Source organism: Mobula hypostoma, chromosome 3, assembly GCF_963921235.1.
Source record: "Mobula hypostoma chromosome 3, sMobHyp1.1, whole genome shotgun sequence".
Lineage (NCBI taxonomy): Eukaryota > Metazoa > Chordata > Chondrichthyes > Myliobatiformes > Myliobatidae > Mobula > Mobula hypostoma.
Genome location: NC_086099.1, coordinates 125,699,337 through 125,837,831, shown reverse-complemented (window position 1 = coordinate 125,837,831; position 138,495 = coordinate 125,699,337). Strand labels below are relative to the sequence as shown.

Sequence of the window (138,495 nt, the reverse complement as noted above, 5' to 3'; positions counted from 1 at the left end):
TGAAACCAGAGTTGAGTGTTACAGTAACAAGAAGAGGCTGTAACCATTCATCCTTAGAACTGAGTGGGTGTATTGAAAATGATATTTTAAGTCTCAGATGCTTTAGCAAGGCTAGAATTACAATCAAATATAAAAGGCAGTGTTCCATTCGACTCATGGGCTCCCAGGTTTGGAAAGAACCTATGGTTTTGTCAATAAGGGAGCTTGACACAGGAAGGAACTGGTCTCTGTTCGAACTAATCTACCCACAGCCTAGCCAGCCATCACAGCACAAACCCACATACTGAAGCTAGGTGCAGAATGACAACACTGAGAACTCACTATTACAGATGATTTGTATCAATCAAATGGCCGATGAGCCAGGCAGGTGAATAATGAGCCAGCTAACAGGAACTGACCAACTTTCATTCATTTCAATAATACTATTAACACAGCAGTTTATCTTACCCAGAAGATTTATTTGAAGTGTTTATCGTAAATTAGCCATACCTTGCTCTCAATCAGTTGTATTTAATTGTTTCTTAAATGTAGAAGAATTGATCAAGTCTGTCTGTAGATCTAATGTGGCACTTTCACTAGCAAAACGAATGCTGGGATTATTTACCCTCCACAGTAAAACACATGGAAAATAGTGTTGAAAAGAGAAACTGGGGAAAGAGAACTAATTATTCTATTTATTCAGAGAAACAGCACAGAACAGGCCATTCCAGCCCTTCGAGCTGTGTCACCCAACAATCCACCTTTTTAACACTAGCCTAATCCTAGGGCAATTTATGATGACTAATTAACCTTTTAACCAGTACATCTTTGAACTGTGGGAGGAAACCAGAGCTCCCAAAGGAAACCTGCACACTCACGGGGAGAATGTACAAATTCCTTACTGATGGTGCTGAAATTGAATTCAAAACTCTGATACCCTGAGCTTTAATAGTATTGTGCTAGCCTGTGGCGTCCACTTTGTTTCACAGTACCACTGGAAACTGAGTTTTCATTGTATTTTGACACTGTTAAGCCAGCTCTCCACAAATACTTATCCACACACAGTCACTTGAACAATAATAGAACATCGATGACTCACACTGGTAACACGTTTAAACTCAATAACAGACATGCCATCACCTGACAGGCCATCACCTTACCAGTGGCAATTCCACCACATTACTACCAACTGGCAATTACAAGTACTAGCCCAATTTTTCAAAAATGATCTTTTTGAGTCTTGTTCTGACAAAAAGATCTGGATTGAAACTGCTTTGCAGGCCTGGGGGATAGCAGCAGTACTGTACCATGCACATGCACCCACTACATCACATTCCTTTGCACAACTCTAGCCTACTGGCAAAACCTATCATCATCATTGTCGTCATGTGCCATGTTGTATGACATGGGCAATCGTGGGTTTTCGATGACCATGATTGTTCTTGGCAAATTTTCCTACAGAAGTGGTTTGCCATTGCCTTCTTCTGGGCAGTGTCTTTACAAGACGGGTGATTCCAACCATGATCAATACTCTTCAGAGATTGTCCGCCTAGCATCAGTGGTCACATAACCAGGACTTGACCAGCTGCTCATATGGCCGTCCATCACCTGCTCCCTTGGCTTCAAATGACCCTGATCAGGGGGCTAAGCAGGTGCTATACCTTGTCCAAGGGTGACCTGCAGGCTAACAGAGGGAAGGAGCACCTTACACCTCCTTTGGTAGAGACACATCTCTACACAGCCACCCATAAAGACTGTGTACAACTGACTAATGTGCAACACATTAGTTGACATTCATACTCCAGTGTAAACTTCTCACTGATAGTAGCTGTAAAAAGCCTCATACCAGCATCCAGCAATATATCACAGACCTGGGAAAGCTTGTAAAAAAAAATTTGGATGCCACAGTAATGATGATGCAATTTTTTAAAATACAAAGTTAGCTCTATCCAGTGATGGTAACGCATAATAAATGGAAGATCTTGGTCAGAATCTCAGTCTATTAGTTGATCCCATTCAGAGCTAAGGAAGCAAAGCAGCCTTACAAGATTCTCATTCCTGGCTGTCACAAAATGGTCCTGGCTAAAATATCACTCTGCATGGGTGGGATGAGTTCAACTATCATCCCCTTTTATAGCTGAATTGCCAGTTGGACTTGGATTGGACACGTGGGTGAAATATGGAAGAACAGCAACTAATTGTCAGCCCAGTAGGTGTCATCACCTTTGGGGGGCCATGAGGTGAGGTAAGGGAGGGAGGGAAAAGGAAGAGGCCAATAGGCTCAGCCACAAACACTATTCATCTTCTGCTAAAAATATGGATATGCAAAACCTTCCTGTTCTTGCAGCACCCCATGAATAATAATTTTTCTGCAACAGTAGCATGGTAGCAAAATGGCTAGCACAACACTTTACAGGACCAGCGACCCAGGTTCAATTCCGCCACTGCCTGTAAGGAGGTTGTATGTTCTTCCCATGACTGTGTGGGTTTCCTCCGGGTGCTCCAGTTTCCTCCCACAGTCCAAAGGTGTATTTTGATAGGTTTGTTGGTCATAATTTTTCCTGAGATTAGGGTGGGATTAAATTGGGGGATTACTGGGCAGTGCGACGTGAACTGCCAGTGAGGCCTTTTCCTTGCTTTATCTCAATAAATAAGGAAAGAAATCTCCTCTAACAAGAAGATCAAGGGTAACAAGTAAACGTGAACATCATCACCTCTAATTTAACCTCCAAGCTTGACACCATCCTTAATTAGGCATATACAGTTCATGGAAAACATGTTAAACAGTGACAAGGACTGCAAATGTTTCGGATGTTTTAATGCACCATTCAGATGACAAGTCCGGATAGATAAACAAATACAGTCCATGCTCCTGAAGGTGAGACACATTATTATACGTCCAATTTGGGTGGAGTGGGTAGGTCCATTATTACTGAACAAATGCGGACATTTGCAGTTTTTAGTTTTAATACCTTCCTAAAGTTAAGGGATGTTCTTTAATCCCACAAGTCCAAACACCAAAGTCACTAGCTGACAAAATGAACCATACACTCCTCTAGCAATGTAAACATTTTTTGCAGTTATTCAGTGTACTCAAACAGGAAGCCCAGCTATTTCAGATGTTTTTGTTTTAGAATGCACAAGCCACAGCAAATCTGCAGATCAGCATATGTGATGAATTAGGGCTCAGAGTGGGGGGGGGGGGGCTTAGCTTAGTTTAGTTCTTCTCAAACCTGTTATCAGGTAAACCTCAGTACAATGTTATTGCTCTCTCAGCTTCCACCACCTCTGCATGCCTCAGTGAACGAAGCTGAAAGAGAAAGCTCTTGTTTACTCCCTGCCTGCAAGCAGACGTTCCTTATGTTTACTTTTCTTAGCTAACCCTCTCACCATGCTCATAACAAGCTTCGGTTGCTGGCTAACTCTGGCCAACAGCCAGGGGACTCAGCATTGGTGAGAAGGCCACCTTCAATAACCATACACGTCTAGAGTCAGTTCGATTTGCGCTCAACCAAACAGGAAAGTAGAAAAGTTGGGATGTTCCAATGAGGGAACACTAATTATGGCGAAAGCTGTGTAAATACTGCCCCATACAAAGTTATTGCTTGCCAGGAAATGACAGATCTTACACCAGCATAAAATTACAAAGGAAGTATATTTAACAACATTTCAAATTTAGCAAACAGCTAACAGAAAAACTTAAAGAAAAATAAAAGGGCCCATTTGCAGCTGGTTTCTGTAGTATTTGGGTGTATTGCTTTACTCACGGCGCTGAATTCCCATCACAAGCCTCAGGTCGAAATTCCCACGAAGAAGATCATGAACAAACTGAGAAGTACTGCACTTCCTTGCTGAAACCATTCATCTGCACAAAGCACTCCTTGCAATAGGGTCTCTCCTCCGGGTGGGGCCCTCCGAATGTCTTCCCTTGCGCTCTTCTTCACACTTCCTAACAAAAGACCCCAAACCAGACTCCTATCCTTCAGAATTCTGATCCTGCCCAGCTCTCTCGAATCATCCATCGCATCCCACTGGGTAGAACGCTACAACATGTTACCAAGTCAAACCTGATTGGCTGACACGACATTCCTAAGTTGGGCAAATGGCTCGTTATCTTTAGCCGAAGCCAAAACACTAGTCTGTGAAGCCCACAGGACACACTGTGTTTGCAGAAAAATGCTAAAATAAAATTACCTCACAGCATAGCAGTAGAAATCTTAACCAGGGTGTTACACTTATCTTTTCATAATTTGTGTGCAAGGATTTCACAGGATTTTAACACAAACTGGTAACTGAGCAAAGACTGCATTTGCATTGTCTCTGGAGTCAACTGAATTTATAGAACCATTTTTTTAGCATCAGTTGAATGCCTTTCCAGGAACCAGGGAACATTTCCTCATTGATGGACGGGCAGGTAGCGTTGAGGGAGCAGAGAGGCTACAGAAAGACTTTTACAGATTAGGAAATGGGCAAAGAAGTGGTAGATGGTATACAGTGTCAGGAAGTGTATGGTCATGCGCTTTGGTAGAAGAAATAAAAGGGTAGACTCTTTTCTAAATGGAAAGAAAATTTGAAAATCTGAGATGCAAAGGGATTTGGGAGTCTTCGTGAAGGATTCCTTAAAGGTCAATTTGCAGGTTGAGTCTGTGGTAAGTCAAAATGCGATGTTAGCATTCATTTTGAGAGGTCTAGAATATAAAATTATGTAATGTTGAGGCTTTATAAAGCACTGGGGAGACCTCACTTGCAGTATTGTGAGCAGCTTTGGGCGCCTTATCTTAGAAATGATGTGCTGACTTTAGAAAGGGTTCAAAGGAGGTTCACGAAAAGGATTCTGAGACTGAAAGTCTGATCATATGAGGTGCGTTTGATGGCTCTGGGCCTCTACTCACTGGAATTCAGAAAAATGAGGGGTGACCTTATTGAAACCTATAGAATACTGAAAGGCCTCAATAGAGTGGATATGAAAAAGAGGATGTTTCCTATGGTGGGGAAGCCTAAGACCAGAAGACACAGCCTCAGAATAGAGGGGCATCCTTTTAGAACGGAGGTGAGGAGGAATTTCTTTAGCCAGAGAGTGGTGAACCTGTGGAAATCGTTGCCACAGGCAGCTGTTGTGGCCAAAGTCATTGGGTATATTTAAGGCAGAGGTTGATAGATTCTTGATTAGTCAGGGCATGAAGGATTACGGTGAGTAGGCAGGAGACTGGGGCTGAGAGGGAAAATGGATCAGCCACGATGAAATGGCAGAGCAGGCTCGAAGGGCCAAATGGCCTAATTCTGCTCTTATATCATATGGTCTCATTTGCTAACAGCAGGGAAAGAAGTCATTTTAGCCAATGCCAGCAACCCTATTCCCCACTAATTCTGCATGTAATCTATTCCTAACAATTCCCCTCAAATTCTATCATTCATTTACCCACCAAAGGTAATTGACAGTACCCATTTAACCTGCCAACCCACACATTTTTGGGAGGAATCCTACTTGCTTAAAAGTAGAATGAGTAAACTGCACACAGACAGTACTGGAAGTCAGGGCCAAACAGTGCTGTGCCATCCTTTGGATAACACACCATACAGTATTGACCAGTGCTCTGTAATTGCAAATGCTGTATCTCAGATGAGATGGATGTGAAAGATCCCATGGCACACCTAGCTCCCCACTATGTCTGCTTAGCCTTTGAGCTTTCAAGTTATGATATCATGAAGTGTATGCCCCGAGACCTGATAACATAATTTGGCATCTGTAAGTGAAAAAGACAGTTGATTTGCATGTTTATTTTCTGCATGTTTCTTTATTGATTTCATATTTGTTCTGCTGTTTCTATGAACATTAATTCAGAGAGTATCCAGTTAATGGCTGTTCATTACACATTCAGAAAGTATCAAAAAAGCACAATGTATTTGCATTGTTCTAAGAATGTGGTACTAAATATAGTGGGGAGGCACAGTAGCGTAGTGGTTAGCACAACGCTTTACAGTACAGGTGACCTGGGTTTAATTCCTGCCGCTGTCTGTGAGGAGTTCCTACGTTCTCCCCATGCCCGTATGCGTTTCCTCCAGGGCCTCAGTTTCCTCCCACAGTCCAAAGCCACAGGTTAATTGGTCATTGTAAATTGTCCCGGGATTAGGTCAGGGTTAAATCAGGGATTGCTGGGTGATACTTCTCAAAGGGCCTTTTCCACGCACTTTCAACAGATGGACAATGGAGATGGTGTGTGTCAAATTACAGTGTCTCAGTCATCAATGCAGCTTGGTAACTATACGATCAGAACACCATCACTCAAATTGTGAATGCATCTGTTATCACACATAAGAGTTGATAAACTGCAACTCAGATAAAAAACCCATTTCCGTTACTCCACAGATTTTAAATAGTTCAATTTAAATTCTGCCTTTGAACAACTGGCTTCAAAAGTACAAGACGAAAGGGTAAAGGTCTGACTACCATGCAAAGAGTACCTGTAACATATGGAGGCCTATTTCATATACTTTGAGGTCTATTGGGTACTTCTCACTTTTGCTATGACTAACATTTAAATAAAGCTCAGTAGGTAAGAGCTCCAGTCTGCCAGTACACTTTCCAAGAGCTGAAGTAATAAATTACCACCAGATATGTAAGGCTTCTAATCAGTTTAAGTTGCATAAACAATTTAAATCATCTTTTCCGTTTACAATAGGACCCAGGCCCATTCCAGATAAGGAAAGCAGCTGTTTTATTTAGAGTTTAACTATTGAGTTAGAATGGAGCTTAAAAGCAGTCAGATTTATGATGATCATTAAAAAAATTTATAAACTGTAGATATTGGAAATCCAAAGCAAGAGCAGAAAATGGTTGGAATACATAAAGATCAGCAGCCCTCTGCAGAGTGAGGGTTAGCACTTATGATGTAAGGCCCTTTGTCAGCCCGAAATGCCATCCTGTCCTTTCATCTTGCGGGTACTGACTAACCTCATAAGAACGTATCAAATAGGAGCAGGTGTATACCATTGGGCACTTCTGTTCCAGAGATTAAAATAGACGTGAACTCTTCCTACATACAAGACAGCACTAACAACCTTATCAATACACCAAAAATGGCAGATACGAGGTCAAAATAACAAACGTAAACCAAGCAAGTTAACACAATTGTACACGAAGTTCAAGCCTCCTTGTCCCCATGATGTTCCAAAAATGCAGGAGTACACCTTCCCTTTGAGGGACAAGGAACTGAAGAAAGCCATTCAGTCTATCAGAGCTGTTCTGAACTTTAAATCAATCTCCCTCTCTTTGTATCCTTACTAGCAACAATATTGTCTGACCCAAGGTCTTGTCAATCATGGTATTTGAGGGAATATAACAACAACTAGACTAATTCCAATGTTGTCTAAGAACAGAACTCCCCTTCATTCTATGTCACAGACACAGTTCTTCAGCTGAGATTGGTAGTGGGGCATTGGGTAACAGAAAATATGTGTGTCATATCTGGAATAATAATCCTTTCACTCCTCTCAGGCAGTTAGCCAGGACACTCAGTTTAGATATCCAGACTTGGCAGTTTTTGTAGGTATTTATCAGTTCTCACTGAAAAATATCACAGACTAGGAACCAACTGGACCAACCACAAACCATGGGGAAGTGCAGGTAATTTTTCAGTGGATAGGATTGTCCATGAAACTATAGTAAAGTGAAATCCAAAGGATTAAACCACAGTTGCATTCACAATGCCAGCTGTGACACAGGCAGTGTTGTTTGATGTGTGAGGAGACTTGGAGGATTTAAGCGTGGACCTGTGGGAGAGGAGAACACAGCAGTGGAATGTGACAACCTATGATAGAGTGGCAGAAATGAACAAATGGAATTGAGGTAGTTTGCAGGTGTGTAAGTGGAAAATGATGACAGCATTTTTTAAAGTGAGCTTCACCGTGCCTGAGGCTGAAGAATGGAAAATCATTACAAGGTCATCACAGCCCCTGATGTCATGGCTAGTTTTCACAAAGCATGCTCAACTGAACTTCTGTCAAATTCTCAAAGTTGGTTTTGCATTTAAATAATGATTAGCTCTGATTAGGGGGCGCCTTTCTTCACGGAATATGTACTTATTGCCCACTTCTCCCATTTGGCTGTAGCAATAATTATACATTGCCACAGAGCAGGGGAACCCAACCTGGGGCCCCAGACTTCTCAATTAATGGTCGGGGTCCATGGCATAAAAAAGTTTGGGAACCCATGCCTAAGAAATTTATAAGCCAAAGTGCAACTGTTACAGAAGGGAAGATGACCTCAAAGCTTTCCCCCTCAAATCTGTGAGTTGCTTGGGCCGACTCTCCATGTTGTTGGGTTCTGAAATGTCTGAAATGTTGTTCTAATGACTGGGTGGCAGATTTTGATATTCATTCATGAATTTGATAGCAATATGGAAAGCTTATGGAACTTTTGCTTTTATTAGGCGAGGCATTGAGTTCAAAAGTCAAGAGGTTATACTGAAACTATAAAACCCTGGTCAGGCCACATCTGAAGTATTGTGTACTGTTCTGGTTGCCCCACTATAGGAAGGATGTTGAGGCTTTGGAGAGGCTGCAGAAGGGGATGCTGCCTGGTTTAGAGGGTATCTGCTATCACAAGAGGCTAGACAAATTTGTGTTGTTTTCTTTGGAGCAGTGGAGGCTGAGGGGAGATCTGATGGAGGTTTATAAGGTTATGAGAGGCAGAGATGGAATATACAGGGAGCATCTGTTCCCCAGGGCAGGAATGTCTTAATACCACAGGGCATTCATTGAAGGTGACAGGGGGATAGGTTCAAAGAGGATGTGAGGGGTAATTTCCTTTTACTCAGAGTGATGGCTGCTCGGTATGGCTGTAGAGGCAACTACTTTAGTGTTTTTTAAGAGACATGAATGTGAGGAAGATTTAGGAATATGGACATTGTGTAAGTAGGAGGGATTAATTTTTGGGGGGGTCTTTGATTTACGTTTTAGCTGTTTTGGCGCATTATTTTGGGTGGAAGGGTCTGCTGCTGTACTGTTCTATGTTCTATTATACATGGTATTCCATTGAGCTGAAAGAAAATTCACCTTTCACCCCGAGAGCAGCTCTAAAGGGCATAAAATAAACATTGCGATTTACTTAAAATAAATCTTCACAATGAAAACAGGAAATAAACTCAGACATGGAGGGAGGGCTGCTTACACACTGAATAATACGCAAGGCATTCTGAGGTACTTTGATATGTTTCAGCAAGAGTTGCAAGTTACATTTAGTATAGGCAGAAGCATTTTAATGTTACCAGACGTATTATCTGAGCAGATTCAATACAAATAACCCCTCGTACTTGGTGGGTAACAATAATTACACAGGTACGTGTGATGCACAAGGCAGAAATGTGGTTTTGTAAAGAAACAAAGGAAATATAGCACCTTTCAGAGCCCACGGTGGTCGTAAGGAAGTACTTTTAAATTGTTACCATTGAAACCGACAAATAGAAGCTGTCAATTTGTGCAAAGTTTTCACAATATCATTTTCTTAGCAAAGCTGATTAAGAGATACAAAGCTCCTGTGGATGAGGACAAGGAAGGCTAACGGAGTCAGCAAAAATGAATCAACGGATCGAAAGTCCGTATGAGCAGGAGGCACAAGACCACCTAGGTACATGAGTTGGTGAGACGGAAGTTCAGGGTTCCATCATCTGTGTCTTGTGGTCAACACCGAAGGTCAAAGCCCAGAAGTCAAAGCCTGATAACTAAAGCCCTGGGTCTACAAATCTGAAGTCCACTGGGCAAGTCGAAGGCCCATTGTCCGCACGCCTGTCGAAGGCCTGAAGGCCTGTCCTGGGGTTTTGCCGAGCATTACGGGCATGCTATCCTGGCACAGGAACATGTGTGCAACAGTTGCAGGCTGCCTCCAAACTATCCTGAAGTTGTACTGGTTGCTAACACAAATGACACAATTCACTGCATTTTTAAATGTGAATAAATTAATCTGAATTGGAATGCTGGTCCTTTTTCCAGTGGTAAATGATCCTTTTCCACTACCCAATAACACAGAGCTTCAACTTAATGTGTCACTTGAAGCTGACATCTGCAACAGTGTAGCACTCCTTCTGCAATGTGTCCTGGCATCTGCAATAGTGCAGCACTCCCTGTGCAATGAAACTTGGCATTTGCAACAGTTCAGCACTCCCTGTGCAATGTATCCTGGCACCTGCAACAGTGCAGCACTCCATGAATGAAACTTGGCACCTGCAACAGTGCAGAACTCCCTCTGCAACGAAACCTGGCGCCTGCAACAGTGTAGCACTCCCTCTGCAACAAAACTTGGCTCCTGCAACAGTGCAGCACTCCCTCTGCAATGAATCCAAGCACCTGCAATAGTGCAGCACTCCCTCTGCAACAAAACCTGGCTCCTGCAACAGTGCAGCACTCCCTCTGCAAAGCTGCATCAGCATTTACTATTTTGTTTTCAAATCTGTATGTATCACTGCCTGTAAGAGTTTGTACATTCAGAATTAGAATCAGGTTTATTATCACTAGCATGTGTCGTAAAATTTGTTAACTTAGCAGCAGCAGTTCAATGCAATACATAATATAGAAAGAAAGAACCAAAATAAAATAATGATAATAATAAGTAAATCAATTACAGTATATGTATTTTGAATAGATTAAAAATCATGCAAAAAACAGAAATAATATATATTTCAAAAAGTGAGGTAGTGTTCATGGGATCAATGTCTATTTAGGAGTCGGATGGCAGAGGGGAGGAAGCTGTTCCTGAAACGCTGAGCATGTGCCTTTAGGTTTCTGTACCTCCTACCTGATGGTAACAGTGAGAAAAGGGCATGCCCTGGGTGCTGGGCGTCCTTAATAATGAACGCTGCCTTTCTGAGACACCGATCCTTGAAGATGTCCTGAGTACTTTGTAGGTTGGTACCCAAGATGGAGCTGACTAGATTTACAACCCTCTGCAACTTCTTTCGGTCCTGTGCAGTAGCTCCACCTCACCCCCCCATACCAGACAGTGATGCAGCCTGTCAGAATGCTCTCCACGGTACATCTATAGAAGTTCTTGAGTGTATTTTTTGACATGAAAATCTCTTCAAACTCCTAATAAAGTATAGCCGCTGTCTTGTATTCTTTATAACTGCATCAATATGTTGGGACCAGATTAGATCCTCAGAAATCTTGACACCCAGGAACTTGAAACTGCTCACTCTCCCTGCTTCTGATCCCTCTACGAGGATTGGTATGTGTTCCTTCGTCTTACCCTTCCTGAAGTCCACAATCAGCTCTTTCGTCTTACTGACGTTGAGTGCCAGGTTGTTGCTGTGACACCACTACACTAGTTGGCATATCTTGCTCCTGTACACCCTTTCGTCACCATCTGAGATTCTACCAACAATGGCTGTATCATTGGCAAATTTATAGATGGTATTTGAGCTATGCCTAGCCACACAGTCGTGTGTAAATAGAGAGTAGAGCAATGGGCCAAGCACACACCCCTGAGGTGCACCAGTGTTGATCGTCAGTGAGGAGGAGGTGCACAGATTGCAGTCTTCCGGTTCTCCCCATGACCGTGTGGGTTTCATCCCTCAGTCCAAAGATGTACCAGTTTGTAGGTTAATAGGTCATTGTAATATGTCCTGTGTTTAGGCTTGGGTTATACTGGGTGACATGGCTCGAAGGACCAGACGGGCCTATGCCACGCCATATCTCAATGAATAAATAAATTAAAAAGATGGAAACCACAACATTCCCACTCAGAGTTGAACATGCTGCCAACTGAACTTCAGCTCATCTCCAATAACTCCAGCTAGGAAACCCAAGATAAATACCTATTCATTTTTCAAACAGGAGAGCACTAAATGTGAGGGCCTTGGCTACTCCACAGGTACTAAAAGCGGATCTATAAATGCAAGCACTTTCATCCATTTTCCCTCCAGAAATCTACTAAGCTAGTGGAACAAAATTCAGGCTCAGGATTTGATCCTGCATACTTCAAAGTAACTGAATCACACTGTATATTGGAAGGGGTCAAAAACTAGTTCATAGGCAGGTTAGTTCATCCTCCTTTGGCAAGTTATTTATCATGGGCCAATACTGCCTGCTATCACTTAGCCATGAGCCCAAAGGACAGATTTAGCTCTGAATCCAAAGGGTAAAGCCCAGGTTTCCTGAAATTTCGCAGCACTCAACTAGAGAATACACCCCTATATCCTCTGTCCATCAGACCTGCTTAGTATTTAAGACACATTAATTTCAAAATAAATTATTTTATATATAGGCAAAAATAATAATTTCAGATGTTTTTAAACTAATTTCAATTTGTAATTTAATAAATCAAAATTTAAAATATATTAAAAGTTATTATTTACTATCGGTACCTGGCAAAAAGAGCATAATATTCCAAGGATGGACATTAGCCCAGCACTGCCCAAAATGTAACCACATCAGCCTTGCTGTCAGACTCAAGGAAACCGAGGACCACACTCTACTCCTCTGTCTGACTCATGGAAACAGAAAACGACTCTTCACTCCTGTCAGACTCAAGGGAACAGAGGACCACTCTCCACTCCTGTCAGACTCAAGGGAACAGAGGACCACTCTTCACTCCTGTCAGACTCATGGGAACAGCGGACCACACTCTACTCCTCTGTCAGACTCAAGGGAATAGAGGACTGCCTCTCCATTCAATGCCCAGTTAGCTTCAAGTATACATACGGTGCCTATATAAAGTATTCACCCCCTTGGTAATTTTCATACTTACAACATTGAATCACAGTGGATTTAATTTGGATTTTTGATTTTGCACATCTGGGCACTGCAATTTTACCCCATTCTTCCTTAAAAAACTACTCAAGCTCTGTCAGATTGCATGGGGATCATGAGTGAACAGCCCTTTCCAAGTCCAGCCACAAATTCTCAATTGGATTGAGATCTGAACTCTAACTTGGCCACTCCAGGACATTAACTTGTTGTTTTTAAGCCATTTCTGTATAGCTTTGACTTTATATTTGGGATCATTATCTTGCTAGAAAACAAATCTTCCCTCAAGTCGCAGTTCACTTGCGGACTGTATCAGGCTTTCCTTCAGGAATTCCCTGTATCTTACTGCGTTCAATTTACCCTATACCTTCACAAGTCTTCCAGGGATTGCTACAGTGAAGCATCCCCATAGCATGAAGCAGCCACCACCACGGTAGGGATGGTGTGTTTTTGATGATATGCAGTGTTTGGCTTACACCAATCATAGCAGTTAGTCTGCTAGCCAAAAAGCTCATATTTGGTTTCAACAGACCACAGAACCTCCTTCCAGCTGACGTGGCAAACTCTGGCTGAGATTTCATGTTAGTTTTTTTCAACACTGACTTTCTCTTTGCCACTCTCCTATAACAATGTGACTGGTGAAGCATCCGGGCAACAGTTGCTGTATGTGCAACATCTCCCATCTCAGTCACTGAAGCTTCTAACTCCTCCGGAGTTGTCATAGGTCTCTTGGTGACCTCCCTCACTAATCCTCTTCTTGCAGTCACTCAGTTTCTGTCAATGGTCTGCTCTAGGCAAATTTACAGCTGTGCCATATTCTTTCAATTTCTTTATGATTGACTTAACTGTACTCCAAGGGCTATTTAGTGACTTGGAAAATTTCTTGTACCCATCTCCTGACTTGAGTTTCTCAATAGCTTTTTCATGGAGTTGCTTGGAGTGTTACTTTCTCTTCACAGTGTAGTTTTTGCCAGGATACTGATTCACCAGCAGCTGGAACTTCCAGATACAGGTGTATTTTTACTACAATCCATTAAAACACATTGGTCTCCAAAAACCAATCTCCATTTAACTAATTACATGACTTCTAAAACCAATTGGCTGCACCAGTGATGTTTTGATGGATCATATGGGGGGGGGGGGTTGAATATTTATGCAATCAATTATTTTGTGTTTTATATTTATAATTACTTTAGATCACTTTGTAGAGATCAGCTTCACTTTGACACTTAATAGTCTTTTTCTGTTGATCGGTGTCAAAAAAAAGCCAAATTAAACCCACTGTGATTCAATGTTGTACACCAACAAAACATGGTAACTTCCAAGGAGGATGAATACTTTTTGTTAGAGGCATGGACCAGAAACTGAATCCAGCAAGATCTAGCCCAATATCTCCCACTTCATCTGAATGCCATTTTAACTGACTATAGAAGCTTTGACTGGTTATCAAATCTATCCATGCTAGCCTTTGGCCTTAACAGTCACATACTTACAGATACTGAGGGTACTGTTTCAACAGTAAACCCAACCATCTTCCTCACAGCCAAGTTAGTCAAATGACAAGTCCCCCTAGAGACAACTCCTTATATATCCTCTCAAGTGAGCAGGGCTTAAGGCTCAATCCAGATAGGCTGAATCTTAATTGCCTATACCTGACAGGTTACTTTGAATTTGCCTTGTTCTGATTGGTCAATTTTTTAGGCTGAACCCTCTTTAGTAAAGTATGGGCCCAGAATGGAGCAATCACTTCACTCCTAGAATCTACATTTAGGTCCCCCACACACTCCATCTCCGGTGATGCCCTCATTATTCTCTTGTAGGCATTCTCTTCCTTGCCAAGGATATCGGCTTCATCAAACCTTGGCCCACATGAGCAGGATTGGCAGCGTTCAGCAATTCCACTTTGTTCTGCTCTCAAATATTTTAAGGCACTCTCATGTTCTGCTATCCTGGTCTTCAATGGCTTTCCAGTCTCACCGATATATACTTTTTGGCATGGTAATAGAGGTTTGGAGTACACAACTCATTGACACAGTACTTTAGGTCTTCCAGGTGCCATTTTGTCTGGCGTTTTTAAAATTGTCTCCTCACTTTTGCTATTAACTGAACACCATATTTTTGGCAAATTTGCAATAGCTTTTCAGTTAAGCTGCTACTGTATGACACAATAACCGCTGTCTGGAGGTTATCTTTGTTGTGGTGTGTTGCATGCCCATATTTGGTCTCATTAAGCTTCCCTGTAGCAGATTAGCTTGGGCTTAAGGCATGTTCATGGAAAATGCAAGGATTTATTTTAAGGCCCATGTAATCAGATGACCCTACAGCACCTTTATTGATACTCACTTTTGGCAAGTGGAACTGAGATAATAGGTGATATGAGAAACAGACAGAAGGAGGGGTTAGATATTGGAGAGTTTGGAAAATCAAGGAGGCTAATCACCAACATCAGACACACTGAGGAGGCTCTAGACTGTTGACAAATCACAGGGATCAAATTGCAAGTAAAACCTAATACCCGTTGTCCCACTCATCACCATGGTGACTCCCTGCAACTTGTCAGAAACAGTGTGCAGGGTAGGAGCTGTGTGATTTAGAGTAGATGCAATTACCTTGTGTTAGAAATGCACAAGTAGACTACTCCTGGCCCATTTTTAGCTCCAGCAATTTGCTTAGTATCACATCACTTGTTACAACACTTCCCGAATTCCTCACTCCCTTCAAATTTCCCATTTAATTTGTGATGTTTCTTGTATACTTTTTAGTGAGGAACTATACAAAATACCTGTTTAACTGATCTGGCACCCCGTTTCCATTAATTCCCATGACCTGCCTTCTTTAAGACCACTAAAATATTTACAGAAATATTTATTGAACTACTAATTTTGTAGTGCAATCTGAATTTTTTTTCTATGAAATCTTTTAGTAATTCATTGTTATTTAATCTAATGTTTTGATTCATTATCTATCTAAACACAATTATATGTTATTAAGTTTGACACCATCTGTAATTTTTCTGGTTGATCAAAGACTGTGAACCCTTCTCTTCAATTTTTTCTTGATCTCAGGTCACAAACAATAAAGGGCACTCATGGTCTTCCCATGAGAATGAGAAAATTAAAATTCCCTTTCTAATACACAATATTGATAACTACTGTAAATTGGTCAAGTTTGTGATGAAGGATGGACCCTTCTACAATAAAATAGCTGAACATTGGGTCTAACTTCTTGCATGAAGAACCCGTTCTGGGAAAGATAAAGGAGTACTAGCTCACACAAAACTTTATCGTGTCCCATTAAAACATAAACTTTGCCATGTCTTGTTAATCGTGCTGTCTTTTGAAAAAACAATGTTGTTTACTTGTACAAAGTTTTGTATAAACCTTTCAAAGGTCATAATATACTTAACAGCTAGAGGAATTTGGTTTAATCTTCCCCACCCTTTTTAATACAGTGACACAGAGCTCAACACTGTACTGCACTTGGTGCTCAGTATGTGATCCCTCTAGATTGGAGAAACCAGATTGGGTGACTGTTTTCAGAATACCTCCAGTGGAATTTGTTTGAGATTTTACTTCTGTATCACTTCCACCTCCCTTTGGTCTCCCATACTTTTCCAATGTAGTTCATGTTTAAACAACAGCACCTTAATCCCCAACCAGGAATATTACTCCTCTCAGAACTCAATGAATTCCAGAAAATCAGATAATCAACCTTTCTAACAGCAAAAGAACAGGCCAATTCTAATTTTTTAAAAAGCCACCATTTCAGATGCTGGACTGACCTACTGACATTAATTTTGCAGCATCCATAAGTCTTTGGATTTTCCAGTTTGTTTTCATTCATCTTCACATAGAACTGAAATTAACAAGCTTTCCCCGCCCTCTCAATCAGCACCACCATCATCTGCTTCATTCAGACACGATTTTCACACCCTCTCAATTGGCATCACCATCATGTTCATCATTCAGTTGGCCTTGGTCTCCACCTTCACCTTTTTCCAACTTAACATTGATTTAATTCCCATATTTTCCCAATTCTGATGCAAGGTCGCAGTCATCTGAATGGAGTCATCTACCTGCACTTAAAAAGAAAAATGAAAGCAAGCCTCTTCTCTCACAATTTGAACAGTTAAATGTTTTAATTAACTTACACAATTTAAAAATATATATACTTATTGAGATAAAGCGCCGAACAGGCCCTTCAGGCCGGCCCGCCCAGCAAACCCCTGATTTAATTCTAGCCTAATCACAAGACAGTTTACAATGATCTATTAACCTACCAAATGTGGGGGGAAACCCACATGGTCATGGGGAGAATGTACAAACTCCTTACCAGCAGTGGTGGGAAATGAACCCGAGTAGCTGGTAAAGCATTGTGCTAACCACGACGCTACCACAGTTAGTTGCTTGAATAAAATGAATACCTCTTTTTTGTAATCCAAAGGACTTCACATTGTAACTCAGTTCAATTTGCACAAACTGTGTTGACAAATCCTGTCAATTTGTGGGCAGAAACTCTATTTGCATTGCCAAAATCTACTCACCACACAAAATCATTGGGAGCTGCTCAAAATAACCGTGATTACAGGGCCCAGGCAGTTAGAAGAGGATTGAGCCCATAAGCTCAATTTACAGTCACGTAGAGGAACAGCGATTGGCACCGATATTAGAAGCAAATCTCCCAAAAAGATACAATCTCTGTGGCAAGGACATCCTGTTTTCTGGCACCTTATGTTATCAGGCACAAGCTCAATGTGATAGCTGGGACTGTGTAGTTATCATCAAGCCAGAGGCACACTAACAGAATTTGCACAGCACAGCAGGAAGCAAAAATCAACTTTTAATTGCCTTACAAACATATCACACCATGCAAATATAGGAACTTAAAATTTTGTAATAGTCTTGAGCTCACAAAATTAGCTTGAAATGGTAAAGCAATAATAGTCATTAAAAACCTAGTCTTATAGTAAATAAGTGCAGCACTTGCAAGGTTTGTTGTAGCACTAGTTCACAAATAACCAAAAATTCACATCAGATTCAATGAATTCTTCATTGTGGAACATGGAAATAAGCACTGGGAGCAACTATGTAATTTCCATGGTATATGTCATATGACTAGAATTCCAATAATCAGTAAATGATGTGCCCACAAGAGTTAACAAATTACTGATGATTGTTGATTTAACTAAATTCTTCCTCTGGCTTGTGCCTTCCTGCCACCACCACAATTAAACAAAGTGAGCCCAAATTTCACAACATACTAAGTTTGTGAAGCCTTGTAAGCACCCACTCTTTGCATAGCAACTTCCCACTTTCAACTGGAAAACATGCCTGTCAAATAAAAGAACTGCTCCTTTGTGCAAATATAACCATCAGATGGTTCTAGGAAAATCCATTTGTACTCTTCAGGTGAAAGACTCCAAACTGTTCACTATTCACAGCTGTTAAAGTGCATTTTTAAGGACCAGCTTGCCTGGTATTATTTTGAGTACCACTTGCTATCAGCTCACAAGTGATTCACACTTTAAGTTTGCTGATGGAAACATTGAAATGTTCAGGGTGTGAACTTCACTGGGTGTCTCTGGTAAAATTAGGGGTGGGGAGGATCTTTGTGGTTCAGACAAATTGGGTTTGCACTCAGGATTCTTTTCAGTTTTCCTTAGAGTTTAGAATAAGAGATTACTTTTTTTTGAACAGATAAATATTCTAAAGAGGCCCATGAGATGCTTTCACTAGTGAACAAAACAGATACAGAACAAAAGGACCAGTTATTTAAAACTAAGGTGAGTAGCAATTTCTTCATAACGTAGGGAATCCCCAAATTCTCTGCCAGAGGGAAAGGAAAGCCAGAGTGTAGATAAAATATTTAAGTTGGACAAAACTTGAGTTACGGGGAAAAGGGAGTTAAAGTCAGCACAGATTAAATGATGGGGCAGGCTTGAGGGGCTCAGTTCCTTATTGTTGTTATGTTGTGTTCTTGTTTAATCTGCAGGTACATTTACAGCTATCCAAACTGGGAAGTCGCAATCGGGCAGCTGATAGAATCACCCAATTATGGAACAGTTTTTATTGGGAAAAGGCTTTGTACTACAAAGGACTTCCCTTGACCACTTGGGTTTCCTCCGGATGTTCCAGTTTGCTTCCACAGTCTAAAGAAGCAACGGTTGGTAGGTTAGTTGGTCCCTGAGCAGGCTTGGATTAAACTGGGGGATTGCTGGGTAGTGTACCTCAAAGGGCCATGCTGTTTCACAATAAATAAAGAAAGAGATAAACCCCACAGTTATCACTAGTTGAAAGATACAACAGAGACTTCTGTTTCCATATAGAATGCAAATAACAGTACTTCTGTGACATCTGAAATCTCAAAACTAGAAGGCAAGGACCGGCTAAGAGGAACAGCTTTGAGATTCTACACTAGAAGGCTGATTCATGACAAGCACTGTGAATGTCTTTACAAAACAAAATAGACATTATCTGCATCTGGCACAGGAGGGCCAGGGATGAGGACAGGGCCAGTGAGGAGTAAAACTTCTTTAGCATATTGCTGTGAAGTACAGACAACCAAAACCGGTTGTCTAGCTCTTTCTGATCACTCTAATGCATTTTAATTACATTTTTACTGAGAAAGAACTGCTATCCAAAACCATGCCAAAGCACCATTCTCCATGCATTGCCTTAAGCTGCAGATACTGGGAAGACTAAAGGCTGATTTATACTTCTGCGTCAAATGGACGCCGTAACCTGCACAAGTGGCTTACGCAAGTTGTGAGCATTTATACTTGTGCGTTGGTGTGCCTGTGTCACTCTGCAATTCGCGCATGTCGCGCATGCGCTCACAGCTGCCCATGCAAGGCATCATGGTCATGGTAGTCTTTTTCAGGGTAAACAAGTTTAAAGTGAGTGTCTTTTTTCGTAAAAGCGAAATGTGTCCTCCATAATTTTGGAGGTCTGTGAAGCTTTATGGAAAGGAATGCAGCCAGAGTTCATTTCCCTGACCTTCAGTCGCCCAGTGGGAAGCTATTGCAGTGTAGGACGAAATGCGATGCTACCAAGCGGACCAATCACAGTTGTTGCGGTCTGCATTGCGGCGACGTGTAGTTACATTTTGGGAGAGGTGCGCATCAGCTACGGCGTAGGGTTTGCGGCGACGCTGTACCCATGGCGTCGATTTGTCGCAGGAGTATAAAATAGATTTAAAGACAGACATTATAGGCAAGCCCAATCCTCAGAAAGGATTAAAAAGTAGCAAATGGACAGGAACTGTGATAAAATCCTGGTGAAGGGTCTTAGCCCAAAATACTGACTGTCTATTCCTCTCTGTAGATGCTGCTTGACCTGCTGAGTTCCTCCAGTATTTTGCATTTGCTGCTCTGGATTTCAGGCACCTGAGGAATCTCTGGTGTTAATGAGATATTGTGAAAAACTAACCATCAGCCCATGAGGAATGAGTTTAATAGTATTTAGGGACATCACAAGGTGAAACCTGGATAGCACTCATTGCCAGAGTTCACCCATTCAGCTACAAAACCATCCAAGAAACCAAATCATATCTATATCTGTATGTGCCATGTAAACCCTAATGTTAGTTATCTTGCACCAGCTGCCTTGGCTCGGAGTGAAAATGCTGGTGGGTTAGGTTCCCTGAAAATCACAGAACCCGCATGTAGTACTGAGGAAATGTAAAACTGTTGGAAATTCCACATTTTTCATTAAAACATTAAACAGAGCAGCCTATCTGAACAGGATCCAGTTATATCAGCTGACAGAAACAATTTATTTTTATCCACCAATGTAGTTTATGACAGCAATGGGATAACAAAAAGACTTTCATCTCAGCGAGGAGAGTGTTGCTCTTGTGTTGCCAGTGAAACATCTTCAACATTTTCAGATTTGCCCAGGGTCTGCACCGATCTAATGACAGCAATGAAGCTGCTGAGTAGCCCTTCACTACTGTTCCTCTGTTTAACAGTAATTTGTAAACTCGTTCTGCCAGTGTCAATTAACAGTTCTGTTAGAAACAGACATCCAGTCTCATTTCGGGCAAACAGGTAGGCTTTCCAGGGCTGTGCTCCTGCTCGGCTGATTGCAAGAGGGTGAATATGAACAATCTGAAAGGCAGCCTGGATGGTATCAGGGCATGGCTCCTTCTGCCAGTTCACAGTCACAACTTTAGCATCTTCCAGGCATGTCCAGTACTCCTCAAACCGCTCTGGTGAAAGCTGGGCTCTGCTTTCCAAGCGGACAGATCCAGCATCCAGGACCAACTCTTCACTGTGTTCTGGGTTTGAGCCTTTACAGAAAGATAAACAGAATTAGTAAGTTAACATTGAGTATATTACTGGATAGGGATGCACTTCTTTCCTGAAGGGAGCTCTTGCCAAAATGCCAGAAGTTCCATGAGACCTCAGTACCTCAAAATAAAGTCTCATTATGTGTGAACCTCCACAGCGTTTGTCAGTTGAGAGTAAAAGAGGAGGAGCATTGCAACCCGGTGCCACCCTATCTATACACAGGTCTTTTCAACAACTGGCAGTGTATAATTGATAAGCAAATTCATTCTCTTCCTCAAGGTGCAACCCCAGTTGAAATCAATACACAGAGAACAGGCTGTCAAATCTGGAACCATAACACTTACACAACCTACCTTGATAGATATGTAAACACAATGCACAGAGCAGTCTGTATGTGAAGCTTTTAACACCTTTCTACAACCTGCCCCGCCATGCAGCATCCACCTTGCCCAGGCATGCCCAGTTATGCCTGGACAAGACGGAAAACTTTTCAGCTTATTGTGGGCAACATTTTAATTGACTTGAATTATGAATTAAAATAACAAATATAGGGGACTTCAAACAAAATGGTGCTGATAGGAAAGTTTCACGATCAGCAGCCCGAAATCACCCAAAAATATTCAGGAAGCAAATTCTTTGTTGTCCAAAGCAATTAGATATTTGACCATACAAAATCTACATACTGGTTTATTTACTGCAAAAGTGAAATCCGTGCTAAACTCTTTAAACTTCACGAGTTGCAAGAAAGTGAATAAAACTAAAATTGCTTCATTTTATTGATAGTAATAGATGAAAAAAGATATTTACTTTCATCACCGAAAGGAAATTGTTTCGGTTGTCTTCCTCTCTTAAATCTCTCGGGTAATGCAGTCTATTTATCCAGTGTAATCTGTTCTAATCTCTCCAGTGTTTGAAGATATTTACGATATCTTCAAAGTATCTTTAATAGATATTTCGAAAAAAGTTTGTTATTGTTGCTGAGTCACCATCGACTCACGGTAACCCTATGGATAGTGTAGGTGTCCAGTGGGTTTTCGAGGCAAGACATAGAAGTAGATTGCCAGGCTTTTCTTCCACACAGATACTGCTGCTGCCCAGGTTGGGACCCGACCAAATTTGAATACAGCAGCATCTGCCTCAGAGTCCAGTGCTGATGCCACACCACCACGGGCCAATGGATAATCCCTCCTGAAAAATATCTTACACGACTGGAGTGCTTGAAACAGATAACACTGGATGACTAAAACCATTGCCCAAGAGATGAAGACTGGAAAACCAAAACCTTTGTAAGAGGGAGCTTCAAAATGTGGAATCAGAACAGGCAGTAGTGCGGCCACCAGTGATGGTATCAGCATTAGATCAATATCTGAAAGAGATAGTAGAACAAATACTCACACACACAATCCGTGTTATAGTAAGGGCAGAGGATCATCCAGCAGTAATATTACTGGGATTGAAGCAACAATGTTTACCTTTTTCAGAGGTTATTTCTGGCATCTGTAGATTTGCAAAGGAGTTTGCCTTCTGTGCCATTATACAATTCCAGTGTTCCCGACCACAGATTGGTATCAATGTGTTAAGTCTTTTGCCCAGGCATTGATTGGCTCATTGGCATGGCTCATTACACTTAAGGATGGATGTGATCTTGGCCCACAAACTATTTCTTGACCTCTTCAACACCTTGCTGAAGTAACCAATAGTACAATAACCCACGATCACGCACAACCATATCGAGTTCTTCTCCTGCCAATAATCAAAAAGAATATTGGTTAGTGATCTGGTTAATCTTAAACCTATTAGGCCTCATATTTGACGAGTGGCTTGTGCTGAAACAGCTGGCCCAAGGTATACAGATAGAACTTGCATATTTAAAAATCTCATATGTGTGGGTAGACTATGATGGCATGGATTTCCCACCATCTGTGGATGCCATCGTCTGTCAGCTAAACCTACTCTTAAACTGAGCAAGTCTCCTATTGTGAACCAACTGTACGAAGCAAAAGGCCTTATGAAAAAATATCCAATTAAGTAGTGAGGCCTGAATAATTGCCACTCATGTGAATCCTGTGTACACACAAGTAATCCTCTCAATCATCTTACAAAGCTGACTATCCTCACCTCACCCCACCCCAGCCCACACAGGAAATGTGAAGGACAGCCACTGACATCAAGCATTCACAAGATCCTGTGCAGGAGTCAAAAGTTTCACCCCAATTGCTCCACAAATTCTAGAGCCAACCCTTACTCAGAAGTTCTTCCATCAGTGTGATCCATACCAATAACATGATGCAGCAGTCTGCTCAAGATGTCTTGACATTCAGCTGGCCGGGACACAAACAGGCGCACCATCGCTGTCAGCAACTCCAGCTTCACGGCTGCAGAGGTCTCCAATTTCACATTGTCCACAAACTCCTCCAATACATAAGGAGCATTGGGCACCCGCTCACCGTGCACACCAAGCAGCCAGATTAGAGCCTGCTTCCCCTAGTTATTTTGGCAGGGTAAGGGGGATAAGAGGAAAAGCAGGTGAGTTCATTAGTTTAACGTTAATTTTTAATCGCGCTCATCTTCACCAGCCAAGTAACTATAGATCATTGGCTGTCAGTCACTAACATAAAAAGGCCTGTCCATCAGCAAAGCGAAGAAGAGCTGGAAAAATTATTGCTGATTACACCCACCCCAGCAGTCTCGTATTCAAAGTAAATTTATCATCAAAGTACATACATGTCACCACGTAAAACCCCAAGTTTCATTTTCTTGCGGCATACTCAATGAATCCATAATAGGATAATAACCATAACAGAATCAATGAAAGACCGCAACAACTGTGTCCAACCAGTGTGCAAAGACAACAATCTATGCAAATAGAAAATATAAAATCGAGAACATGAGATGAAGAGTCCTTGAAAGCAAGTCCATTAGTTGTGGGAATATTTCAATGATGGGTTAAGTGAAGTTATCCTCTCTAGTTCAAGAGCCTGATGGTGGGGGGAGGGTGGATAATAATTGTTTCTGAGCCCGGTGGTGCGAGTCCTGAGGCTCCTGTACCTCCTACCTGATGGCAACAGAGAGAAGAGAGCATGTCCAGGGTGGTGGGGGTCCTTGATGATGGGTGCAGTTTTCCTGCAACAGCGCTCCATGTAGATATGCTCAGTGGGGGGGGGGGGCGAGGGAGGGGAGAACTTTATCCGTGATGGAGTGGACCGTCTCCACTACTTCTTTTAACTGGGATTTTCCATCCAAGGGCATTGGTGTTTACATACCAGACTGTGATGCAGCCTGTCAATATACTTTCAACTTTGAAATAGTCTTTCCTGCTCCCCTTATTCCGTTGATAATTATTGAGCCTGTTCATTTGTTCACATTCAAAGTTTGATTCTTGACATTTATGCATGTTACCATTCTGCTAATTGTTGACACCCCATGACGGTCTACATTATTGCCTTGTAAATTGTTGGCTGCTGTTGTGTTGTCTGTTGTGGTATTGCCCCTTGTTTTATACTTGGGACAGAATTCTGGTATCCTTCACATACTAGCGATAAAGTGATTCTGAACTTGAAACATACATGAGGTGAAAGTCTACGTAATGAGTGTTATCAGGCTATTCAACCAAGGGGATACTAAAATGAGCCCCACCTCAACACTATCAAATACTTACAGAATCTACTAATGGACAGAGAATGTCATAGAAAACAGAAGTTCTCAACTTTCCCACACATTCTGCTCTCATCCTTTCTACCCTGGTCTGAGAACAACAAAGGAACAGGTCGGCTGACGTTTGCAGGATTCCTTGTGAATACGGAACAGCGTACGTTGGTCAGACGGGACGCACGGTGGAAACCCACATCAAGGAGCACAGGAGAAGTATCCCTTTGGGTTACCCGGAGGAATTGGCGGTAGCGGAACACTGCATTTGCAATGGCCATAGGATTCACTTCGACGGCACAAAACTAACGTGCTGTGCCAATTGATTTTGTGACCGTCTGGTTAAAAAAGCCATTGAATTAAAACTAGGGAGAAAGAATTTTAACAAAGCTCCAAGTAAGAACTGGAATTTGATTGTAAACAATGTGGGAGAGCAGAAACCTGATTGGATGAGGAGTTACCGATCAGGAAGGACAACTATGGGGATATAAATACCACAGGATTAGACATCCCCAGGCATCATAAACTGGCAGAGTTTGTCATCAAAACGTCTATTATAATTGATGCCTGTACCCAACTGGAAGCCCGAAAAGAGTTTATTCATAAACAAAATGCAATTACTTGTCTGCAATCAGCCAAGAGGTTGAACCTGGTCATCTCGGGTCTGCATGGCTCAGTACCATGAAACAAGGTGAACAAAGGCCATCTTATTGAATATGGCTACTTCATCCCCACCAACCTACCTCACCATCTTTGATGTATTCCTCACATCCTGGTAGTGCTTCACACACAGTCACTGTACACAGGGGACACAGCCATACCAGGTCACGAAATGTCTGAATGACGGCTAAAAGCAGAGGGGAAGTCAGTGTGATGCTTGCAACCCTGAGCAAATGCTGAAAGCTGGTAGCATGATGTACCTGAGGTAATGTGTTCCTGCTTCAAGCCCAGCAGCTCCTTCAAAATAACCAGACACTTTTCATTGTAGGTCCGTGCAATTCGTCCTGGGGAAATACAGCACAATTTAAAAAAAAGTAAGGTGCAGTTCATACCTTAAGCTGCACTTTCAAGAGTGGATACTCTGACATATTACTCCAATGGCATGGTAGCATAGTGGCGAGCACAACATGTTACAGTACCAGCGGCCCAGGTTCAATTCCCGCTGCTCTCAGTAAGGAGTTTATACATTCTCCCCATGACTGGATGGATTTCCTCTACAGTGTAAAGACATACTGGCTGGTAGGTGAATTGGTCTTTGTGAATTGTCCTGTGATTAGGCTCGGGTTATGTCGGAGGTTACTGGGCGACGCAGCTCGAAGGGGCAGAAGGACCCATTCCACACTGTAGCTCAATAAATAAAATACAAATTATAGCACAAGATACCGTATTTTCTTCAGTCAGCAGAATAAAAGCCAAAATATACCTACACTTTATCAATGATTCAACTAGTTACCACAGCAAACAGCTCAACTATACAGGCATGGAAAGTTTAAACTTCCAACTCAAGACTGTCTCTGGGGATCTCTAGAAGAATCATCAATGATTCTTCAGCCAGTGTGGGGTAGGTTGTTTTTTTAAAGAAAGAGTTTGACAGGGTAAGCTTGCATCTACTGGTATTCAGAGAAGGTGGCAACTGGATTGCTGACAAGATCTCATGGAATCCTGCCGGGGTGAATGCAATGAAGGTGCTTTCTCTTATGGGATAATCTGAAGTCAGGGACTCTGTTCCCACCATTTAAAAAAATTAAATAGGTGACACCCCTTTCAAACTCTAGATTTTACTCTTAAAATTGCGAGTCTTTGGAACTTTCTCAAAGATTAGCAAAGTAACTCAAGTATCTACAATAGATGCCAAAGCTGGGAGAAGCAGAGTCCGAATATTTTTTAAGGTGGCGATAATTTGATTTGTGACAAGGTTGAAGATTTCTAGGGCTCCTCAGAAATGCAGATATGAGGCTCCAATCAGATCAGCCATTACCTTACTGACAGGCAAGGCAAGCTCATAGGACTTGTTGGCCGACTCACTTTTTGGTATGTAAACATGAGCAGAGCTCCCAGCTCTGTCCACCATTGTACTTCGCACCATAAGCTGAGTTAACAACGGTAGGATGAACGATCAGGGTCAGGTCGAATGCTTCTGTTTGTTTTTACTTCCTATTGGGATTCATACAAGTAGTGTATCCTATCTGGACCAATCACGCTCACAGTCACCATCTTTACATGGTGAGAAACAGTAAACACAGGGAGAAACTAAAGAAATTGGACATGGCCAACAACTTCCAGCAGTGAAGAGATGCAATAGAGAGCTTCCCAGGATGGTGAGCAGTTTAATGATAGGGACGGAAGGGTGGACAGGCCGATTTATTGTGTAGTGCAGGGGTTCCCAACCTGGGGTTCATTGACAACTTGCTTAGTGGAATTGGTCCACGGCATAAAAAAGGCTGGGAAGCCCTGGGATATGTCCTGTCCAGGTCTGTTTGTGCAAGAGAGCAAGACAACCAAACAGCAGTAGTGTTGGAGTTGCCAGGAAAGAGTGGAGGCAACTGGGTCTTACAACCTAAACATTGGACTTAATCTCAAACTAATTAAAGTTTATAATTAGCAGCAGAGAAAAACAGTTTCATTATATTGGAATAGGACAAGGTTCATACTGACAAGGTAATTACTGAACCATTGTCAAGAAATATTTTATAATGCTTAACAAATATAATAAGTCCCAGACACAGTAGCAGAAATAGCACCTGGAATAATTTAATAAATAATTGGGTGCAGCAATAAGAGGAGTAAATTCTTTCTCAGCTGGTAACTGGGGTGCTATGGCAGTGTAGTGGTTAGCACAATCACTTTACAGTGCCAGTGATTGTTGAGGAGTACGAATGTTCCCCTGTGACCTCTCGGGTTGCCTCTGGGTGCTCTGGCTTCCTTCCACATTCCAAAAGCGTACAGTTTAGGTCAGGAAGTTGAAAACTGTGGGTGTGCTATGTTGGTGTTCCCACTCGTGGGCTATCTCCAGCACAATCCTCCCTGATTTGATTTAATGCAAATGACTTATTTCACTGTACATTTTGATCTACATGTGACAAGTAAAGCCAATCTATCTCTTTATCTTTCTCAACTGTAATTTTCTTTATGATGCTGCAGTTCCCCCCCCCGAACAAAGACAAATCAAGTTCAAGTTAAAACTTACTTGTCATTCAACCATACACAAATACTATGAATACAGCCAAACAAAACAGCATTACTCTTGGGCCAAGGGACAAAACACAGTACCAACATTCATACACAGCACAAGGCACATATGAGATCAGTAAAATACTGTCACATAAAAAAAATACAGTCCACGTCCCCGAGTCAATGAACGTTGCAGCAGTCTGCAGTTGAGCACAATACAGCCTGTATTCTGCCGAGTGAACAGTAGAGGGCAGCACTGATGCTGCCAGCATAGACACTGAACCATACCATCTCCGGCAATCTCGTGGAGCACACCGACTTCGACACCTCTCTCCTGGATAGCTACAAATAGGCAACACTGTGGCTTGACCTGTACTCCTTGCTATGACCAAGGTCACACAGCTCCCTCACCGTCCACCAATAAACCAGTGAACCGGACTTGCAACATTCCATATTATCAATGCCCAACAGGGTTTTGCGATCGGAAGAAAAGCGACCAAGATGATCACTTGCTATTAGACTGCACACCTATTTCATGCATCGATGCCAACAAGCAACTCACTGACGGGGTAGACCTGCAGTACTTTTAAATTCTTAATATCCAGGGTGTTGCAACCAGACAAAAATACATTTAAAAGACAATAGCACCTTTAGCAGGCCCCTAGAAACCGCTGCATCTTACAAGAACTTTAATTAGGTAAAGCAATAAATGAATAAAGCAACAGAAAGCAAATCAAAAGCAGATGCGGGACATTTGAAATAAAAGCAGAAAGTGCAAGAAGCAGGGGTTCCCAGCCTGAGTCCACAGACCTCTCAGTTAATAGCAGGAACTCCTGTGCTAGATAGAAAAATTTTGATGAAATATTTCCAACTTGAAGCATCAACCACTTTGCTCTCCAGATGCTGCCTAATGCTGAAAATACTTTGTTTTCTCTAATGAAAAGCATTTTCTTATATACAATATGGAGACCTTTTTATCAAATAAACAAGAAAGTGAACTTCACAATTTACTAAATTGACTGGTGTACAAGGACTGAAGAACAGCATCCTGTGAGTAACCTGATGAGAAGAGTACAAATAGCTCAACAGCGCCACTGACTGGACGTTTGCAGTAACACTGAAATTAGTGACGAGGAGACCACAGAAAATGAAAGTTTGTGAACACAAGACTTCTCTGGCAATTGACAAAACCTCGAGCAGAGCAAGAGCACAAATATATTGTGAATTCACTGGGTGCAGTGCAACACTGCTTGTGATCCAGTCCCACAAATAATGGGTGTGCTCTCAGCCGAGTTTTCTGTATTCCCTATCCATATGAAGTTTCTGAGAAGAATATAGGGCCGGTGCATTTGCTGAAGGAGGGGGGTGAACTGGCCTCTCTTGGAATTAGCGAGGAATCTCAACTTTCTCCACTGTGTCTGCTGCTCAGTAATAGGATCATATCCCCCAAAAAGATGTAGCACAGTCAGAGATAAACACAAGATTATTTTTGCCATCTCTGTATAATTAGTCATAATAAGAATACTTAATAGGCAAATATCTAATTGGGTCTGAAGGATAGTAGAACTAATTTGAAACATACGAACATGCAAAATAGTTTAATTTTTCACCTATATTTAAAATGGCCATCTGGGCCAGCTCTACAGAAACATCAATGCAGTAGGTCTGAAACTCTTCAAGTATCTGTTGGACATTCTCATCATTTACCAGATCCCGCAAGATCTCCATCTTCTGATACTTGATGTAATTTGGTTCAGTGTATGTGCAGTAGAATTTCTTGCTGTGACCACTGAAGTGCCCGGGTAAGCTGCGAAGGACCTCCCGGGCATGACACAGGCCGAGGAAACAGAGCTCGTGACACTCAGAGGTGCAAATAGTCAACAATGGCCCTCTGATCCTTTCTAGAACATATGTCTGTACATTGGGAAAATCTTCAGCAAGGAGGAGGAAAAGTTTGGTGGTTGCCATGACAACATTGGGCTGGCTACTCGAGAAAATCATCGAGCACATTCAGAATAGCAAACACTTCATCTTCAGTTCGGGGTTTATAGCGAACGAGGAATGTCAGCACTTCACTCTGACCCCAGTGATCCAAGTCTTTCATTCTGAAGAAAAAAAAAGAGTGGCTTAATAAATTGTTTTATTCCACTTCCTGTTCTTCCCACAATTCTGAATGTTCTCAATTTTGCCAAAAGGAGTAAATTTGCGCCAGAGTACTATCCCAGAAATATATGCTACCATTCACCTATAACGTACTGAGATAACGAGCATAGGTTACTTGGCCATAGATGCATCGTGTGCTGGTAATCTGCATCATAGACTTTTGCCTGGATTACACAGTCAGCCAGGATGTTTGAACCGGATGAATGTCTGACAACATGGAAGCTGTGAAGCTTTGCTATACATCGACATCCGAATGTTTCAACGCCATTGCTGAGGCAAGAAGAATGAGGATCGATAAAAACCTATCCTTCAAGATAGTGAGGAGTTCCAGTCACTTTAACTTCATCCTAGGGAGTCGTTTGTAAAATGGCCCTGAAGTACTTCTGAAAACTCTTTATTACCATTGTTTTAACAAAGACGAAAACTACAGCTTAATTTTTAAAGGAAGGAAGAACATACTAAAAGCATGTCAATTGCACAGAACTGACCTGTTTAAAAGGTGATGTGCTATTGGTTTGTTGATGATCACATCTCCTTCACGTTTCAAGATTTCTTCCAGTGCTCTCAAGCAGTTCACCATAAAAATAGGGTCAGAGTCTCGCAACATTGCATACAGTTCATTTACCATTGTCCCATCTGCAGGAAGGGGATCAGAAAGGAATAAAGGTACGGCCATTACCAAACAAACCCAGACCCCGCCTCTTCAAACAGAAATTAATACAGTGAGGAGAAAAGTGTGGATAACCTTCCACCTCCCACTACTTATAAAATGCTCCCAATGGCATGTACCTCAAATAGCCTCTGACAACCAAGTCCAGCACCTGCTCTTCACGTGTGGCTTGGCTACAAAGCCCAGCAGAACCATTTCTACTGACAGAAGGGGAAGAGGTGGGTTACTGGCACCTTAAGACCAGTCACTTCGGGCAGATGGGGCTTGTCAACCATGGCAGCTCCTCCTCAAACTCTGTCCTCAAACCTCTGCGGTCCTGTGGCTACACCCACTCATGATGAAGGCGTTGAGGGTAAACCCAGAGGGAAAAATCTGAAACGGGAGTCTGAAGGCAGTCCTACCTTGGGTTCAACACTGACTGGCCACTCCTTCAATGCCACTAGTGCCAAACCATATTGGTCTCTGCTGTTCCTTTGGGTTCATCAGAAGAGGGGAGCCTGCTCCATGGACAACAGCTTGCTCTCCATATCGTACTGCCATGGCTTGCTTATCACCAACGGAGGACCTCAATGTCAAGAAACTACACCATCTGGTCAAAAGTAGTTTCCGCTCGACGAGGAAGGAGCACTCTTTCATTACTAATGAATAACAAGCCTGAGTGACTACCATTTGACAGCAAAAAATATTGTTTGATTGGACATAATGCGTCAAATTAAGGAAAGGTCAATATTGACAATGAAGCAGAAATTAACCTCACAAAACTGAATTAAACTGTGAGAAATGTTCACAGAAACCATTTGTTGGAATACACGATCTATAGATACAATTACAGACTGATATCTGTGCATGCAACGAAGCAACCCTGACTAAAGAGAGTTTAAAACTAATCATCATCATTCTGTGCCGTGTCATATGACATGGGCGATCATGGTCTTCCCATGACCATAAATATTCTTGGCAAATTCTTCTACAGAAGTGGTTTGCCATTGCCTTCTTCTGGGAAGTGTCTTTACAACATGGGTGACCCCAGCCATTACCAATCTGTATGAACAGGATGTAAGACAAGCTTTCCACTCTTATCTTGATAGATGAGAGAATAATAAATCAATACTTTCTTTACTCAAGTTAATAAAACTACCTGACATTCTGCAGTGGAAACGACTGAGAAACAAAATAAATGGCTATAGATGTTATTACCTCCAGAAGACACAGACTCCACATTGCAATTTAAAAAATAAGAGCCCCTGGAGATGCTTACAATCTATGAAGGATTGGTCAAAAGAAAATTTCAAAGTGGGCTGACAATATTTTCAATACATAATTCCCTTAAGCATTCTGAAATTTAAAAAGAACATGTATCGGGTCTGCCATATAGATCAGTGGGATCTCACAGAATGCCAGAAAACATCTGGGGGCTGAAGGGTTTTCTACTCCCTCACATTAATATAGTAGCTATAAAACTTGGCACAAATTAAGAATCATATTTCTAACTACTGATGAGCGACTATAGTACTGCTCATAGGTAAACCTGGGACCCCCACCATCCAGGTCATGCTCTCTTCTCACTGCTGCCATCAGGGAGGTGGCACAGAAGCCTCAGGACTCACACCACCAGGTTCAGGAACAGTTACTACCCCTCAATCATCAGGCTCTTGAACCAGAGGGGCTAACTTCTCTTGCCCCATAACTGAAGTTTCCCACAACCTATGAGCTCACTTTCAAGTACTCATCACTCCATGTTCTCCATATTTACAGCTTGCTTGCTTATTTGTGTTTAGTTGTTTGTATTTGTATTTGCACACTGGTTGAACATCACTGATTCTATTATGGTTATTATTCCATTATGGATTTATTCAGCACGCCTTCAAAAGAATGAAACTCAGGATTGTATATGGTAACATACATGTACTCTGACAAAAAACTTACTTTGAACACATCAATATATACACATTATGGTCATAATGAAAGATACCTAGTGTTAGTGACATTTCCAGCTAAAGGTTGATTTATACTTGTGCGTCAAATGGACGCTGTAACCTACGCAAATGGCCTACGTGCGTTGTGAGCATTTATACTTGTGCGTTGCTGTCTCACTCTGCAATTCGTGCACGTCACACATGCACACACACCTGCCCGTGCAAGGCTTCATGGCCATGGCAGTCTGTCTCGGGGTAAACAAGTTTAAAGGGAGTGTCTTTTTTTTGTAAAAGCGAAATGTGTCCTCCATAATTTTGGAGGTGTGTAAAGCTTTATGCAAAGCGTTGCAGCCAGAGTTCCTTCCCTGCCCTTCAGTTGCCCAATGGGAAGCTATTGCAGCGTAGGAGGAAATGTGATGCTACCAAGTGGACCAATCACAGTTGTTGCGGTCTGCAACGCGTAGTTACATTTTGGGAGAGGTGTACGCCAGGCTATGGCGTAGGGTTCAGCATAGGCTCTGCGTAGGGTTCACGGCGATGCCGTCCCTATGGCGTCGATTTGACGCAGAAATATAAATCAGCCTTAAATTGTCTCCAGTAATCCTCCATCACTTTTTCAACTCTGGACCCTGACCATTAACCGAAGGGTCCGTGGACCCAGGTTGGGAACCCCTGTTCTACCCAAATGTTCAGAAATCCCACTGGTTTGTTATGTGACTCCTCTGGGCCCCATTTCCCATCTTCTCTATAAACTTACACAGTTAACTGCAAAATTGATTGTAATACAGAGTAACAATCAAAAGACCTGAATTAAAACTACATTGGAGAATTAATTTGAATAACATCCAATAGTCTGGCATATCTATCAGTTCAGCATTAAAGTTCTCAATATACCAGAATAATGTAGTTTCACTAAAAAGTCAACAAGACAGTGGTCAGTAAGAAGACATGTTGTAAAAATCAATGAAATTACATTTTAATATTTACCAACTTGTGTCTCCCTGAAAGTTCTGCATTTTAGCACAACCCAGGACTGCTGCCCGTCTGACATAGGATGCCTTGTCTCTCAATCCATTCAGCACTGGCTGCTGAATATATTCACTTATGCCAGGCATTCTAAACAAAACACAGTTTACTTTATCAGCACAGATCCAGTGAAGACATCACTTATCCAAATGTGAACGACTGACAAACAGAACAGGTTGTAGCACCTTTCAGATTGTTCAACAGAATCCATGAATTTAACAAGTTGGTAGTGTTGTCAACAGTTACCGGCTCGATACCTGGATTTCCCATTTCACCACAGCTGAAATGAGCGTAGTGCCACCATAAATTCCTAACTCAAATTTCACAAGGTCAGGTACTGTTCTACTAAATTTCTTTGCCTATCTCAAGGCCGGTTTTCCTGCTTCATGTGTGACAAGATGTCAACACTCACCCTGCCAGCCCTCTTCAGGACCACTGGAGCTCAAATGAAAGGATTCCTTCCCATCCAGCAATGGTAATGTCATCAAACTGACTGAGCAACCAATCACAGCTGAAGAATTCATAGAGCAAATTTGGGGGAGAAAACTCCTAAGGAAATTACTTTCCTGGAGGCGAGTTAAGCTTGAAAGCCTGAAATTATGGCAGGAAGAACCTTGTCAATGACAGCAGGGTCTACTCTTAAACCACAGAGGTACCCAGATACACAGGTTGCTCTCACTTTCACAGTATAATAACAGTTATGATTTTGAACATCACTGCACCATGAGCTACAAGATTGTTGCCAAATATTAAAACCATTATTTATTATTGCATTTATTTAATATTATTTATATTGTACTTCTCATTTCCTTGACAGAGGGTTTGAAAAAGTTTGACAACTTTACACCTTAAAACTGTAAAATTAAGATATTGCTGTTCTTTGGAAACCTGCAGATTGTTTATAAATACCATAAGTGATTAGAAATAAATCTCACTGCTAAGTAAAAACTTGTATGAGGAAATAAATAGGGGAAGGAGAAAAGACAAATTCCATTCTGAGATATCTGTCATTCTGAGATTGAAACAATAAATATGAATGAAAACATGGTCACAAAAATTCTACACAGAATCTAACTTAACATCATTCAATGTACAAAAATGGCTGTGGGAGAGAAAAACCATGCCACCCTGATACAAGGGAGACTTCTCCAATGAGACTACAGTTAAAATTTAGGAAAATTTGGATTGATCACTAGAGCTGATAACTACATGAAATGGAAAACATTGTCATCCATCATTGTTATAAAAACACAAATCATCAACAATTCAAGACTGATTTGGTGCCATTGTTGCACTAAAGAACTAAGAGCAAGATATAAACACAACAGATTCTGCAGATGCTGGAAATACAAAGCAACACACACAAAATTCTAGAGGAACTCAACAGATCAGACGTCACCTCTGAAAATGAATAGATAGTCAAGGTTTCAAGCCGAGACCTCTCTTTAGCACTGAAAGAAGGGGGAAAATGTTGGAATAAAATGTGAGGAGAGAACGGTCAGAGGGACACAGCACAGAATAAGGCCACCAAATCTGCACTGACCATCACAGACTACAGACCCAGAAAAAATTCAACAGCAGAATTCATAGACCTTTAATTGAACTTGGATTAAAGGCAAATATTTTTAAATAGCTGGAATGCTTGAAAGGGGCAAGAATACTTTCTGCTTTCTGCAGGGATCATTCCTTACGCAACTCCCTTGTCCATTCATTCCCCACTGATTTCCCTCCTGGTACTTATCCTTGCAAGCGGAACAAGTGTTACAGCTGACCCTACACCTCTTCCCTCACATTCAGGGCCCCAAACAGTCCTTCCAGTTGGGGTGATACTTCGATCAATTTGAGTCTGTTGTGGGTTATCTACTGTATCCAGTGCTCCTGGTGTGGCCTCCTGTATATTGGCAAGACCCAACACAGATTGGGAGACCGCTTTGGCGAGCATCTGCATTGCCCAGAAAAAGCGGGATCTTCTAGTGGCCACCCATTTTAATTCCACTTCCCATTCTTACAAGCCAGTCCATGGCCTCCTCTACTGTCGAGATAAGGTTACACTCAGGTTGGAGGAGCAACACTTTACTTATCTGTCTGGGCATGAACACTGATTTCTCAAACTTCTGGTAATGGACCCCACCCCTATCCATCACCATTCCCTCTGTCACATTATCTCCTTACCTGCCCAACAGATCCTTCTGGTGCTCCTCCTCCTTTTCTTTCTTCCATGGCCTCTGCCCTCTCCTTGATAGGAGAGGACAGATTCCCCCTTGATTCCCCCTTCTCCAGCCCTTTATCTCTTTCATGATTGATTTACCAGCTTTTTACTTCACCCCTCCCAGTTTCACCTTGTTTCTTCCTCTCACACCCACACCATCTTACTCTGACTCCTCATCTTTTTATCTTGAGTCCTGCTGAAGGGTCTCGGCTGGAAACATCTACTGTACTCTTTTCAATAGATGCTGCTTGACCTGCTGCATTCACCAACATTTTGTGTGTGTTGCTTGGATTTCCAGCATCTGCAGATTTTCTCTTATTTATCATTCCATATCGATCAGTATCTCAATTCTATTTACTTTCAATTCTCATTTCCAATTACTCTACTCATTTTTCCCCAGAGCACATGCTGAAGGTGCTTATTTTAAAACAAGCATGGGATGTCAACATCCTGGTGCACAGGAGAATCCCCGGAATGAGAAGCCCAACGTCCACACTTCCACAAAAGCAGGAGGGACAAGGAACAAACCTGAGACTACACATGCTCCTCAGGGCAAGTCCCCTGACCATGGGGTTGGGGTCGGTGCTGTCCTTCCGCAGTGTGTTGATGGCCAGCAGTGCCAGGTTAGGCTTCAGAGCAGCGTACGTGCACATGTACAAATAGACCAGCTTCTTCTGCACGATATCCACGGTGGCGCTGGCCTTCACCATCTCCATGACAAGAGCGGAGACGTCCAGCCCCTGAGTCATGTAGCGGATCACCCGCAGCACCAGGTTCCGGTACCTCAGCTTGTCCGCCTGGATGGCGAGGTTGGACAGGGCCCGCCGAAGCTCCTTCACGGTCTCCTCCGAGCCGTAGTACGGCATGGCGGCGGCCGGGAGCTGCTATCCCCACCCCAGATCGGCAGGGACGGACTCCAGCTGACAGCCGTCCGAGGCTCGATGGTCCCACGCCCCGCGCAAATCGCCTCACTCTCATTGGTCGCCGGGGCCAATGAAGCTGACTGTGATTGGCTCCGCTTATCAAACGACGATAAAATCAACAGGCAAGAGATTACTTGTCTTGTCGTTCCTGCACGTCTCTGCCCCTGGTGGACGTCTACGTGAAACGCTGGGGTAGGAAGGCAGCGTTCCTCATCAGGGACCTCCACCGCACTGATCATGCTCTTTTCTCACTGCGCCCATCAGGAAGGAGGTACAGGAGCCTCAGGGATCACACCACCAGGTTCAGGGACAGTTATTACCCCTCAACCATCAAGCTCTTGAACCGGGGTTGACTGCACTCACTTGCCCATCCATTGAGATGATCTCACTTTAAGAACTCTATATCTTATCATTTTATGCTCCCATTATTTAGAATATCTGAGGGATGTCTTTTTACAACAGCTTGTTGTTGAGCCCACTGGGGGACCGGCTGTGCTGGATTGGGTGTTGTGCAATGATCCAGAGGTGATAAGAGAGCTTAAGGTTAAGGAAGCCTTAAGGAACCATGATCACACTTTGAAATTTGAGAAGGAGAAACTAAATTCCAATGTGTCCGTATTTAAGTGGAATAAAGGAAATTACAATGGCATGAGAGGGGAACTGACCAAAGTTGACTGGAAAGGAACACTAGCAGGAAGGACAGCAGAGCAGCAATGGCTGGAGTTTCTTCGAAAATGAGGGAAGTCCAAGACAGATATATTCCAAATAAAAAGAGATTACTTGTCTTGTCATTCCTGCATGTCTCTGCCCCTCATCAGGGAGCTCCACCACACTGATCATGCTCTTTTTTTCACCGATCCCATCAGGAAGGGAGAGTTATTGTTATGTGTGTAGCCCCCCTGGCCAGCCTCATGGTCGCTCGGCTCGCTGTCGGCTAGGGTAACAGCCCTCGGCCCCACCAAACTGGGTAATTAGTTTGTGTGGATGCTGTGTGATGTACCCCACCCCGCCCAAATAACAGACAATACACCGGATACGATTAAATGATTTACAGTTTATAGATATTACTGGAACTATATAATTAATAGAGAATAAAATATAAAAGGAAAATCAAAGACGCCACACTTATCAAAGGTCAATCTCTTCGTGCACAAAAATTGGAGCTCAGGACCCTTCTTCTTCACTCTGCGACCCCTCGGACCACCTCGACCAGCCGCCTGGGACGAACAACAGTTGTCGACCAGACGCTCCACACGAGTCCGTTTCCGTCTCCTCTCCTCGCCGAACGCGCTGCTCGGGGTCCGACCCCATTAGCAGACTCATAGTACCTGGTCCATCCTTTGTCTCTCTCCCACCTTCTCCCCCCCCCCAAAACCCCACGCATACAGTCTCTTACAGACACCCTACAGGCATAACAACTAACCCAATTGGTTCATTTGTCCTCTTATCAGTAGATAATCCAAAATAAACAGCCAGCGCAAGAACTTTCTCAGCGTTTAACACAACAAAGAAGCGTTCCCAAGAATAACATAACAAAGAAGCCATTTTAATTAGCCTACACAGTAACATAAAAGATGAAACCCCCTTACACATGTGTTATCCCACTTTTTAAGAAAGGAGGGAGAGAGAAAACAGGCAATTATAGACCAGTTAGTCTGATATCAGTGGTGGGGAAGATGCTGGAATCAATTATAAAAGATGAAATAGTGGTATATTTGGATAGCAGTGGCAGGATAGGTCTGAGTCAGCATGGATTTACGAAGGGAAAATCGTGCTTGACTAATCTTCTGGAATTTTTTGAGAATGTAACAATGAAAATGGACATGGGAAAGCCAGTGGATGTAGTGTACCTGGATTTTCAGAAAGCCTTTGATAAGGTCCCACATAAGAGGTTAGTGTGCAAAATTAGACCAAATGGTATTGGGGGTAGGGTACTGACATGGATAGAAAATTGGTTGGCAGACAGGAAACAAAGAGTAGGGATGAATGGGTCCTTTTCAGAATGGCAGGCATTGACTAGTGGGGTACCACAAGGCTCGGTGCTGGGACCGCAGCTATTTACATTATACATTAATGATTTAGATGAAGGGATTAAAAGTAACATTAGCAAATTTGCAGATGACACAAAGCTGGGTGGCAGTGTGAAATGTGAGGAGGATGTTATGAGAATGCAGGGTGACTTGGACAGGTTGGATGAGTGGGCAGATGCATGGCAGATGCAGTTTAATGTGGATAAGTGTGAGGTTATCCACTTTGGTGGCAAGAATAGGAAGGCAGATTACTGTCTGAATGGTGTCGTCAGGAAAAGGGGAAGTACGACGAGATCTAGGTGTCCTTGTTCATCAGTCACTGAAAGTAAGCATACAGGTACAGCAAGCAGTGAAGAAAGCTAATGGCATGTTGGCCTTCATAACAATGGGAGTTGAGTATAGGAGCCCTTCTGCAGTTGTATAGAACCCTGGTGAGACCACACCAGGAGTATTGGTCTCCAAATCTGAGGAAGGACATTCTAGCTATTGAAGGAGTGCAGCGTAGGTTCACAAGGTTAATTCCCGGGATGGAGGGACTGTCATATGTTGAAATATTGGAGCAACTGGGGTTGTATACACTGGAATTTAGAAGGATGAGAGGGGATCTGATTGAAACATATAAGATTATTAAGGGATTGGACACGCTAGAGGCAGGAAACATGTTCTTGATGTTGGGGGAGTCCAGAACCAGAGGCCACAGTTTAAGAATAAGGGGTAGACAATTTAGAACGGAGTTGAGGAAAAACTTTTTCACACAGAGGGTTGTGGTTCTGTGGAATGCTCTGCCACAGAAGGCAGTGGAGTCGAATTCTCTGGATTCTTTCAAAAAAGAGTTAGATAGAGCTCTTAAAGATAGCGGAGTGAAGGGATATGAGGAGAAGGCAGGAAAAGGGTACTGATTGTGGATGATCAGCCATGATCACAGTGAATGGTGGTGCTGGCTCGAAGGGCTGAATGGCCTACTCCTGCACCTGTTGTCTATTATCTATTGAAGGAGGTACAGGATCCTCAGGACTGACACCTCCAGTTTCAGGAACAGTTATTACCCCTCAACCATCAGCTCTTGAACCAGTGGGGTTAACTATACACGCTTGCCCATCCATTGAGATGTTCCCACAACCAATGATCTCACTTTAAGTACTCTATATCTTGTTATTTCATGTTCTTGTTATTTATTGCTATGTATTTATATTTTCATTTGCACAGTTGTAGTTACTATTCTGTAGATTTGCTGAGTATGCCCACAGGAATACAAATCTCAGGTTTGTTTGTGGTGACGTGTGCATTCTGATAATAAAATTTACTTTGAACTTCGAACAATCGACGTTTCGGGTCAAATCGCTTCATCTGGAGCATGGGTTTTCAACCTTTTTTTACGCTGTAGACCAATACCATTAAGCAAGTCTTCTTTGAATTCTGGTGAGTAACACTGCCGGGGCAATGTACACCATTCCCAGGGATGGAGAGGAGCTGCTCCAGCATCTTCTGGATGTGTTGGTTTCCCTGAACAGTGCATGGCAAGCTGATCAATCTGCCGAACTCTCCCAGGCCAACAGACAAAGCTTCGAGCCAACGCTTTCATTTTGACCATGCCTGGATGACCAGCATGTAGCTTCGCCAACACTTTAGCTCTCGGCTTGGGTGGTACAACAGCTCTCAATCTCCACATAAAGCAACCCCAGTCAAGGGCAAATGCATCCCGCTGCTGGTAAAAATGGGGGGAATGGAATTTGTGCTGCACATTTCAGCCATTTTGGGTTACCATATAGACCTGAGACAGTGTGTAGTCTTTTCTGCTTTTCCTTTGTGGATCATCTCTGTCATAACAGGGAGACTTTTCATTGTATTAGGGAGAATACATCAAGAGGAGTGTCCGATTTTGTTAATTTTTCAGATATTTTCTTTTCCAAGGGTAAACAGGACAATCACAGCATTGCTCTCTTGAATCTGATCTTGTTATTGTGTCCTCCAAGAAACAGCCCCTTTCTGCATTCATGCCGCTACTGTTAGTGGAACACCCTTCTGTGGATTGAAACTGGACACCAGTAGTTGATGATCAGTAATGAGTATAAACTCTCTCCCATACAGGTGCTGGATGAAATGTTTTAAACCACAGACCAGACTCAAGGCCTCTCTGTCATTCTGTGTGTAATTTTTCTCTGCAGTGGTAAGGGAATGTGATACAAAGGCTATGGGACATTGACTTCCATCACTCATAACATGTGACGTGACCGCACCTACACCATAAGGCAAGGTGTCACAGGAAAGCTTCACTGGACAATGTGGATCATAATGTGAGAATACAGTGTCTGACATCACCGTTTTCTTTGTCTTTTGGAGAGACACCACCCTCTGCTTTGTCCATTGCCATTTCTTCCTGATATGTAGTAATGAATTCAGGGGGCGGAGCACATTGACCAGGTTTGGCAGGAACCTGTTATGGTAATTGACAAATCCTAAATAGGATCTCAACTGTGAAATGACCTTTGGCCTTGGGGCATCCACCTTTGCTTTTATTTTCTCATCTATTTGCATAATTTCTGTGTGTCAATGGTGTGGTCACAGTAAGTGATGCTTGGTTTAAAGAATTTACACATGTCGCATTGTGCTCTGACCCCATAATCATCTAATCTTTCCAATATTGTCGATGTTTTGGTGATGCTCCTTGTCATCCTTCCTGGTAACAATAATAGGTCGCTTTGAGCGTCCGGGCGGCTTTGCATCACCTGCCAGATTGCAGGTGCAGATGCTACTCCAAAAGTAAATCTATTCTTGCGATAATACCCTTTGTAAGTGTTTATGGTGAGAAACACTTTGGACACTTTGTCCACCTGTAGCAGGCCTCAGCTATGTCCATTTTGCTGAAGTGTTTTCCTCCCGAAAGGTTTGAAAAGATATTCTCCATTCTTGAAAAGGGTATTGATCTACTTTCAGTACTGGGTTGATAGTGAACTGAAAATCACTGCTGATTCTGACAGATGTATTCTTCTTAGCTACTGGGTCTACTGGCCTTGCCCATGGGCTCCACTCGAACTTGGAAAGAATTCCTTCAGCCTCCATGTGATCTAGTTCACTGGCTAATTTGTCACGGATGGTATAAGGAATTAGACAGGCTTTACAAAGCTTGGGTGTGGCATTTGCATTAAACACTATTCTACACTTAATATGTTTGAGTTTTCCAATGCCATTCTTCAACACTATTGTGGCACCATCCAGTATGTCTCTTTAACTCACTTGCATTGACTCTATTGCAGGGGATATGGCATGCAAATGGTGGATGGATCTCCAATCAAGATGTAGTTGCCTCAGCCAATCACACCCCCACAATGCTTTCCCTCCTGTTTTAACTACATACAAGCCGTATGTGGCTTGTTGGTTATTGTATTTCACTGTTGCAAAAGTCATTCGCACAGGAGTTATCTTTTCTCCAGTATAATTTCATTGTTGAATATCTGAGGGCTTCAGTTTAGTGCCTTTGAAATGATGTTCAAACTCATTTTGTGAAATGTCTGAAACAGCTAAGGCAGTGTCCAATTCCACTTTAATTAATTTGCCATTCACTTTTGGTGTAAGCCATATTGCTTGTCTCTTGTTCATATTCACAGTAAATCTTGAGGCTAGGCAGTTCTGTTTCACTCTCATCAGAGTTTTCATCAACAACATGCAGATTGGTGCTCTTCTGGAAGCTGCAACTTGATTTTTTATCTATTTTTCTTCCCTGTGCAGTCCATCTATTTCTTTCTGCCCAATATGCTCTTCGTACGTGCCCTACTTTGTTGCATTTTCTGCAAGTTTTACATTTAAACCTGTTTGGTCTGCTGTATGTGAGCCCTTGCCAGAATGGTGAAAAACAATCTTTTCAGCCAGGCAGATTTCTATTTTGACGTTGCAATTTTGTTCACCTTCACTTTCATTCCTGACTGCAACTTAATTGCATCTCTGGTTGATGTTTCTGTTAATAAAGCACTTTCAACTGCTCTTTCAATTGTGAGTTGTGCTTTAGTTAGGAGGGGTTTTGGAATGCTTTCCCGTAAGTTTTCACAAACTAAATGATCTCTCAGTGCATCACACAGCCCATCTCTGAACTGACAATGCTTCAACAATTTCTTCAATTCAGTGAACTAAGCAGAAATGGACACCCCTTTCTTTTGATTCTGCTTATGAAACCGAACATGTTCTGTTATCAAGAATGATTTTGTTTCTTAATATTGCTGCACTCCATTCCTGACATTAGCAAAGCTCATTTGGCTTGTTTGGTTGGAGCAGTCAAACTTTTGAGCAAACTGTATTCTCTTCGACCTGATGGACCCAGCAAAATTGGTATACGTTTTCATCAGCTATTCCATTTGCTTTAAACTACTGTTCAGTTCTCTCAGAATACACCAACATGTTATCTGTTGTGCAATCGAATGCATCCACAGGCATCTTTCTGATCTAGCTAGCTATTTTGCTTTTAGTTTATTATTATTATTGTTATTATCCAGTACTCATTGTTTATGAATCCATGGGCATTCATGTTTCTTGTTAAAGTTGTCCATTTCCTGCTTTTTAAACTCAACCGAAGAAATATATGCTGCACTTTAAAAATAACTAAACTTGAAAGCTTTTTTCCTGTTCCAAAACATGCTGTGCTGTGACAGGTAAACAGTCATCTCAGGTTTGTCTTAAAACTACCTTGCCACCACTGTTATGTTTGGTAACTCCAGAAACTTAATCAAACTATATTTACAATATTACTGAAATATTAAGTACATTATACCTATCAACAACTGAAATTAAAAAAGTAACACAATTAACAGACTTACTTAACAATTTTTCAGAATCATTGAGGTGACCCAGAGCATCAAGTTCAACTTGTTAATTATTGCAGAAAGACATGTTAATTTATGAGAACCACAAAGTCAAAATAGACCTTATTATAAATTCTGGGGACACATCATTTGTTATGTGCTGTGTTGTATGATGTGGGCGAACATGGTCTTTGACCTTGATGGTTCATGACAAATTTTTCTACAGAAGTGGTTTGGCATTGTCTTCTTCTGGGCCGTGTCTTTACAAGACGGGTGACCTCAACCATTATCAATACTCTTCAGCGATTGTCTGCCTGGTGTCAGTGATCGCACAGCCAGGACTTGATATGCACCAGCTGCTCATACAGCAATCCACCACTTGCTCCCATGACTTCACTGACCCTGAGTGGAAGGTAAGCAGGCGCTACACCTTGCCCAGGGTCACTGCAGGCTATCAGAGGGAAGGTGCTCTTAACACCTCCTTTGGTAGAGACACAAAGTTCGGCAGATTTGAGATCTGGAGTAAAAGCAAAGAGCTGGAGGAACTCAGTGTGTCAGGCAGCTTCTGAGAAGGAAACGAGATTGTTGACTTTTCACCAGGATAGTCTTGCTCTTTGTCTCCACAGATATTGCTGAACCCACTCAGTTCCTCTAGCAGTACGCTTTTTTTTTGCTAGAAATTCCAGGAGCTGCCCTACCTGCAGAAAAAGATCAAATATGTGTGGTGGAGAGTACAGTAGCTTGCTGCATGACAGCCCAGTATGTCTTTGAATGGAAAATCTTATGAAAAGTAGTGGATACGGCTCAGTCCATCATTGGTAAACCCAGCCCATCACTGAGCACATCTATATGAACCATTGTCGCAGGAAAGCAGCATTGATTATCAGGGACCTTCACCACCCAGGCAATGTTCTTTTATCACTGCTGCTATCAAGAAGAAGGTACATGAGCCTCAGGACTCACACAGCCAGGTTCAGGAACGGTTCCAACCCCTTAATCATCAGGCTCTTTAATCAGAGGGGGATAACTTCACTCACCTTCACTTGCACATCATTAAAATGTTCCCACAACCTATGGAACCACTTTCAAGGACTCTTCATCTCATGTTCTCGATATTCAAAGGTTCATTTACTATCAAGGTAAATAGCTCTGAAATAATTCTTTTTCTTCAAATAGCCATAAAACTAAGAAAGAAAACAATAGCAGAACAATCATCAACCCTCAAATTCCACCCCCCAGCACAAAGAACAAACAAAAATGGAATAAGCACATCGAAGCCCCCCCCCCATCCTTGCCCCTGCACAGAAGAAAAACAAGAAATATCAGGTAAAAAACATAGAATATAAAACACTTTAAGACTGAAGAAAAAAGTCCGCAGTCCAAGTCCATATCCAAACGCAGAAAACCTGGGTAACATTCTCCGAGCGCAGGGGCAGTCTCTCACCTCTCCAGGAGCAGGGGAATCCCACCAGTGATCAAAGGGCAGGTGGCCGATGCTCATCTTTTGCATTTGCCTGATGTTTCAATCTCTCCCATTGCTTTATTCGGCAAAAATGGAAGCTTCATTTGGTGAAATGCAGTTGAACATCGGCTCAGACCCCTCACAGCCTTCTTGCCATGAGGCTTGCACATGTTGCCCCTGTCTCCCGGAATCCTCTTGGAGACTACGAAATGCTGAAACAACCGAATAATCTCTAATCCTCAAATCACAGGCTCCCAATAGTTCCAATCTCACATTTAGGAAGAAAAGCAAACGCAAGAGACACAACATTAGTGAGATATATCACTTCTTGGTCTATCCAGATAATGTCGACCGTGGGAGTGATGTTCAGAGCTGTCATGTTGAATGGAAGATGGTGGAGGAATGCGGAGGAAGAGTGGAGTAAAGACAGACTCCCATATAGACACGCCGACAAGTGTTTATTGCTTATTTATTTATTATTATTTATAGCTTGTTGTCTTCTGCCACTGATTGAACACCCAAGTTGGTGTGTTTTTTTTTCATTGATTCTGTATTGGTTACAATTCTATAGATTTATTGAGTATGCTCCAAGAAAATAAATCTCAGGGTTGTATATGGTGACATATTTGTACTTTGATAATAAATTTACTTTGAACTTTAATATCTTGTCAATCTACCAATGATACCTTGCTTTCAAGATAATTTCACTGTATGAGAAGCATGACAAGTTGTTATCTAAATGCAGTCTTTCATACAGTTCTAGAACAGATTTATGCTTTGCGCTGCCATTTCAACCACTAACAATTCAGCCTCGAAATATTCATACATCCTATCTCTAAGAATCCTCTCCAGTAATTTGCCCCCTTCTCAAGTAAGATTTATGAACAAGGGGTAATATTTGTCATCCTCTAATCATCTGATACTACTGCTGTGGCCAGTGAGGATGCGAAGATCATTGCCAAAGCCATAGCAATCGTTTCACTCACTTCCTGTAGCATCCTGGGGAATATCTGATCTCGTCCTGGGGACTTATCTATCTTAATGTTTTTGAAATGTTCTGGAACGTCTTCTTCTCAGACATTGGCCTGTTTTATGCTGCCTTCACATTTGTCAAGGTCTCTCACTGGCAAACACTGAAGCAAAGTATTGGTTAAGGACCTTCCCTACCTGCTCCGAATACAGGTACATGTTTCCTCTAATACCCCTAATAGGTCCTATCCCTACGCTTGTCATCTTCCTATTCCTCATGTGTGTAGATCGCTTTGGGGATTATCCTTAATACTTCTCACCAAGGCCTTCTCATACCCACTTCTAGCTCTCCTAACTCCATTCTTCAGTTTCTTCCTGGCTAACTTATAAGTCTCCAGAGCCTTGTCTGATTCTTCCTAAGTCTTAAATAAGCATCTTTTTCCTTCCTCTTGACTAGATGTTGCACATCTCTTGGTACACCACCATCCTCTCCCTGCCTCAATGGGACAAACCCAATGGGCTCTCCTTAGCCTCCTCAGGAAGCTGAAGGGAGAGCTGAGCCAAGCAGCCTGTTCCTCTGCTGCCCAACTGCATCACGATGGACATTGCACCTTTTCACTTGTTTGTTTTCTGAGATCTTCGGCATTGCTGACAGGGACAGCATTTATTCCCATTCTCAACTGCTGAAGGTTGAACTTCACCTTGAACTGCTGAAAATACTTTCACAGTACAATATCATATTAATTCTGAACAGGGAATAATTCAACCTAGTATGTCCAATACATAAATGTGTGAGTATAACTTCTTCTCTCCCTTAATATCCGTCTCGCAGTTGAGTTTCCACCATCCTCTGAATTTTATATAAATGTCTCCCTTTCTTTTCCTTATCCCAACAGTGACAGAATAGATTTTTGTAATTAGGACTTTCACCTCTCCCTTATGCAAAAGAGTCTCTACATTTATATCATTAATTTTAAATGTTAGCTTGGGAAGAATGTCTGCCACCTCATTTCCAAAAACCCCAACATTGGCAGAAAACCATATGAAATGTATACACAAGCCGAGATCCTACAGCCTGATCAGATGTGCTCCAATCTCAAGAAGAATGTCTGGATAACAATTTGAAATACCTATTTTAATAGCTGTTCAAGACAGAGAATGAATCAGAGCACCAAACTACATATTCAGGGTGTACGTCTTCGACCCATTCCAAGGCTAAAATGATAGCAACCATCTCAGATGTGAATACTGATACATTGTCTGATAATCTTTTCTCAGTACTCTTCTGAAACGACGGAACAGAAACAGAAACACCTGTACGACCACACACTGGACCTTTTGAACCATCAGTGTAGATACAGAGGAATCCATTGTATCTCATTGCAGATATTACTGAACTTCCAGCCACTGATAAACATCACGCCTCATCTTGATCTTTTCCTGAAGGCCCAAGTCAACCATAGGCAAAAGGGAAAACCAGAAAGGGGTACACTGGGATTATCATCAACATTAAACAACCCAAGGTTTGTGTCCATTCATTTCCCATCCACCTGAAACAAAAAAAATTTACAAATACAGTGCTTCCAACACTCCACTAATGTTGCCAATATAGGATGTCCAACTTTATTAAGTCAAGTCCAGTTTATTGGCATTTAACTGTATGTATGTATATAATGCACATAACTGTAGCACTCTGATTAAGCTTTTTACCACGGTACTGTAAGTATTTCATTTTAACAATTCTGCAAGAGCAGTCTGTTCTGCATTCAGCCTTTTTGGGTTTGAGCTGAGATCAGAGGCTTTGTTCTTCAATGTAGGAATGTGGTGTTAGCCAATCAGGATGGTGTAATTGGGAGAACGCTGGACGGAGAGGTTTTTGTGATGGACACTGGTGTTGGTCAAGGTCTTTTTGGCAGGAGCTGGGAGAAGATGGGAGGGAAGATGGCTGAGCATGCCGTCCCTGTTGCAGAAGGTGCTCTGTGCAGATGAATGGCTTCAAGGAGGCCAGTCTCTATCTCCCAACAATCTGGGAATTGATTCCTTAGATATTGAGTTGAGTACAGAGCACAAGGTATTATTACTCAACTTGATATCCTCCTAAGCCAAATGATCAGGAAGTATACTTTCACAACAATCATCAAATACATCCCAATTTGCCTTTTTAAAATTCCATTTGGGGATATGAGAACCTTTCCTCTGATATGCATCTATTCACATTATACAGGTAATGGGGAAATTATTACTCCCCACTGTTACACACACTTGGTATATCATTTGATACCAGTGTAAAATCTATAGCAGACACAGTGTTGTTAAATAGATTTATCCCTGTACTCTTACCATCATTCAAACACACCAAACATTTTCGCTCAGAAAGTCTTCCACCACCATTCCATTCACATTTGTATCACTACAATGCCACAGAGTACTATAAGCATTAAGATCCACACAACATATAATCTTATATTTCCCATTTCCACCCACACTTTCCAATATATCAAGTGTTAACCTTTCACAAGGGTTATAAAAATTTATTATCTGTGCTTTACTATTCGTTCCCCAAATTTCAACCACGATTGACTCATAAACAGCCCCAATCTCCAAAACTCTGTGTGCTATCTCATTTTTCACAAATGTAGCTATTCCTCCATTGTCCAATTTCCAATCATGTCTTATCTCAACATAATCTTCTATCTTGAAACTTAGACAAGATTTCAATCAGTTTTCCTGTACGCATACAACATCAGGTTTATTTGGTAATTCTTCAATAAATTTCTTAAACTCTCGACCATTAGCTAATAAGCTTCTAGCATTCCATTGTAGGATTAGAAAACCCATCAGCAACCTTCCTGTGAAGTCTGAACATTCTTTACTGCTCCCTGTGAGGCATCATTAATAACTTCGAGAATTAAGTCTTTTATCTCTAGAAACTTTTCTACAGTTTTTAATATAATTTTACTTTTTCTGCCCTATTTTTAAGTTGTGCTCTATAATTTACCACATCTATCATGAAGGTAACAACCTTAGTTTATCAACAATCAAACAATCCTTTACAATCATAGTCATAGTCATAATCATACTTTATTGATCCTGGGGGAAATTGGTTTTCATTACAGTTGCACCATAAATAATTAAATAGTAATAAAACCATAAATCATTAAATAGTAATATGTAAATTATGCCAGGAAATAAGTCCAGGATCAGCCTATTGGCTCAGGGTGTCTGACCCTCCAAGGGAGGAATTGTAAAGTTTGATGGCCACTGGCAGGACTGACTTCCTATGATGCTCTGTGTTGCATCTCGGTGGAATGAGTCTCTGGCTGAATGTACTCCTGTGCCCAACCAGTACATTATGTAGTGGATGAGAGACATTGTCCAAGATGGCATGCAACTTGGACAACATACACTTTACACTCAAGCTTTAATCTGTCTGTATTTTTAGATAGTTATTGACACTGTCTTCTGTACTTTCTGCAGAGCCTCTGCATATGATATGCCCATTCCCACCCAAACACGCCGCACCTCCACAGATTTCTTATATACAGGACAGACACCCTGCATAAGCAGAGCTAGTTCTCCTCGACAGTTGCTACAATTTAGCCTAATGCCTTCTCCACAATTGCCATTATCATGTTTTCCACCACAGCTACCACACCACATTTTACCCTAACACACAGCTGTCACATGACCAAACGTATGATATTGAACACCTCTCAAATGGGGCAGCAAATGGACTTGAACCAGATAACCTAAATTAGCTCTATCTGGTAACTTATTTTCCTTATCAAAATGGATAAACTATCTGTGCTAACCCCACCCATGAAACCCTTTTACACATTTAGTGTCCACAACTGAGCCTGCTGTTGGAAGTTTTCACTCAGGCAGGAAGGGAAGTAGAGATAGTAGGAAGCCATCCGACTAAATTATTTTAACTTGACGCATGGATACATCTAGAGACACTCAAGAAATTACTCCCCAAACCACTATCATTCAATATAATTCCTTACTAATACTTTCCTTCCTCCCACAGCTTTTAACCCCAAAGGTTTCCCACGTTGCTTCTTATCTTCACAAAATACGAAGAGTGCCCCATCTCTTAAAGGTTTTGCACCCACAACAGACCCACATTCAAAACTCCACAAAACCTTAAACTCCTCTTTCCTTCTTTTATTTAAATCCTCTCTATTGCCTTCATCACTGGACGATAAGCCATGGCAGCCATAAATTGGCCACCTGGCAATTGCCTTCCTTCATACAACCTCAATCACCCAATACTACCTCCCGTTCGCTGTCTCCTTCTTCTCCATCACTTCCTCCCATCTGTATTCCTTCTTCTGCCTGAGAGAAAGCTCCGGACGGCAGGCTCAGTCCTATCAGAAACAAGAGAAATCCGCAGAGGCTGAAAAATCAAGCAGTACAGTGCACACAAAATCCTGGAGGAAGTCAGCAGGTCAGGCAGCATCTATGGAAAAGAGTAGACAGTCAATCTTTTGGCTCAAGACCCTTCATCAGGACTAGGAAACAAAGATGAAAAGAAGGTGGAGGAGAGGAAGAAGAAATACAACATGGTAGGTGAACTGGGAGGTCAGTGGGTGAAAAAGATGAAGGGCTGGAGAAAGAAGAATCTGATAGATGAGAGTAGAAGACTATGGAAGGAAGGGAAGGAGGAGGAGTACCAGAGGGAGGTGATGGATAGGTAAGGAGATAAGGTGAGAGAGGGAAATGGGAATGCGGAATAGTGAGATGGGGGCAGTATCGGTAGTCCGAGAAATCAATGTTCATGCCATCAGGCTGGGCGCTACCCAGATGGAATATAACGTGCTACTCCTCCATCCTGAATGTAGCCTCATTGCGGCAGCAGAGTTTAGAGGAGTAACGCCTTATATTCCGTCTGGGTAGCCTCCAACCTGATGGCAGACATGTCAGAATGGAAATGGGAAGTAGAATTGAAATGGGTGGTTATTGGGAGATCCAGCTTTTTCCGGCTGAAGGGGCATAGGTGCTGGGCAAAGCGGTCTCCCAACCTACGTCAGGTCTCACCAATATACAGTAGGCCACACCAGGAGCACAGGATAAAGAAGATGATCCAACAGGCTCACAGATGAAGTGTCGGAGGAGGTGAGAGTGGGAGATATGTGCTTTGTGGTGGGATTCCGTTGGAGGTACAGCTGGAAAACCTTTGACAATGGCGTCAGAGTAAGGGGTGGAATCAGATACCCCGGCGCTTCAGTATAACTGGTGTGTGGCTGAGTAAGCACTCACACAGATGAAGGATTTATTGTAGTTATGCCGGAAGAGGGAGTTTGCAAAGAAGTAAAAATCTCGAATGTTAAAATGCTCCACTGGCAGTTCCATTTCCGGGGGCAGATTGCGGTGGGAACAAAGGACAGAGGCTGCTTCTCTCAGTTCCCCCATCTCCACCACAGCTGCACTCAGGAAGAGGCTTTTCATTCCAGAACTAAGGAGATGTCCTCCTCTTTAAAGAAAGGGGCTTTCCTTCCTCCACCATTGATGTCTGCCCTCACCTTATCCTCCCGCCACCCCACCAATGATAGGGTTCCCCTTGTCCTCATCTACGACCCCACTAGCTTCTGCGTCCAGCACAGAATTCTTCTTAACTTCCACCATCTCCAACGGGATCCCACCACAAATCTCATCTCTCCCACCCCACCTCCTCTGACACAGTGCATGATTTCCTCTACTCTCGCGATGAGGCCACACTTAGTTTAGAGGAGTAACGCCTTATATTCCATCTGGGTAGCCTCCAACCTGATGGCAGGTACATCGATATCTTGAACTTCTGGTACTGCACACCCAACCCCCCAACCCCCCAACCCCCACCCTCACCCTCACCATACCCCATTGCTGTTTCCCTCTCTCACCTTATCTCCTTACCTGTCCATCACCTCCCTCTGGTGCTCCTCCTCCTCCTCCTTCCCTTTCTTCCATAGTCTTCTACTCTCTTCTATCAGATTCTCCCTTCTCCAGCCCTTCATCTTTTTCACCAATCAGCTTCCCAGTTCTTTTATTCACCCCTCCCATTTTCACCTATCACCTTGTATTTCTTCCTCCCCTCCCCCCACATTCTTACTCCGATTTCTCATTTTTTTTTCCAGTCTTGGTGAAAATTCTTGGCCTGAAACATCTACTGCCTATTCTTTTCAATAGATGCTGCCTGGCTTGCTGAGTTCCTTCAGCATCTTGTGTATGTTGCTTGGATTTTCAGCATCTGCAGATTTTCTCCTGTTTCTGATTGGACTGAGCCTGCTGTCGGGAGCTTCCTCTCAGGCAGGAAAGGGAATACAGATGGCAGGAAGCGATGGACAAGAAGGAGATAGTGAACGGGACGTGGTATTGGGTGATAGAAGTTGTATGGAGGAAGGCAATTGCCAAGTTTCTGGGAAATGGAAACCTGAGTCGCGATTGAGAGCCCTGGGGGCCGATCGCCGTTTGATGAAGGCAGTAGACAGGATTTAAATAAAAGAAGGAGGGAAGAGTTTAAGGTTTTGTGGAGTTTTGAGTATGGGTCTGTTATGGGTGCAAAAGCTTTAAGAGATGGGGTTAAAAGCTGTGGCAGGAAGGAAAGAACTACTAAGGGATTATATTGAACGACAGTGGCTTTGGAGAGTAATTTCTTGAATGCCTCTGGATGTATTCATGCACCCAGTTAAAATAATTTATTCGGATGGCTTCCTACCATCTCGACTTCCCTTCCTAACTGAGTGAAAACTCCCAACAGCAGGCTCAGTTGTGGACACTAAATGTTTAAAAGGGTTTCGTGTGTGGAGTTAGAACAGATAGTTTATCCGTGCTGATAAAGTAAACTAAGTTGCCAGACAGAGCTATTTTAGGTTATATGGTTCAAGTCCTTGTGCCGCCCGGTTTGAGAGATGGTCAATGCCTGAGGTTTGGTCATGTAGTAGCTGTGTGTTAGGGTATGAACTGGTGTGGTAGCTGGGCTGAAGAAAAGGACTGTGACAATTGTGGTCTGAACCAAAACCACCTTTTTGGCCGCGGTTCGGTCAAATTCCGTTTCATGACCGAAAATCTTCCTAATAATTCAACAATTTATCTGGCCTGCGGATATCCACCCCACTCAGAAAACAAGCATTAGTTACAGGCAATGTTTTTGAATTGTACCGACGCTTAATCCCTGCGGCATCGGTAACCACGTATCTCAATCACTTTCCTGGAGAATTGATTAACACAGGTTTAAACACAAATCCACTTAATCAATTCTTAGGGCAGTTACACAGCGTTCAAGGAATTCAATTTGGGACAATGGCCCCCAGAATAAAATTCCATTGTACTCTGGAAAAGCAGCTCGTTAGCCTTCGTTAAAAGTCACTGGACTCCGCTGCTAGGAAACCGCTTTTCCCTATATACGACTTTGGTCCCACCAACCACGTGAGGTTGGTTGTCTCACCCACCCAAATCCCGGTTTGTGTGACTACCGTGTAATTTACTTCACCCCCACTCCCCACCCCCGCTATCGCCGTCGGCAAAAAATGACAGACTGTACACTGTATATGGTTATGAAGAAAGTATATTTAAGGATTTAACTTAACTAAACAATTATTAAAGAAAACAAAAGAGGCCTCATAGTAACTAAACAGTCAAATATGCATACAAGTTGGAGCTCATCTTGCAGTTGTCTTTAACCACCCTCGGTCTGTGTGAAGGCACACAACACCTTTCGATTGTCGCTCGAAATTCATCTCCAACAAACGGGCTCACCCACGGGAGTATTGGTCCTTTCTCCTTGAAAGCATTCACCTGCGCAAAGTACCTTCTGCAACAGGGATGGCATCTTCACCTATCCTCCCTCCTCTCTTCTCCCAGCTCTCGCCATAAAAAAAAGTGCCCATCACAAAAACCTCTCCTCCAGCGTTCTCCGTTCAACCTTCCCCAATTCCACCATCCTGATTGGCTGACAACACATTCCTAAATTGAAGACCAAAGCCCTTTACAATATATCATTAAAAAATCTTAACCATATTGTTGCAGTTATACAGTATACATATAACTGCAACAATATGGTTAAGATTTTTTAATGATATTTTGTAAAGGGCTTTGGTCTTCAACTTATATATACATATAACTGCAGCAGAAAAAGAGCGCAAGATCATAATTAAAAAAGTCTTTCTGTCACTGTTGGGAGAAGGAGAAGAAAATGATGCGTTTATATAAAATTCAGAGGATGGTGGGATCTGAACTGGGAGATGGTATTACAGGAGAGAAGTTAAAGTTGCACATTTATGTATTGGACATGCTAGGTAGAATAATTCCCTGTTCAGAATTAAAATGATATTGTATTATGAAAGTATTTTCAGCAGTTCAAAATAAAGTTCAACTTTCAGCAGTTGAGAATGGGAATAAATGCTGGTCCTGTCAGTGTCATGGTCCGGATCGGGGTCTCTTCAAAATTACTTTGTTTATGTTACGATCCGGACCGTTGACTCCCTGTTTCCCTTTGGTTCCCTGTTTCCCTGTGGTTCCCTGTTTTCCCCTGTCCCTCGGGCTTGGCGATTGGAGGCAATTTACTCTCGGCTGAACCGGCAGCTTATAGTCTCCGGCTTTCAACCATCCGGCCGAGAGCGTTAACAAAGTCACCAAAGGTACTGTGAGCTAAGGTGATCTGGCCGGAGCAAGCCCGGTCTCCTCCCAAAGTAAGTGCCAGCAAGCCGCCTTCCCTTGTCAGTGCGGGTCAGTCAAAGTTAACCCGCTGGGGTGAGTCAAGAGCTCACCGCTGTTTGGAGCGTACTTGAGCCCAGTTATAGTTCTGTCCATTGTTGCGTGGTCTCCGTATCCATGTCTTGCGTCTAAAAGGGGTCCCGGCCCTGTACCCTGGAAGGGTCCTGACCCTGTGTCAAGAAGAGTCCCGACTCCGTCCTTGTCTAAGGAGGATTCCCGGCTCGGTGTTTTATGTCCTTTGTCTAAGTCTGCCCTGTGAATAAGAAGAGGTCCTGGCCCCGGCGGCTCCAAGTACCAGGTGACTTGTATTTGGGTCCACCCTTGCTCCCAGCACCGCCCCCATTGTGACAGTCAGCAGTGCCCAAGATCTCAGAAAACAAACAAGTGAAAAGGTGCAATGTCCATCGTGATGCAGTTGGGCAGCAGAGGAACAGGCTGCTTGGCTCAGCTCTCCCTTCAACTTCCTGAGGAGGCTGAGGAGAGCCCATTGGGTTTGTCCCATTGAGGCAGGGAAAGGATGGTGGTGTACCAAGAGATGTGCAACATCTAGTCAAGAGGAAGAAAGATGCTTATTTAAGATTTAGGAAGGATCAGACAGGGTTGTGGAGTTACAAGTTAACCACAGGAGTGGTATCAGAGGGTGACAAATGTTACTCCTTTGTTCAGGAACAGGAGTAGGAACGTGCTTGGAAATTGTAGACTAATAAATCTTTCTTCAGTGTTGGGCAAATTATTGGAGAGGTTTCTTAGAGATAGGATTTATTAATATTTTGAGAATCATAGCCTGATTGGATAGTCATCGTGGCTTTGTGAAGGGCAGGTCATGCCTCATGAGCCTGATTGAATTGTTTGAGGATGTGAGAAAGTACATTGATGAAAATAGAACAGTGGATGGAGTGAATTTGGATTTTAGTAAGGCGTTTGATAAGGTTCCCCATTGTAGACTCATTCAGAAAGTCAGGAGGCATGGGATCTAGGGAAACTTTGCTGAGTGGAATCAGAATTGGCTTGCCCAGGGAAAGCAGAGGGTGGTTGTAGATGTAAAGTTTTCTGCCAGGAGGTCAGTGACCAATGGTGTTCCACAGGGATCTATTCTGAGACCCCTGGTCTTTGTAATTTTTATAAATGACTTGGATGAGGAAGTGGGAAGGTGGGTTAGTAAGTTTGCAGATGGCATAAAGGTTGGTGGAATTGTAGATGGTGTGGAGATTTGTTGTAGATTGATATGGGACATTATCAGGATGTAGAACTGGGCTGAGAAGTGGCGGATGGAGTTCAACCTGGAAACGTGCAGTAAATTACTTTGGAAGGTCAAATTTGAAAGTAGAATACAAGATTAGTGGCAGGTTTCTTCACAGTGTGGAGGAACAGATGAATCTTGGGGTTCATGTCCATAGATCCCTTAAAATTAGCTGTGCAAGTTGATAGGGTTTTAAGAAAGCCTATGATGTATTGGCCTTTATTAGTCAGGTTTTGAATTCAAGAGCCACGAGGTAATGTCCACACATATGGTTAGACCACACATGGAATATTGTGTTCATTTCTGAGTGTTACATGAGAGGAAGGATGTGGTAGCTTGAGAGAGGGTGCAGAGGAGATTTAACATGATGGTGCCTGGACTAGAGGGCAGGTCTGAAGGTAGGTTGTGTGAGACTGGGCTCTTCTCTTTGGAGTGGAGGATTTGAAGTAACCTGATGGAGATGTACAAGATGATGAGAGGCATAGAGCTAATGCACACCAAGAAATTTTTCCTCTGAGTGGAATTGGCTAATACCAGTGGTCATAATAATTGGAAGAAAATATGTGTGGGAGGGGGTGGTGGAATGTCAGAGGTAAATACCTTTACACAAAGTGATGGGTGCATCAGCAACTTGTGAGGGAGGTCAGAAGGGCAGAAACATTAGGGGCATTTAAGAAACTCAAGCTAGGCACATGGATAATAGAAAAATGGAGGGCTATGTAGGAGGAAAGTGTTTAATTGATCTTGGAGTAGGTTAAAAGGTTTGAACAATATCCTGGGCTGGTGGGCCTGTTTTGTGCTGTAATATTCCATGTTGTATGTTTAAGTGACAGGTAACAGTTGTTCCACAGAAAAGCCTGACAACAATCACCTCTGCTGATGGAGAGTCTAACCATCTACCCATGGCACAACAGCATTTCCATCAGTGCTAATCCACTATCAATATCCTGGGGAAGTTGCCAGTGACCAGAAACACAACTGGAGGAGCCACACAAGCACCTTGTCAGCAAAAGGCTCTCAGAACCTGGGCATTTCATCGGAAATAATTCACCTCCTGACCTTTCAACCATGCCCATCTCCTAAAAGGCAAGAGTGAGATATGTGATGGAATATCCTCCATTTGACAGGACGACTGCAGTTCCAACAACATTTGAGAAGCTGAACACCATCCAGGACCAAGGAGCCTGCTCGATTGGGATTCCCATCCAGCACCCAAAACATTCATTCCATTCACCACCAGGGTAAACTGTGCTACTGCACATCATCAACATTGTGTGCCCTGTCGTATGACGTGGGCCATTATGGTCTTCTAAATGTTTTAAATCTGATTGCTGCCTGTGGCCAAGAGCCCCTCAGGCTGTTATCTGTATTCTATTCTCTATTTACAACCGTGATTGTTCTGGCAAACTTTTCTACTGAAGTGTTTTGCCATTGCCTTCTGGGCAGTGTCTTTACAAGATGGGGGACCCCAGCCATTATTAATATTCAGAGACTGGCTGTCTGGCATCAGTGGTTGCATAACCAGGACTTGGGATATGCACCAGCTACTCATATGACCATCCACCACCTGCCCCCTTGCCTTCATGTAATCCTGATCATGGGGGGAGGGGGTGTGTAAACAGCTTCTATAGCTCACCCAAGGACAATGCATACAGTCTATGAAATGACCTTATCAGCATCCAGGTTGTGTGTGTGGGCCTGAAGTCAAAGTCCATCTTGGAATAGCACCACTTGCAGACTTTGCTCAAAGTTGCACATCATACTGACTTGGAAATACATCTACATCTTGGAGGGTCGAAGTCCTGAAACTCACTGTCAGTCAGTTCTGTGTGAGACCTTCGACAAGAAGGATTACCATAGCTCAAGTACACAGTGCACCAGCAGCAGGTATGGAGAATAAGTAATGGCCTTGCCAGTGGTCCCTAGACTCTTGGACTGATAGGGTGATTTGTGAATCAGTGTCAAAAAACATTCTGCACTGCTCAGTAAATAGATACAACAGCAGGAGAACAATTTGGATTAATGGAACAGAATTGTAGGTTCCTTCTCAATGGGTGGCCCTCATGTATTATGATGCTGCAACTTACCCAGATCATCAGAATCAAAATGAAAATCAGAAATAGGTTGATTATCAAGTTGAAGTTCATTGTCATTCAACCATACACACATATACCGACAAACGAGACAACATTCCTTCTGACCAAGTTACACACACAGTACATATAATTCATACACATAACACATAAAATAATCCTACCACAAATAAATTAACACATACTAAGGTGCAATTATGACACAAGTTAAAAAGTAAACTGTATAACACAATGGTGCTTTATACGTGATGAAACCTGGGTGCTGGCAGGGAGATCAATAGTTTTATAGTCTGGGGAAGAAACATTACAGTTGAAAGTCATGAAAATGACTGTAAATTACAAAATCAATGAAGTGCAAAAAGGAATAATGACATAGTATTCACAGGTTTATGGTCTGTTCAGAAATCTGATGCTGATGGAGAAGAAGCAGTTACTAAATTATTGAATGTGAATCTTCAGTCCCCCTAGCTCTTCCCCAATGGTAGTAAAGAGAAGAGAACACAGTGGGGATCCTTAGTGATGGACGGGTGCCCTTTCAGAGGCACTGCCCCTTCAAGATGTCCTCGATGTGGGGGAGGGGTTCTGCCCATGATGGAGCTGGCTGAAGCTACAACCCTCTGCAGCCTCTTACAATCCAGCTCATTGGAGGCTCTGTAGCAGACTGTGATGCAACCAGTCAGAACACTGTTCATCTGCAGAAATTCACATGTCTTTGGTGACATATGAAATCTCCTCAAATTCCTAATGAACCAACACCACTCATTTGTGGCTGCATCAATGGGCCCTGGATAGATCCTCTGTGATGCTCGTGCCCGGGGACTTGAAGCTGATCCCGCACTGAGGACTGCAGCATGTTCTCCTGACTTACTGTTTCTGAAGTCCACAGTCAGTTCTGTGGTCTTGTTGACATTGATCGGAATTTATTGTTGTGACACAACTTTATCAGCTAATCTATCTCACTCCTGTACACCTCATCTTTACCTTCTGAGATTTTACCAACAACGTTAGAGTCATCAGTGAATATATAGATGGTGTTTGAGCTGTGTCTAGCCACACAGTCATGAGTGCAGGGAGAGTGGAGCAGTGGGCTAAGCACACAGCCTTGAGGAACATCTGTGTTGATCGTCATTGAGGAGGAAATGTTTTTACCAATCCACAGACTGTTGTCTCACCAGAAAGAAGTCAAGGAGCCACTTGTAGAGGGAGGCCCTTGTTTTAATACCCATTGATTAGGACTGAGAACTTCAAATGTAAATAAAATTAAAATATTGTAAAGCTTCCGATGAAAGTTTTTTTGATGTGTGTTGTTAAGTATTTCTATCTCTGATGTCTGACCTGGATGTTTCAAAGTATTTTTCTTCTTTCAGCTATGCTACAATTTCAGATTCATTTACAGTATTTATCAGATGTACATTAAAACTCACAGTGAAATGGCTCGTTTGCGTTAACAACCAACACAAAATAAGGATGTGCTGGGGGGCGGGGGGCAGCCCGAAAATGTTCCCATACATTCCGGTGCTAACATAACGTGCCCACAATACTCAGCAGAACACGACAACAAAACAAACCCCTTCCCTCCCACTCGCACACCCAGACAAAAAGTGCTCCAACCCCAGAACCGGCCACCGGACCTTCAGTGGATTTGCAGACAATGGACCTTCAGCTTCCCCAGTTGTACTTCAAACTCGTAGACTCAAGGCTTCAAATTCCAGACGTCCGATTGACCTTCAGCCTTTGACGCTGATATCGACCCCTGGGCTCCCCAACGATGGGACCCTGGTTCAGTCAAGAAATGGCACTTCCGAACTTGACAATTTGCTGCGAAATGAGAAACTGGAGGAGCTATTTTTCCGCCTTGACTGTCAATCATTATTATAAGAGTTCACCGCCAATATCCTCAGGGTAACACACATCAAAGTTGCTGGTGAACGCAGCAGGCCAGGCAGCATCTCTAGGAAGAGGTACAGTCGACGAAGGGTCTCGGACTGAAACGTCGACTGCACCTCTTCCTAGAGATGCTGCCTGGCCTGCTACGTACCAGCAACTTTGATGTGTGTTGCTTGAATTTCCAGCATCTGCAGAATTCCTGTTGTTTGCGTCCTCTGGGTAACGCTGTTTTCACGAGTAGCACGGCAGCACCACCAATAGGAAGTTAGTGGTATAGTTTTAAATAGTTGCCCAAAATCAAATAAGAATAAATAGTATGATCCTTGCTTATTGACCGCGAATTTTTTTTTCTGGAAATGTTGAGCCCCTCCTCCAAAGAAAACGAGAATGCAGTTTTCAGTTCAGGTACCGTTTGGGGACTCACTTGGTGTAGTTGTAATGAGGTGTTCCGGCTTGTGCGGGGAGTCGGAGAGCATTGGGCTCTGAGGTTTCTCGAGCACCTGAATTTGTTAATTGTTGTCCAAACGAGAGTCATTAATCTCTGGTGCTTTCTGTCAAAAGTTGTTAAATTTACTTTGACTGGCACCGCGAGGCGAAACATCTTCAAAGCAATAACTGCGAATCGGGAGTTTTAAACAGACTCTGGATTAGCACGTATTGTGGGTTCCTTGTTGTGAGAATGTTTTGCGTTGCGGTGTCGCTCGGCCGAGACACCGATGGTACTCCATGAATAAATCCTGGCCGCCGTCTCTACGTGGGAGTCTGTCTGTCCTCTGTGCGTGTTCAGTCACTGCCAGCGCTCATCGTGACAGAAGCGATACTTGCTCACAATCTGTTGGGAGGCACAGGTTGCAGGATTGTTCACAGTTAAGAGTTGTAACCATCTATACCCGGGACAAAGTTCAGTGTGCAGTTTAGTGAAAGTTCAGGAATGTAACCCGGGTTATCAGTCCTCGGATGAGCAATTCAATAACTCATTAGGCTGCTGAACAAAAGCTGCAAATTCAAATAAGGGTTTCCGCACCCATTAGTGATACAATGGGCGAAATGTTCTGCCCCTGTCCTGTACATGTTGAGATAATAAAAAAATCTGAACATTGTCATAAGCACGATAGTAGTATGTTATTTTTATGATTGTAACATTGATGGTATCACATGAGAAAGATCTCATGGAATCTCCTGGACACACGTGGTTTTTAATTGCATACCCTGGCCAGGTTCTCTGGATGAATTCGTCATAGCACAATTACTATTTCCAATTTCAATATTTTCTCCTACAAAAGTCCTTGCAAATATTACTTCTGTAGTTTACTGAAAGTGAAAAAATTTCTTATCGGATAATTGCCCAGGATTAGAGCCTTAAGAAAGGCTGAATTGTTAGTGGTTGAAATGGCAGCGCAAAGCATAAATCTGTTCTAGAACTGTATGAAAGACTGCATTTAGTTAACGACTTGTCGTGCTTCTCATACAGTGAAATTATCTTGAAAGCAAGGTATCATTGGTAGATTGACAAAATATTAAAGTTCAAAGTAAATTTATTATCCAAGTGCAAATATGCCACCATATACAGCCCTGAGATTTATTTTCTTGCAGACATAATAATTCTATAGAATTGTAACCATTACAGAATCAATGGAAAAAAAACGCAGAAACTTCAGTCAGTGGCAGAAGACAACAAACTATGCACATACAAAGAGAAATAAATAACAATAAATAAATAAATAAGCAATAAATACTTGTTGGCATCTCTACATGGGAGTCTGTCTTTGCTTTGCTCTTCCTCCACACTCCTCTGCCATCTTCCATCAAGGTGGCACCTGTATACACTGCTCCCACAGTCAACATTATCTGGATAGACTAAGAAACAATATATTTCACTTCTTTTATCTCTTTTACATTTCTTTTTCTTCTTAAGTGTGATCTTGGAACTGTTGGAGCCTGTGATTTGAAGATTGGATATCATTCGGCAGTCTCCGATTCCGGGAGACAGAGGCAACATATGCAAACCTCATGGCAAGAAGGCTGTGGGAGGTGTGAGCCAATGATCAACTCCATTTCACTGATTAAAGCTTCCATTGTTTGCCAAATAGAGCAATGGGAGAGATTGAAACATCAGGCAAATACAGAAGGTGAGCACGGGCCACCTGCTTATTGATCGCTGGTGGGATCGCCCTGCTCCTGGAGAGGTGAGGGCCTGCCCCTGCGCTCGGAGAATGTTACCCAGGTTTTCTGCGTTTTGGATATGGACTTGGACTATGGGGGGGTGGTCGACATGCCTGTTCCATTTTTGTTCGTTTTTGTTCAGGGAGGGAGGATTTACGTGTTGATGATCGCTCTGCCATTGTTTTCTTTCTTAGTTTCATGGCTATCTGGAGAAGAAAAATTTCAGAGTTGTATACTTTGATAATAAATGAGCCTTTGAATATCAAAAACATGAGATGAAGTGTCCTTGAAAGTGAGTCCATAGGTTGTGGGAACGTTTTAATGACGGGGCAAGTGAAGGTGAATGAAGCTATCCCCTCTGAATCAAGAGCCTGATGGTTAAGGGGTTGGAACTGTTCCTGAACCTGGCAGTGTGAGTCCTAAGGCTCATGTACCTTCTTGATGGCAGCAGTGATAAAAGAACATTGTCTGAGTGGTGAGGGTCCTTGATAATTGATGGGACAATGGTTCATGTAGATGTGCAGTGATGGGCTGGGTTTACCCATGATGGACTGAGCCGTATCCACTACTTTTCATAAGATTTTCCATTCAAAGACATACTGGGCTGTCATGCAGCAAGCTACTGTACTCTCCACCACACATATTTGATCTTTTTCTGCAGGTAGGGCAGCTCCTGGAATTTCTAGCAAATAAAGCACACTGCTAGAGGAACTGAGTGGGTTCGGCATGTATCTGAGGAGACAAAGGTCAAGACTATCCTGGTGAAAAGTCAATGATCTCTTTTCTTTCTCAGAAGCTGCCTGAGGCACTGAGATCCTCCAGCTCTTTGCTTTTGCTCCAGATTTCAAATCTGCAGACTCTTGTGTCTCTACCAAAGGAGGTGTAAGGAGCACCTTCCCTCTGCTAGCCTGCAGTGACCCTGGGCAAGGTGTAGCACCTGCTTACCTTCCAATCAGGGTCAGGTGAATCCATAGGAGCAAGTGGTGGATGGCCGTATGAGCAGCTGGTGCACACCACATCCTGGTTGTGCGATCACTGACTCCAGAGAGACAATCTCTGAAAAGTATTGATAATTGCTGAGGTCACCCACCCTGTAAAGACACTGCCCAGAAAAAGACAATGCCAAATCACTTCTGTAGAAATATTTGCCGTGAACCATCATGGTCAAAGGCCATTTTCGCCCACATCGTACGACACAGAACATAACAAATGATATGTCCCCAGAATTTATAATAAGGTCTATTTTGGCTTTGTTGTTCTCATGAATTAACATGTTGTCATAATGTGGTGCTGGAAACAGACCCAAATGCAAGACACAGACACTGAAGTACAAGGAACAGGACTTGACTAGAGTAAGGACGTGACAGAATTCAGGCAAGGAGCAGGGACAAGAGTGCAGACTTGGGCTAGGGAAAGCGGGACCAGGACTAGGAACCATGGACTAGGAGACAAGGCTTAGACTCCGAGCCTGAGACTGGACAAGGACCCAGAACCTGGGTCTTGCCTCGGGCTCGGACACCAGAACCAAGCAAGGGTATGACTTGGCTGCCGGCTGGGGTCTTGGGTCTTGAGATTGGCTGCCGGCTGGGGTCTTGGGTCTTGAGCTTGGCTTGGGATCCTCGAGGCTTGGCTTCTTGGAGCTTGGCTTGGGATCCTCGAGGCTTGGCTTCTTGGAGCTTGGCTTGGGATCCTCGAGGCTTGGCTTCTTGGAGCTTGGCTTGGGATCCTCGAGGCTTGGCTTCTTGGAACTTGGCTTGGGATCCTCGAGGCTTGGCTTCTTGGAGCTTGGCTTGGGATCCTCGAGGCTTGGCTTCTTGGAGCTTGGCTTGGGATCCTCGAGGCTTGGCTTCTTGGAACTTGGCTTGGGATCCTCGAGGCTTGGGTTCTTGGAGCTTGGCTTGGGATCCTCGAGGCTTGGCTTCTTGGAGCTTGGCTTGGGATCCTCGAGGCTTGGGTTCTTGGAGCTTGGCTTGGGATCCTCGAGGCTTGGGTTCTTGGAGCTTGGCTTGGGATCCTCGAGGCTTGGGTTCTTGGAGCTTGGCTGCAGGATCTTTGTCTTGAAATGCAGAGGCTGATAACACGGAGGCTGGAGCTGAGAGACAGACTGGGAACTGAACATCAACGCAGAGCCAGGACTTATCCTTCGACAAGGCGGGTCTCAACTTCATCTCCACACCAAGATGGGACAGGTCCACCTGTTTTGTATTGGCAGGACGGCCTGGCTTACCCCACAGAGGCAAGGCCAAGACAAGACATGACCCCACCCCCCACAGGGCAACAGCAGAACAGCCTGACTTACCCCACGGAGGCAAGGACAAGAACAGACAAACATCAAAGAACAACAGACAGTTCCATCTCTGCTCCGGAGTAGCTCCAAGTCTCAGTTCAGCCAGCAACATCAGCTGGCTACAGAAACAGCCAGATCCCTGTCTAGCTCGGAGTGGCTGGCAGCCACTCAGTTGGCCCAGGAAACAGCCAAATCCATACCACAAAGACTACTCCAACAAGTGGCAACAAGGCTCCATGAAGCAGTGGTCCTCCAACCAGGCCTAGAGATTACAAATGGTTTCACTAGCCTTCCATTAGCAGGTTGCTCCAAGGGGGACTGACAAGACAAACCAGCAGCCCACATTCAATCCCAAGGCTACTTATATTGCAAGCCCAAAGATGGGAATCAGGTGCCTATGATTAACTCAAACAAGGGACAGCTGGAAGATCCGGAGTCCTGAGTTCACGGACCAGACCGTGAACCAGAATGCGGACTTCACGGACCGGACCAGGACACGTGTCTTCTGCAATAATTAACAAGCTGATCTTGATGCTTTGGGTCACCTCAATGATTTTGAAAAAAATGTTAAGTAAGTCTGTTGATTGTGTTTCTTTTTTGTTTCAGTTGTTGATAGGTACAGTGTATTTAGTATTTCAGTAATATTGTAAATATTGTTTGATTAAGTATTCTTTGTTTACATAATTCATTACAGGTTATATGTAAGAAGTTTAGAAAAGAAACATATAAAACATACAGCACAATACAGACCCTTCGGCCCAGAAAGGCACAACCTACCTTTGACAAAGCCATGCTGACTATTCCTAATCATATTAAGCTTCTCCAAATGTTCATAAATCCTGCCTCTCAGGATCTTCTCCATCAACTTACCAACCACTGAAGTAAGACTCACTGGTCTATAATTTCCTGGGTTATCTCTACTCCCTTTCTTGAATAAGGGAACAACATCTGCAACCCTTCAGTCCTCCGGAACCTCTCCCATCTCCATTGATGATGCAAAGATCATTTCCAGAGTCTCAGCAATCTCCTCCCTCACTTCCCACAGTAGCCTGGGGTACATCCGGTCCGGTCCTGGTGACTTATCCAACTTGATACTTTCCAAAAGCTCCAGCACATCCTCTTTCTTAGTATCTACATTCTCAAGCTTTTCAGTCCACTGAAAGTCATCCCTACAATTGCCAAGATCCTTTTCCGTAGTGACTACTGAAACAAATATCTTCGCTATTTCCTTCGGTTCCATACACACTTTTCCACTGTCACACATGATTGGTCCTATTCTCTCACACATTATCCTCTTGCTTTTCACATACTTGTGGAATGCCGTGGGGTTTTCCTTAATCCTGTCTGCCAAGGCCGTCTCATGGCCCCTTCTGGCTCTCTAATTTCATTCTTAACCTCCTTCCTGTTAGCCTTATAATCTTCTAGATTCATATCATTACCTAGTTTTTTGAACCTTTTGTCAGCTCTTCTTTTCTTCTTGACTAGTTTTACAACAGCCTTTGTGCACCATGGATCTTGTACCCTACCATCCGTTCCATGTCTCATTGGAACGTACCTACTCAGAACTCCACGCAAATATCCCCTGAACATTTGCCGCATTTCTTCCATACGTTTCCCTGAGAACATCTGTTTCCAATTTATGTTTCCAAGTTCCTGCCTGATAGCCTCATAGTTTTGCTTACTCCAATTAAATGTTTCCCTAACTTGTCTGTTCCTATCCCTCTCCAATGCCATGGCAAAGGAGATAGAATTGTGATCACTATCTCCAAAATGCTCTCCCACTACGAGACCTGACACTTGACCAGGTTCTTTTCCCAATACCAGATCAAAAACAGCCTCTCCTCTTGTAGGCTTATCTCCATAGTGTGTCAAGAAACCTTCCTGAACACACCTAACAAACTCCATCCCATCTGAACCCCTCACTCCAGGGAGATGCCAATCAGTATTTGGGAAATTAAAATCTCCCACCACAACAAGCCAGTTATTATTACTCCTTTCCAGAATCTATCTCCCTACCTGCTCCTCAATGTCCCTGTTACAATTGTGTGGTCTAAAAAAACATTCTGTAGAGTTATTGACCCCTTCCTATTCCTAACCTCCACCCACAGAGACTCCGTAGTCAACCCCTCCATGACTTCCTCCTTTTCTGCAGCCGTGACACTATCTTTGATCAAAAGTGCCACACCCCTACCTTTTTTGCCTCCCTCCCTATCCTTTCTGAAACATCCAAAGCCTAGCAGTTGAAGTAGGCATTCCTGTCCCTGCACCATCCAAGTCTCTGTAATGGCCACAACACCATAGTTCCAAGTGCTGATCCACATCTAAGCTCATCTGCTTTGTTCATGCTACTCCTCACATTAAAATAGACACATCTCAAACCATCAGACTGAGCACGTCCCTTCTCTATCACCTGCCTATCCTCCCTCTCACACTGTCTCCCAACTTTCTTTATTTGTGAGACAACCTCCCCTTTCCTCCATCATTTCAGTTCAGTTTAGTTTAAACTCTCCCCAGTAGCCTTAGCAAACCTTCCACCATGATATTGGTCGCCTTCGGATTCAAGTGCAATCCGTCCTTTTTGTACAGGTCATACCTGCCCCAGAAGAGGTCCCAATGATCCAGAAATCTGAATCCCTGCCCCCTGCTCCAATCCCTCAGCCACACACTTATCCTCCACCTCATTCTATTCCTACACTCACTGTCATGTGGCACAGGCAGTAATCCTGAGATTACTACCTTTGATGTCCTGATTCTCAACTTCTTTCCTAACCCCCTGTAGTCTGTTTTCAGGACCTCCTCCCTTTTCCTACCTACGTCATTGTTACCAATATGTACCACAACCTCTGGCTGTTCTCCTTCCCACTTCAAGATATCGTGGAGGTGATCAGAAATATCTCGGATCCTGGCACCTGGGAGGCAAACTACCATCCGTGTATCTTTCCTGCGTCCACAGAATCACCTGTCTGACCCCTTAACTATAGAGTAGCCTATCACTGCTGCCATCCTCTTCCTTTCCCTACACATCTGAGCCACAGGGCCAGACTCTGTGCCAGAGGCGTGACCATTGTTGTTTCCCCCAGGCAGGCCATCTCCCCCAACAGTACTCAAACAGGAGTATTTATTGTTAAAGGGGACAGCCACTGGGGTACTCTCTAGTACTTGCTTCTTGCCCTTCCCTCTCCTGACTGTTACACACTTCTCTGTCTCCTGTGGTCCCGGGGTGACTACCTGCCTGTAGCTCTTCTCTATCACCACCTCACTCTCTCTGACCAGACAAAGGTCATCGAGCTGCATCTCCAGTTTCCTAACGCGGTTTCTAAGGGGCTGTAGCTCGACGCATGTGGTGCAAATGTGGCAGTCTGGAAGTATGTGATGGCATATGTCATTACAACAGCATGTCATATGTAAGCATTTTACTTCAACAACAAAGTAGACAAAACAAATCCCGGCTGCTGTGTTTTTCTTTTGATTAGTTTCCGGAGTTACCAAACACAACAGTGGTAGAAAGGTAGTTTTAAGACAAACCTGAGATGACTGTTTACCTGTCACAGCACCGCATGTTTTGGAATAGGAAAGAAACATTAAAGTTTTTTTATTAAAAGTGCAGCATGTGTTTCTTCGGTTGAGTTCTAAACGCAGGAAATGGACAAATTTAACAAGAAATGTGAATGGCCATGTATTCATAAACAATGAGTACTGGATAATAGTAATAATAATAATAATAATAATAATAATAATAATAAAACAAAAACAAAATGGCAGGCTAGATCAGAAAGATACCTATGGATGTGTTCAATTGCTCAACAATTGCATGTTGTGCAATACATGTTGATGTATTCTGAGAGAATTGAACAGTATTTTAAAGCAAATGGAATAGCCGATGAAAAATATGTACCAGTTTTGCTGATTGTATCATGTGGAAGAGCATACAGTTTGCTTAGAAGTTTGACTGCTCCAACCAAACCAGCCAAAATGAGCTTTGCTAATGTCAGGAATGGAGCACAGCAATATTAAGAATCAAAATCATTCTTGATAACAGAACACTTTCAGTATCATCAGCAGAATGAAAAGGAAGAGGAGGTCATTTCAGTTTAACTGGCTAAATTGAGGAAATTGTTCAAGAATTGTCAGTTCAGTGATGGGCTTAATGATGCATTGAGAGGCTGTTTAGTTTTTGGAAGCTTACGAGAAAGCATTCAAAAACAGTTCCCAACTGAAGCACAACTCACATTTAAAAGAGCAGTTGAAAACATTTTATTAACAGAAACAGCAAACAGAGATGCAATTGAGTGGCAGTCAGGAATGAAAGTGAGGGTGAACAAAATTGCAATGTCTAAATAGAAATCTGCCTGGCTGAAAAAATTGTTTTTGACCATTGTGTCAGGGGTTTACCTACAGCAGACCAAAGCAAGCTTAAATGTAAAACTTGCAGAAAATGCAACAAGGTAAGGCACATACAAAGAGCATGTTGGGCAGACAAAAATAAATGGACTGCACAGGGAAGAGAAAAAGATAAAAAGTCAAGTTGCAGTTTCCAAAAGAGCACTAATCTGCATGCTGTTGATTAACACTCTGATGAGAGTGACACAGGACTGAGTAGCATTGAGATTTTCTCTGAAAATGAACAAGAGACAAGCAATATGGCTTACACCAAAAGTGCATGGCAAATTAATTAAAGTGGAATTGGACACTGGCTTAGCTGTTTCAGACATTTCAGAAAATGAGTTTGAACAGCATTTCAAAGGTACTGAACTGAAGCCTCCAGATATTCAACGATTAAATCATACTGGAGAAAAGATAACTCCTGTGGGAATGACATTTGCAACAGTGAAATACAACAACAAACAGCCACATTGGGCTTCCATGTGGTAAAAACAGGAGGGGAAGCATTGTGGGGGTGTGATTGGCTGAGGCAACTACATCTTGATTGGAGATCAATCCACTATTTGCATGCCACGTCCCCTGCAATAGAGTCAATGCAAGTGAGTTAAAGAGAAATACTGGATGGTGCCACAATAGTGTTGAAGAATGGCATTGGAAAACTCAAACATATTAAGTGTTTAGTGCAAATGCCACACCCAAGCTTTGTAAAGCCTGTCTAATTCCTTATACCATCCGTGACAAATTAGCCAGTGAACTAGATCACATGGAGGCTGAAGGAATTCTTTCCAAGTTCGAGTGGAGCCCATGGGCAAGGCCAGTAGACCCAGTAGCTAAGAAGAATAGGTCTGTCAGAACCTGCAGTGATTTTCAGTTCACTATCAACCCGGTACTGAAAGTAGATCAATACCCTTTTCCAAGAATGGAGAGTATCTTTCAAACCTTTCGGGAGGAAAACACTTCAGCAAAATGGACATAGCTGAGGCCTGCTACAGGTGGACAAAGTGTCCAAAGTGTTTCTCACCATAAACACTTACAGAGGGTATTATCGCTAGAATAGATTTGCATTTGGAGTAGCATCTGCACCTGCAATCTGGCAGGTGATGCAAAGCCGCCCGGACACTCAAAGCGACCTATCATTGTTACCAGGAAGGATGACAAGGAGCATCACCAAAACATCGACAATATTGGAAAGATTAGATGATTATGGGGTCAGAGCACAATGCAACATGTGTAAATTCTTTAAACCAAGCATCACTTGCTGTGACCACACCATTGACACACAGAAATTATGCAAATAGATGAGAAAATAAAAGCAGAGGTGGATGCCCCAAGGCCAAAGGTCATTTCACAGTTGAGATCCTATTTAGGATTTGTCAATTACCATAACAGGTTCCTGCCAAACCTGGTCAATGTGCTCCGCCCCCTGAATTCATTACTACATATCAGGAAGAAATGGCAATGGACAAAGCAGAGGGTGGTGTCTCTCCAAAAGACAAAGAAAACGGTGATGTCAGACACTGTATTCTCACATTATGATCCACATTGTCCAGTGAAGCTTTCCTGTGACACCTTGCCTTATGGTGTAGGTGCGGTCACGTCACATGTTATGAGTGATGGAAGTCAATGTCCCATAGCCTTTGTATCACATTCCCTTACCACTGCAGAGAAAAATTACACACAGAATGACAGAGAGGCCTTGAGTCTGGTCTGTGGTTTAAAACATTTCATCCAGCACCTGTATGGGAGAGAGTTTATACTCATTACTGATCATCAACTACTGGTGTCCAGTTTCATTCCACAGAAGGGTGTTCCACTAACAGTAGCAGCATGAATGCAGAAAGGGGCTGTTTCTTGGAGGACACAATAACAAGATGAAATTCAAGAGGACAACTGACCATGGAAATACTGTGATTGTCCTGTTTACCCTTAAAAAGGAAATATCTGAAAAATTTACGGATGTGGACACTCCCCTTGACGTATTCTCCCTAATGCAATGAAAAGTTTCCCTATTACAATAGAGGTCCAAAGGAAAAGCAGAGAAGACTACACACTGTCTCAGGTCTATATGGCAACCCAAAATGGCTGAAATCTTCAGCACAAATTCCATTCCTCCCTTTTATACCAGCACCGGGATGCATTTGCCCTTGACTGGGGTTGCTTTATGTGGAGATTGAGAGCTGTTGTACCACCCAAGCTGAGAGCTAAAGTGTCAGAGGAGCTACATGCTGGTCATCCAGGCATGGTCAAAGTGAAAGCGTTGGCTCGAAGCTTTGTCTGTTGGCCTGGGAGAGTTCAGCAGATCGAGCAGCTTGCCATGCACTGTTCAGGGAAACCAACACATCCAGAAGATTCCAGAGCAGCGCTTCTCCATCCCTGGGATGGGGGTGCATTGCCTGGCAGAAGGTTCATATGGATTTTGCCAGGCCATTCATGGGCACAAATTTCTAGGTCATATTGAATGCAGTAAAGTGGACACAGCCGAGGACCTTCAGATGGATGAAATGTCCGAAGTGTTCACTGACACTGAATCAGAAGCTCTCCAATTTCCTCCTTGCATATCACAAAGTAGCACACTCCACAACCAACAACTCACCAGCTATGCTGTTCCTGGGTCGTTCCTTGCTTTCATTATTCATTGGAAAATAGTGATGAGAAACTGACTGGTATTGCATGAAGTCTCCTTCCAGAATGGAGCATCGTTACCATAATTCAAAGTAGACTCATTAATTTCCACAAATATTTGAAAGACAATACTTATCACATACTTTGATAATTTCTATGTATTTACCACACTGCTGGGACATGAAAGCAAAATACTGCAATCAGTGGGAATTGAGAATATAAGAAGTAAATTCTGGAAACAGCATGTCCAGAGGAAGAGTCAGAGTTTTCACATCAATGACAGAGAATGCTGGAAACACTCAACAGGTGAGGTGGCATTTGTGCAAAGAGAAATGGGTGAAGGGCCTTAAAAGCTCATGTCTCACTGCAGAGACCGACTGACCAGCCGAGTCCATGTCTCACTGCAGAGACCGACTGACCAGCCGAGTCCGTGTCTCACTGCAGAGACCGACTGACCAGCCGAGTCCGTGTCTCACTGCAGAGACCGACTGACCAGCCAAGTCCGTGTCTCACTGCAGGTACTGACTGACCAGCCGAGTCTGTGTCTCACTACAGCGACCGACTGACCAGCCGAGTCCGTGTCTCACTACAGCGACCGACTGACCAGCCGAGTCCGTGTCTCACTGCAGAGACCGACTGACCAGCCAAGTCCGTGTCTCACTGCAGAGACCGACTGACCAGCCGAGTCCATGTCTCACTGCAGGTACTGACTGAACAGCCGAGTCCGTGTCTCACTGCAGAGACCGACTGACCAGCCGAGTCCATGTCTCACTGCAGGTACTGACTGACCAGCCGAGTCCGTGTCTCACTACAGCGACCGACTGACCAGCCGAGTCCGTGTCTCACTACAGCGACCGACTGACCAGCCGAGTCCGTGTCTCACTGCAGAGACCGACTGACCAGCCAAGTCCGTGTCTCACTGCAGAGACCGACTGACCAGCCGAGTCCATGTCTCACTGCAGGTACTGACTGAACAGCCGAGTCCGTGTCTCACTGCAGAGACCGACTGACCAGCCGAGTCCATGTCTCACTGCAGGTACTGACTGACCAGCCGAGTCCGTGTCTCACTACAGCGACCGACTGACCAGCCGAGTCCGTGTGTCACTACAGCGACCGACTGACCAGCCGAGTCCGTGTCTCACTACAGCGACCGACTGACCAGCCGAGTCCGTGTCTCACTACAGCGACCGACTGACCAGCCGAATCCGTGTCTCACTCCAGAGACCGACTGACCAGCCGAGTCCGTGTCTCACTCCAGAGACCGACTGACCAGCCGAGTCCGTGTCTCACTGACCAACTGGTTTCCACAGTTTATTTTTTGCTGCAGATTCCAGCAGCTCCAGTCTGGAATGTCACAGATATGCGGCCTGACCTCCTGAGTGTTTTTATGTTCAGATTCCCAGCAACTGCTCTTCTTTCTCATTGAAGAGGTAACTTGAAAAACAAGCCTATGCTGCTGAGGGACTGAGTGAGGGAATCGATGCTGTCTGACACACTTCCAAATCACTGGGTTCCGAGTTGATAAAAGTACGTTCTGTCTTTTATTAGAAAACCAGCAAAGACGAGCAAGCAAAATGAGTGATATTAGAACCAGCGTAATCAGGGAAATCAGCAAAGTTAGTGAAATAAGCAATCAACAAACTATCCAAACTCTGCTCACTCTGTGTCTAACTAAACTAAGCTATCGACGCAAAGTGTGAAATAGTGACTATACTCACTTGCTTCTACGTCACCCCAACCCAGGTGACAAATTACCGTAACCCACAATAAAACACACAACTCAAACACCATACAGACAGACGGAAAATAGATGCATGTTTCCGACACTCATTTCCATCAATGATCATACAAAGTCTGAGGCAACACAAAGTGCTGGAGGAACTCTGGAGGTCGGGAAGCATCAATGAAGGTAAATGGACAGCTGACTTTTCTGGGTGACACCCTTCCTCAGAGCACATATTTGGGCTTTTTATCCATGGGTGGATTGTATATCAAACTGATTTTCAGTCTCCAGAGCATGGGTTCCCAACCTGGGATCCAGGGACCCTTTCTTAATGGTTTTGGTCTATAGCATAAAAAAAGTTGAAAACCCCTCCTCCAGAGGAAGTGATTTGACCTGTAACATCGACTGTTCAGAGTAAATTTTATTATCAGAATACATATGTCACCACAAACAACCCCATGGATTCCTGTGTGCATACTCAGTTATTATTCTATAGAATAATAACTATAACTGTGCAAATGCAAATATAAATACATAGCAATAAATAACAAAAACATGAAATAACAAGATATAGAGCTGAGGTCCTGGAACCTGGTGCTGCGGGTGATCCGCTACATGACTCAGGGGCTGGACGTCTCCGCTCTCTTCATGGAGATGGTGAAGGCCAGCGCCACCGTGGATGTCGTGCAGGAGAAGCTGGTCTATTTGTACATGTGCACGTACGCTGCTCTGAAGCCTAACCTGGCACTGCTGGCCATCAACACACCGTGGAAGGACAGCACCGACCCCAACCCCATGGTCAGGGGACTTGCCCTGAGGAGCATGTGTAGTCTCAGGTTTGTTCCTTGTCCCTCCTGCTTTGTGGAAGTGTGGACGTTGGGCTTCTCATTCCAGGGATTCTCCTGTGCACCGGGATGTTGACATCCCATTCTTGTTTTAAAATAAGCACCTTCAGCATGTCGCTCTAGGGAAAAATGAGTAGAGTAATTGGAAATGAGAATTGAAAGTAAATAGAATTGAGATACTGATCGACATGGAATGATAAATAAGAGAAAATCTGCAGATGCTGGAAATCCAAGCAACACACACACAATGCTGGTGAACGCAGCAGGTCAAGCAGCATCTATTGAAAAGAGTACAGTAGATGTTTCCAGCCGAGACCCTTCAGCAGGACTGGAGATAAAAAGATGAGGAGTCAGAGTGAGAAGGTTTTGGTGTGGGAGGAAGAAATACAAGGTGAAAGGTGAAACTGGAGGGGTGAAGTAAGAGCTGGGAAATTGATCAGTGAAAGAGATAAAGGGCTGGAGAAGGGGAAATCTGATAGGAGAGGGCAGAGGCCATGGAAGAAAGAAAAGGAAGGAGCACCAGACGGAGATGATGGGCAGGTAAGGAGATAATGTGAGAGAACGAATGGTGAAGGAGAGGGGTGGGGGTCATTACCAGAAGTTCGAGAAATCAATGTTCATGCCATCAGGTTGGAGGCTACCCAGACAGATAAGTAAGGTATTGCTCCTCTATCCTGAGTGTAGCCTCATTGCGACAGTAGAGGAGGCTATGGATTGACTTGTCGGAATGGGAAGTGGAATTAAAATGGGTGGTCACTGGAAGATCCCACATTTCCTGCGTGATGTAGATGCTCGGCAAAGCTGTCTCCCAATCTATGTTGGGTCGCGCCAACATACAGAAGGCCACACCAAGAACACTGAAGTATCACCTCACCTAGAAGGACTGTTTAGGGCACTGAATGGTAGTGAAGGAGGAGGTATAGGGCCAGGTGTAGCACTTGTTCCGCTTGCAAGGGTAAATGCCAGGAGGGAGATCAGTGGTGATGGATGAATGGACAAGGGAGTCACGTTGGGAACGATCCCTGCGGAAAGCAGTAACAATTCTTGCCCCTTTCAAGCATTTCAGCTATTTAAAAATATTTGCCTTTAATTCAAGTTCAATTAAAGGTCTATGAATTCTGCTGTTGCATTTTTGATGGGTCTGTAGTCCATAATGATCAGTGCAGATCTGATGTCCTGATTCTGTGCTGTGTCCCTCTGATCTTTCTCTCTCCCCACTATATTTTTATTCTGGCATCTTCCCCCTTCCTTGTCAGTCCTGAAGAAGGAGATGCTGGGCTGGAGAAGGGGCAGTCTGATAGGAGAGGGCAGAAGACTATGGAAGAAAGAAAAGGGGGAGGAGCACCAGAGGGATCTGATGGACAGGTAAGGAGATGAGATGAGAGAAGGAAAAGGGAATAGTGAAGGAGACGAGTGGGGGTCATTACCAGAAGTTCGAGGAATCGATGTTCATGCCATCAGGTTGGAGGGTACCCAGACAGATAAATAACGAGTTGCTCCTCCAACTTGAGTGTAGCCTCATTGCAACAGTAGAGGAGGCCATGGACTGAAGTGTTAGAATGGGAAGTGGAATTAAAATGGGTGGCCATTGGGAGATCCCACTTTTTCTGGTGGCTGCAGTTGCTCAGCAAAGCGGTCTCCCAATTTACGTTGGGTCTTGCCGATATACAAGATGTCACACTGGGAGCATCAGGTACAGTAGATGACACACAACAGACTCACAGGTGAAAGGTCTCAATTCGAAACCTTGAATACCTCTTCATTTCCAGAGATGCTGCCTGATCTCCTGAGTTCCTTCAGCATTTTGTGTGTGTAGCTTTGTATTTCCAGCACCAGCAGAATCTGTTGTGTTTATATCTTGCTCTTAGTTCTTTAGTGCAACAATGGCACCAAATCAGTCTTGAATTGTTGATGATTTGTATTTTTATAACAATGATGGATGACAATGTTTTCCATTTCATGTAGTTATCAGCTCTAGCGATCAATCCAAATTTGCTAAATTTCAACTGTAGTCTCATTGGAGAAGTCTCCCTTATATCAGGGTGGCATGGTTTTTCTCTGCCACAGCCACTTTTGTACATTGAGTGATGTCAAGTTAGATTCTGTGTAGAACTTTTGTGACCATGTTTTCATTCATATTTATTTTCTCAATCTCTGAATGACAGATATCTCAGAATGGAATTTGTCTTTTCCCCTTCCCTTACTTATGCCTCATACAAGTTTTTATTTAGCAGTGAGATTTATTTCTAATCACTTCCAGTATTTATAAACAATCTGCAGGTTTCCAAAGAACAGCAATATTTTAATTTCACAGTTTTAAGGTGTACAGTTGTCAAACTTCTTCAAACCCTCTGTCAAGGAATGATAAATGCAATATAAATAATTGGGCTGGTTTTAATGTTTGGTGGCAATTTTGTTCTTCTTGATGCAGTGATGTTCAAAATCATATGTTTTTATAATTATTGTACTGTGAAAGTGAGAGCAACCTGTGTATCTGGGTACCTCTGTGGTTTAAGAGTAGACCCTGTTGTCATTGATAAGGTTCTTTCTGCCATGATTTCAGGTTCTCAAGCTTAACTAAAATCTAGAAAAGTAATTTCCTTAGATTTTTTCACCCCATATATGCTCTGTGAATTCTTCAGCTGTGATTGGTTGCTCAGTCAGTTTGATGACATTACCATTGCTGGATGGGAAAGAATCCTTTGATTTGAGCTCCAGTGGTCCTGAAGAGGGCTGGCAGGGTGAGTGTTCACATCTTGTCACACATGAAGCAGGAAAACCGGCCTTGAGATAGGCAAAGAAATTTAGTAGAATAGTACCTGACCTTGTGAAATTTGAGTTAGGAATTGATGGTGGCACTACGCTCATTTCAGCTGATCAAAACTTTTCCATGGATGGCTTCCAGACCATTCGGGCTGACTGGAAGTGCACTGAGAGCAGTAAGCGTGAAGGAGTTGGGGGCTTACTGCTCTGGTTAACAATGGATAGTGCAATCCTGGTCATATTATGATTGAGGAACATGTTTGTAGACCGGATATTGAAGTTTTTGCTGTTGGACTCCGGCCATATTCCGCCAAGATACAACACTGGGCGTCACGGGAAGTTGTTCCTGCCTGTGGCCATCGAACTTTGCAGCTCCTCCCGTGGAGGGTCAGACACCCTGAGCCAATAGGCTGGTCCTGGACTTATTTCCATCTGGCATAGTTTTCATATTGTTGTTTGATTGTTTGTGGTTTTGTATTGCTATATTTATGCTCTATTCTTGGTTGGTGCAGCTGTAACGAAACCCAATTTCCCTCGGGATCAATAAAGTATGTCTATCTATCTATCTATCCATCTATCTGTTGGCTGTTATTCAGACTAATTGTCCAATATAGTTTCAATCCAGGTTTTTCGAATGTTACTCCATATTACAATCAATTTTGCAGTTAACTGTAAGTTTAAAGAGAAGACAGAAAATGGGGCCCAGAGGAGTCACATAACAAACCACGGGGAATTCTGAGCATTTGGGTAGAACAGGGGTTCCCAATAGTAATTGTCTTTCATTGTGATCATAATGTACATATATTGATGTGTTCAAAGTAAATTTATTATCGAAGTACATGTATGTCACCATGTACAACCCTGAGATTCACTCTTTTGCAGGCATACTGAATAAATCCATAATAGAATAATAACCATAGTAGAATCAATGAAGGCCCACGTTGACTTGGCGTTGAACCAGTGTACAAAAGATAGTGGAGGTTTGAAAACAGAGGTTCTCTCTCCTCGAGGAGGTGCCATGGCTGACAAGCCACATCAGCCTGAGGTGACTGGTCTTAAGGTGCCAATAACATTCAGAATTGTGGGAAGAACTGAAAGTGCAATAAAGTAATTTATCAAGCCACTCTTCTTCTTTTTTCTTCAGAATGAAAGACTTGGATCACTGGGGTCAGAGTGAAGTGCTGACATTCCTCGTTCGCTATAAACCCCGAACTGAAGATGAAGTGTTTGCTATTCTGAATGTGCTCGATGGTTTTCTCAAGAGCAGCCAGCCCAATGTTGTCATGGCAACCACCAAACTTTTCCTCCTCCTTGCTGAAGATTTTCACAACGTACAGACAGATGTTCTAGAAAGGATCAGAGGGCCATTGTTGACTATTTGCACCTCTGAGTGCCACGAGCTGTGTTTCCTCGGCCTGTGTCATGCCCGGGAGATCCTCCGCAGCTTACCCGGGCACTTCAGTGGTCACTACAAGAAATTCTACTGCACATACACTGAACCAAATTACATCAAGTATCAGAAGATGGAGATCCTGCGGGATTAGGTATTTGCCTGGTAAGTATTCAAATTGTGACTAATCTACACAGAGATGGAAAAATAATCTTGTGTTTATCTCTGGCAGTGCTACATCTTTTTGGGGGATATGATCCTATTACTGAGCAGCAGACACGGTGGAGAAGTTGGTTTTCCTTGATAGTTCCAAGCGAGACCAGTTCATTCCCTCTTTTAGCAGATGTGCCGGCCCTAAATTTCTCAGAAACTTCATATGGATGGAGAATACAAATAACTCGGCTGAGAACACACCCATTATTTGCGTACAGTAACTGGATCACAAGCAGTGTCCACTGCACCCAGTGAATTCACATTATATTTGTACTCTTATTTTGCTCCAGGTTTTGTCAATTGGCAGAGAAGTCTTGTGTTCACAAACTCATTTTCTGTGGTCTATAAGACCATAAGATATCGGAGCAGAAATTGGCCATTTGGCCCATTGAGTCTGCTCTGCCATTCAATCATGGGCTGATCCAATTCTTCCTGTCATCCCCACTCCCCTGCCTTTACCCCATACCCTTTGATGCCCTGGCTAATCAAGAACCTATCTATCTCTGCTTTAAATACACCCAGTGACTTGGCCTCCACAGCCGCTCATGGCAACGAATTCCACAGACTTACCACCCTCTGACTAGAGTAATTTCTCCATGACTCAGTTGTAAATGAACATCCTTCAATCCTGAAATTGTGCCCTCTTGTCCTAGAATCCCCTACCATGGGAAATAACTTTGCCATATCTAATCTGTTCAGGCCTTTTAACATTCGGAATGCTTCTATGAGATTCCCCTCATTCTCCTGAACTCCAGGGAATACAGCCCAAGAGCTGCCAGACATTCCTCATACGGTAACCCTTTCATTCCTGGAATCATTCTTGTGAATCTTCTCTGAACCCTCTCCAATGTCAATGTATCTTTTCTAAAATAAGGAGCCCAAAACTGTACACAATTCTCCAAGTGTGGTCTCATGAGTGCCGTATAGAGCCTCAACATCACATCCCTGCTCTTATACTATACTTCTAGAAATGAATGCAAACATTGCATTCACCTTCTTCACAACCAACTTAACCTAGAGGTTAACCTTTAGGGTACCTTGCGCAGGGACTCCCAAGTCCCTTTGCATCTCTGCATTTTGAATTCTCTCCCCATCTAAATAATATTCTGCCCGTTTATTTCTTCCATCAAAGTGCGTGACCGTACACTTTCCAACATTGTATTTCATTTGCCACTTCTTTGCCCATTCCCCTAAACTATCTGAGTCTCTCTATAGGCTCTCTGTTTCCTCAACACTACCCGCTCCACCACCTATTTTGGTATCAATGGCAAATTTAGCCTCAAATCCATTAATACCATAGTCCAAATCATTGACATACATCGTAAAAAGCAACGGTCCCAACACCGACCCCTGTGGAACTCCACTGGTCACCGGCAGCCAGCCAGAGTAGGATCTCTTTATTCCCACTCTCTGTTTTCTGCCGATCAGCCAGTGCTCCAACCATGCTAGTAACTTCCTTATAATTCCATGGGTTCTTATGTCGCTAAGCAGCCTCACGTGTGGCACCTTGTCAAAGGCCTTCTGAAAATCCAAGTACACCATGTCTACTGCATCTCACTTGTCTACCCTACTTGTAATTTCCTCAAAGAATTGCAGTAGGTTTGTCAGGAAGGATTTTCCTTTCAGGAAACCATGCTGGCTTTGGCGTTTCTTGTCATGTGACTCCAGGTGTTTTAATCTCATCCCTAACAATCGATTCCAACAACTTCCCAACCACAGATGTCAGGATAACAGGTCTATAGTTTCCTTTCTGCTGCCTCCCACCCTTAATAAATAGTGAAGTAATATTTGCAATTTTCCAGTCATCCAGTACAATGCCAGAATCTATCGATTCTTTAAAGATCATTGTTAATGCTTCCGCAATCTCTCCAGCTACTTCCTTCAGAACCCAAGGGTGCATTCCATCAGGTCCAGGAGACGTATCCACCCTCAGACCAGTCAGCTTCCTGAGTAGCTTCTCAGTATAATTTTCACTGCACAAACTTCACTTCCCTGACACTCTTGAATGTCTGGTATACTGCAGATGTCTTCCACTGTGAAGACTAATGCAAAATATGCTTTCAGTTCCTCTATCATCTCTGCATCTCTCATTAGAATATCTCCAGCATCATTTTGTATTGGTCCTATATCTACCTTCGATTCTCTTTTACCCATTAAATACTTAAAAAAGGCTTTTAGTATCTTCTTTGATATTAGTTGGCAGCTTCCTTTCATAATTCATCTTTTCCTTCCTAATGAACATCTTAGTTTCCTTCTGCAAATTTTTAAAAGCTTCCCAATCCTCTATCTTCCCACTAGCTCTGGCTTCCTTGTATGCCCTCTCTTTTGCTTTTACTTTGGCTCTGACTTCAATTGTCAGCTACAATGGTGTCCTTCTTCCCTTTGAAAATTTCTTCTTATTGGGAATATACCTGTCTTGCACTTCCCTCATTTTTTGCAGAAACTTCAGCCATTGCTACCCTGCTGTCCTTCCTGCAAATGTCCATTTCCAGTCAACTTCAGCCAGTTCCCCTCTCATGCCATTGTAATTTCCTTTATTCCACTGAAATACCGACACATTGGATTTTATTTTTTCCCTCTCAAATTTCAATGTGAACTTGATCATATCATGATCACTATTCCTTAAGGGTTCCTTAACCTTAAGCTCTCTTATTACCTTCAGATCATTGCACAACATCCAATCCAGCATAGCTGATCCCCTAGTGGGCTCAACAACAAGCTATTCTAAAAAGCCATCCTTTAGACATTCTACTAATTCTCTCTCTTGAGGTCCAGAACTGAACTAGTTTTCCCAATCCACTTTCATTTTGAAATCCCCAACGATCATCATGACATTGCCATTCTGACATGACTTTTCTATCTCCTGCTGTAATTTGCAATCCACATCCCGGCTGCTGATTGGAGGCCTGTGTAAAGTGCCATTAGGGTTCTTTTACCCTTGCCATTTCTTAACTCAACCCATCATGACTCTACACATTCTAATCCTATGCCATCACTTTCTAATGATTTAATATTATTTCTTACTCACAGAGCCACATCACCCGCTCTGCCTACTAACCTGTCTTTCTGATATACTGTATATTCTTGGATGTTCAGCTCCCAATGGCAGCTATCCTATAGCCAAGTTTCAGAGATGGCCACAACGTCATATTTGCCAAGCTGTAACTGAATTTCAAAATCTTCCATTTTATTCCTTATGCTGCGTGCATTCAGTCCAGTATTTGTTGCTTTCTATTTTAACTGCACCACACCTCAATTGCCCTGTAGTTGATGCCACTGGCTGCGATTAAGCCTCATCTCCTGCCTGTTCTTTCTATAATCTCTGTTGCACGTATCTTTGATTTATTTCTGTTTTCCCCTTTCTCAGCCCTATCACTTCGGTTCCCATCCCCATGCCAAAGTAGTTTAAACCCTCCCTAACATCTCTATTAAACCTGCCTGCCAGGATATTGGACCCCTTTGAGTTCAGGTGTAACCCATGCTTTTTGTACAGGTCGTATCTCCCCCGGAAAAAGCTCCAATGATCCAGGAATCTGAAGCCCTGTCCCTATACCAGTCTCTCAGCCACATATTAATATGCCTGATCATGCTATTCTTGCATTCACTAGCACATGGCACAGGCAGCAAACCTGAGATTACTGCCTTGGAGGTCCTGCTTTTCAACTTCCTACTTAAATCCCTGAATTCTCTCTTCAGGACTTCCTCCCTTTTTCTACCTATGTCATTGGTACCAATGTGTAGCAAGACTTCTGGCTGTTAACCCTCTCCCTTCAGAATACTCTGCACCCGATCTGAGATATCCCGTACCCTGGCACCTGGGAGGCAGCATACCATACATGTATCTCTATCAGGCTGACAGAACCTCCTGTCTGTTCCCCTCAATATGGAATCCCCTCTGACTACCACATTCCTCATCTTCCTCTTTCCCTTCTGCTCCACGAAACCAGGCTCAGTGCCAGAGACCCAATCGCTGTGGTTGTCCTCTGTCAGGTTATCCCCCTCAACCGCATCCAAAACAAGATAACGATTACTGAGGGGGATGGCTACAGGGATGCTCTCTACTATCTGAGCTCTTCCCTTCACTTCCCTGACCGTCACACACCCTTATCTATCTCCTGCAGCCTCGGAGTGACTAACTCCCTATAGCTCCTCTCAATCTCCTGTTCACTGTCCCTAATAAGCTGTAGGTCATCGAGCCGCAGCTCCAGATCCCTATCGAGGTCTCTCCGAAGCTGCATCTCGGTGCACCAGTCTCTCAGTCACTAATTTCAGTGTATACTACAAGATTCCAGCCGGTGGCGCTGTCGAGCTATTTGTACTCTTCCCATCAGTTACTCACAGGATGTTGTCTTTTAAGTCCTGTACACAAGTAAATTTGGTAAATTTTGAATTTCACTTAATTGTTCATTTGATAAAAAGGTCTCGATTTGGTATCAAGTATACAAGAAAATGCTTTTTATTGGAGGAAGCCAAGTATTTTCAGCATTAGGCAGCATCTGGAGAGTAAAGTGGTTGATGCTTCAAGTTGGAAACAGTTCATCGAAATCTTTCATCTAGCACAGGGGTTCCTGCTATTAACTGAGAGGTCAGTGGACCTAGGCTGGGAACCCATGCTTCTTGCACTTTCTGCTTTTATTCCAAATGTCTAGCATCTGTTTTTGCTTTGCCTTCAGATGCTTCATTCATTATTACTTTACTTAATTAACATTATTGTAAGATGTTAGCGCATTCAGATGCAGCAGTTTCTCAGGGCCATCTAAAGGTGTTATTGTTTCTTAAATCTATTTTTTCCTGGTTGCAACCCTGGACATCAAGGAATTTAAAGTTCTGCAGCTCTACCCCATCAGTGAGTTGATAGTTGGCATCGATGCTTGAAAGAGGCATGCAGTCTAGCAGTAAGCGATAATCTTGTTCACTTTTCTAACAGCCCTAGAAATCTTCAACCTTGTCACAAATCAAATTATCACCACCTTAAAAATATTTGGACTCTGCTTCTCCCAGCTTAGGCAGCTATAGTAGATACTTGAGTTACTCTGCCAATCTTTGAGAAGGTTCCAAAGACTCGCAATTTTAAGAGTAAAATTTTGGTCTCAAGGGGGTGGGGCAGGATGTCACCTATTTAATTTTTTAAATGATGGGAGCAGGGTCAGATTATCCCATGAGAGAAAGCATCTTCATTATATTCACCCCGCCAGAATTCAATGGGATCTTGTCAGCAATCTGGTTGCCACCTTCTCTGAATACCAGTGGATGCAAGCTTACCCTGTCAAATACTTCCTTTTAAAAAAACAACAACCTATCCCACACTGGCTGGTGGATACTCATTGATGGTTCTTCTAGAGATCGCCAAAAACGGTCTTGAGTTGGAAGTTTAAACTTTCCATGCCTGTACGGTTGAGCTTTTTGCTGTTGTAACTAGTTGAAGCATTGACAAAGTGTAGGTGTATTTTGGCATTTATTCTGCTGACTGAAGAAAATATGGTATCTTGTGCTATAATTTGTGTTTGATTTTATTTTTTGAGCTACAGTGTGGAATGGGTCCTTCTGCCCCTTCGAGCGTGTCGCCCAGTAACCTCTGACATAACCCAAGCCCAATCACAGGACAATTCACAAAGACCAATTCACCTACCAGCCAGTATGTCTTTATACTGTAGAGGAAATCCATCCAGTCATGGGGAGAATGTACAAACTCCTTACTGACAGCAGCGGGAATTGAACCTGGGCCGCTGGTACTGTAACATGTTGTGCTCACCACTATGCTACCATGCCATTGGAGTAATATGTCAGAGTATCCACTCTTGAAAGTGCAGTTTAAGGTATGAACTGCACCTTACTTTTTCTTTAATTGTGCTGTATTTCCCCAGGATGAAATTCACGGACCTACAATGAAAAGTGTGTGGTTATTTTGAAGGAGCTGCTGGGCTTGAAGCAGGAACACATTACCTCAGGTACATCATGCTACCAACTTTCAGCATTTGTTCAGGGTTGCAAGCACCACACTAACTTCCCCTCTGCTTTTAGCCGTCATTCAGACATTTCGTGACCTGGTATGGCTGTGTCCCCTGTGTACAGTGACTGTGTGTGAAGCACTACCAGGATGTGAGGAATACATCAAAGATGGTGAGGTAGGTTGGTGGGGATGAAGTAGCCATGTTCAATAAGATGGTCTGCGTTCACCTTGTTTCATGGTGCTGAGCCATGCAGACCTGAGATGACCAGGTTCAACCTCTTGGCTGATTGCAGACAAGTAATTGCATTATGTTTACGAATAAACCCTTCTTGAGCTTCCAGCTGGTTATGGGCATCGATTATAACTGACACCTCGATGACAAACTCTGCCATCTTGTTCAGGGATGATGCCTGGACATGTCGAGTCCGGTGGTATTTATACCCCCGTAGGCGGCCTTCCGGATTGGTTAGTCCTCGTCCAATCAGGTTTCCACTGTCCCACCTTGCTTACCATTCAATTCCAGTTCTTACTTGGAGCAAGACCTTCGTCTTTGTTAAAAGTCTTTCCCCCTAGTTTTATTTCTATGGCTTTTTTAACCAGACGATCCCAAAACCCATTGGCACGGCACATTCGTTTTGTGCCGTTGGAGTGAATCCTATGGCCATTGCGAATGCAGTGTTCTGCTACCAACAATTTCTTCCGGTAACCCAAATGGATACATCTCCTATGCTCCTTAATGTGGGTTTCCTCCGTGCGTCCCTTCTGGCCAACGTACGTTGTTCTGTATTCTGTAAATGTCAGCCGACCTGTTTCTTCGTTTGTTGTTCTCAGACCAGGGTAGAAAGGATGAGAGCTGAATGGGTGGAAAAGTTGAGAACTTCTGTTTTCTATGACATTCACTGTACATTAGTAGATTCTGTAAGTATTTGATAGTGTTGAGATGGGGCTCATTTTTTTATCCCCTTGGTTGAATAGCCAGACAGCACTCATTGTGTAGTCTTTCACGGCATGTATGTTTCAAGTTTATAATCACTTTATTGCTTGTATGCGAAGCATACTGTAATTCAGTGCCAAGCATAAAATAAGGGACAATTCCATAACAGACAACACTGTAGGAACCAACAATTTACAAAGCAATAGTGCAGACAGCCATGGGGTATCAACAATTAGCAGAACGGTAACATGCACAAATGACAAGAATCAAAGTTAAATATGAACAGACTCAATAATTATCAACAGAACAAGGGGAGCAGGAAAGGTCATTTCAAAGTTCAAAGTATATTGACAGGCTGCATCACAGCCTGGTACGTAAACACTAATACCCTTGGATGGAAAATCCTATAAAAAGTAGTGGATATGGTCCACTCCATCACGGATAAAGCTCTCCCTACCTTTGAGCATATCTGCATGGAGCGCTGTTGCAGGAAAACTGCATCCATCATCACGGGCCTTCATCACCCAGGACACGCTCTCTTCTCTCTGTTACCATCAGGTAGGAGGTACAGGAGCCTCAGGACTCACACCACCAGGCTCAGAAACAATTATTATCCACCCTCTCCCCAGCATCAGACTCTTGAACTAGAGAGGATAACTTCACTGAAGTCATCATTGAAATATTCCCACAACTAATGGACTTGCTTTCAAGGACTCTTCATCTCATGTTCTCGATATTTATTGACAATTTATTTATTTTTTATTATATTTTCTATTTGCATAGATTGTTGTCTTTGCACACTGGTTGGACACAGTTGTTGCGGTCTTTCATTGATTCTGTTATGGTTATTTATTATGGATTCATTGAGTATGCCGCAAGAAAATGAATCTCGGGGTTGTACATGGTGACATGTATGTACTTTGATGATAAATTTACTTTGAATACGAGACTGCTAGGGTGAGTGTAATCAGCAATAATTTTTCCAGCTCTTCTTTGCTTTGATGACGAACAGGCCTTTTATTGTCGGTAGCTGACAGCCAATGATCTATAGTTACTTGGTTGGTGAAGATGAGCGCGATTAAAAATTAACGTTAAACTAATGAACTCACCTGCTTTCCCTCTTGTCCCCCTTACCCTGCCAAAATAGCTAGGGGAAGCAGGCTCTAATCTGGCTGCTTGGTGTGCACGGTGAGATGGTGCCCAATGCTCCTTATGTATTGGAGGAGTTTGTGGACAATGTGAAAATGGAGACCTCTGCAGCCGTGAAGCTGGAGTTGCTGACAGCGATGGTGCGCCTGTTTGTGTCCCGGCCAGCTGAATGTCAAGACATCTTGGGCAGACTGCTGCATCATGTTATTGGTATGGATCACACTGATGGAAGAACTTCTGAGTAAGGTTTGGCTCCAGAATTTGTGGAGCAATTGGGGTGAAACTTTGACTCCTGCACAGGATCTTGTGAATGCTTGATGTCAGTGGCTGTCCTTCACATTTCCTGTGTGGGCTGGGGTGGGGTGAGGTGAGGATAGTCAGCTTTGTAAGATGATTGAGAGGATTACTTGTGTGTACACAGGATTCACATGAGTGGCAATTATTCAGGCCTCATTACTTAATTGGATATTTTTTCATAAGGCCTTGTGCTTCGTATAGTTAGTTCACAATAGGAGACTTGCTCAGTGTAAGAATAGGTTTAGCTGTCAGACGATGGCATCCACAGATGGTGGGAAGTCCATGCCATCATAGTCTACCCACACATATGAGATTTTTAAATATGTATGTTCTGTCTGTATACTTTGGGTCAGCTGTTTTGGCACAAGCCACTGGTCACGTGAGGCCTAATAGATTTAAGATTAACCAGATCACTAACCAATATTCTTTTTGATTATTGGCAGGAGAAGAACTCGATATGGTTGTGCGTGAACGTGGGTTATTGTACTATCGGTTACTTCAGCAAGGTGTTGAAGAGGTCAAGAAAATAGTTTGTGGGCCAAGATCAGATCCGTCCTTGGGTGTAATCAGTGGCCAAGCCAATGAGCCAATCAATGCCTGGGCAAAAGACTTCAACACATTGATACCAATCTATGGTCGGGAACACTGGAATTGTATAATGGCACAGAAGGCAAACTCCTTTGGAGATCAACAGATGCCAGATATAACCTCCGAAAAAGGTAAACATTGTTGTTTCAATCCCAGTAATATTACTGCTGGATGATCCTCTGCCCTTACTATAACACGGATTGTGTGTGTGAGTATATGTTCTACTGTCTCTTTCAGATATTGATCTAATGCTGATACCATCACCGGTGGCCGCACTACTGCCTATTGTGATTCCACATTTTGAAGCTCCCTCCTACAAAGGTTTTGGTTTTCCAGTCTTAATCTCTTGGGCAATGCTTTTAGTCATCCAGTGTAATCTGTTTCAAGCACTCCAGTCGTGTAAGATATTTTTCAGGAGGGATTATCCATTGGCCCGTGGTGGTGTGGCATCAGCACTGGACTCTGGGGCAGATGCTGCTGTATTCAAATTTGGTCGGGTCCCAACCTGGGCAGCAGCAGTATCTGTGTGGAAGAAAAGCCTGGCAATCTATTTCTATGTCTTGCCTCGAAAACCCACTGGACACCTACACTATCCATAGGGTTACCGTGAGTCGATGGTGACTCAGCAACAATAACAAACTTTTTTCGAAATATCTATTAAAGATACTTTGAAGATATCGTAAATATCTTCAAACACTGGAGAGATTAGAACAGATTACACTGGATAAATAGACTGCATTACCCGAGAGATTTAAGAGAGGAAGATAACCGAAACAATTTCCTTTCGGTGATGAAAGTAAATATCTTTTTTCATCTATTACTATCAATAAAATGAAGCAATTTTAGTTTTATTCACTTTCTTGCAACTCGTGAAGTTTAAAGAGTTTAGCACGGATTTCACTTTTGCAGTAAATAAACCAGTATGTAGATTTTGTATGGTCAAATATCTAATTGCTTTGGACAACAAAGAATTTGCTTCCTGAATATTTTTGGGTGATTTCGGGCTGCTGATCGTGAAACTTTCCTATCAGCACCATTTTGTTTGAAGTCCCCTATATTTGTTATTTTAATTCATAATTCAAGTCAATTAAAATGTTGCCCACAATAAGCTGAAAAGTTTTCCGTCTTGTCCAGGCATAACTGGGCATGCCTGGGCAAGGTGGATGCTGCATGGCGGGGCAGGTTGTAGAAAGGTGTTAAAAGCTTCACATACAGACTGCTCTGTGCATTGTGTTTACATATCTATCAAGGTAGGTTGTGTAAGTGTTATGGTTCCAGATTTGACAGCCTGTTCTCTGTGTATTGATTTCAACTGGGGTTGCACCTTGAGGAAGAGAATGAATTTGCTTATCAATTATACACTGCCAGTTGTTGAAAAGACCTGCGTATAGATAGGGTGGCACCGGGTTGCAACAGTCCTCCTCTTTTACTCTCAACTGACAAACGCTGTGGAGGTTCACACATAATGAGACTTTATTTTGAGGTACTGAGGTCTCATGGAACTTCTGGCATTTTGGCAAGAGCTCCCTTCAGGAAAGAAGTGCATCCCTATCCAGTAATATACTCAACGTTAACTTTCTAATTCTGTTTATCTTTCTGTAAAGGCTCAAACCCAGAACACAGTGAAGAGTTGGTCCTGGATGCTGGATCTGTCCGCTTGGAAAGCAGAGCCCAGCTTTCACCAGAGCGGTTTGAGGAGTACTGGACATGCCTGGAAGATGCTAAAGTTGTGACTGTGGACTGGCAGAAGGAGCCATGCCCTGATACCATCCAGGCTGCCTTTCAGATTGTTCATATTCTCCCTATTGCAATCAGCCGAGCAGGAGCACAGCCCTGGAAAGCCTACCTGTTTGCCCGAAATGAGACTGGATGTCTGTTTCTAACAGAACTGTTAATTGACACTGGCAGAACGAGTTTACAAATTACTGTTAAACAGAGGAACAGTAGTGAAGGGCTGCTCAGCAGCTTCATTGCTGTCATTAGATCGGTGCAGACCCTGGGCAAATCTGAAAATGTTGAAGATGTTTCACTGGCAACACAAGAGCAACACTCTCCTCGCTGAGATGAAAGTCTTTTTGTTATCCCATTGCTGTCATAAACTACATTGGTGGATAAAAATAAATTGTTTCTGTCAGCTGATATAACTGGATCCTGTTCAGATAGACTGCTCTGCTTAATGTTTTAATGAACGATGTGGAATTTCCAACAGTTTTACATTTCCTCAGTACTATACGGGGGTTCTGTGATTTTCAGGGAACTTGAACCACTCAGTGTTTTTACTCAGAGCCAAGGCAGCTGGTGCAAGATAACTAACATTAGGGTTTACATGGCACATACAGGTACAGATATGATTTGGTTCCTTGGATAGTTTTGTAGCTGAATGGGTGAACTCTGGCAATGAGTGCTATCCAGTTTTCACCTTGTGATGTCCCTAAATACTATTAAACTCATTCCTCACAGGCTGATGGTTAGTTTTTCATAAACAACAGAGATTCCTCAGGTGCTTGAAATCCAGAGCAGCAAATGCAAAATACTGGAGGAACTCAGCAGGTCAAGCAGCATCTACAGAGAGGAATAAACAGTCAACATTTTGTGCTGAGACCCTTCACCAGGATTTTATCACAGTTCCTGTCCATCTGCTATGTTTTAATCCTTTGTGAGGATTGAGTTTGCTTATAATGTTTGACCAGCAGCTTAAGGCAATGCATGAAGAATGGTGCTTGGATAGCAGTCCTTTCTCAGTAGAAATGTGATTAAAATGCATTATTGTGATCGGAAAGCTGGACAACCAGTTTTGGTTGTCTGTACTATACAGCAATATACTACAGAAGTTTTATTCCTCACTGCCCCTGCCCCATCCCTGGCCCTCCTATGCCAGATGCAAATAATGTCTACTTTGTTTCATAATGACATTCACACTGCTTGTCATGAGTCAGCCCTCCAGTGTAGAATCTCAAAGCTGTTCCTCTTAGCCAGTCCTTGCCTTCTACTTTGAGATTTCAGATGTCAGAGAAGTACTGTTATCTGTACCCTGTATGGAAACAGAAGTCCCTATTGTACCTTTCAGGCAGTGACAGTTGTGGGGTTTATTTATTTATTGTGATATAACATGGCCTGCAGTGCACTGATTTAATCCTAATGTAATCATGGGACAATTTGCAGTGAGAAATTAACCTACCAACTATCCAAATGAAGCCCATGTTTTGCATTTCATGACTTTTTTCCCATAAAAGCTCTTCCATAACTGAGGGATGGAGGAGTGGAAACGGGCTTAGATGGGGAGAAGGGGAGAAAGAGGGAGGGGGAGAGAATGGGGGGGTTGAGAGGTGGAGTGATGGAGGGGAACAGGGTGGAGAGGTGGGGAGAGACTGAAGTGGGGAGATAGGGGAAGGAAATGTGGGAGATCAGGACAGGATGGAGATGGAGGGAAACGGGGAGGGAGATCGGGGTGAGAGACTGGGTGGGAGATGGGGCGAGGGGGAGAGACAGCAGTAGAGATGGAGTGGGAGAATGGGGAGAGATGGAGAGGGAGGTGGGGACAGTCTTGAGGGGTGTAGTGGGGGAGGAAGTGGAGAGGGGAGAGACGAGGGTGGGGGGGGAGTGACCAGAGAGAGAGGGGCAGTGAGAGAGCGCGGAGAGGGAGAGGGGGCAGAGACAGTGGGGGGGGGAAGGGAGAGGAAGGAGAAAAGGTGAGGGTGAAGGGGGCAGAGAGACAGTGGGAGGGGGAGAGGGTGTGGAGACAGACATGGGGGAGGGAGCAGAGACCTGGGGGGGGGTGGTAAAGAGGCAGAGAGGGAGCCTGGAGAGACAGAGATGGAGAGGGACAGGGAAAAATGAGGCGGGGAGGGAGAAGCGTCAGAGAGGGAAGGGTGAGGGAGTTGGGGCAGAGACGGAGGGGAGTGGGAGAGTGGGCAGAGGTGGAGAGGAAGGGGTGTGGGAGAGGGCGCAGATACGGTGAGGCAGAGTTAGATGGAGAGGTGGCAGACACGGAGATTGAGGGGTAAAGGTAGAGGAAGATGGGAGAGTTGGAGGGAGTGGGGGGGATGAGACAGCATGTGAGTGGGGTTGGGAGGAGAGGGGGAGACGGGGAGGCTGATGAGTACAGAGAGGGTGAGATGGGACGAGCCAGGGAGAGGGGGATGAAGGATGTGGTTGAGGGAGAGAGAACGGCTATAGGGACTGAGGGAAAGAGCAGGGTAATAGGAAATGAGAGGTTAATGGAGGAGGCAAGGGCATTGAGGGAGAGGTGTGGTGGGAAAGAGAGGGAGGAGGATAGCGAGAGTGGGTGAGAGGAAGAGAAGGGAGAAGAAAGGGTGAGGGGGGAATAGGAGAAGGGAAAAAGGAATTGGGGATTGAGGTAGAGTGGGAGAGGGAATGTAAAAGGGAGAGACAGAAAAAGGGAAAAGGGAGAAATGTGGAGTGGGTGAGAGGGGGAGAGATGATAAGAGGGGGTGAGAAGGGGGGAAAGAAAGGGAGGGGAGTGAGAAAAAGAGAGCAGAAATGAGAGGTGGAGAGAGAAGGGGGAGTGGGAGAGAAGGAGATCAAGAGGGAGGGATCCAAATTGGAAGGGAAGGGGGAAGAATGAGGCAGTTGAGGGAGAGAGGAGGTGTAGAGGGACTGGGGAAAGGGGAATGGGGATAGGAAAAGGGACGTGGAGGGAGGGAGATGGGGACTGAGAGGGAGGGGAGCAGGTGGTGAGATGGAGGGAGAGAGAAAGGGAGACTGGGACTGGGGGTGAGAGAGAAAGAGCGGAGGGAGATGGGATGAAGGTGAGAAAGGAAATGGGGAAGAGGGAGAGCATGATGGGGGTGAGACTGAGGCAGGAAAGGGTGTGAGGGGGCAAGATAGGGGAAAGAGCCAATCAAGACAGGGGAAGAGGGAGGGGGCTGAGGGAGAGGTGAGGCGTAGTAGGGGAGTGAGGGGGTGTTGAGTCAGAGAGGGTGAGAGGAAGAAAGAAAGGGAAAGAGGGAGAGCAGGAGATAGGGGAAGGGTGAGGGGAGGAGAGAGAGGAGAGGAGTGAGAAAGGGAGGTGAGAGGAATGAGGGTGGATAGAGAGGGGGCTGAGAGAGGGGGCTGAGAGAGGGAGCAAGATAGGAGGAGGGAGAGAAGGAAAGGAGAAGTGTGATCGGGAAAGGGAGGTGGAGGGAGGGAGAGTAGGGGGAGAGAGTGATGTGTGATAGTGTGGGGATGAAGATGGAGGAGAGAGGGAGAAGGGGATGAACAAATTAAGGGAGGAGAGGGGGAGCGTAGAGGGAGAGAAATGAGATAAAGGAGGGAGAAAGAAAAAGGGAATGGAAGAAAGGGAGAGGGACAAATGGAGGGGGTGGAGTATGAGGGAGAGGAAGAGGGAGAAAGGGAGAGGGAGAGGGAGTAAGGGAAAGGGAGACAGGAATAGGAAAAAGGAGTGGGAGGTCGAGAGGCAGAGGGATAGAGGGAGGGGTTGAGAGAGAAGGGAAGGGTTGAGGGCAGGGATATATGGAGGGTGGGTGTATAGAGAAAGGGAGGGGGTTCTCAGAGAGAGAAGGAGGGGGATAGGTAAAGTTAGACAGAGTGGGGAAAGGGAAAGGCAGAGGAGGAGGGAGGCCGGGGGGAGAGAGATCAAATCTGAAAGGATGTTTCATCTGGCTAAGCACAAATAGGAGCAGGGGCTAAGGTAGAAGCTATACCTAGTGATAACCAGACCATGGTTGAAGCTGCTGGGAAATGGGCGAGGACGTGATTCTTCCTGATTGAGACTGAGGATCAACTATTCCTTAAGATTCATGCTAACACCAACCATTCCATGCTGACAAGCAAGTACATAATTCCATTTACCAACACTTGTTCCATCCGCTGTCTCTTGCTTACGAAGAGCATTTCTATAAAGCAGGAAACAGTATCAAGTCCAGTTCTCGTAATTGAGAGCCTGTGATAAGAACACCATTGTTACAAAATTGGAACATTTCATTTTCAATCTTTGTGATAACTTTCATTAAAATTGCTGAGGTCAGTTTTCTTTAAACTGGAAAACATAGAAAACATAGAAAACCTACAGCACAATACAGGCCCTTTGGCCTACAAAGCTGTGTAACCCTAATGCGTGGTTACTTATAGCCCTCTATTTTTCTGAGCTCCGTGCACCTGTCCAGGAGTCTCTTAAAAGACCCTATCGTATCTGCCTTCACCACCCTCGCTGGCAGCCCATTCCATGTACTCACCACTCTCTGCGTAAAAAAAATTACCCCGACATCTCCTCTGTACCTACTTCCAAGCACCTTGTGCCCTCTAGTGCTAGCCATTTCAGCCCTGGGAAAAAGCTTCTGACTATCCACCCGATCAATATCTGTCATCATCTTGTACACCTCTATCAGGTCATCTCTCATCCTCTGTTGCTCCAAGAAAAAAAAGCGGAGTTCACTCAACCTATTATCATAAGGCATGCTCCCCAATCCACGTAACATCCTTGTAAATCTCCTCTGCACCCTTTCTATAGTTTCCATGTCCTTCCTGTAGTGAGGCAACCAGAACTGAGCACATATCTCCAGGTGTGGTCTGGCCAGGGTCCCTTATAGCTGCAACATTACCTCTCGGCTCCTAAACTCAATCCCATGGTTGATGAAGGCCAATGTACCTTATGCTATCTTAACCACAGAGTCAACCTGCGCAGCTGCTTTGAGTGTCCTATGGACTCGGACCCCAAGATCCCTCTGATCCTCCACACTGCTAAGAGTCTTAACAATAATACTATATTCTGTTGTCATATTTGACCTACCAAAATGAATCACCTCACACTTATCTGGGTTGAACTCCATCTGCCACTTCTCAGCCCAGTTTTGCATCCTATCAATGTCCCGCTGTAACCTGTGACAGCCCTCCACACTATCCACAACTGCTCTAACCTTTGTGTCATCAGCAAATTTACTAACTCATCCCTCTACTTCTTCATCCAGGTCGTTTATAAAAATTACGAAGAGTAGGGGTCCCAGAACAGATCCCTGAGGCACACCACTGGAGAGCGACCTCTATGCAGAATATGACCCGTCTACAAGCCTTCCGTGAACAAGCCAGTCCTGGATCCACAAAGTAATGTCCCCTTGGATTCCATGCCTCCTTACTTTCTCAATAAGCCTTGCATGGGGACCCTTATCAAATGCCTTGCTGAAATCCATATACACTACATCTACTGTTCTACCTTCATTGATGTGTTTAATCACTTCCTCAAAAAATTCAATCAGGCTCATAAGGCACGACCTGCCTTTGACTAAGCCATGCTGACTATTCCTAATCATATTATACCTCTCCAAATGTTCATAAATCCTGCCTCTCAGGATTTTCTCCATCAAATTACCAACCACCAAAGTAAGACTCACTGGTCTATAATTTCCTGGGCTATCTCTACTCCCTTTCTTGAATAATGGAACAACATCCGCAACCCTCCAGTCCTCCAGAACCTCTCCCATCTCCATTGATGAGGCAAAGATCATTGTCAAAGGCTCAGTAATCTCCCCCCTCACTTCCCACAGTAGCCTGGGGTACATCTTATCTGGTCCTGGTGACTTATTCAACTTGATGCTTTCCAAAAGCTCCTGCACATCTTCTTCCGTAATATCTACATGCTCAAGTTTTTCAGTCCACTGTATGTCATCCCTACAATTGCCAAGATCCTTTTCTGTAGTGAATATTGAAGCAAAGTATTCATTAAGTACCTCTGCTATCTCCTCTGGTTCCATACACACTTTTCCACTGTCACACTTGATTGGTCATATTCTCTCACACATTATCCTCTTGCTCTTCACATACTTGTAGAATATATTGGAGTTTTCCTTAATCCTGTCCACCAAGGCCTTCTCATAGCCCCTTCTGGCTCCTAATTTCTTTCTTAAGCTCCTTCCTGCGAGCCTTATAATATTCTAGATCGTTATCATTACCTAGCTTTTTGAACCTTTCGTTAAGTTCTTCTTTTCTTCTTGTCTAGATTTACAACAGCCTTTGTACACCATGGTTCCTGTACCCTACCATCCTTTTCCTATCTCATTGGATCGTACTTATGCAGAACTCCAAACAAATATCCCCTGAACATTTGCCATATTTCTTCCTAACATTTTCTTCAGAACATCTGTTTCCAATTTATGCTTCCAAACTCCTGCCTGATAGCCTCATATTTCCCCTTACTCCAATTAAACACTTTCTGAACTTGTCTGTTCCTATCCTTCTCCAGTGCTATGGTAAAAGAAATAGAATTGTGATCACTCTCTCTAAAATGCTCTCCCACTGAGAGATCTGACACCTGACCAGGTTCATTTTCCAATACCAGATCAAGTACAGCCTCTCCTCTTGTAGGCTTATCTACATATTGTGTCAAGAAACCTTCTTGAACTCCAAACAAACTCTACCCCATCTAAACTCCTCGCTCTAGGGACATGCCAATTGATATTTGGGAAATTAAAATCTCCCACCACAACAACCTCGATGTCCCTTTTACTATTGGGTGGTCTACAAAAAACACCCAGTAGAGTTATTGACCACTTCCTGCTCCTAACTTCCACCCACAGAGACTCCGTAGACAATCCCTCCATGTCTTCCTCCTTTTCTGCAGCCGTGACACTATCTCTGATCAACAGTGCCACGCCCCGACCTCTTTTGCCTCCCTCCCTGTCCTTTCTGAAACATCTGAAGCCTGGCACTCGAAGTAACCATTCCTGCCCCTGCACCATCCAAGTCTCTGTAATAGCCACAACATTATAGCTCCAAGTACTGATCCACGCTCTAAGCTCATCCACTCCTTGTATTTAAATAGACACATCTCAAACCATCGGTCCGAGTGTGTCCCTTTCCTATCACCTGTCTATCCTTCCTCTCGCATTGTCTCCAAGCATTCTCTATTTGTGAGCCAACAGCCTCTTCCTCTGTCTCTTCAGTTTGCTTCCCACCCCAATCCTAGTTTAAACTCTCCCCAATAGCCTTAGCAAACCTCCCCACCAGGATATTGGTTCCCCTGGGATTCAAGTGCAATCCGTCCTTTTTGTACAGGCCACTCCTGCACCAAAAGAGGTCCTAATAATTCAGAAATCTGAATCCCTACCCCCTGCTGCAATCACTCAGCTACACATTTATTCTTCACCTCATTCTATTCCTATACTCACTGTCACATGGCACAGCAATAATCCCGAGATTACTACCTTTGAGGTCCTGCTTCTCAACTTCCTTCCTAACTCCCTGTAGTCTGTTTTCAGGACCTCTTCCCTTTTCCTGCCTATGTTTGTTCTCCTTCCCACTTCAGGATATCGTTGACGAGATCAGAAACATCCCGGACCCTGGCACCTGGGAGGCAAACTACCACCCGTGTTTCTTACCTGTGTCCACAGAATTGCCTGTCTGACCCCCTAACTATAGAGTCCCCTATCACTGCTGCCATCCTCGTCCTTTCCCTACCCTTCTGAGCCATTGGGCCAGACTCTGCCAGAGGCGCAGTCACTGTTGCTTCTCCCAGGTAGGCCGTCTTCCCCAACAGTACTGAAACAGGAGTACTTATTGTCAAGGGGTACAGCCACAAGGGTGCTCTCTAGCATCTGACTCCTGTCCTTCCCTCTCCTGAGTGTTACCTAATTATCTGTCTCCCCAGGCTCCGGTGTGATTACTTGCCTATAGCTCCTCTCTATCATCTCTTCACTTTCCCAGACTAGACGAAGGTCATCGAGCTGCATCTCCAGTTCCCTAACATGGTCCTTAAGGAGGTGCAGCTCAACGCACCTGGCGCAGATGTGGCCGCCCGGAAGGCTGGATGTCTCCTGGACCTCCCACATCTGACACCGAGCACAGAACACCAGCCTCACAGACGTACTTCTTTTCTGTATTCTAAACAGATAACCTACCTCACCTGTACCCATTATCACCGAAGCCCCGTTGAGCCAAAGCCTTCCTACTCTATCTCCCTCTACTCAGACACCAGCTTTACAATTGTAGGTTTATAAAGGTATTGATTGACAGTTTGAAAGGTTGATCAAACTGATGAGCTCAGTGTGGGTGCATGAAGTAGTGTCAATGAAGGGGAAGGGGAGTGTAACTGGGGAAGGCTTTGAACATGGACTGTTCTACGTAGCCAAAAGAAGGCTGGCATAGTGGGGCCCATGCAGGTGTTCATGGCTACCACCTGAAACTGGAAAAAGCGGGGGGAAACCAAAGGAATAATTATTGAGGGTGAGGACCAGTTATGACAGACAGAGGAGGGTGATGGCAGGGACTTTGTTGGTTCTTATGTTAAGAGAGAAATAGAGAGCTTTGAAAACAGAGCTTTGTAACTTCACTCAACTTCACTTCATCATTGAACTGTTCCCACAATCTATCGAGTCACTGTCAAGAATTCTTCACCTCGTGTCCTCAATATTTATTGTTTATTTATTTATTATTATTTCTTTCATTTAACACACTGGTTGAACACCCAAGTTGCTGTGGTCTTTCTATTATAGTCGTTATTCTATTATGGATTTATTGAGTATGCCCGCAAGAAAATGAATCTCCGATTTGTATATGGTGACATATATATACTTTAATAAGAAATTTACTTTGAACTGTGAAATAATGACAGCGATGTAACACAAAGAGCTTCATTACCCATATCTATACCTTTAAACATATCTCTACTTTAAGAAATTATAGACCTGGATAAAATGAAATGGGAAGATAGAAGGCAGATTTATACTCTAATGTGGTCACATTTACCAGAACACTGATAAAATTGAGAATGTGTTAGGTTAACCAAAAATACATAAAAAATAAGTGGAAAGATTCAAACTTTCTTGACACTTTGCCAGTTTTCAAAAACCGGACTGCTACTGGTGATACATTTCTAAAGCTTTAACCCAGTGATTCCCAATAGGGGTAGTTACATATCCTAAGGGGGCATTAGGGAACATAGAAGTCATTGGGGGCATTGAAGATTCTTGGGGGCACAGTAAGTGGCACCAGGTCTTGAGGCACAAGACCTGACCAAACACAAGTAAAGCTGGTACTTCCAAAAAAAGAGATGAGTCACTGGAACACAGGAAGAAGCTCTGCAGGCAATGAAAACCCTTTGTCACAACGCGCCTGAAACTCGGCAATCTCATTCGCCCTTACCAACCAAACAGACGCTATTGGGGATGTATAAGCTAGCACCCACGGTGCCCAACAGTTCCCCTTGACATGCAGTGTGGAACGGGTTCATGCAATTTAATAGTTGCCTTCAAGTATACCAGTTGGTACATCAAGTACACTCTCTCAACATTCTCAACAGATCTACACAAAACAGTTGCACAATGATACAGTGCTGACCGATACTAAAAGATGAAACAGAGCCAACCAGAGTACCTGCCGATCTGAGGATTCCTCTTGAGGTGTTCAAGGTGACCTCGGCCTTATGTGTGGTCAAGTACCATCTCTGGGGATTATGAGACCTTCTGTGATTGGTCAGTCACTCTAATTGGAATAGTACAAAGGTAGCTTGCCGAACACCAGCTCTATCCTGGCTAACACTCAGATTCTAATCTGAATCATTGTCAACGTAATTTTCACGGTTGTCATCATCTTCATCCTCACCTCGCCATTCGTTGGTATGTTGCTACCATCATTCCATCTGTGTCAAATAGCTGCTCTCATCAACATCCAATAGACATTCCCAGTTTGTGTTTTTTTAATTTTAATTTAGCCCTGTTAATGATGGATAAATACATGTGGCACGATATCTATGAGTCTGAAGGTGGTGAGGCCTTGAATTCTAATCCTGCTAAGAAACAGAAACTACAGAAAGTGCATCAAAACAAAGTTACATATGTGAAGTATAATTTTATTTTGATCCCATCAGATCAGAGATGCCACATGTGTCTTATTTGTAATACTCTACTGTCTAATGAAGCCATGAAACCATCATGATTGCAGGTACACTTCTGTAAAAGACATCCTGAAAAGGCTACTTATGGTATTACTCAGTTCCAGAAGATCAAACAAGCATTTGAAAAGTGTTACATACTTTAGTCATTTGCCAAGAAAACTAAAAATAACTTTGATAGTGGGCTCATTGTTTCTTATAACACACCCAAAATGATAGCAAAGTGTGGAAAATCTCATACAACTGTTGAAAGATTAATAATGCATGCTGTATCAGAAATGTTTTCAAAATGGATACCAGTATTTTAAAATCAGTTCCTCTGAGTAATAACTCTGTAGCTCATTGTGTTGATAAAATGAATGAAGACATTGAGTATCAACTAGGCACAGAGCTACAAAAAGTAGAATTTGGGATAGAATTGGATGAGTCAACTATGCGAGAGAATGAGGCATTGCCAATGGCATGCGTATGGTTTATCAACAATGGAAAAGTTTCTGAAGGATTTCTTTTTTGTAAAAGGTTAAAAACAAATATCAACAGAAAACCAAACTACGATCTCCAAATGCATGTTGAGGATAAAGTATTCTGATTAAGGACATGATTTCTTGTGCGACAGATGGAGCACCATGTATGACAGGTCGCCATTCTGGTTTAGTGGCACTTATGAAAAAAATAAATTCCAAGTCTGCTCGCAATCTAATGTCTAATTTGTCATCAACATCTTGCGGACTAAACCTCAGCCAGCAACTTTTTTCAAGAGTGATTCTTGTAATGTCTGCTATCAACAAAATTAAAGCTGATCCATTAAATAGCAATTTTTTTTGCCTGTTAAGCCAAGATAATAAAAGGGTTGAATGCTTGCTTCTTCACACTGAAGTGTGCTGTCTGCCAAAAGGCTGCTGTTTAAAATGTTTCTTAGATATTTTGACACTGTGGTTGAATTTTTGTTCAGTCAACATGAGCTTGGGAAACAAAATTGAACTTTCGCATTAAGATATGGCATTTCTAGCTGATCTGTATGACAAAATGAACATTCTAAATATGAAACAGCGCAGTGAAATTTTCAATTTAATTCAGCCAGAAAGTGCCATGCAGTGTTCCTTTATATCGTAAAATTGGGAATGTACAAGCAAAATATTGGAAGGAGAATATTCCTGCATGGGAATTATGGCACTCTCTTTCACAGTTGGTGATTTGCTAGAGTACAGCTTAATCTGCAGTCACTGAAAAAAGATCTTCAGAATTCTTTCAAGGATTTGATTTATTGGGAATTTCCGGACTAGGTAATTGTCCAATTTCTTTGCAAGGTTGAAGAGCAGGAAGAGAGCTTGAAAGATGAAATTATCAAAATTCAGAATGGTGAAGAAACAAAAATGCTTTCTAAAAATGTCAGCTTTTGTGATATGTGGCTACACTGTCATATGTAATTTCCTGCTCTTCAGAGAAAAGTAAAACTGATCTTCATTGCATTTCCATTCTCCTACCTTGTTGGAAGATGCTTCAGTGCAGTGAATCACATACTTACAAAGAACAGAAGCCGCTTAGACATTGTTACACGTGGGGACTTAAGGTTTTTGCTGTCACAACTTGAATCAGACATTTCAACCCTGCTAAAAACCATCAAGCTCAGGGATCACATTGATATCAAAGCTGCTGTACAGTGCACAGGTACTGTGTAAGCTAGATTTAAAGAAAAATAAGAGTTTAATGCAGAATCATTTTTCTTGTTGGATTATAGTAGACATGTTTTTACACTATGGGGATGCAGGAAAGTATATTGTGCCTAAGAGAGGGGTTGCGAAGTATGAAGGTGCTTTCGGTGGCTGTTGGCCAAAAAAGTTTAGGAAACACTGCTCCAATCAGTGATGAAACCAGTTAGTGTTCTCCACTGTAATTCATTGGTGACAGCCTGAATCTCCTCATCTCCGAATGAAGCAGAGTTGCAGGCATCCCACCTTTGAGATTTCATCTGTTGTTGCCGATTAATCAGACTCTGACAACGAGCAATCGTTTCACATGGTAATATATGTAAGATTTTAGGCAATATCTCCTGCCTCACAGAAGCTCCACTGATATTTTCATCATATCCATGCAAGATCTCTGATGCATGCATTCATCCTAAAAATACTATTTCCCAGGTTGATGTTCTCCTTTACTTGCATAAATGGTTTTGTTCAGTCACTTATGGGAAAATTGCCCAGAATTTCTTTTTTGTTTTGGAATGGAGACAGCAAAATCTAACTAGTCAAAGCATGTCAGATCCAACATCAATAGAGTTAAGAAACACTGAATTGTTTAAGATTGAAGAGTTGGAGCAAAACAGGTCTGTGAAGACAACTGAATGAAAGCTCCTGAAGAAGGGTCTCCGTCTGAAACATTTCCAGCAAAGCTGCCTGAGCTGTTGAGTTTCTCCAGCTTTTTGTATGTGTTGCTTTGAAAGAAAAATAGTTTTTATTTAAAACTTTGTCACAGATATAATTAAATTACCTTGAAGGAAAATAATTGTTGATGTGTTGGTACACAAATAAAAATATTTCCAGGGATTCATATACTCTATTTCTACTTCACTATTCTTATAAAATAAAAGATTTCTTTTCTCTGGTGTCCAGAGATGGGTATCAGCTCTGGTGAAGGAGTTTGTTGTGTCCATTCTGGGGCAGTTCATACCTGTTTAATCCCACTAGACACTCAACTCTCACCTGTAGCTCCAAGTAGCTGTTAGCATGTGGCAGTGGCTGCACTCCAGTTCACCGCTTTGACCGGTGTGCTGAACCAGTATAGGTGGCCAGTGGACTCATACCCACTGAATTGGGGACATGCCTGTCCCAGCATGTGAGGTCAGCTCCAGCAGACTGGGCAGATGAGATCTACAGTGAGATCCAAAGGCCAGGAAGGCGGTTCTGAAACGCTCCATGGAGTCTGTGGAGAACCAAGGGCATGATGAGGCACAGGAGGCGTTATGGACATCCAATGCCACCAAGGAAGATCCCAGTTTGTGATGCTTGTTTGTACAACTGGACCTGGTCTTCTGAGGTCGAGAGAGTAGAACTGCCCCAGTGGCTTTTCCACTTTTAAAACTCTCCTGCACAGGTTTCTGTCATCGTCATCACGAAGAACAACCACCACCACCAAACCAACAAATTGATTTGAAAAATTTCTCTGCGTAGCATCATAATTTTGAATGAACTTTCAAAGATGTCTTTCTGTTGCAATATTTTTGTCTTCATTAATGATGATAAATAATTTACTTCTGCCTCTTTTTCTAGTTCATCGAAAGCCCCAAGTATGTCATACCTCACCCTTTCTTTCACTTGTTTGTGGCGGTGAAATCAAGATTCATCCTGCCGTTTCCTACCGTGGCTCGTTCCCAGTTACGTCAGACCATCAGATGTAAGGATCTCCTTAACCCACCTGCAGATTAACATCTCTTTAAAACAAAAAAGTGAAACTTTGCAGATGCTGGAAATCTGAGAGTGAAACAGAACAATTTGGATCCACTCTAATTTGCCTACCAGAGCAACAGGTCCACATCAGATGCGATTTCATTGGCTCCTCTCAAGCCTGAAACATCTGGACAGTAAAGCTGTATACATCAGAATGCTCTTCATTGACTACAGCTCAGCATTCATTTCCGTCATTCCCTCAAAACTCATCAATAAGCTTCAAGCCCTTGGCCTTAATACCTACTTCTGCAATTGAATTCCTGATTTTCTCACTTGCAGACCCCAGTCAGCTGAGATTGGCAACAACATCTCCTCCACGATCTCCATCAGCACAGGTACACCACAAGGCTGTGTGCTTAGCCCCCTGCTCTACTGGATTTACACATGACTGTGTGGCTGAGTACAGTTTGCTGATGATATCACGACTGCAGACCAAATCAAATTGGTGACAAAACAGCATATAGGAGGGAAATTGAAAATCTGGCTGAGTGTTGCGGTAACAATAGCTTCTCACTGAATGTCAGCAGGACTAAGGAGCTGGTCATTGACTTTAGGTGAAGGAAACCAGAGGTGCATGAGCCAGTCCTCATCAGATGTGGAGAGGATCTGCAACTTTAAATTCTTTAAACTTTAGATAATCTGGCCTGGGCCCAACAGATATGTGCAATTACGAATAAAGCACAACAGTGCCTCTACTTTTTTGCAGGTTGCAAAGGTTAGGCACAACATCTAAATCTTTGACAAACCTCCATAGATGTGTAGCAGAGAGTGTATTGACTGGCTGCATCACAGACTGGCACGGAATCACCAATGCCCTTGAATTGAAAATCCAACAAAAAGTAGTGGATATGGCCCAGTCCATCACGGGTAAAGCCCTCCCCACCATTGAGCACATCTATACGAAAGATTAATGCAGGAAAGCAGCATCCATCATCAGAGATTCCCACCACTCAGACTCTTCTCACTGCTGCCATCAGGAAGAAGGTACAGGAACCTCAGGAGTCACACCACCAGGGTCAGGAAGAGTTATTACCCCTCAGCCAGAGGGGATAACTTCACTCAACTTCACTTGCCCCATCACTGAAATGTTCCCATAACCTATGGACTCACTTTCAAGGAATCTTCATCCCATGTTCTTGATATTTATTGCTTATTTATTTATCATTATCTTTTTCTCTTTTTGTCTGTACACCGTTATCTTTTGCACACTGGTTGAATGCTCAAGTTGACACAGTCTTTCATTGATTCTGTTATGGTTATAATTCTATTATCGATTTACTGAGTATGCCTGCAAGAAAATGAATCTCAGGGTTGCATTTCGTGGCATATATGTACGTTGAACTTTGAGGTCCTGTGGGTTTGTTGTTGAACAGATAGGATCAAGGTGGCACAAGGCTTCCTGTAAAAAGTTGCACCCTGATGACACAGGAATGTTTCCTTCAGGTCTCAGTTATGTTTACTTACAAATTGCTCCCTAAAATGTATTTATGTCTGTGGGCACTTCACGAGAGCAAAGTTCATTGTGATTAGTCATTTTTGGCAGCCACTTAACTGTAATCATTAAATCACATGATATTATAGCATTACCAACTTCCAACATGCAATTTCAAATAAATATTGTTTGCCATAATACATGCATCAGTCAAACATGGAGTAGAAGAAAAGAACGAGAAGACATGAGGTCAGGTATCTAAAATCTTTATCAAAACATTGTGCACATTGGAATAACTATAAAGGTAGGCTTGAGAAATCATCTGAACACCAAAGGATAAGAAATTGAAGGACGTCAATTTCAAATGGAGAATAAGCAGTAGGACTTATTCAAAAGATTCAAGATTCAAAACACATTATTGTCATTCTAACCATACATCAGCTCTGCAGGGCAGAATGAGACAACGTTTCTCAGGAGCAGTGCAATCATAACATAACAAACGTAACACTAAATAATAAATGTAACAATAAATAGTAAAACACAACAGCCACATGTCAGTTAAAATGAAGTTATAAGTGTCCAGTGCAAGTTAAAAGTGTCCAAAGCAGAGTCAGGCAGAGCAGCTATTTAGCAGTCTAACTGTCTGTGGGAGGAAGCTGTTTAGTAGCCTTGTGGTTTTAGTTTTGATGCTCCTGTGACGTTTGCCTGATGGCAGAAGATCAAACAGTTCATGGAGAGGGTGTGAGGGGTCTTTAATGATGTACTGTGTCTTCTGGAGGCATCGACTCTGAAAGAGGTCTTGGGCAGAAGGTAGGGAGACACCAATAACCTTCTCTGCTCCCCTAACCACCCTCTGCAAGGCTTTTTTGTCGACAGCACTGCAGCTGGAGTACCAGGTTGTGATGCAAAAGGTCAGCACACTCTCAACCACGCCTCTGTAGAATGTAGTTAAGATGTTAGTGGGGAGTGATGCTTGTTTAAGCTTCCTCAGAAAGTGCAATCTCTGCTGGGCCCGTTTCACAGTCCCAGTGGTGTTCCTGGACCAGGTGAGATTGTCCGAAATCTGCACCCCAAGGAACTTGATGTTTTCCACTCTCTCCACTGTGGAGCCGCTGATGCTGAGGGGTGTGTGCTCAGGCTGAGACCGTCTGAAATCGACGGTCATCTCCTTGGTTTTGGTGACATTAAGCATCAAGTTGTTATCACTGCACCAGCTCTCTAGGTGTTTGACCTCCTCCCTATACATTGTTTCATCATTTTTGCTGATGAGCCCCACCACTGTGGTATCATCTGCAAATTTAATGATCAGGTTCTCCTTGAATCTGGCTGTACAGTCATGTGTTAGCAGTGTGAACAGCAATGGGCTAAGCACACAGCCTTGTGGGGATCCAGTGCTCAGCGTGATGGAGTCAGAGATGTTCCTGCCAACACGGACTGACTGTGGTCTCTCTGTCAAGAAATCCAGAATCCAGCGACACATGGCAGTGCTAAGGCCAAGTAGCGACAGTTTCTCCACTAGTCTGTGCGGGATGATGGTATTGAACGCTGAACTGAAATCAATGTATAGGATTCTGGCATAAGTATATTGTTGTCCAAGTGAGAGAGAACTGTGTACAGTGTGGTGGATATTGCGTCCTCCATAGAGCGATTTGGACGATAAGCAAACTGTAGAGGATCCAACGATGAGGGGAGGCTGGCTGTGATATGAGGCTTGACAAGCCGTTCAAAACATTTCATCACTATGGAGGTCAGGGCAACGGGACGGTAATCATTCAGACAGGCTACAACTGGTTTCTTTGCTACAGGGATGATTGTGGAGGTTTTGAAGCATCTGGGGACAATGACTTGACTAAGGGAGATGTTGAAAATGTCTGTCAGGACATCTGCTAATACATCAGCACATTCCTTGAGTACACGTCCCGGGATGTTGTCGGGACCTCCCGCTTTTCGTGGCTTGACCCTGGCAAGGGTCCTCCGTGTTTGCTCTGGATCAATAAGTGAAGCCGACTGGTCAGGAAGGAACTGCCTCTCCCGCTTGCTGTAATGTTTGATGCTTCCAGGCGTGCAAAGAAATTGTTAAGCCTGTCTGGAAGAGAGGCATCACTGTCATCAGTTTTCTGCCCGATCTTGTAGTCTGTCAGAGCTTTAAATCCCTGCCACATCCATCTGGTGTCACCTGTGTCACAGAAGTGTCCATGTATTTTGCCTATTTATTTATCATATTGTTTATATTATGTGTCTAGCAATAAACTTTAAACTCTCTTTGGTCCTATTCTTTGTATGCATTTGCAGTTAGTTATGGGTGTGTTTTCAGATTTAGAATCAGAATCAGATTTAATATCACCGGCATATGCCATGAGATTTGATAACTTTTCTGCAGCAATACAATGACATACATGAGAAATAAATACAGAGAAAAAATGAGTTATATTAACTATATACATACCTATTAAATACTTAAGTTAAATTAAGTAGTGGAAAATAACAGAAATAAAAAAGTAGTGAGGTAGTGTTTATGGATTCAACATCCAATTATAAATCAGATGGCAGAGGGGAAGAAGCTGTTCCTGAATCACTGACTGTGTGCCTTCAGGCTTCTGTACCTCCTTCCCCATAGTAACAGTGTGAAAAGGTCATTTCCTGGGTGTTTCAGCAAATTCTGTGCTGGAATTTTTAAATCTGAAAGCAGAAAACAGTAAACTGGTATTTTCAAGCTTGAACCATCTCAGGGGAGCTTCCCTGGTCCGATGCATTTCCATTTGCCTCAGTCCCAGGATCAAAGATCAAACATATTCTGTCAGGTATAAATCCCAAAATTGAACTGCTTATCAGTGCAAAACACGGTAAGTAAATTAATTTAATGATTTTTCAAGGAATTGTGGTTATATGTTTCTGAAAAAATATCCATTTTTTACGATGATTATCTGTACTTTTCCAGATTTTACACAATGTCAATGTCAATTGAAGAAATAATGGAATCTGTTAACTCCACCACATGTGAGGGCATTGAAATCTCCAACAAAAGCACATCCTGTGTTTTGACTAAACTTGCGTAAGTAAACTTCTCTGTAATTCTTTCTTTGGTTTAGAATAGAGAAGTTCAAAGTATTTTATTCAACTAAATACTTTTGATGCATTATTGTGATTAAATCTAGAGCTATCATTCTTTGTTCAAGGAAGATTAAAGAGAATTTGTCCTAGTACCATCCCGTGTGGCAATGTGTCCAGCTTCATTTCAGAACTGCTTTGGAATTTTTCACTTTATTGATGGTATTCCCACTTTCAAACACAAGGTATTTTAGCTTGCATGCCTTTATATCAGATATGTGAAGATGGTGATTTTTCTGCATATAAAGGAGGAAGCAATGTGATATCTAAAGAATGGTTAGAGATGATGTGCCTCACAAGATCATAATACAGTTGTGATTTGTCTGTCATAGGACCTACAATTACAGTGGCCTAGTATAGAGACCACCCCCCCCACCCCCCATCATTGACCGGGGACAGAAAGGCATGTACATCTTCATCAAGATGCCACACAGAGCCAGCGGCGCTGTCGGGGTGCTGAGCTATAGTTTTCGTAATACCCAGATCTCCCTGCTGGTTTCCAACCCTTACAACTACAACATCTACAGCATCGAGTATGCTCTGTATGTCCCCGACGCACCCACTCTGACTGAGGGCGATTTGTATAAGAAGATGTACAACGAGCTAAAGCAGTCGGCTTCCTTCACCAAGGCATCATTGGGAAAGGGTAACTCATGTCTGATCATCACAAAAAAGGGTATATTTGTTTCAGCCACTATGTCTAACGAGAGGAAAGCGATTCTCAAAATAGATATCAGAGATGCTTAAGTTACCTCTTGTTAAAGCTCTTACAGTTAGTGATGGTTACAAAGTGAACCCACTTTACCAGTGCAAACAATAATTTCATCCGATCACCCCACCTTTCATTGAACTCGATCAAGGCTGGAGTCGCAGTTGGTGGTCGCAGTTGGTGGTCCTGACGAAGGGCCTCGGCCTGAAACGTCGATTGTACCTCTTCCTAGAGATGCTGCCTGGCCTGCTGCGTTCACCAGCAACTTTGATGTGTGTTACCCCACCTTTCATATCATCTTTAATCTTTTTGTTATTGTTTCTTATTTCTTTCTTTAATGTAATGTACTAACATGACTACAGTGGCTAAAGCCAATAATTCATTCAATTTTCTATTAACTCAATGCTTAAAAAGTAAATATCTTAACTTCTTATGTTATGAAGAACAGTTTAAAGTTTATTGGTAACTTGACAGCTTATAATTACATCTCCAACAATAAGAAAACAATAATGTTCCAACTGTATCGCTTGTTTTATTTTTGCTTAATGATTTATAAATAATTCACAGAAAGAGCTTTTTGATACCACACCGATGAAACCATTCAGCTCACACAAAAGAGAAAGTACTATGTGGTAGGAATAAAGGATTGGCTAGTGAACTCATTTTTCTGTGTATTTTATGTAATAATGACAGGCACTACACTGTAATACAAAGTCCAAGGGTTGTTTTGCTCTGAACTGGAGATATTTTTCAATGTTATTCCACTGAAGGTAGAAGTGGGAGATGTAGATCAGCTTTGGAATTAAGCACAGTTTAGATGCATGTCGAAGTGACTGTCATCACCGATAATGAAATAAAGAGACTGGGCCCAGAACAGACACACTCATTTGACTCAAACATATATTTTTATTTTACATGTGCACAAGGAGAAAAGTATGGCCCGTGTCATCCACACAGTTCTGAAGTCTGAAAAAAAACTGCTATTTTTATGCAGAATAGGCTCATTGGATACTGATGATTGTAAATTGTATATGTTTGAATTCTTTACTTGCAAGATCAATAACCATTCACAATAGAGGTGATAAAGTCAATCGAAACTTCAGGCAGACAGCTGATGACATTTTGAAGTCAGTAAAGATAATTGGGCAGTAGTTGTTGGGTAAGTTTCACATCCTTCTATCATTCCTATCCCATCTGTTTCCAGCACCCCTTAAATATGTAAGGGGATGCGGTGTTTTAGGCAGAACTTTCTGGAAAAGGCTCACTACAGAGGCATCACTTGTCTGGCTTGAGTACATACTGTCACAGTCGATCTCCTCTGTAATGAAGCAGTGGTGTCTCCAGTGTTCACACTTGCCTGTAACTGCCCCAGGCTATTGTTGGCTTTACTGCAACTTCCACACATTGTCAGAACAATTAATTCAATAAAATTAGAGATGATTTTCTGAATGACAATTGTAATTATCATGTCAGATAGTGATTGATTAAAGGGTCACAGGTCTGATGGTGAATGGAGATATAAAGTGCTGTTGTGTATTACACTGTCGTCATACATAAAGGTGCCTGGTGAGGGTTCTGTGATTAACAAAGCCAAGCAATAACTAAATATATATATCAGTTGTTACAGTGACTGGCGATGCCAACTACACTGGTAAATGGAAATAACTTGTGTCATTATGATTGTATTTGCTGAAATTGGCATATGTAGTCTTTGTTGAACAATTCTGAAAGGAGATGGTATATTTCATGGTCATAGTGGAAGTTAGTGGAAGTGTGTCAGTGAATGGATCTGACACGTGTTTGTATCACTGGGATAATGTTCGTGCGCTGACAGTATTATTCTATGGTGATTGGAGATGAAATGTACAAAGGGGATTGAAGCTGGCATATCTCAGAATGTTTACATTACCACATGTAATGGTGACTGAAATGCACAATAAGCAGGCGACTGGGAATACAGCAAACTGGGATGATGATAGTGACGTGTACAATAGTGACTGTACATGGCAAGCGATGCAGTTGCTATGATGACCGGCCATATATTTATATTATGTGTGGTACCGATTGGTGATGTTACAGCACTGTTCAAAAGTTTTAGGCGCAGATATGTAGTTAGGGTGCGTAAGACTTTTGCACAATACTGTTATTTGTCAACGGGGAGCGGAGAGTGAGTGTAAATCTGGCAGGAGCAAAGGATGTTGGGAATGGCGAGGATGGAGCTGTGGGAGGTGTGTGGGACAGGTAGTGGAGAAGGAATGCCAGGGGCGGGGGTGGTGCGGGTGCAGACACACCAAGTCCTGAGACACCAGGCAAGGTCACTCGGTTCTGAACAATTGGTTTATTGATCATAACAGAATGTATCTCTGGTGGTTTCCACTGCCTCCCTCGCCCTTTCCCTTTTCCTAACCATGATTCCCCTCACCCTACCCTGTTCCCACCGGCAGTCCACAACAGAGAACGCATCAGATAATTCTCCAGAACTTCCACCATTTCAACGGAAAGGGATCCTGCCACCAAGTACATCTCCCCATCCCGACTTTCTGCTTTCCGTAGGGATCACTCCCTACGTGACTCGATTTGTCCATTCGTCCCTCCCCACTGATCTCCCTTCTGGCACTTATCCTTGCAAGACGAACAAGTGCTACACCTGCCCCTACACCTCCTCACTCACTACCATTCAGGGCCCCAAACAGTCCTTCCAGGTGAGGCAACACTTCACCTGTGAGTCCTTTGGGGTCATCCACTGTGTCCAGTGCTCCCGGTGTGACCCGACGTAGATTGGGAGACGGCTTCGCCGAGCACGTTTGCTCCATCTGCCATTAGAACTGGGATCTCCGAGTGGCGATCCATTTTAATTCCACTTCTCATTCCCATTTCGATTTGTCAATCCATGACCTCCTCTACTTTCGCGATGAGGCCGCACTCAGGTTGGAGGCACAACACCTTACATGCCGCCTGGGTAGCCTCCAACCGGATGGCATCAACATCGATTTCTCGAACTTCTGGTAATGCCCCCCGCCCCGCCCACTCGTTCACCGGCCCCCGTCCTCTTTTCCCTCTCTCACCTTATTTCCTTGCCTGACGATCGTCTCTCCCTGGTGTTTCTGCTCCTTTTTCTATCCTCAACTGCCAGACTCCCCCTTCTCCACTCCTGTACCTATTTCACCAATCAACTTCCCAGCTATTTACTTCACCCCTCCCCTGTCAGGTTTCTCCTATTGCCTTGTGCTTCTCTCTTCCTCTCCCCGCACTGCCCCCAACCTTGTAAATCCATCCACTCCTCATCATTTTCCCCCAGTCCTGCTGAAGGATCTCGGTCGGAATGTCGACTGTACGTACCTTTATTCTACAGAAGCTGCCTGGCCTGCTGAGTTCCTCCAGCACTTTGTGTGTGTTGCCCTTATCAGAATCAAGTTTATCTTCACTTATGTATGTCGTGATTTATGATATCAGAACGTGTATGAGGAATGGGGATGTCTGGCTAGGCGGTAAAGATAGGGAAGAGGAGATAGAAAGGAGTTGCGGGATTCCCTCTCAAAAAAAAATCACCGTCCCCCTATGCACCCGAGGCCTCACAGGCTAGGCTGGTGACCACGTGGTCCTGGTACTTTTCCGCCCCAGAGATGGAGGCGGTTGGTCACGAACGGGTAAGCAGTAGTACAGTGGGCCCTTCTGTGGCCACAGTGTCCAGGGAGTTGTTCGCTAAGGAACTGAGGGAATTTCGAGATCGATACAGAGGTCTGGGGGTCTCCGGCCACGTGGTAGTTGAAGATATGGGATGGGGTTGGAACTGGATTGACCCTAACTGATATAGAGATGGGCACGCGATTAATAGCGCCCTGACGTCGTCGCCCACTTTTCTGGAGGCTAATTTAACTCTGAGGGAAAGGGTGGCAGCGGCAGTTACGGCCAGGTTCCTTCCCCCATTGAATGGGATTGAAAGGCCTGGGTGGAATGGAGCACAGCAGAGGGAGGCACAGCGGCCCTTCGCCAGTGGGCTCTCATTACAGAATTATACAATGGTGGCGGTAACCCGCCAGAGGATGTGGAATTACCCTCTACTACGATAGCACATCTGATTACGGCAGCAGCTACCCGTCTGAACGGAGTAGCAGGGTCTTTAATAGGGCCAGCAGTGGGTCGCCCCATCAGCGTAGCCAGACAATGCCAAGGGCTGGAGTATGTAGACGAAGCTGCACGTAGTCAGGTACGGAAGGTGGACGGGCAGTTGGGGGGAGGGGTGCAGGATCCCGTAAGGAGATCTTTCTAGCAATGCTTAGGCCTTGTACAGGATGTGGAGGGAATACTGCAAGGGGAAGTCAGGCGAGGGTAGAGCCAAGATGGGGGTGTCATCTTCTAATCCCTCTTCGGATAGAATCTCAGCGGATCCCGCACCAGTTCCCGCATCTCAACGTCAGGATTCCGTATATCCTGCTGTGGAGTCGTTACAAAAGGTCATAGCTGACCTCCAGCGAGAGCTGGCATCCGCCCGTCGGTGGCGTGCCCCTGTCCCGGACCGGTAGGTGTGGTCGGGGCTCCCGGAGGATATGCTTGGCGGCCCTTTCCCCGCCAGGGGACCCGAGGCCTTTCATACCTATTGCACCGCGCTGGGGTAGGGGAATGTGCAGCGATGTGTGAGAGTGGTAGATACCGGCACCGAGCATACAACCATTCCGGGTAATCCTTGCATTTGCCAGTCACCTTGGGTTACCACAGAGAGCTTGGGGTGGTTCCCTTCTTCCTGCCCAGGAGATTACTGAGCCGGTGCCTCTCGGAGTAGGACTGCTAGGACCCATGACTGCTGTAGTGGCGGCATCCCCTGAATGTATTCTGGGCAGGACTTTTCATTGGGGTAATCCATGCTGGTGCTGGTGCGATCGGCTAAGTGGGAGCCTTTGGTGATTCCGCTCCCCTCGAAGGTGGTCAACACCAAACAGTACCGGATCCCGGGAGGCACCAAAGAGATCGGGGAGATTGTAGAAACCCTGTTACGTGACAGAGTCATTCGCCCTGCAGTGTCTCCCTATAAAGTTCGGCGTGGCCAGTGCGGAGTGTCCCGGGACAGCCTAGAACTAAAATACATGGGAAAGACTATCATCCAAAACCGTTCTGCCTGCGTAATATCCCTCCTACTACACCGACTATAGGCAGGATGCTCACCTAGAGCGCTGAGGTGGTGTATGAACGGCACGACATATCCAGGATAGCAACAAACGTCCCACCCTGTCTAAAGCCACGGGCAGGTCCGAGAGCCACATATCCAGCGAGTGCCGTTTAGTATCCATGGAGTGCTCACCTTTACGGCACCAATCGGCGTAGGCACAGCCATCCCAGGGCACCTTTCCCGCCCGCATTCGCTATCCCACCGACTGCTTTGACCTGTGCTCGTCGTACTGTCTGCACCAACATTCCTTTCCCTTCCCTGGCGGGTGGGAAATTTCTTTCAGAGTTGGGATATTTGAATTAAACAAATCGTATGTAGGAATTTACCAAGCCTTAAAACACTTTCTCCACCGGAGGAAATTAAGCTCAAGTTCTTCAAAACCCACAGCCGGACGATGGGGTGAGGTTGGCTGGGATAGAACACTCCCTCCCGGCTTTCCCTAAAAACAGAATGCCAAAACCCGAGAAGCAGGACAATTTCGCCCAACAGTCTTTTTTCCTTGGCATCGAAAGGGATCGGTATTAATGGCACTCTTTCCGCGGCGTGTTTCGGTGTTCGCAAACAAATCTGGCAGTCCGACACATCAGGCCCGCTTGCATATTCTTACGCCATTCGCTGGAAGGTGTTGTAGCTCCGCCCACCCCAATCAGCGTCATTACCACTGCCGCCAGAATTCACCGCCAGTCCTTCTGTAATGTTGGGTAAACCCTCTTGGTTAATTTTTCGGTATTCAGGTAGGTACTTCCCCGTTTCCTCGATAACGCTACCTACCGGTATTCTTTGGTTCGCGTACTACGATCCACCCCGTCCGGTGGCCCCTTGTGGTTGTGGTCTCCAAACCTTCCCCGATTCCTCCTCTAACTTCGGAGGGTCCCACACCGCGGAGTGCAGAGATATCGGAGACCCGGCCGGACTTGCCGGTGGGGAGTTCTGTGACCCACCACTTGCTGAAGCACGCCCAGCTACCGCAGAACGGGGCAGTAGAGGTCAGTAGCTTTACTTGCTGTTTCAATAACCCATTCATATGTTTGATTAGGCTGGCCAACTGCTGGTATTATGGGATATGACACACCAAGGAAATACCAGATTCCATGGTCCAATCCTGGACCTTAACTCCCGTAAAATGTGAGCCACTGTCTGGTTGCATCTCCCAGGAGACCCCATACATAGATAATATACGTTTCTACCCTTTAATTGTGTGTTCTTGGTCAGCACAGACACACGGCTCGCCGGAATACGTGCCAACCATTGTCAACACACATCGCTTATTACTTTGTCGCGGCAAAATCTGCCAGATCTGACCAGCTCCCGTACCCCTTCGAATATGCCTGAAGGGACGCGCCGGCAATACTCTGGGTTTAACCGGTGGGCAGGTCGAGCAACTTGCAGCTGCCGTTCGGGCCTCACCCTAAGTTAACGCCACCCCTACACAGTCCTCCTCCTCGGAACACACTGTGGCCACAGCAGCGTAATGAATGGCCTCCTCGGTGTCCCGAGTAGTTTGGGCATCAACATGGCAGACAGTAATCTGCCGCGGGCATGCACCCCTCAAATATACCCAATAAGGTTGTCCCCAAAGGGGTCGCCCATGTACTTCCCAGTTTTTCCGGTGCCACTGAGGCATCCGTAACACCATGACAACAGCGACTACACAGGAGTCGGTATAGACCCTGCTAAACCCTATTGCTTCTCGGAGGGGTAGAGACACGTACAACGCAAAGATGGTAGGTGTCCCCATATAACCTTCCTTCACTGGTCCCTCCAAAGCAGTTCACACAGATAACCAATGTACCTCTGGTGAGAAATACCTATTGAGACTAATGGTGACGAACGCATGAAGACTTCAGCAGTAGGCTGGGTATAAACCCGCGGCTGTTTACAGCACAGGGTAAGCATTTATACTCTGTTCAGGGTAATGTCAATCAACTGACTTTTTTAAAGAAAAGTTGTGCTGGCTGTGTCACTCAATACGAATCTTTGACAGCTGTTATTAAAACGAACAGAACGTGAACTAGAAACATAGAAAACCTACACCACAATGCTGTGCCGAACTGGACTTACTTTAGAAATCACCTAGGGTTACCCATAGCCCTTTATTTTTCTATGCTCCATGTACCTATCCAAAAGTCTCTTAAAAGACCCTCTCATATCCGCCTCTACCACCGTGGCCAGCAGCCCATTCTATGCACTCCCCACTCTCTGCGTATAAAACTTACCCCTGACATCTCCTCTGCACCTACTTCCATCCACCTTAAAACTGTGCCTCTCATGTTAGCCATTTCAGCCCTGGGAAAAAGCCTCTGACTATCCACATGTTCAATGCCTCTCACCATCTTATACACTTCTATCAGGTCACCTCTCATCCTCCATCACTCCAAAGAAAAAAGGCCGAGTTCACTCAATCTATTGTAGAAACATAGAAAACCTACAGCGCAATACAGGCTCTTCGGCCCACAAAGCTATGTCGAACATGCCCTTACTTTAGAATTACCTAGGTTTACCCAAAGCCCTCTATTTTTCTAAGCTCCAAGTAACTATCTAAAAGATCCTATCGTTTCCACCTGCAGCACCGCCGCCGGGAGTCCATTCTACGCACTCTCTGCGTAAAAATACTTACCCCTGACATCTCCTCTGTACCTTCTTCCAAGCACCTTAAAACTATGCCCTCTCGTGTTAGCCATTTCAGCCCTAGGAAAAAGCCTCTGACTATCCACACGATCAATGCCTCTCATCATTTTATACACCTCTATCAGGTCACCTCTCATCCTCCGTCGCTCCAAGGAGAAAAGGACGAGTTCACTCAATCTATTCTCAAAAGGCACACTCCCCAATCCAGGCAACATACTTGTAAATCTCCTCTGCAACCTTTCAATGGTTTCCACATCCTTTTTGTAGTGAGGTGACCAGAAATGACCACAGTACTCCAAGTGGAGTCTAACCAGGTCCCTATATAACTGCAACATTACCTCTCAGCTCTTAAACTTAATCCCACGGTTGATGAAGGCTAATGCACCATATGCAGTTCGGTTCCCACCCCCCAGCAATTCTAGTTTAAACTCTCCCCAGTAGCCTTAGCAAACCTCCCCGCCAGGATATTGGTCCCCCTGGGTTTGAAGTGCAACCCGTCCTTTTTGTACATGTCACACCTGTCCCAAAAGAGATCCCAATGATCCAGAAAACTGAATCCCTGCCCCCTGCTCTAATCCCTCAGCCAGCATTTATCCTCCACCTCATTCTATTCCTATACTCACTGTCACGTGGCACAGGCAGTAATCCCGAGATTACTACCTTTGAGGTCCTGCTTCTCAACTTCCTCCCTAACTCCCTGTGGTCTGTTTTCTCCTCCCGTTTCCTAACTACGTCATTGTACCGATATGTACCACGACCTCTGGCTGTTCTTCTTCCTACTTCAAGATATCGTGGACGCGATCGGAAACATCTCGGACCCTGGCACCTGGGAGGCAAACTACCATCCATGTTTCTTTCCTGCGTCCACAGAATCGCCTGTCTGACCCCCTAACTATAGAGTTCCCTATCACTGCTGCCATCCTCTTCCCTTCCCTATCCTTCTGTGTCACAGGGCCAGACTCTGTGCCAGAGGTGTGACCACTGTTGGTCCAACCCCCCCGCCCCCCCACATTACTCATACAGGAATACTTATTGTCAAGGGGGACAACCACTGGGGTACTCTCTAGTATCTGTCTCTTCCCCTCCCCCTCCTGACTGTTACCCACTTCTCTGTCTCCCCAGGCTCCGGAGTGACTACCTGCCTATAGCTCTTCTCTATCACCTCCTCACTCTCCCAGACCAGACGAAGGTCATCGACCTGCATCTCTAGTTCCCTAACACAGTCCCTACGGAGCTGCAGTTCGACGCACCTGGTGCAGATGTGGCCAGCCGGGAGGCTGGGAGCCTCCAGGACCTCCCACATCTGACACCGAGCACAGAACACCGGCCTCACACACATACTTCCTGTCTGTATTCTAAACAGATAACCTACCTCGCCTCGACCCTTTATCGCCGAAGCCCCGTTAAGCCAAAGCCTTCCTACTCTGTCTCCCTCTACACTGACGTCTGCTGTATAATTCTGTCTTCTTTTTAAACTCTTCTCGCTGTTCTCACTGGCCGACCTCCACGCGCTTGTTTAGTCGTGCCCCGTTCAAACCGCTGAAGAAATAACCGTGTCCTTTTGAGCTCTTCTTGCTTTTAAACTCACCTCGCTGTTCTCACTGGCCAACCCCCACGCGCTTGTGCAATCCTGTCCCATTCAAACTGCTGCTGATTCTTATAAAGCATGCTCCCCAATCCTGGCAACATCCTTATAAATCTCCTCTGCACCCTTTCTATAGTTTCCACATCCTTTTTGTAGTGAGGTGACCAGAACTGACCACAGTACTCCAAGTGGGGTCTGACCAGGGTCCTATATAGCTGTAACATAACCTCTCGGCTCTTAAACTCATTCCCACGGTTGATGAAGGCTAATCCACCATATGCCTTAACCACAGAGTCAACCTGCGCAGCAGGTTTGAGTGGCCTATGGACTCGAACCCCAAGATCCCACTGACTGTTCACATTGCCAAGAGTCTTACCATTAATACTATATTCTGCCATCATATTTGACCTGCCAAAATGAACCACCTCACACTTATCTGGGTTGAACTCCATCAGCCACTTCTCAGCCCAGTTTTGTAAGCTATCAATGTCCCACTGTAACCTCTGACAGCCCTCCACACTATCCACAACACCCCCAACCTTAGTGTCATCAGTAAATTTACTAACCCATCCCTCCACTTCCTCATCCAGGTCATTTATAATTGAGGTCTGTTTTTATTAAATTTAGTGAATCATTCGAATCCCAAAATGATTTGGGATTTCTTTCGTTATATCCAAGCGATATTTGGGTGTCCTGCAATGTTTTTGTATAGCTAAATATTCAGTTGAATGGTTGGGAGTAAAACCATTTGTTTCTCTTAAGAGGACGCTCCAAATTGTGCTCTTTATCTTGATAAACAGACACTAGAGGGCACATTTTCAGCTTTGAAATCGGATTTGATTTACGTACTGAGAAACTGAAAAGTTTCTCAACTGATTTGTTCAATATTGTATTTTAAGGACATTTCGCTGCACTGTTAAATACAGTAACCACTACCGTTTCATAGAAAGAGAAAATATCATTTATATTGCATTATATTGTTGCACTTCATTAGTTTATTGTTTGGGATTACGCAAATTATGTTGTGGCGAGCATTCGGTCCGTGGTGACGAGAGAGAGAAACTCGTTTAGCTCAGCTGCCGGTGTTATTGCGATCGGCACAAAAATGGACCGGGCGCTAAGACCCGGGGTGAGAACCTACTCAGTCACATACAGACGGCGAGAGGATCAATACACACCTCGGTTACACCTCAGGGTGACCCACAAACACACACTGTATAACCTAAGCTAAAAATGTAACAATAAGTGAAGTTGGACATCCCACCATAATCCCAACGAACGCATTTTAAAACAAGAACAATAAATAACGCGGGCCACTAGGAATGCTGGGGCAGGCTGTCGACCACAACCCCGGAGCGCCTCGCTATGTAACAGAGACATGACCACGATATTCCTCAGCACACTGACCGGCGACCAAGCTGGACATCGGAAGTTTGAGAGGAGAGGTTTACAGTACAGAAAGCTATTCAGCCCCTTGGGACTATTCCAGCACCCAACAGAGCAAATGCCTCAGTAGGGCAATCGCAGTTGTATTTTCTTTCACATCTTCATCAACCTTACCTTTGTTTTATTTTTGTTCACCTATCCACACGAATGGGCAACTTAAGGTTGCGAGTTAACATATCGACACTTATTGGCTGACACAGAGTTGTAAAGGAGGCTTCACCCAACAGCAGAGCAGCAGAGTCAATTTTCACAGAGAGCAGTACCTTTAATAATAGAGCACAAAATAACAAGCCAGGAGGGGCCACAAAACAAGACGGAACAACAACTAACCGCAACAGGCAACAAGGGAAACTCTAGGCAGGGAGGGTGAAAGCTAGGAGCAGCTGGTTGAGACCAGGTGGTTCGATGAGTGAACAAGGACTGTGGGTCAATGCACGGCAGGTGAAATCATATCAGCTGGGTGGAGGCTGGGAGATGTAGTGGGAGCAGGTCTGTCAGGACCCCACTTACAGCCTGCCCCCGATGGCCCAGGACAATTCAGGTGGGTCTGGTGGATCTTAGCAAAGTCATAGAGCATTGGACAAGTACAGCACAGAAATAGGCCCTTCAGCCCATCTAGTCCATGCAAAACCATTTAAACTGCCTACTCCCAACAACCTCCACTGGAACCATAGACCCCCCCCCATATCTCTACCATCCATGTACCTACTCAAACTTCTCTTAAACATAGAATCGAGCTTGCATGTACCACTTGCACTGGCAACTTGTTCCACACTGTCACGACCCTCTGAGTGAAGAAGTTTCCCCTCATGTTCCCTTAAACTTCTCACTTTTCATCCTTAACCCATAAAATCTGCCCAACCTCAGTGGAAAAAGCCTGCTTGCATTTGTCCTATCTATACCCCTCATAATTTTGTATACTTCTATCAAATCTCCTCGCAATCTTCTACATTCTAAATATAGTCCTAACCTATTCAATCTTTCCTTATAACTTAGGTCGTTCAGATCCGGAAACACCCTTATAAATTTTCTCTGCGCTCTTTCAACCTTGTTTACATATTTCTGACAGGAAAGATGTGCATTGGATCCAAGATGTAACTAGGCAGCAGCCAAGACCTCTCCCTCGGGACATACCCTTCCTGGCTGATCAAATACCGCACACGCCGTCCATGATGATGTGAATCCAGCAACCAGTGAACTGTGTACACCGACCCACCTTCCACCGTCCTATGTTCCAGAGCTTCAGCTCAGCTGGGTTGAGAGGTCCATGGACAACAGGTTTGAGGCAGGCCACGTGGAAGGTAGGCATGATCTTGAGGGGTGGTGGCAGCTGTAGACTGTAAGTGCCTGGGTTAAGATAGTTTAAGATGGTGCTGGTGAAACACAGTGACGCCTTACTGGCAGCAAACAAACCTACTACTGTATTAATCACACTTTATTTGTTGACCATCACTGTAATCAATGGCCTTTAACTTCCCTTTCAGAGTTGTGCTTTCGAAGCGCCTGTATGACCTGGCGTTTTTGCGATGCTCTGGGGATTCCGTGAACTGGCGACTCAAAGGTGCAGTACGGTTGTGGCTATGCAGAGGGTACAGGCCAAATCAAGGTGGCAGAGCCCGGGTAAAGAGCTGGAAGCTCTTCATGACAAGCTTTTTTTTTGGTATGCTCTTCGTCCAGCGTGTCTTGGCATCTGAAACCTGGCGGAGTCCATCCCTCTCCAGGTTTTTTTAACAAGGTCGAGTTGCTAGCTCGACACTCAACCCAGGCATGGATGGAGAGCGTGCAAGGGAGCCGGCCGGATTTGAAATCGGGACCTCTCGCCCCGAAGTCCAGTGCTGATGCCACCACGCCACCAGCCAGCATAACTGCCCATTAAGAGACAAATTTCAAGGTTGTATATATTATACATACCTTGATAATAAATGTACTTTAAACTTTGGACTAATGAACCCTTCAAGGGGCAGATCTTGAGTGGTGAGACAGATGTAGTCCCCAGGCTGGAGTTGGCTGGCTGGATGCCACCAGCCGTTGGCCTAGCAGCAGTAGGCATGGTTGGCAGCTAGGATGGCTCTCCATGCCCTCCTCCAAGCATCCTGGCATTAGTAAACCAGGGCCCTGGCAGACGGGACCTCCACCATTGACTCCTCTGTGGGGGTTGGTAGCCATGAAGCTCTTCAAAGGGTGAAGCACCTGTGGCAGAGGAGGTGTGTAGACTGTGGGACAGATCGACCCAGAGCAGATACCTCTTCCATGTGGAAGGGTTAGAGGTGGCAAAGCATCACAGAAACTTCTCCACTTGCCGATGGGCTCTTCCTGAATGATCATCGATCTGTGGATGACAGCCAAAGGACAAACTCACTGAAGGGTGGGGGAGGGCGCAGAAGGCTCACCAGAAGTGGGAGACAAAATGTGGGAGACAAATTGTGGGCTCCGGTCCTACATAATGTCTTGAGGGAAGCCGTGGAGGTGAACTACCTGTTGGAAAAACAGGTCCGCCATTTCAGCAGCTGATAGAAGCTTGGGGAGGGAAAGTAATGTGTCACCATGGAGAATCAGTCCACCACTGTCATGATCACTGTGACTCCATCGGAAGGTGGTTAACTCATGATGAATTCCATGGGGCATCAGGGATATCGAGGGACCGGTCGGGGCCATAGGAGCCCACAGGCCCACTGGTTGGAGGAATTGGATCACATTCAAAAAAGCTTCACTAAACTGATTCTGGGATTGAAAGGCTTATCGTATGAGAAGTGTTTGACAGCTCTTGGCCTGTACTTATTGGAATTCAGAAGAATGAAGGGGGAATCTCATTGAAACTTATTGAATGTTGAAAGGCATAAATAGTGTGGATGTGAAGAAGATGTTTCCTTTGGTGGAGGAAGATGTTTCCTATGGTGGAGGAGTCTAAGACCAGACACAGCCTCAGAATAGAGGGACAATAGTTTAGAACAGAGATGAGGAGGAAGTTATTTTGCCAGAGAGTGGTGAATCTGTGGAATTCATCAAAGTGCATGGCTGTGGAACCCCAGTCATTGGGTATAGTTAAGGCAGAGGTTAATAGATTCTTGATTAATCAGGCATGAAGGGATTAGGGGAGAAAGCAGGAGATTGGAGCTGAGAGGGAATTGGATCAGCCATGATAAAATGGCACAGAAGACTCAATGGGCCAAATGGCCTAATTCTGCTCCTGTATCTTATGGTCGAAGTGCATTGAGGGCAGACAGTGTCAAACTGATGTACCTCTGTGAGCCTGGAGGGCCACCAGAACTGATATCACAGAAAATCCAGACACTGTCATGCACCTGGACGGCTGGAGAAGGTGGGAGGTGTACAGAAGAGATTGTTTGCTCCTGAACTGGAGGAGGACTAATATCTCATTGGGAAGGTTTGTTAATGCTGCACAATGGGGTTTAAACCAGCATTGCAGGGCGATGGGAACTAGAGTGCCAGAGCAGAGAATGGAGAGGTTGTGGTGTCAGATCCAACATCAATAGAGTTAAGAAAGACTGAATTGTTTATGACTGAAGAGTTGGAACAAAACACAGGGCTATCAAGGTAACTGAACGAAAGACCCTGAAGAAGGGTCTTTGTCCAAAACAAACCTCAGTTGTTTATCCATTTCCATAGATGCTGCCTGACCTGCCGAGTTTAGCATTTTCTGGATTACTTGGAAAGAAAGATAGATTTATTTAACACATAGTCACAGGGCATATAAAATGAAAGGATCTTGAAGGAAAAAATTGTTGATGTGTTGCTCATGAGCTGTTGTTACACAATTAAACAACATTACCAGGAATTTATATGAAGTCTATTTTGACTTCAGTATTCTCATAAAATTAAAAAAAAATCTTTTCTGTGGTACTGAATCAATGGGTTGTATGGAATGTCCAGAGAGAGCTAGCATCTCTGGTGAAGGAGCTTGTCGTGTCCAGTCTGGGGAATCTCACTCATCTTTCATCCCCACCGGACACTCAGCCCTCACCTGTGGCTCCAAGTAGCTGTTTGTATGCCACACCCTGGAACACCACTTCAACAGGTGGGCTAAACCAGATGAGGGTAGCCGGTGGCCTCATACCCCAGTGAGATAGGTATGTTCCTGTCCGAGCAAGTGAGGTCAGCTATGGTGGACTGGGCAGATGAGTTCTACCATGAGAACCAGTGGCCAGGAAGGCGGGTCTGCAACATTCAGTGGAAAGTGAGGGGCAGGATGAGGCACAGAAGACGTCATGGTCATCCAATGCAACCAAGGAAAATCCAAGTTTGTGATGCTTGTTTGTACCACTGGACCCGGTTTTCTGAGGTCAAGAGAGTGGAACTGCCCACAAGACAGCCAACCGTCCTACTAAATCAACAAATTGATTTGAAGAATTTCTCAGGGTAGCATCATAATTTTGAATTAACTTTTAAACAAGTCTTCCTGTTGCATTTTTTTGTCTTCATTAATGATGGTAAATAATTTTTTTCTGCCTTCTGGTTCCTCTGAAGCTCCAAATATGTGATACCTCACCCTCTCTTTCACTTGTTCATAGCAGTGAAATCAAGATTCATCCTGCTGCTTCTTACCGTGGCTCTTTCCCAGTAACTTCAGACTGTCAGATGTAAGGCTCTCCTTAACCCACCTGCAGATTAACGTCTCTTTAAACACAAAAAAGTGAAACTTTGCAGATGCTGGAAAGCTGAGAGTGAAACAGAACATGTTGAAAACACTCACTGGGTTAAGAAGCATTTGTGGAGAGAGAGGAAAGTAAACATTGTTAGAATGTAAATGAAGCACAACAATCTTTTGGATTAGTTCTTTGACAAGTAAATCTGGTCATGGTCAGAGTGAAGCTTTTAAAGCAAGGTCTGTCTTCTGTGGGCACATACAGCCATCAGGGGTTATATTTGTTCTGGAATTACAGGTGCCTAAGTTCATACATATTGATTTAATTTAATTCCACAAACAGCCATAACCTGAAACTACCCCATCCTGAACCCTGGTACACTGGTTGATCCTGGTCTGGGGGAAAGTCTGTCTCCTTTGCTGTCTGAATGCTTTTGCTGCAGTTGATGATGCTAACATCTCCTCATTGCTGATTTGCCTAGATACCAGGACCAGAGTCAGATAATTATGCCACTCTGTATACCATCTTCAGAAATTGTAGATCCTTTCAACTAATTACTCACTTGTGCAGGACCCAGAATTCCATTGGGCTACTAATCCAGAACATCAAACCAAAAGTTCAGTGAGGTCATTGGCGACCAAGTGTTGTCTTCACATTGTAACCTTGTAGCCTTCCTTTATTGTGAATCACAGGACAACTTCATGCTTGGTTTAAGGGGAAATTTCAATTGACATTACTAAATAATATGGTGGCTCAGTAGTGTAGTGGTTAGCACAATGCTTTACAGTACAGGCAACCCGGGTTCAATTCCTGCCGCTGCCTGTATGGAGTCTGTACTTTCTCCCCGTGACCGCATGGGTTTCCTCCAGGTGCTCTGGTTTCCTTCCACAGTCCAAAGACGTACCGGTTGGTAGGTTAACTGGTCACTGTAAATTGTCCTGCGTTTAGGCGTGGATTAAATCATAGGATTGCTGAGTGGCAGGGCTCAAAGGGACGGTAGGGTCTGTTCCACACATTATCTCAATAAACAAATAACCCAGTTGATGTTCCATGGCAGAAACACCAGCCAACGGCCAGGTCTCCATCTCCTGTGACGTCTGAACAACTGTAATGCTTCATCATAGGGGGCTTCAACTGCTCAGACCTCAGGGGAAGAGAATTGTTCATGAAACTCTAATTTTCAATATGCAAATTTTAGTTCAAATTCACTTAATAATATCTCCTTTTGACAAATTATGGAGCAGTTTTTGAATCGTACCCATTATGGACATGACCAAGAATCTATTTATTGTCTATAACGTAGATAATAGGGACATGCACCTGTTACTTCACCAAATTTCTCTCTGATTAATTGACTCAAGTGCCCAACTGTTTGTTTTCCATTTTTGGCAACAATTGACAGAGAGACATTAACAATCATTTATTGGTACATGTAGTGATGTGGATTCCATTCAATAATAAATCACTTGAATTTATCGAACAGCTTACATGGAAGCAACTATTCCCCAAATACGCATCTTTCCATCCTGAACTGATCAATTATTTTGATCAATGTGGGATAAAACTTCCATTAGGTTTTACTTAATCTGCTTGAAATTAATCAAACCAGCACAAAAGAGGGAGGAATATCTAATAAAGGTTGTACTTTAGGATAAATCAAGTTTCTGCAGTTTTTTTTACCAGTTCAAATGAAGCCTTAACAGATACACATTGAATCCAAAGCATCAGAACACAAAATGATGAAGGAACTCAGCAAGTCAAGAGATTCTGCAGATGCTGGAAATCTTGAGCAACACACATAATATGCTGGAGGAATTCAGCAAGTCAGGTAGCATTAATGGAGGGGAATATAGAGGGGAAAAAGCAGTCAGCACTTCACACCGAGATCTTTCATCAGGCAGAGTTGCTCCAGCATTTTGTGTGTGTTGCTCAAGATCTCCAGCATCTACAGAATCCCTTGTGTTGACACTTAATCCATTTTTAACCTCTCATTGCTACGTTTTGAAGTTCCCACGTGCTTCAAAAAAGCAACAATTGTACCGGGACCTCAGAGGAGTAGTGTGAGCTGCCTTAATAACTATTATCCAGTAGCATTTACATCTCCAGTGATGAAATGCTTTGAGTGTACGGTCATGGCTGGAGTCAACTCCTACCTCAGCAAGGAACTACACCCACTGCAATTTGCCCATTGTCACAATAGGTCTACAGCAGACATAATCTCAATGGCTCTTCACATGGCTTTAGATCACCTGGACAATACGAACACCTATGTCAGGATGCTATTCATTGACTATAGATGGCTATTGACTATTTTTAAACTAAACATTTAATATACATTAATATACTTACTGTAATTGATTTACTTATTTACTTTTCTTTCTATATTATCATGTATTGCATTGTACTGCTGCCGGTAAACTAACAAATTTCACAACACGTCAGTGATGACAAATCTGATTGTGATTTCTAAATAACTTTCAGTCTGGAAGCTTGAACCATTTTGATGATTGAGAGGGAGATTTTACATTTGCTTTCCATGCTCTGTCTCATTACCAATCAAAGATACAATATATTGAGATCAGAGTTTTCAATGATTGTATGCCTGGAAATAGTTGAGAGTTTCAGAAACTGATTTACTATTCATTTTCATATGAGGAACTGTTTCTTCAGGATGGTTAGAAGATTCTATCAAAGAGTTGGATCACAATCCATTTGTTCAGTAGCATTATGAGATATGAGTGATTTAGCTGCAGTATAAATCTCTTACAGGGCTTGAATTCTGTGCTGGCTCTGTGAATAGCTGCTTTAGTCATTTTAACAAAAGTCAGATTGAAGCAATGGAAGTTAAGTGTATTCTGCTCTATCCATGAGCAAGACTTGTTAACCTCATAAATTGTAATATCAGAGTATTCCCCAGATTACAGCATCCATTATATTGGAAAGTAGAAGTGTATTTTGTCATTGTTTTTTGAGCCTTGGGAAGAATTTTGAGAGCTGTTAACAATTTCCAGGGTTTCACTGGTGAAATAGACCTTTGGTACCCTGAGAGATGCTGAAGAATTAATCGAACGCTTGAGATACTGCATGATGCCATCACCAAACAAGAAACAGTCCATTCTGATGTATTTCAAATCATAGCTGGGACTTTCAGTCCTGGAATCATCCTTGTGAACCTCCTCTGGACCCTCTCCAATTCCAGCACATCTTTTCTAAGATGACGGGCACAAAACTGTTCACAATACTCAAGGGGAGGCCTCGCCAATGCCTTATGAAGCCTCAGCATCACATTCTTGCTCTTATATTCTAGACCTCTTGAAATGAATGCTAACATTGCATTTGCCTTCCTCACCACTGACTCAACCTGCAAGTTAGCCTTCAGGGTGTTCTGCACAAAGACTCCCAAGTCCTTATGCATCTCAGATTCCTGTATTTTCTGCCCGCTTAGAAAATAGTCTGCACATTTATTTCTACTACCAAAGTGGATGACCTTGCATTTTCCAACATTGTATTTCATTTCCCAATTTCTTGCCCATTCTCCTAATCTGTCTAAGTCCTTCTGCATCCTACCTGTTTCCTCAACACTACCTGTCTCTCCACCAATCTTTGTATCATCTGCAAACTTGGCAACAAAGCCATCTATTTCATCATCTAAATCATTTATATGCAGCATAAAAAGAAGTGGTCCCAACACCAACCCCAGCGGAACACCACTGGTCACTGGCAGCCAACCAGAAAAGGATCCTTTTACTTCCCACTCTCTGCCTCCTACCAGTCAGTCTTTGCTCTAACCATGTTAATAACTTTCCTGTAATCCAATGTGCTCTTCACTTGGTAATCAGCCTTATGTATGGCACCTTGTTAAAGGCCTTCTGAAAGTCCAAATATACAACAGCCATTGCATCCCCTTTATCCTACTTGTAATCTCCTCAAAGAACTTCAACAGGTTCATCAGGCAGGATTTTCCCTGAAGGAAACCATGCTGGCTTTGTACTATCCCATCCTGTGTCACCAAGTACTCCATCACCTTATCTTTGAAAATTGACTCTAATGTCTTCCCAGCCACTGGGGTCAGGTCGAAGGAATATCTGTTCCATGCACAGATCACATTTCAGGAAATCTGATCACTTGACTGTCCTTCTCCAACTTGCATATAGGCAAAGGTTAAAGAGCAAAGGTTAAAGTGTAAAGGTCCAGAGATTAGGACCTTGGAGGCAGAGAAGCAACAATGAGATTGCCTCAATGGGTCGTGTTCAGGGACTCATCAACGGATCTGAATGAATACAGCATGGTGGTCATGAATGTTATTAAAACAGTTGTCGACAAGTGTTTTCCCACAAAATCATTCAGTCTTCCCCAGAAGCCTGGATGAACAACGAGATCCAAAATCTGATGAAAACTTCCATTAGGGTTTATAAATGTGCTTGGAATTAGTCAAACCAACACAAAGGAGGGAAGAATATCAAACAAAGGTTGTACTTTAGGGTAAGTCAGTTTCTGCAGTTCTTTGACCAGTTCAAATGATGTTAGAAGTCCTAACAGATGCAAATTTAATCCAAAGCATCAGAACACAAAATGCCGAAGGAACTCAGCAAGTCAAGAGATTCTGCAGATGCTAGGAACCTTGAGCAACACACACAAAACACTGAAGGAACTCAAGAGGTCAGGGAACATCTATGGAGAGGGAAAAGCAGTCAGCATTTCGGACCAAGATCTTGCATCAGGCTGCGTTCCTCCAGCATTTTGTGTGTATTGCTCAAGATCTCCAGCAACTGCAGAACCTCTTGTGTTTACATTTAATCCATTTTCAACCTCTCATTCAATACACACAAAATGCTGAGCAACAGGTCCACAACAGATGCTATTTCATTGGTTCATCTCTCAGCCCTGAAACATCTAGACAGCAAAGATGCATACATCAGGATGCCTTTCATTGACTACAGCTCGACATTCATTTCCATCATCCCCTCAAAACTAATCAATAAGCTCCAGGTCCTTGGTCTCAATACCTCCTTGTGCAAGGGGATCCTCAATTTTCACACTTACAGAGTCCAGTCAGTTCAGATTGGCATAACATCTCTTCCACGATCTCTATCAGCACAGATACACCTTAGGGCTGTGTGCTTTGCCCCCTGCTCTACTCACTCTACACTTATGACTGTGTGGCTAACACAGGTCCAGTGCTAAATTCAAGTTTGCTGATGACACCACTGTCGTAGACCAAATCACAGGTGGTGACAAATCACCCTGTAGGAGGGAGATTGAAAATCCAGCTGAGGGATGCCATGAAACCAACCTCTTACTCAATGTCATCAGAATCAAGGAGCTGATTATTGACTTTAGAAGGGAACCAGAGGTGCATGAGCCAGTCCTCATCAGAAGATCAGAAGGTGGGGAGGGTCAGCAACTTCAAATTCCTTACTGTTATTATATTGGAGGGTCTGTCCTGGGCCAACATGTATGTGCAATTACCAACAAAGCACAGCAGTGCCTCTAATTCGGAGTTTGCAAAGATTTGACAAACTTCCATAGATGAGTAGCGGAGAGCACATTGACTGGCTGTATCACAGCCTGGTATGAAAACACCAATGCCGTTGACGAGAAAATCCTACAAAAATAGTGAATGTGGCCCCATCCATCAGGGTAACGCCCTCCCCCACTTTTGAATACATCCAAACGAAGCGTTGACAGAGGAATGCAGCATCTATCATCAGGGATTCCCACCGCCCAGCATGTGCTCTCTTCTCACTGCTGCCATCAGGAAGAAGGTACAGGAACCTCAGGAGTCACACCACCAGGGTCAGGAACAGTTATTACCCCTCAGCCATCAAGCTCCTGAACCAGAGGGGATAACTTCACTCAACTTCACTTGCCCCGTCACTGAAATGTTCCCATAACCTATGGACTCACTTTCAAGGACTCTTCATCTCATGTTCTTAATATTTCCTGCTTGTTTATTTATTATTATTATTTCTTTCATTTTGTATTTACACTGTTATCTTTTGCACATTGGTTGAATGCTTAAGTTGACACAGTCTTTCGTTGATTCTGTTATGGTTATAATTCTATTATGGATTTACTGAGTATGTCTGCAAGAAAATGAATCTGAGAATTGCATTTGGTGACATACACGTACATTGAACTTTGAGTTCCTGTGGGTTTGTTGTTGAACAGATAGGATCAAGGTGGCACAAGGCTTCCTGTAAAAAGTTGCACCCTGATGACACAGGGATGTTTCCTTCAGGTCTCAGTTATGTTTACTTTCAAATTGCTCCCTAAAATGTAGTTATGTCTGTGGGCACTTCACGAGAGCAAAGTTCATTGTGATTAGTCATCTTTGTCAGGCACTTACCTGTAATCTTTAAATCGCATGAGATTATAGCATTACCAACTTCCAACATGTAATTTCATAAAAACATTATTTGCCATAATACATGCATCAGTCAAACATGGAGTAGAAGAAAAGAACGAGAAGACATTAGGGCAGGTATCCAAAATCTTTATCAAAACATTGTGCTCATTGGAATAACCAGAAAGGTAGGCTTGAGGATTCATCTGAACAACAAAGGATAGGAAACTGAAGGAAGTGAATTTCAAATGCAGAATAAGCAGTAGATCTGAGACCATGTACTGATATTTCTGTGCAGAATTATGTATCAAAATCAGGGCTTATTTATTAAACCATTTCAAGTGTTTTGCAATAAACTTTAAACTCTCTCCTATGCATTGTATGCAGTTGCAGTTAGCTATGGGTGTTTCAGGAAATTCTGAGCTGGAATTTTTCATCTGGAAGCAGAAAACAGCAGACTGGTGTTTCCAGGTGTGATGGGATCCTGAGTTATCCCTATGAACTATGCTTTTAAAAAAAGAGTGAGAGAGCGCTGTGGAACACAGACACCTTGTTAAAAAGAGAGAGAGAGAGAGAAAGAGAGAGAGAGGCGAAGACTGCTCACAGTTTGTTTGGAATTTCTGCAAGGACACTGGCAGCGTCTAAGTTTCTACAGAGAGAGAAGGGAGGAACTACTTGTTGGACAGCTGGTGTTCAGCATAACAGTATTTAAAGCAGCATAATTGCTTGTTTCTCAGGATACAGGACACGCAGACGCACTAGGGTGTGGTGAAGTTACCACTATCCTGTTTAGGTACCCACGAGTGTGGGACATTGGATCGATTACAAGGCATGAAAGAGTGACCCTGTGGAGTCTAGTGGTGTGTCTAACCCTCACCTGGGTTGGTAGACTATCACTCGAAGACTGTGCTCTTAAATTAGTCAAGTTTGACTAACTTGGAAGTTTCAGAGAACAATGGGAAGATCGGCGGCATCAGCTCACCTGAAGAACCAAACACCTCTCTCTCTCTCTCTCTCTCCATCACTACTCAACTCAATACAATGAACTGAACTAAACTTTACTCATCACTGTAAGACTGTATCCATTTACCCCTAGGCTTGAAGAAGCTTGGTTTCCATATTCCCACACTTATATATATATATATATTATCATTGCTAACCTGTTTGATTTATCTACATTTATATTACTGTATTGCGTAGTTACTAATAAATGTCATTAGTGAACAGCAATACCAGACTCCAAAGTGTTTTCTATTTCTACTGGTTCTTTAACCCGTCACGGGGTACGTGACAAAATTGGGGTCTGTGTCTGGGAAATGAACAAATTGGTGGGAGCCATTCTAAAAATTGTGTGGGGGCTTATTTGAATTGATTGGGGAAAATTCCTTTTGATTTGGCTGTGTGGAAAAACAGCAGAAATGGAGGTTAGTGTTGAGAGGTTTCTGTTGGAACCAACCCCTGAGGCGTTGGATGATGCTACGAGGAATGTGCTGTTGGCAATCGCTCAAAAGTTAAGTCTGAAGGTGACCACTAAGATGAAGAGAGCTCAGATGCAGACGGTAATAGCCCAGCATTATATAGATAAGGGAAAGTTTGAAGAGGAAGTGTTAGGGTAATTCACTGGAGGTAAACTTACTGAGGCTGAGATTCAGCTTCAGGTAGGGCAATGCAGGCTGGAACACAACTTTTAAATTTTTTCAATCAAAGCCAGCTCTTCCAAGCTGTAAAAATCAAGCCGGAGGCTGAGGGTAGGAAAAGACAGCATGAGTTGCAACTGAAGCAGCTCGAGGCTGGAGAGGCAGAAAAACAGAGAGAAGAGGCAGCGAAGCAGGGAGAAGAGGCAGAAAGACAGAAACAGTTCGAGAGGGAGATGTTGCAGAAAAGAGGTTTAGTGTTAGAGCCTGCTGACTTTTACAGCTTGGAAGAGCTGGCTTTGATTGAAAAATTTAAAAGTTGTGTTCCTGATAATGTAAGGACATACCTAGATGAAGAGGATGCCACCACCCTGCGGGGTCTGCTCTGCTAAGACAGCAGACGAATTTGTTTTAACCCACGAGGTTGAGTTTACTCCAGATGAGAGTTTCCCAGAGAGTAGCTGGGAGGTTCGGGGTGACTTTGAGCTTGAAACTGGAACAAGTGATGAAAGCCCAGAAGAGGCAGCTGTCCTGGTTGCCTGTGTTCAGGTTGCTGAAGTACCTGTGGATTCACGAGGTACTGAACCTTGTGTTGAAGCTCAGTTAAGGTCTGAGGTGTCTGACTTGGTTGACAAGGAATGCAGTTCTTTTGTGTCAGATGGTCTTGGTGATGCACCATCAATAACTCCAAAAGACTGGAAGTAGAGTAAATACTGAAAGGCTTTTACTCGCAGTAAAATGTGGCCTCCAGCATGCTGAGTGTCTGCCCCTGGACTGAGAGGAGGAAACATGGCCCAATTGCCTTTATTCAGGGGTCTGTGGGAGGAGCCACAGGGGCAGTCAGCGGAGGGGTGTGTCCAGACAGGTAACCCAGTTACAAATTATATATATGTTTTACCACATTCACCCCTCCTTTTTTTTAAAAAGAGTCCCGCGGGTGAAGTGACTGACAATATTTACAAGAAGTATATTTACAGGTTAAGTCTATCAGCGGTCGAGTCCGTCGCTGTGATCTACGTAGCACCGGCGATGGCGGTTGTGCTGGCTCCGGCCTGACTTCAGGTGCCGGTAATCCCTCGTGCGTGTGCGTCGCGCCCCGTATGGGAGTGTCGTGTGGTGTCTGTATAGGGTTTGGAGTGCGCGGTGTCTCATAGGTACATACATCGGTGGGTACGGGGTCAATAGTCACCATGGAGTGTTCAGGGTAGGGGCCCGGTGCTCCTGTTGGCGCCAGGTCGCGGATGGAGACCGTGTCCTCCCGCCCATCAGGTAAAACCACGTAGGCATACGTAGGCGTAGGGTTTGCATGAAGTAAGTGAACCCTCTCGACCATTGGGGAGTATTTATTGTTCCTTGCATGTTTCCGGAGCAGCACTGGCCCCGGGGACGTCAGCCAAGTTGGTAGGGTGGTCCCAGTGGTCGACTTTCTGGGAAATGAAAAGAGCCGCTCATGAGGGGTGGCATTGGTGGCTGTGCATAACAGGGAGCGGATGCAGTGGAGTACCTTGGGAAGGACCTCCTGCCAGCGGGAGACCGGCAGTCCCTTTGACCTGAGGGCTAAGAGTGTGGCTTTCCACACTGTGCCATTCCCCTTCTCCACCTGTCCATTCCCCCGGGGATTATAGCTCGTGGTCCGACTAGTTGCAATTCCCCTAGCCAGCAGGTATTGGCGCAGCTCGTCACTCATAAACGAGGACCCTCTGTCACTGTGGATATAGCATGGGTATCCGAACAGAGTGAAGAGCTTGCGCAGGGCTTTTATAACTGACGTGGTAGTGGTGTCGGGGCAGGGGATGGCAAAGGGGAACCGCGAGTACTCGTCAATTACGTTAAGAAAGTACACATTGCGGTCGGTGGAGGGAAGGGGGCCCTTAAGGTCAACAGTCAGTCGCTCAAAGGGGTGGGTGGCCTTGATGAGTGGTGCCTTATCGGGTCGGTAGAAGTGCGGTTTGCACTCTGCGCAGACTTGGCAGTCCCTGGTCATTGTCCTGATCTCCTCAAGGGAGTAAGGAAGGTTCCGGGCTTTCACGAAGTGGAAAAGCCGGGTGACCCCCAGGTGGCAAAGATCTACATGTAGGGCGTATAGCCGGTCAATCTGCGCACTGGCGCATGTTCTCCGGGATAGGGCATCGGAGGGCTCGTTGAGCTTCCCAGGCCTGTACATGATGTCATTGTTGTAGGTGGAGAGTTCGATTCTCCACCTCAGAATTTTATCATTTTTGATTTTGCCCCATTGTTGGTTACTAAACAAGAATGCGACTGAGCGCTGGTCAGTTAGCAAGGTGAACCTTTTGCTGGCGAGATAGTGCCTCCAGTGCCTTATAGCTTCCACTATGGCCTGGGCCTCTTTCACCACCGCAGAGTGCCGAATTTCAGGGCATTGAAGGGTACGGGGGAAGAACACCACAGGTCTTCCCGCCGGGTTGAGGGTAGCAGCCAGTGCGAAGTCAGAGGCGTCACTCTCCACTTGAAGAGAATGGCCTCATCCACCGCATGCATTGCTGCTTTGGCAATGTCCCCTTTTATGCGGTTGAAGGCCACACGGGCCTCGGCAGAGAGGGAGAATGTGGTGGACTTGACCGGGGGCGGGCCTTGTCTGTGTAGTTAGAGACCCATTGGGCGTAGTATGAAAAGAAGCCCAGGCACCTTTTGAGGGCTCTGAGGGTGTTGGGAAGAGGGAGTTCCAACAGGGGGTGCATACGGTCCGGGTCAGGGCCAACGACTCTGTTCTCCATGACACACCCAAGGATAGCAAGTCGGGTGGCTCCGAACACACACTTGTCCTTGTTATAGGTGAGATTTTTGGAGGTTGTTGTCGTGATCCTGCCGGCCGTGACCGCAGATGGTGATGTTATCCAGATATGGGAACGTGGCCTTCAGTTGGCACTGGTCCACCATCCGGTCCATTGCCCTCTGGAAGACAGATACACCATTCGTGACACCGAAGGGGACGTGCAGGAAGTGATAAAGCCTGCCGTCCGCCTCGAAGACAGTGTAAGGGCGGTCCTCCCGGCAGATGGGGAGCTGATGGTAAGCAGATTTTAGGTCTATGGTCGAGTACACCTTGTACTGTGCTATCTGATTGACCATATCCGCGATGCGGGGTAGAGGGTACGCGTCGAGCTGCATGAACCTATTGATGGTTTGGCTATAGTCCACGACCATCCTATTCTTCTCCCCGTTCCGAACAACCACCACCTGCGCCCTCCAAGGACTTGTGCTTGCCTCAATGACCCCCTCCCTGAGCAGCCGCTGCACCTCCGACTTAATGAAAGCTCAGTCCCCCGCGCTGTACCTCCTGCTTTTAGTTGCCACTGGTTTACAGTTGGGGGTCAGGTTGGCGAACAGCGGTGGAGGAGGGATCCTCAGGGTGGAGAGGCCAAAAGTGGTGTCAGTAGTGCGGCTGTTGGCATGGTATTGGGTGGGATGTGTGGGTCGGTGTGTGTGTGTGGTCAGTAGCGGGGTACGTGACATATCTCTACAAAACTGGGGATTTACGTCAGTGATTGGTGGGAGGGGCCCATCATACTCCATTGTCACGCTTTTCAGGGGGCTCTGGAAGTCCAACCCCAACAGCACAGGGGCACACAGTTGAGGCATAACCAGTAACGTAAAGTCTCGATATTCTGTGCCCTGCACCACTAGTGTCGCTACACAACCCCCCTGGGTGTCTGTTGTATGCGACCCAGAAGCCATGGTGACCCTCTGACTTACCGGCCGTATCATGAGTCCGCAATGCTGCACCATGTCCGGGTGGATAAAACTCTCCGTGCTGCCCATGTCAAACAGGCAGCTTGTTCTGCGCCCCTCCACCAGGATGTCCATCATTGACCTTGCGAGCCGGTGGGGAGCACTTTGGTCGAGGGTCACGGAGGCCAGGTTTGAGTCGCTGTCTTGGTCCAGTGCAGTGGGGTGCCCTGTGAGCACCCATTGGTCGTAGGCAGTGGGACGCGGCACCGACCAAGATGGCCGCCCCATATCTCGCAAATGGTGGCAGCGTGCAGGGAAGATGGCAACCCCCATGTCTCGCTCGTGGTGGCAGCGTGCAGGGAAGATGGTTGCAGGCAAGATGGCAACCCCCATGTCTCGCACGCGGCGCTGTTCGATCCCGCTTGCAGTTTGGACTTACAGACCTTGGCGAAGTGGCCCTTCTTTCCGCAGATGGAGCAGGTAGCTTCTCGGGCCAGGCAGCGTTTCCGGGGGTGCTTCTCGAGTCTGCAGAAGTAGCACTTCGCAGACTTGTGACTGGCAGCAGCCGAGGTTGATTCGCCAGCGGGTTGTGGGGTCTGCGGCGCCCACGAGGCCATCGGGGGAACGCGTGCCTGGAGAGCCTCAGAGCTGTGCAGAGCAGCTTCCAGCGTGTCGGCCAGCTCGATCACTGAATGTAAGGTAAGATCAGCTTTTTCCAGCAGCCGCTGGCGCACATACACTGACCTGGTCCCCGTGACGAAGATGTCTCTGACACGGAGCTCCGTATGCTGTTCTGTCGTCAGCCCCTGGCAGCCGCAGGTCAGCACGATCGTCTGTAGTGCCCGGACAAACTCAGCACTCGATTCCCCGGGCCGCTGTTGCCATGTCGCTAAGTGATGCTGCGCGAAGACGGTGTTTACCGGCTGCAGGTATTGTCCTTTGAGTGCACTCATCGCGCCGTCGTAGCTCGGCTGGTCTCTGATCATCGAGTAGACCCGTGGACTGACCCTGGAAAGGAGAACTCTGCGCTTTGCTGTGGAGTCGATCACTTCAATCGCCTCCAGGTATGATTCGAAGCAAGCCAGCCAGAGTTCGAAAACGTTTCCAGCTTCAGATGTTTGCGGGTCAAGGTCTAACTTGTCGGGTCTCAGATATCGTTTCATGCTTTAAAATTACTGCGAATAAAATTGATGCACCATCAATAACTCCAAAAGACTGGAAGTAGAGTAAATACCAATAGACTTTTATTTCTAGTAAAATGTGACCTCCAGCATGCTGAGTGTCTGCCCCTGGACTGAGAGGAGGAGCCATGGCCCAATCGCCTTTATTCAGGGGTCTGTGGGAGGAGCCACAGGGGCAGTCAGCAGAGGGGCGTGTCCAGACAGGTAACCCTGTTACATCATATATATATGGTTTACCACAGTTGGTTCAGTGAATAAGGGGTTAACCTTGGTACCAGTGGAAATTGAGGATTTTCAGTCACTTATATTAGACGGTGTTTTAAAAGTTAGTGATGAGATGAAAATTGATGAGGTAAATGTTACTAGAGATATTGAGAAAAGTGTTGTTTGTGGACTTTTGAATAAAGTACTTGTGAAGGTTGGATTGGTTTCATGACCTTTGACACTGCTTGCAGGACCAGGGCCTGCTGAAGAAGTATGTGCCACTCTGTTGAATTTTGTTTTAACATTTGGATGTAAACACCTTCAAGGTTATGCTGTTGTTCATGATTGTGATGTGGAGAAGAAAGATTGTTATGTTTTTGAGAGGCCATCTAAAGAAGTTACTATGGAGTCAAATCAGGACAAAGTTTGTAGGAACAAAGTAAATGGATTGTTTGGCATTTTTCACAATATACACATGGTTTTTGTAAGTCTAGTGATAGTACTGAGTTTAGTAAACATTGGGGGGAGGTTGACACCTCTCCAAGGTGATGTTTATTCAGAAGTACGTCCACACTATGCCAGATAATTTTGAAAATGAAGCTTTTTCTCTTCATTTTGCCCTCCCGTCCACACTGAGCCGGCGTTTTCGGCCCCCGAGAATGGAGATTTTCGAAAACACTCTCCAGAGTAAATAAATCTGAAAATGCTTAATATCCGGCGTAGTGTGTACGGCGTAAATGGAGAGATTTAGAAACGTTGTCATGACAACACCACCGCAACAATGCTTTTTTCTGCTTCTGCTTGGTACTGCGCAAGCTGTTATAACGCGCAGTCGGTGTGAACGGCGTGAGAGTTAAATTGTAAAGTGAGCTTTTATGACTGTTTAAAAACGCTGTCATGATGTGCCGGAACAGATGTTCGTTGTTTTCTTGAACGCAACCACCTAACAATTTCAGAACAGACGGACGAGACTGAAGCCAGAAGGGTTAGAAATGTACTTTGATCCATAGCTTACTGAATAAATAAGTATACTCACTTCGCCCTGTTTTCTGTCCTTGCTTGTATGAAGGTGGTTTACCTATTTATGCAAGTACTTCTCTGACAATAGATGTGTAACAGCCTAATCTAACATTGTGTGGAAATACAAGATAACGCTGATGCAGACGGTTTATACATTTAACAAGGTGCTTTATTAATGCAACAGAGTTAGTCAGTTTTTCAATGTTCGTCGTCAACTAGGTCATACTGTCCGTGAACTCCCTGTCGGTTGCCTCCATACGCTCCAGTATTTGTTTTTTTTAAGTTTTAAGTCCTTCTGCGCAACAGCCAAGAGCAATTCCTTTCAAATTTTTCTACTCTGTAACTGGACAAACGCGTACCAAGTATACCGTTTCCTCTTCACTTGTTTTCTCTGTGTCCTGCGCATGCCCAGTAGGAGGAGATTCGCCCAAATATCCGTCTAATGTGGACGGAGATATTTTGAAAAACGCTTAGTGTGGACGCCTGTCGATTTTACTCGAAACCGGCGTTTTCAAAATTATCCGGCGTAGTATGGACGTACCCTGATGTGTACGCCGCATACGCAGTGACCTGAAGCATGTTTAAAAAGTCTGCTGATGCAGATAGTTCAGGGCAGGGAGATTCTGAGGCCCATGATAGCAAAACCAGGGGTTTCAATCATGATGATTTATCAAAGACTTTTATACCTTCCCTATTCCAGCAGGACTTAGAGGGTAGTAAAGCTGAGGAGAGTAAGGCTGATGAGAAAGTTTTGTCCTTATCGAGGAAGGAATTTATAGAGGAACAGAAGTGAGATTCAGAAATTGCTGTGTTAAGGGAGACAGCTGTCACAGAACAGGAGGTTCAGAGAGAGTCAGTGGGATACTACTTTAAAGATGGGGTGTTAATAAGAAAGTCGAGACCAGCCACTGTACTTGCAAGTGAGGTTTGGGCTGTTGTGCACCAGGTAGTGGTTCCAAAAATTTACAGGGCTGAAACCTTAAACATGGCTCATAGTATGCCTTTAGGTGGACATTTTGGATGAGAAAGACAGTGAACAAGATTATGAAGGAATTCTACTGGCCTAATTTAAGAAAGGATGTTGTGAATTTTTGCAGGACTTGCTGTACCCGCCAGGTTGAGGGGAAACCTAATCAGGTTATTCAAGTAGCACCACTTAAACTGATACCTGCTTTTGGTGAACCTTTTCTAGGGTCATAGTGGATTGTGTTGGCCCATTGCCAAAGGCTGTAGCTGGTCATCAGTACTTGTTAACAA

The 138,495-nt window shown here is 43.9% G+C and overlaps 1 protein-coding gene and 1 pseudogene across 1 annotated transcript; one reads left to right on the top strand and one right to left on the bottom strand.

The window, feature by feature from the left end:
- Positions 1 to 16,946: 16,946 nt before the first annotated feature.
- LOC134343739 (AP-4 complex subunit beta-1-like) lies at positions 16,947 to 36,738 on the bottom strand (annotated as a pseudogene).
- A 62-nt stretch (positions 36,739 to 36,800) lies between these two features.
- Positions 36,801 to 89,763, top strand: LOC134343738 (AP-4 complex subunit beta-1-like). Its single transcript, XM_063042483.1, has 8 exons — positions 36,801 to 36,852; positions 73,642 to 73,909; positions 77,826 to 78,194; positions 84,156 to 84,232; positions 84,306 to 84,409; positions 86,320 to 86,527; positions 87,058 to 87,333; positions 88,807 to 89,763. Exons 1-8 carry the CDS (start codon positions 36,801 to 36,803, stop codon positions 89,262 to 89,264), a joined length of 1,812 nt encoding a protein of 603 aa, XP_062898553.1. The 3' UTR covers positions 89,265 to 89,763.
- The last annotated feature ends 48,732 nt before the right edge of the window (positions 89,764 to 138,495 follow it).

What these genes read in the sequence shown, in the direction of transcription:
- LOC134343738 (XM_063042483.1), top strand. Translation starts at nt 36,801, where the DNA reads ATGAAGCTGACTGTGATTGGCTCCGCTTATCAAACGACGATAAAATCA. An exon ending in ACTGCTGCATCATGTTATTG is followed by an intron (nt 86,528 to 87,057) that starts GTATGGATCACA and finishes GATTATTGGCAG; the next exon opens with GAGAAGAACTCGATATGGTT. An exon ending in AGATATAACCTCCGAAAAAG is followed by an intron (nt 87,334 to 88,806) that starts GTAAACATTGTT and finishes CTTTCTGTAAAG; the next exon opens with GCTCAAACCCAGAACACAGT.